This window comes from Urocitellus parryii, chromosome 6 (assembly GCF_045843805.1).
Source record: "Urocitellus parryii isolate mUroPar1 chromosome 6, mUroPar1.hap1, whole genome shotgun sequence".
NCBI lineage: Eukaryota > Metazoa > Chordata > Mammalia > Rodentia > Sciuridae > Urocitellus > Urocitellus parryii.
This window is the reverse complement of record NC_135536.1, coordinates 169,167,355-169,311,533: the sequence shown is the minus strand read 5'-3', so window position 1 is coordinate 169,311,533 and position 144,179 is coordinate 169,167,355. Positions and strand designations below refer to the sequence as shown.

Genomic DNA, 144,179 nt, shown 5'->3' with positions numbered 1-144,179 from the left:
GAATTTATATTTCTTTTTTTAAATTATTTTTTAGTTGTAGTTGGACACAATATCTTTATTTTACTTATTTACTTTTATGTGGTACTGAGGATCGAACCCAAGGCCTCACCCATGTTAGGGGAGCGCTCTACCTCTGAGCCACAACCCCAGTGCTGAATTTATATTTCTTTACAATAGAGGCTTACTAGTTCAATAAAATATTTCTTTACATACAAGGTTTTAAGATTTTAATCAAATATATTCAGTAACTTCCTAGTAATTTAATCCCTAAGTACTTTGTTTTATAGCTATTATGAATGAGATTTTCTTAAACATTAAGATAAATACATGTTAACTAAATGTTATTCTACTATAGTAGAAACACTCAAATTTGATGTTCTTTGTAATGATGCATCCCACTAAATTATCTTTTTGGTTTTAACTGCTTTTAAAAAACATCTTTTTGGAGTTGGGTATGGTGGTGCATACCTGTAATCCCTGCTACTCAGGATTCTGAGGTAGAAGAACCACAAGTTGGAGAACAGTCTGGGCAATTTAGTATGACCCTGTCTCAAAATAAAAAGTAAAAACAGCTGCAGATGTAGTTCAGTGGTAGAATGCCCCTGATTCAATCCTTAGTATCATGAAAAAAGAAAATGGAAAATTAAAAAAAATAAAAGAAAATGAAAAACTGGTTAAAAAATAGAGACCAATAATAATTTGTAAATAGATTGCACCCTGAAATAAATAAGAATTTATTTTGTGGTACTATTAAACCCAAGAGCATTCTAGCACTGTTAGATCCCCAGCCTTTTAATTTTTTATTTTGAGATAGGGTCTGCTAAATTGCTGATGCTGACCTCAAATTTATGATCCTTCTGCCTCCTCCTCCTGAGTAGCTGGGATTACAGGCACAAACCACTGAGTGCATGACTTAGTCAATTTTGTACTTCTCATTTCTGTAGTAACAGTGAAACTTGCCATGTTAGCTGATAAGCTTTTCATTTCCACTATTTCCTAGTACTTCATGACTCCTCTCCAGCCTGGCAGCAGCTAGGGTTCTGTGTCTACTGGCTTAGGAACAGGATGACACAGCAGAATGGAGGAAAAGGAGTCAAGTTCCAAAGTCTTTATCAGATTTGGTACAGTAGATGAGGAGGTGACTGAGTCCATATACCAGTTTACTCTGTGGACCACTGTTAATCCCTGAACTGTTAATTATCAAAAATAAATACTTAGATGCTTTTCTAGATGATGCACAATATCCAAGGTCATGATTGGCAAACTCGGGTCACCAAACAGTATATAGGCTAAAAATATTAATCCATGACAACTAGAAGCAAACAGAACTGGTCCATCACCACAGATTGCTTGATAAATGCTACTTTAGTCTAACTAGAAGTCTCAGAGAGAAACAAGCGGGCTCAAAATTGCAATGTGAGTCAGGCAAGGTTCTGCACACCTATAATCCCAGCTATTTGGGAGGCTGAGGCAGGAGGATCCCAAATTCTAGGCCAGCCTGGGCAACTTAGCAGATACCCTGCTCAATAAGAGCTAAGCACATAGAAAAATCAGGGGCAGAATGTTCCTGGGTTCAATTTGCAGTATCCCCACGCCCCAAGGAAAAAAACCAAACCAAAATAACAAGAAACCTGTGCGGTGTCCCTGCATCTTGTCCCTATGCCCTAGAAGTCCAAGCACTGCCATGAATAGGGGTTGGGAGGGGAGAGTTGCAAGCAGGAGGACAAGATATATCCTTGACAGGCTGGGAAACTGGAATCTAAAAAAACCCATACCCTTATTCTAAGTATAATCTGGGAAGCAGCAAGATCTTACCAATTCTTTGGAAAATAAAAAGGGTATGGGCATAGCTAGACAGCCCCCACAGCATGGGAACAGCAGAATGATTTAACATGTGTCCATAAGGAGCCCAAAGGCAGTGAACATCCTTGAACAATTCCACCAAGTAAGCACAAAGAACACTTAATGCTCTCACATGTCCAAATGGACTGAGACATAGACCTGCAGAAAATTCACAGCTGAGATAAGCAACAACATTACAGGCTGCTATAGTGCAGCTACCTGTATGCACCAACACCTGAGGTCTAGATGAGACAAATTAGCAAATGCCAGTGTGGGCACTTAAGGGTCAGATGTTTTCCCTCTGTAGAGTCCTTGATGCCATGTGACACCATTGTCACCAAATGAGACTGTAAAGCTGTCAGGAAGAGAAACACTCCCATAATGACCAAGAGTAAATTTCCATTACCTGGGAAAATGGTGACTCATGATTCAAATTCAATGGAATTTTTAAAAAAGTATTCACCATTTCTTTCAAACTTGAGTCTGGGATGAGATTCATACCTACTCTGGGTTTCTTTATCCAGAATGATAGATGTATGTCTGAACTTTTACTTTCTTCTGATTTTAATGAGAATGTATATGGTATTTTATTGTTATGATATTTGCTATTAATTCCTCCTATTCTCAATGATGTTAAGGCCTATCAATTTTAAGTTGCCTAGGGCTTCATTTTTTTTAATTGATTTTATTTTTTAAGTACATGACAGTAGAATGCATTACAATTCTTATTACACATATAGAGCACAATTTTTCATGTTTGTATATAAAGTATGTTCACACCAATTCATCTTTTTTCTTATTTATTTTGCATCACGATTCTTAATACACCATTATATAATAATTTATTATATCTCTGATTATATATAAGGTATGTTGACACCAAATTCACATCTTCATACATGTATTTTGTATAATGATGAGGGTCTCCTTTCACCATTCATGCTATTCCCCTTCTCCCTCCCTTTCTCTCCCACCAATTCATGTCTTCATACATGTACTTTGGATAATGATGTCCATCACATTCCACCATCATTGCTAACCCCCTGCCTAGGGCTTTATTTTTAATAAAGTAATATTAGACACTGAATTTCATCTAGATGGTCTTATGATTTTTCTCTGTCACCTATTCGGTAATGAAGTACACAGCAGATTTTCTTTTTACCATAACATCAGGGATTTATTTATAGATTCTAAATTCTGTTCCTTTGATCTATATGATATTCTTGTGCCAGTACCACAATGTCTTGATTATTGTTCCTTTGTGAAAGCTTTGAAATCTGGACATGTGAGTCAACTTTGTTCTTCTTAAGATTGTTTTGGCATTGGTGGTCTCTTGCATTTCCATACTTGATTTAAGGTTGGTTTATCAGTTTCTAAAGATACAATAGCAAATGGTGGCACTAGGACTCAGTTCTTTTTATTTCCAATATATATACTCTGTCTTTTATGTGTAGAAAATTTCTTCTGATTAAACAGGATTATTTCAACACAGCTGTTGCTTTCTCTAGATCTACCCTCAGTTTCAGAGGTTCAGTCCATGGTCAGCATAGCTCTGGGTCCAAGATGAGGTTTTATGGCAGAAGGTGTAGCTGAGGAAAGCAGCTCAATACATGGAAACCAGGAAGCCCAGAAACAGATTTTCTTAATATACCTTTAATTTTGCCTATTTGTTTTAATTCACAGCTAAGTTTATTGTTTTATTATTTACAATCTTAAAAATCAAAATATATAGGTGTTTGGTGGGTATGTTTTTTGCACACTTATTTGGATAAGCTTTGATATGGGGATTATGCTAGGCTTGTAAAATGAATGATAATGCCACTAAATTTTTTTTCACACTTCAGATTCTAGAATGTAAGACTACCTACAAGGTTTCTTCAAGGTGTATTAGAAATTTTCCACAATATTTTCCAATTGGGACTGAAAATTTGGGGGCAGTAAAATTTTCAGTGTCCCATTTCCTACCCACCAGAGTTGATCTATCTGAATAGTTGATCTTTTCAGATTTTCCATTTCTTTCTGAGTCAGTTTTATTATTTTGTTTTTTGAAAAAATACATTTTCTCCTTCTGTACTGGGGATTGAACCCAGGAGTGCACTACCCCTGAGCTACATCCCTAGCACTTGCTTTATGTTTTGAGACAGGGCCTCACTGAATTGCCAAGACTGTCCTGGAACTTGCAATACTCCTGCCTTAGACCCCCAAGTCACTGGGATTACCCTGTACATAGCCAAAAAAGTTTTTTAAAATATAAACTACAAATTGCTAAAATTGACTCATCAGAGGAGTCAGATGTGGTTGTGCATGCCTATAATCCCAGAAACTCAGAAGGCTGAGCAGGAGGATTGCAAATTCGAAGCCAGCCTTGATAATTTAGAGATATTCTCAACAAATTAGCAAGACCCTGTCTCAAAATTCAGCAAATAAAAAAAGGACTGGAGATATATCTCAGTGGTAAAAGCACCCCTGAGTTCAATCCTCAGTACCAACAAACAAATTGTAGAACACTTACCCCGAGTGTGTGTGAGGCCCTGGATCCAATGCCCAGAACAACAACAATAAAAAAATAATTAATTTCAATTTGTAAACACTATCACATGAAGTTATTTTTAAAAAATATTTTTAGTTGTGGATGGACACAATACCTTATTATTTTTTTTTTAAATATGGTGCTGAGGATTGAACCCAGTGCCTCACACATGCTAGGCAAGCACTCTACCACTGAGCCACAACCTCAGCTTAACACATAAAGTTATTTTTGACAGTCTGTTATCAGAGCATCTCTCCCTGAATCCTGGAAGTATTCTTTAAGACCAGATTGCCCCCTCCAATGTCCTAATGTCCCACAAATAGCCATCTTCTTTTTGTGCAAGTTTCCCCAGTTATTGGTAGCAACTCTTCTCCAATTATCTTGCCCCACTTCCTTTTGTGCTCCTCCAGTCTTTTCAGGAGCTGCTTCTAATCTTTACCTAAAGGAGCCTGTTTTTGTACAGTGTCAGGAGTCGAGACAGGGGTTTCCTGTTCTAATCTTCTAGTGTTAGAGAAGAAATGTGATACTTTTTCTGGTCTCATTAGATTTAAAGGATGAGCTGAGAGTGAAGAGAAGGGCAGGACCTCCAACTGGGGAAGAGGTCTAGAAGCCAGACTCTTGCCCATGACACAAAGGGCTCTCCAAGATCACACCTGCCTGTATCCTCTCCCAAGATTCCTCCTGTGATAACCTCCCAGCTATAAGGAAGTCAGGCAGTTCCCAGGGCACATTAACTATGTCACCTTTCACTAAGCTGCCAATGCTATTCTATCTGCCCAGGACACTCAAGTTAGATTTCTTGACTTGGACAGTACCTCTTAAGTTTCATGTTTTTTTTGTTTGTTTTTAATATTAGGAATTGAACCCAGGGGTGTTCTACCACAGGGCTATATCCCTGGCCCCTTTTATTGGTTCTTTTTAGTTATACATGATAGTAGAATCCATTTTGATATAATTATACAAGCATGAAATATATCTTATTCTAATTAAGACCTCATTCTTATGAATAAACATAATGGTGGGATTCACTCTGATGTATTCATATATGCACATAGGAAAATAATGTCAGATTCATTCCACAGTCTTTCCTTTTCCTATACCCCTTCCCTTCCCTTGATTCCCCTTTGTCTGATCCAGTGAACTTCTCTCCCCCTCCTTTATTGTGGTTTAGCTTCCACATATCAGCAAAAACATTCAATCTTAGCTTGGGGGACTGACTTATTTCACTTAGCATGAGAGTCTTTAGAGCCATCCATTTGCCAGCAAATGTCATAAAACCATTCTTCTTAATGGCTGAGTAATAATCCACTATGTATATATACCACATTTTCTTTATCCATTCATCTGTTGAAGGGCATCTGAGTTGTCTCCATAGTCTAGCTATTGTGAATTGAGCTGTTACAAACCCATGACCCTTTTTTATCTTGCTAAGGTCTTGCTAAGTTGCCCAGGCTGGCCTCAAACTTGAGATCTTCTTGCTTCAGTCTCCTGACTAACTGAGATTATAGGCATGCACCACTCTGCCCAGCTAAGAGAAAAAAAATTTTTTTTAAAAAGCCACACAATTTCTATTAGTCAGTTATACCCCAATAAAGTCAAAGAAAGACAGAAATGAAGGAAGGGAGGAAGGGAGGGAGGGAAGGAGGGAGAGAGGGAGGGAGTAAGGGAACATGTTTGCCCTTGTAAACTCATATTCTAACTGGAGTAAAGATGGAAAAGGAAGTAAGTAAATTAAGCAGTATGTTACAAAGTGACATACTATTAATGGATAAGGAGGAGATGAGCAAAAGGAAGATAGAGTGCTGGTGCTAGGGATGGATGTGATGGATGTGAGGGAAGGTTGCAGTATAAAAGAGGTCAGGGCAGGCCTTAACTGAGAATAAGCAATTTGAACAAAATCTTAAAGAAGGGAAGAATTCTTGAGAGAAGGAACAACTAAAGCTGAAGTCCTAGGATGGGAGTAGGTCAGAAGTTAGGGATCACAGACGAGGATGGCTAGAACAGAGTGTTGAGGAGGCAGCACAGCGGATAATGCCAGAGAACTGAGGGTGGAGAGAGCACAGTGGGCCCTGTCTACCACTGTGGGATGTAGGCTTATCCTCTGAGTTCAGTGTGGAGTCACTGCAAAACTTTTAGAAAAGAATGACATGACATATTTTAAGGGATCACTCTGACTGCTGTGCTGATAAGTGAATATTTTATGTTGATAAGAGAACATACTGAGATAATAAAAGATGTTAAGGTTACAAAGTAAAAACTGATTGGTATAAAATGTAAGAGAGTCCTTGGACATTAGAAGAGTTGGAAGGAAAAACAGAAAAATTTCTCACAAAGGACAAAAATATGGGAAAAAAGACCAAAATATAGAAAACAGGAGATAAAATGACCAACATCTTTTTAAAAATTCCAAAAACAGGAAACGGAGACATGTGACAGAATGAAATTATCAAAGAAATTAATTTCAAAAAATTCCTTAAAAGTAAATGACATGAATTTCCAGCCTGAAATGGACAATAGCATGATGTACAATGGGTGCCAGATAATAACAGGTCAATAAGACACGTTTGTGAAATTTTAGAACACCGAAGACACAATACAAGCTAAATAACAAAGAAAGAGCCAAAATTCAGAGTGGCTGACTTCTCCACAGAAGTCACACAAGAAGCTGGAAGGCAATGCAAGCACATTCTCACCTCAGGTAAAGGACAGGGCAGCAGGTTTCCTCATGGACAGTTCTTTAAGAGGAAATGGGGGCTGGGGCTGTGGCTCAGTGGCAGAGCGCTTGCCTTGCACATGTGAGGTACTGGATTCGATCCTCAGCACCACATGAAAATAAAATAAACAAAATGAAGATATCATGTCCATGTAAAACTAAAAAAAAAAATTTAAAAAAAGAGGAAATGGATGGAATACTAGGAGATGTGTACAGATGGGAGTCAGTCTGGGCTTCTAACAGAAAAATCATGTGAACTAACAAGACTCCATGGAAAATTAATTTGTGCCAGAAGAGGAAAGTAAGTCATCACATACAGCCTGGCTCAGTTTGAATAGGGTGCATACATTCTTAGAAATGTCAGAAAAGATATTAATCCAACTCAATGACACATGATATGGACAAAACAGAGGGACTGGAAGCATCTATAATGGGGGATGATCAGGGAACACCTAAATCTCCATCTTCCACCAGATAAAGTCAATTGATAAGGCCTAACAGAAAAATCATGAAGTGGCAATATAAATATTTCATGTGGAGAGATCAAAGTCAATACTAACAAATTTAGCTGGAGGAGCTGAGAGGGAAGAGGGACTGAATGTGATAACTGATTTTCAGGATAAGCCTCATGGAACTTTAAAAAAAGTGAACATTGATAATTTTGGGAAAAACAAAACATTTAAAAGGAAAACTACCATAGCTCCTCATTCCTTAGTAGGTCACAACCTAATCCTCTGTCAGTTAGCCAAACTCAAGTCCCCAACTCTTCCCATGCCAGCCTAGCCTACAGGCTTCAGATCACAGCGCCCATTACCAGCTTTGGGCTAGCCTAAGTCCATTTGGTCTAGTTCAAGTAAGACCTTTGCAGATCTTTTCAGACCCTGCTGAACCTCATTTCCTCTCCAATCCACTTATCAGAGCAACCATTTTAAAAATTAATCTTTTGTTAAAGCTAATATTGGAGGCTAGAGATGTAACTCAGTAGTAGGGTACTTGCCTTGCATGAGCAAGGCCCTAGGTTTGATCCTTGGTACAGATTTTTAAAAAATATATTTGTTCATCTAGTTCAAAAATGGATCTCATTTTCCTGAAATATGCTGCAAACTCCTGGAGGATGGCATAGTGGACAATTCCTTTTTGATGCCTACAAAGTGCGATTTGTCTATAACAGGCACTCAAAAAATACTTCATGGATAAACTTAAAGGAAAGATTCAAGGTGAATTAATACACAACTTTAAATCAAAGTTTAGAGATAAAATCAAGGTTAGATTAAAGCTGTGACTGATAATAGTTAAGAAATGTGAGGGATCTAATTGTGTCAAGGCAGAGCTACTTTCAAAGTTCTGTGATCTACTTTTTTTAGTTAATGTTTAAGTTGAATTGTTTTAATAAAGATATATTTTGTTCCCATAGTACTCCAGTTCCAAGTTTCAGTGACCAGGGGCTTGATATGTAAATGTAGTCCACTCTGCTAACATCTGATATGACTTTATAGACTTTGTGCCTCCCTCATTTGTTTTTCTAGATTGCAAAATCCTAATCTCTGCACAGAACAAGTTATCTTCTTTTACTGTGAATCTGATAAGACTACTGGAGAGAGATTACTTTTTTACCTCTTATTAGAGGTAGAAAGATAGAAATATCCAGGACAGCAACCCAGTAGAAGATCTTCATGAGTCAATGTTCAGAATGAGCAGGAGTTTTGAAATTGTGTCAAAATAATTCCATGATTCTTTTGGTCTCAGTGTGGTTTCATTTCTCAATAAACAGAAAAACTATTTGGCATTCTCTGACATTCCTCATTCAACATAAGCAAGCAATAAATGTGATACACCACATTAACAGGAAAAGGGACAAAAATTATGATTATCTCAAAAGATAGAAAAAGGGACTTGACAAAATTCAGTATCATAGGAAAAAATCTTAAGTTACAGAAGAAATGTATCTCAACACAATAAAGGTCATGTACAATAAGTCACAGTTAACATCATACTCAATGGGGGTTAGTTGAAAGCCTTTACTCTAAGATCTAGATCAAAACAAGGATGTCCCTTCTCATATTCCTGCAGGTCTTAGCCAGAGCAATCAGGCAAGGGGGGAAAAAAAAAAAAAGATGCCAGGCACACTGGCACACACCTGTAATCCCAGAGACTCAAGCAGGAGGATCCCAAGTTCAAGGCCAGTTTCAGCAATTTAGCAAGACCCTGTCTTCAAATTAAAAAATAAAAAGATCTAGGGATGCAGCCAGGCATGGTAGCCCATGCCTGTAATCCCAGCGGCTTGGGAGGCTGAGACAGGAGAATCATGAGTTCCATGCCAGCCTCAGCAACTGCTAGGTGCTAAGCAATTCAGTGAGACTCTGTCTCTAAATAAAATACAAAACAGGGCTGGGGATGTGGCTCAGTGGTCAAGTACTCCTGAATTCAATCCCTGGTACAAAAAAAAAAAAAAAAAGATATAAGAATGCAGTTCGGTGGTAAAGCACCCCTGGATTCAATCCCAATATGAAGAAAAGGAACAAGAAGAGAAAAAAGAGGAGGAGGAGGAGGAAGAATTGCAAGAGGAAGAGAGTAAGATGACAATGATAAAAATAATAAATACTGGAGTAAATGTGAAGAAAAAAGAACCACTTGTTCACTGTTGGTGGATTTGTAAATTAGCACAGCCACCATGGAAATCAGTATGCAGTTTCCCCAAAAGACTAGGAATGTCACCCATCATATGACCCAACCACACCACTCCTCAGTATTTAGCCTAAAGAATTAAAGTCATCATACTATAGTGATACATGCATACCCAGGTTTATAGCAGCACAATTCACAATAGTCAAACAACATAACCAGCCTAGGAGTCTACCAGTGGATAAATGGATTTTAAAATATGGTATATATACACAGTGGAGTTTTATTCAGCAATAAAGAAATATGAAATTATGTAATTTGTAGGAAAATGGATGCAACAGAGCATTACCTTAAGCAAAATAAGCCAAACTCAGAAAATCAAGGGTTATATGTTTTCTGTCATATCTGGAAGCTAGAGCAGAAACAGGAAAAAGAGGTAGGGTGGATCTCATGAAAATCAAAGGGAGATCAGGAGAAAAAAGGGAGGAGTGGAAAAGGAAATACTTGAGAATGATACTAATCAAATTATATTGTTATATCATGTACAAGTACACATATGTAACAACAAATCCACTATTATGATTATGCATACTCATAATACAAATTATAATGTAAAATATGGAAAAGAAAAAATTCAGAAAAGCTGTAGGTAAATAATAATAATATAAACCAAGAAAACAATTCAATTTCTTAAAAAAAAAAAAACAACAACTCAGGAATAAATCTGACAACCCCAAGGATGGGAAACCTTGACTCTCAACAAGCTCCTTTGTGCTAGTATTAAAATCATAGATCACAGGGCTGGGAGTGTGGCTCAATGGTAGAGCACTTGCTTAGCATGCATAAAGCCCTGGGTTTGATTCCCAGCACCATTAAATAAATAAATATCTCAAATATGAAAACACATGGCCTGACTTGCTCCAGGTTCCTTCTGGTTGCTTTTTTTTGGTACTAGGAATTGAACTCAAGGGTGCTAAACCACTGAGCCACATTCCCAGCCCTCTTTTATTTAGACAGGATCTCACTGAGTCGTAAGTGCCTTACTAAGTTGCTGAGTTTGGTTTTGAACTTAGCACAGGAATGCACCACCACGCCTGGCGCTCCTATGCTCACTATGGTCCACTAGGCCACAAACTCTCCGAGCCTGTTCATAATAAGGCTGCTGCCATTGTTTTAGCTGTAGGGAGATTTCAACCCCAGGGCCTCAGGGCAAACTCTGAAGATACTATTAATCCCAGAGAAAACCCTCTCAAGGGCTTAAAGTCTTGGCCAAAAAACTTCATCCTTCATATTGAAGCATTTTCTAGCTAGCTGGCTATTCTCAAGATACTGATAATGAAAGAATGGAGACAGAAAGGGACACCAAGGATTAGGGTTAACTCTAGAGCTAACAGGCTGCCTTCCACAGAAACCAGAGGAAAAAAACCTGTTCTGCCTCTGATTGGGTCATAAATTGCACACTGTTCTTTTTGGTAGGTCTTTGGGGTACCAAAGCTCCACTCCTGCCATGGACCTACTGCCTCTTTAGGCCTTGTTTGGTTTCTCAGTGCTCACAAAAGTTTGTTTACGAAATATTCCTGCATTGTTTCCGTGCCCTTTCTACAAAGCTTCCTTAGGCCCCTGGGTGTTATTGTCTAGCTAGAGAATAATGATGGATCTAGAAGGACTATACCTTCTTGAGTGTTCTACAACCACTGGCACTGTTGGAGGAGGTCCAGTCTCAAAGAAAGAAAATGGTGTTGGTGGCACAGGGTTCTCTGGCCAGCACTTCTGATACTGGCAGTGAATATCTTAGGGCATCATTACAACATGGAGCCCGATTTAGTCAGCAGGCCCAAGATACTGCATTTCTAATAAGTCCCCAAGTGATATCCACACCATTGATCCAGAGACCAGCCCCTGAGCAGCAAAGGACAAGTGTGGGAGTACTGAGGGAGGAATGGTGAAAACAGGGAAGAATAAGCTCCTCTGAACCACCTCATTTTCAAGTTCTTCTCCACAGGGCCTTCTCTGCCTTGATGCACAGAAGGACCCAGGCCCAGCAACATGCTATCAAAGGCCAGGGGCTGAGGTATCTTCACAACCTCCAGTAGGCAGTTCTGTCAGTGAAGGGAGCTGGGTTAGCTCCTGCCCTTGGTTCTGGGGTAGATCTGTCAACAGAATGGCAGGTTCCTCAGGATGGCCCCAGGAACAGCAGATGGTCCCACCTCCTTTATACCAGACCAAGGGAGTGATCTCCGTCTCCATATACCCGGTGCTTACTATGTGTAAATTCTCTGTACAAACTGCTTCATTTCACCCCCCCACCTCCACTTTATTATATAAAGACTGTGCTCCAAAGGTATTAATTAGTCCAATAACCCATGCACTAAACTGATTTAACTACATACCTTTGGGACTGAATCTAGAAAAAAGTATCAGGATAAGAATTTAGATGACAGGCCAAGCCAACCAATGGACACTGACTTTGTATAACCCTTAGTAGAAACTCAACATAAGGGCTGGGGATATAGCTCTGTGGAGGAGCACTTGCCCAATATGTGCAAGTCGTAGGTTCAATCCCCAGGACAGTGCAAGTAAGTCAGCACTGTTAATTCTCCCTGGAATGTAACTCCCTGGGTATGTAACACTAATGGGATACTTCCTATGCCAGCTAGTGTGTGTAGTCTATGAACTGGGCCTGCTGGCTTGAGCAGAAAGCCAAGAGGCTTTCACTCACCTGGGAGCACCGTTTGCAGAGCAGCTGGCCTGCAGAACAGTTGGCAGAGGGCCATTTAGTAAAGTCTGAATTGAGTAGAGTCAGTCCACCTGCTTACACAATGGAACAAAGTACAGCCTGCACAGTGGGCCACACCTGTAATCCCAGCAACAGGGCCAGTGGGTGGGTGCTTGAAAGAGGAAAATCAAGTTCAAGGTCAGGCTCAGTCACTGGAATTACAGGTGCCACACCAGCCAGAATGAAGGTTTAAAAAGTAGTCCTGGACACGACTAATAAGAAGTGTAATAGTTGTCACAATAACACCTGGTTTAACCAGACTTAAAATGGGAGGAGCTGCTTTTATATGATATCCATTTGACACTTGACCTTGGTCCCCATTACTCTTAAAATCTATCCCTCTACTTTGATTTTATTTGCCCAGTCCCTAAAGTCATTCATTCAGGTTTGGCCTAAGTAAGAATCATACCTAATTCAGGATTTTCTCAAGGATTAAAATGATGATGAAGAGTACTTAGCACAATATCTGGAAAAGGGTTCAAGAAATGTTCACCATTATTATGGAGGCTTAGACCTCCTCTAATAAGCATCAGTATAGTTACTGTCAATGCAAAGAAGTTACATATGTGATAAGATACTCAGGTAACAGGAATGCTCAAACAGAGCAGCAAAGGTCATTCCTTCAGGGGGCCACTAGAGAGGGATTCCTATTCCAGGTAGGAAGTCTTGGGGCCCCAAAACTACATGCATATAATGGAAAATTACAATAATGTGGCCAGGGGTGGGTATGTAGCTCAGTGATGGTGTGCCTGCCTAGCACATGTGAGGCCCTGGATTTGGTCCCCAACACTTGGGTTGAGGGAAACTTATCTTTCCAAAAAAAAATCATGGAAACCTAATAGGGCCATACAATTGAAGCTCAAATTAAAAAAATAAAAAGGTATCCATGTTTATATGCTTAGAACATTTCTGCAAACTATATAAGGAACTTAATTGGACAACCTTTGGAGGTGAGTTTGGAGAGCAAATGTTTACTCTTGACTTTATACCTTTCTGTTCCATCTTGATTTCCCCCTTACAAAAAAAAAAAAAAGACCAAATAATTTAATTTGGCTGAAACTACTATGTGTGAGCTTTGCAAGCACTGCCCAACATAAAGTTTTACAAATATTATCTCACATTTTCACTGACAAGGCCCAACAACTTTAGAATACCAGATTCCCTAGGCTCCTTTCCCATTTCTAAATGCACCCAAACTTGGAGGCTGCCCTCATTCCCGAGTCATCTTCTCTCTGTACACTCACTCCACCTGTGATCTCATCCAACCCCAGGTTCTGAAGATAATGTCTAAACACTGAGTCCTTCATTTCTATCTCTAGCTTAAACGCTCTCTTGTGAACTCCACACTGTACTTCAACTAATGTCTCCACAGCACCACCTGGATGTCAAGGAGACATCTACATTTACATATCCCAAAACAAACTAATCTTTCCCCCCAAAATTGCCCTATCACAGACTTCAAAATTTCAGTTGATGGTACATCCACGCTTATAGTTGTTCAAATCTATTAACCTCAGAGTAAATGAATGACTAGAAAGTAGAGTCTAACTCATGATGCCAGTTACCCCAAAAGTTATTCCTGGGTACTTTATAAAATCATTAAACCATGTTTTCTGAATTATGTCTAAAGTTAACTCATGTTTAGTCCAGGATTTGGATTCTGACATTTTAATTTCTTTTGAACATAAGTCACTTTTTCAAGCAAAGAAATAGAATCAACCTAAGGATGTGGTCCTCCAGGGATCCAAGCCAAGTCTTGAGATCTTCAGCAGAATGACACTATAGTACCAGGTGCTACCAATAGAGTTATACACTCTAAATAATAACCACTTATCTTCATTTTTTTCATTAGGGAACAGCCAAAAGTTCAGTCTTTAAAGGCATGATATATAGAACATCTTGATCTACAAAGGATAGAATGACTCAAATTATATGCAGGCCATCCTATTGCGAAACAAGATCAGAGCTGGTCAAGACAGTGCTTATACTTTGAAAACTTACTCTGTGGCTCAAAAAATTCCTGGTTCCTGTCACTAAGAAACAAAGTAAAAAATATTACAGATGGATCCACATTAACATGTGGTTTTAGGGAGGTCTTCCACCAGAATGTGAAAGTAGAGTTAAGTGTAGGGGATAAGATCTTTTGATATTTTAAAAATAAATTACTTATAACTAAGAAATTAGACATACCACACTCTTCCATTTGCTACAATAACAAATTGACAAAGAAGACTACTTAAAAGAAATGCTCAATATAAAGAGGGTGGGAATGGTAACACTTTCCACTACAGGATAATCTCCTGTTTTCCCAATTAGCATTGCTATTCTTCCATGATACAAATTCATGTGGAAAAACTTGTTGAGTTTTGCCACGGCCAGATGAAAAACACAGCGTTTCCTAATTAGCTAATTAAGCTCAATGAACATTTTTGGGATGGAACCATAAACTCTGGCCATTGACAAACATCTGCAAACTGCATAACTCCTCAGCCCTTAGCCATAGTTTCTGTTCAATATCTTAAAGCTGAGTTTAGTTCCACTGTGACTTGTCTCAGGGCTGAAGTGAGTGTTAGTCATCAAAGTCTGGAATGTCATCATAGGAGTAACCCCGGTAGCCTTTAGACGCATAGTAAGCGATGCGCAGATGGTAAAATCCTGGCAGGAACACCAGAATGCCAATAATCAGGACAGGAACGGCCCGGTCTGCCCCCTGGTGGCAGAAGAAGGAAAACATCAGAATTAAGTACACAAGGGAAAAGATTTACATTTATTTTCTTCCTGTTTATAAAGTGAAGGAAAGGCAGGCATACTTGTAATCCTAGCTGCTCAGAAGGCTGAGGTAACTCAAGGCCAACCTAGGCTACATCAAGACCCCTTCTCAGTCACTCAATCAACTGAAGGAAAACTGCAAAGTACCAAAAACTATAAAAGAAAAATTATCCATTCTATTCCAGATATACGGCTCATTTCTTCTTTTTAAAAATATTTTTGTAGTTATTGATAGACCTTTATTTTATTTATTCACATGCAGTGCTGAGAATTGAACCCAGTGCTTCACACATGCCAGGCAAGTGTGCTACCACTGAGCCCCAGCCCCTCCTTCTCCTTTTTAAAAGTTCTTAATTGTGGACACATCATATTCTCTGTCCTATTGTCTGTTAATAATAAGTATTTGTTATTATTATAACTCTTCATATATTTAAATATGTTAACACTCCACCGAAATGGACATATCATACTTTTACTCTGCTGTTCTTTGCATAGCTATTGGACATGCTGTGCCTTTCTTACTTTTTATAATTGTACAGAATACCACAATAAACCCATGCTTTTCTCTGTGTGTGTTAACAGAATGAATGTGAATAATAGAATCAGTTCAGGACAACTATGTATTGAGGACAGCCTGAGAGAAAGAGCTACTAAATATCACTTTAGGTTTCTAAGGTATACTGAAACTTAATAGGAACTCCAACCAAACCCAACATAAAAAGGAACTAAACTGATATATGGCTCAGTGGTACCAGACCTATACATTAACTGCTTCTCCCCACTCACCAGTAAGTCTGTACTACTGCAAAACTACAATGACAGAATGCTGCTCTAGCTAGAGTCCCTTATCAAAAATGAATCTTGGAAGCTAGGTTCAGCTATGCATAATTTGTCATAGTTCCAAACTATGACAATGGGCAAATTGTTCAATATTTCAGTGACCAAGTTTGCCTACCCACCTCACAGGAAATATAGGAAAACTTTGTTGCTCAGAGGAAAACATGTTTTATTATTTTATATACATATGTTATACACACACACACACACACACACACACACACACACGGATGTATGTATTTTTTAATATTTTTTTAACATGTCCCTCAGGTTTCCATTTGAGAAGTTTTGTTAAACTCACTGGCACCCAAACCAGGGCAATACTGCCCTACCTGGTGGCTCAGTATTAGCATGGCAACTCATCATTGGGACTAAAAGAAAATCTTTTTCTTCTTTCTGCTGGAAACTACAGCTGTGGCTCTTGTCTTAAAGATCTCATGGCACATTCCCACATGCCCATCAGCTTACCCCTTTGCTAATGTAGCCTGACAGCAGGAGGGAGCCTATGATAATGAGAAAGGCGCCAATCAAAAACAGCACAGTGGCAAGTGCAATGGCCTTATAAGGGATCTTAGGAGGGCTTTTCTTAAACTGGAAGAGAAAACAAAAACAAAAAAGACAAAGAACATCATTATGAAAATACCAGGGCTACCAGGGCAAAAACAGGGAGGATAATTAAGAACCAAACTGGATACGTCAAGTGTGTTGAAATATGTCCTACCATCCAGTGCAACTCTGGGAGAGAAAGGGAAAGGACAGGTTACTCAAAGGAATTCCAATGAAATGTCATATTTTCTAGTTTTAACTAATTCCACACACCATTCACTGTACCTTAATTTTTTTTTTCAAGAAATAAAAACAGGAACTACTTTATGGTTATTTGTTCATTATACATTTATTAAATGCCTTGCACAGGTACTAACTTATAACATGCTAAGGAAAAGTAAAGAAGTTAAGAGATTTTTGGCATCCAAAGTTAAGTCTGTACACCCTGGAAGGTTTTTAGAAACAGAAAATTCCAATTTTTTTTGTAAGGCATTACCACTCAAACAGTTCAATTCAAGCTTAAGATTCACACACAAACTTTCTAATGTTTGGCTCACAGTTGAATCTGAGCTAACTGGCTGGAAGCTTCCCAGATCTATTTTTATCTGTCCTTTAAGTATGGGTCCAGAGAGTACAAACAATAATTGATTTATTTATATTTAAAAGGATGGGTTCCTGTTATTTCAAGTTTTATCTAGAATATTCTACTTTAAGTGGAAGTGGGCAAAAAAGAGATGATATGCTACTATTTTGTAGATAATGGTCAAGGTAGAATATAAACTTATCAATATTCTGTTTTACTTACTGTTTATCAAAGAATACCTTTAATAAATTGGATCTCATGACATCAGGAAAGAATGAAGATTCCCACAATCTGCTGGCTTCAGCAGTTAGTTTCTCCCTTAAAAGATGAACTGACTTTGACTAAAGAATAAATAAACAATCCTTAACACAAATCCACTTAAAATCTGATTATTTTTGGACAAACTAAATAAAGTGTACAACTATAGGACTCTGGCATTACAATTACTTTTTTTTTTTTTCCAAGAAATAAATAATATTGGAATTGGTTTGAAACTACCCTGCCAAGGTTTGCTTCAGCAAGCTAGGGCTAAGAGTCTCAGAAATGAGTTTACTTCTCACTGTTCATTCCAATCCTCAGGGACAATTAGCAAAACTTCCACCATGAAGGTCTTCCTGCTAACTTATCAGAATAGTCACCAATCTTGTCACTTCCCTTCTGCATTTACCTGAAGGTCAATGTAGCCATCATCTGTGCTGGAAAGCCTTGAGTATTTTACTTTACTACTGGGGATTCCAGTAGCCAGATTAGTACGAGACGGCATCATAACACACGGACACAGCTACAGTCTAAAACAACAATGAAAAAAAGTGTTACTGTCTGTATGTGGTGATAATACATTAGAGCCAACTTCAGATTCTATCTACTGGAATTCTGGGCTGCCATATCATATTGCAACTGATGATTTAGGTTTCATTGCTCTTAAAACCTGATATTCCTTTGACACAGTGCAAAAAACCTCAGTACGTATTTAATTTGGTTTGTCCTCATAGAATGAGAACCAGGACATTCACCAAGAACCAAATTCCAGTTTACCTTACCACCAGTGTTCCCTAATTCTTCCAAAGTCACCAGAGAGTAGCTGGAAGAGGGACTTAAATTCAGGTGCACTCGATGCTAAAGAAGTACTTCTTGCCCCCTACCCCAGCTTAGAAACATACACTCAAGTGATTTTCTTATTTACTAAGGAAGGAAAAGAGGGTGGGAAATGGAATGCACTCACATCAGCATTTTGCTTATTTCCCCTTGTTGGATGATATCACCCTTTTAATTCATTCTTATAAATTTTGATAACCTCTTGGCTATTAGTACTACACCAGTGCCTTTAATATACCCCTCTCTGTTCCACTCCAAACACTGATAAGTTGTGATTCCATTTTCCGGGCTGTGTGGCTACCTAAAAATACTGAATTAAACAAACAAACCTGAATTAAAAGTCTAGCTTATTGTTCAAAATATTTGAAGATGGCAGTAATGAAATCATTCCTATATTGTCTGTTTGAAAGTGGATAAGACTTAAAAGCAATGACATTTAAATTTTAAAAATCTGAAATCTGTACACTTTTCCTCCATATAGTCACCAAGGTATGTGAACAAGTAAATTTAAATTCAAAAGCATCTGAGAAACTTACGTATTTCAACAAGGGCAACAGAACAGACTGGCCTTTCTCCATGTGACATTTAGTAAATCATGACTATAAGTTATCATGTGGCAGTTACCATTTACTTAGCCTTGGTTAGGTGTCAGGCTCATCTCTAAATGCTGTATACATATTTGACCAAAACTTGACTAATTATTACAGTCGACTTAAAGTAACAGCATTATGAAAGAACTGGTGCTAATCCTGTCATTTTTATTAACACTAGTCCAATAATCAAGTATTGAAAAAAATACAAGTAATGCTAACCCATATGCTTTTCTAAAAGGGTCAGAGGGATGGGGATGTACCTCAGTGTTAGCATGCCCACCTATCACATACTAGGCCCTGGATTCAATCCCAAGTAAGCGGGGTTGGAGTAATCAGGGGAGTTAGAACAAGGTGCATTAAATATTAGGTTATTAGTGTAGCGACTAATTAAAGTTAATTCTATAAAACTTAAAGTTCAAACTACCAATGTGTGTTAGTTTTGAGGGCATTTGACTATACCCGATTTGTATAATCCTTTCTTTAAAAAAATTATCCTCCATTAATTATTCACACACTTGCATATAACAAAAACACTCAAGTTGTGAGAAGGAGAGGGGAGACAAATGCTTATGAAACCAGAGTTTTGAGATGAGACTAAATTGCCCACTTCACCAATTTCTTCTGGGTTCTTGTCTCCCAAATTTTGAAGACTAAAATCCACAATCACGGTAAACAGAATAGGATCTATTTAAGCAATAAGAGATAGAACTCCCGCCAAGCTGGAGGGGGACTGATAACAGAAAAACATTTTGGTGTGCCAGCTTAGGAGTTTATATATTGTTTTGGGCAGAGCGTGGAACAAAATCTATGTAAAATAGACCATCCAGTTCACTTCCATTGTCCTTCCCATGAGCCATCCTTCTTCCTACTAACTTCATCTGTGCTCACCCCCATCTTCTATTCTCCACCTCTGGGACAAAGGAATTAGCTGGAGGTGTTCCCACAGATGAGCCTCAAGGTCTTTTACATTTGAAACAGGCTTTGAAGGTGCTTCTCATTAATAGGTCTACCAGTTAGCCTCCAGGTGTGGTTGAATGGGGCCCATCTTGGTCATTTTACTATCTACTCTAGCTTATTTTCATTCACTTATTCATGGTAAAGATAAAAAGAAAATTCAAAGTCTCAAAGTTTCTAACAGGCTTTTAACCATCTCCACCGCTACCTCCAAATTCCCTCAGCCCCTGAAGTGTTAATAAGAGCGTCAGTAAAGCCCAGTGCCTGACATTACGCTCCTTTATATCCTTATTTTCCTGCCCGTCTCCGGACGTCGCCACGCAAGGAAAAAGCCAACCCACATTCAGACTAAAAGCAAACAAAACTAGTTTCTGAAAAGAGGCCAACCGTGCGAAGCAAGCCAACGCTTCACATCTAGGACTCAGGCAGAGAACTCCAGTTTGCTTCAGGCGGGAACATTGGCTTGAAGCGAGGGGGTGCGAAGCTCCCGCCCAGCCCCAACCCACGCATGTCTTACCCGAGCACTGCGCTAAGACTGGAGCTAGAGAGGAACTCGCCCACGGTTACCAGCCGAGGCGTCCCAGGCCTCATGGCACAGCCAACCTAACCGCCGACCTAGCAAGTATCAGCTCGCCGCCGGAAGTGGCGTGCGGATGAAGGCGCGCCGGAAGTTGCGTCACCAGGAGCGACTTCTCACCCGCTTCCTGGGCGCGCCCAGGATAGCCCTTGGCGGGAGAAGTCATCTTGCAGCAAGCGCTGGGGCTTGTCCGGGCGTATCGTGGTGGTGTTGGAAGCTGCTGCGACCTGGTCAGCCCGCGGCCACCGTCAGAGTGGCAGGCGAGAGTACATAGGGCCCCGCCCACCTGGGTCATAATAGGGGCCCAGATAAGGCTGCAGTGATTCCTTTCTTGACCCCCCGGAGCCAGTGGAGTCCTCTGGGGGCGTAAGCCCAGGACTTCAGTGTACCCAGATCTCAATTCAGTGCTCAAGGGACGCAGACTACCACTGCACTCTAAGCAGATCTATTCTTGTACCTTCCCTCCCCTGGCCAGTAGCGTTTCGCCCTGGTAAATGGCCGGCCCACAAGGGACTTTTGCACCATGTGAAGCTTTTTGAAATAAGGCCTACTAACGTACAACTTACACATGGTGAAGTACAATTGGATGAATTCAGACAAATTTTACAGTCTTGGAACTGTGACCAGTCTAGTTAAATATTTCCAGCCCCCCCACCCCCGCCAAAGTTCCAGACACCTTTGCAGCCTATTTCCTTCCCCATGTACTGGCAGAGTAGGTAGTGAATACCAACTAAATATGATGAGTTATTAACATCCAGAAAATGAACTCAATTCAAGTACGATAGAAACTAGTCACTGAATCTACTAAACATAAAAGAAATATTTATTGCCATTTTCTTAATGTAATTATACCAGGATGCTGTAGACTCAAAAAAAAAAGCAAAAACCCCACATTTACATAAAATGGTAAGATATTTGCAGCCCATCATGGTTCAAATGAAGACACTTTCCTGTGACATCTGAAATTCAGATAACTTTATTTAAATCAAAAAACAATTCTTAAAACTGCATTTAAAGACAAGAACTTTTTGTTATAAAAATCACCAGAAGTATTTCTACGTAAGGCAGAAAGAAGTATTTCTAGGTTAACAAAACCAGATTTGACTTTGGATTTTATTCTTAAGCTGTAAAGGAAGGGGAAAAATAGGTTATTTACAGAAAACATTATCTACATATGTACTCAGTTACAAATTTGGTGACAGAAATGACTTTCAGCACATGATGGCATTTTAGAAGCAGTTCTCAAAGAGCTTAGTTTTATTTCCTCAGATTTTAAGAACGCCTAAGATCCTTCTTCATCCTCGATCTTGGGAGCCAAATAATACTTTAAATGTCCCATGTCAGCAATTTTATACTCTACAACTGAAAGACAAGAAAATAGTGAATTACTGAAGGACAGTATCAAATATACTACTTTCAAAACAAAGTTCAAATTTATTATCATCTTACCAAGGGGTACATCTGCAGACATACTGAGTGTTACTGTAGGAGAGAGTGGAGTGGCTTTTGTAAAGAAGTTCAGGTACCTCAGTGCAAAAGTTAGCTGAACTGGCTCATTCATCTCTATGGTAACCTACAGGAGAAAACAAGATTTGTCATGTTGAAAAACACCAAGAAAGTTGTAGGCCATAACACACACCTCTATTGGTAACTTTGAAGAGTACTCTGAAGTGAATTTAAGGACTCCCCCCCAAAAAGTATTTGGCTTATCTTTCCTATATAAACCATCAACTAAAATGTAATAATGGGAAAACTTCTCTTAATGAAAATACTCCTAATAAATAAATCAGCTAATAAAGAAATAGGAGGAATGAAATAAACTATTATATTTCAGCTTTGCAAACCCTAATGTCAACAGCTCTAGATGATAGCTAACATTACAAAAAAGACATCCATTTGCCTTGTGTCTCCTACTGAAGATACATACCACCATCTAAAGTATTCTGGCTCTCCCAACCTCAAAACAAACAAGAGAACACTTTGAATGTCATCAAGCTTGAGAGCTGTAGCTACCGATTTACAGAAAATACAGGGTGCACATACATATTAACTGACACACAGGGATACAACTAGCAAAATTCACACTTAAGAAAACTCTAAAACAAATAATCTAGTTTTAACTAAAAGATTGTAAATGGAGAGGGAAAAAAAAGCTCAAGATTAACCAATAGGTAAAATGAAAGTTAAGGGCAATGTCAACAAATTTCAATGTATGAACCTTATTAAAATCCTGATTTGGGGCTGAGGCTCAGTGGTAGAGCACCTGCCTTGCATGTGTGAGGCCCTGGGTTTGATCCTCAGCATTACATAAAAATAAATATAGTGTGTCCATCTACAACTAAAAAAATACTTAAAATTCCAATTTAAACAAATTGTTCTGAAATAACCAGGGGAAGGTAAATGCTTAAAAATTCCTTATAATTATTTTCTTGAATATGATATGTAAGGGTTTTAAAAATGTTGGTGTTTGTGTGTGTGTGTGTGTAAACACACAGACATACATTTTTTTTTCCTTTTTGTGGTGCTAGGAATTGATCCCAGAACTTGGTGTATATCAGGAAATTGCTGTACCACTGGACTAAGCCCTCAGACCTAGAGTTCTTATTGTTTTGGTTAAATGAGGTTTCTCTAGGCACTCTCTCAAACTGGAAAAAAAAAAAAAGCTTTAAGTATTCAACGCTAATCAATATTCAGCATTTAACGCAGTTCTTTCCAAGTTTTATGAAGTGTATGTACTGGCCTTAATGAGAAAAATACTCTCATTTAAGTTTGATTCTGACACCAGGTCACAGTCTAAATTGTCTCTTAATCTTGCGCTTTTTGCTTTTCTACCTTCAAAATGAGCTAACAACTGAACCTACAATACGTACAACTAATAGTACTACTGGGGAGCTAGTAACAGCTGGACTTTCATCCCAATCCATCCTTCTGTTGAGTTGCTATCCTAGCCTAATTTGAGAAATGCAAAGTAAGCATCTCCAGAAAGCTAAAGGTTGTATCAATCCTAACTTTAGAGAATGTATGGGTTTTATCCACACCCCGTTATTTTGTGGTTTGTAAAAGTGCTGAATTTGCACTCCCTTTTCACAGATGTAATTTTAAATTAAATGGCACTTGCCAATTTCAACAGTATCTTTCAGTTTTCATTAGCTATTTACTGTTTTTTTTTTCTTTAATTTTGGCAAATAAACTAGTGGTAAACAGTAAAACTGTCTTCAAAAATTTCTATTTACTTAAACAGAAATTTAATTTTATTACTTACAGCTTCCTCTTCTTTATCAACGTTACTTGTTTGAGACAACTTAATGTTTCCATTTCCAAGTTCTCCACTTGCAGAAAATTTCACTCCATCTTTTGCACAGGATATTACAACAGCATCTCCAATATGACTGAGGTCTCGGCATATACGTGCAAATTCACCAGAAGGCATCTTTACTACACAACTGTACTCTTGTTCCTATGAGCAAAACAAAAAAATTTCAAAGTTAGGGCTGAGACCTGGCTCAATGGTAGAGCACTTGCCTAGCACATTTGAGGTTCTGGGTTTGATCCCCAGGCACTGCCAAAAAAAAAGATAACATTAACTGCTGTAAATGTAAAGACCTGGCATCCTCACTTTAAGATGTGATATTTTAAAAAAAGCTAAAGACTTTCTGATTACTTTGAAATATTACTCATTGTATAATTCCCATCCCTGCCCCCAGTGCTAGGAACTGAACTCAGGTGTGTTCTGCCAATGGGTCATATCCCTAGACTTTTTATTAATGCTCAAAAATTTTTGAGACAATCTCACTAAGTTGCTCAGGCTGGCCTAAAATTTGTAATCCTCTTGCCTCAGCTTCCTGAATAGCTGAGATTATAGGAGGCTGCTGTGCCCAGCTCATTGTAATTTCCTAATATATTCCACTATCCAATGAACAAGAACCCCCTCATGATCATCTTCCAGGCCTAAATCAAGAGAACATTACAAATCAGGATGCAGTGGCACATGCCTGTAATCCCAGCTAGGTTGAGGCAGGAGGTATGCAAGTTTGAAAAAAAAACAAAACATTATTTTATGACACAGAATTTAGTTGCATTCTAAAAGAAAGGAGAACATAGTATATTAGACATTTTAAATATCCCAACATCTCTTCTCTCCTTTGATATTAATAAGGTTAATACTAAAATCTGGTTTGGACCGTGAACCAGCAGATATGCTTCTATAAAAAGTTTTGTTAGGATATAGGCTTTAAATTATTATATTCACATTTTTACATTAATTATCACGACTATATGGTACTCCATAATCAGAAACTGATACTCACTGGAATTCCAAGTTGTTCAACATCTAAGTCCATTAACTTCATTTCATAATCTGAAACTTTCTCTTGATCTAATAAAAGAAAGCAAATGTTACTGAAAAAAGTGTTCATAACTAGGATGTTACACTTTATAACCACTATAGACATTCTCAAAATATTCACAGCTTTCAGAATTACTGACATAACTGACAGTAATTTTGTATGATTCAGTAAAAAGGTACAACTTACTCGGTGCTTCAAATACTAGCGCCAATGTATCCGCATTATCTTCAGCCCTTAATGTAATAATGTCTTCATTGCCAGCACATTTTAGTATTTTGGACATGCTACAACACAAAAGACACAGGATTTAAAATCAATAACACCTGCTCAAGAATCAGATTTCTTCTCTAGATATACTGCTTTGTAGTGGAGACTTGTCTAACATGCATTAGGTGCTGAGTTTGACCCCAGTGCCTTAAACATCCTAACACCAGCAATTTCATCCGAGTATAAATCAGAGCATTTTCTGAATTATAAATCCTTTCAGTGGGTAAATTGTCAGACCACAATGATCATTAGATCAGGGCCAGGTGTGGTGGTACATGCCTGCAATTCCAGCAACTTAGGAGTCCAAAACAGGAGGATCACAAATTCTAGGCCTTCTCGGCAACTTAATGAGATCCTGTCTCAAAAATATAATAGGGCTCGAGATGTAGCTCAATGGCAGTGCACCGGAGTTCAATCCCCAGAAGGGAGGAATGGGGATTAGCGTTGGGGGTGTAACTCAGTGGTAAGAATGCTTGCCTAGCACACGGCAAAGCCCTGTGTTTGATCCTCAACACAACAAGGGAGGAAAAAAATCTAATAGACCTATTAAAATACTGCTTGTATTATAAGTCAATATTTCTCATAAATCTTCTAAATGAAAACATACATGTGTACTAGATAGGCACTACTCTGGATAAATTTTCCAAGTTCTGGAGCTGAAAATAGTCACTGCGACTTTAATAATAAATAAAGTGTAGAAACAACCTATTGCCCCTATACAGAGTGACACATTTTCAGTAGGACACGTTATAGGCGTTTAAAATCAATCAGGACCTTAAATGTCCCATTCAAGGTTGCGGGAATTTAGTGAGCAGAGAACTCTGAAACAGTCTTTTTTTCAGGCAATGGGGCAAAGATTGTCAATTTCCCGCCACCACCATGGCTTTGTGACTTTGGCGCGGAAAAAAGCCGGCTCGCTCGGCTGCCAGCGCGGGCTTTTCTGAACCGCGCGCTCCAGTGGGTCCCGCCTCCGGCATCACCGGCCAATGAGAAGTCGCAGACGGCCAACGCCATCCAATGAGGGCCCGATTTGGAGGCGCTCCCGCCAAGAGCAGGGGCTGCAGGAGAGCCAGGGCCCGATTCCCCGCGGCCCTGAGACTCACCTGGTGAGGTTCACACCCATGGCCAGGTTGCGGTCACAGCGGTAGGTGTCGAAGCCCTCGGAGCGCAGGGTGAGCTGCACCAAGGAGACATGGGACGAGTCCATACTCTGAAGGTTTACACCGCCAGAGCTGATGTCCCAGCAGGCCTCGTTGATGAGGTCCTTGAGCGCTTCCAGCACCTTCTTGAGGATGGACCCCTGGACCAGACGCGCCTCGAACATGGTGACGAAGTCTACGACGCAGCTAGAACTGGGTGAAAACCAGTAAGGTCTAGTCGGAGTTTAGGCTTCCCGAGGCCCAGAGAGAGCGGGCAAACACGGCGGCAACTGAGACTAGAGAAGACGACGACCAGTGCGCGGCGCCTGCAACCGTTTAATGCCGCCGCGTCCGCAAGCGCGCGCTCTTTGCCCCTGCGCCCCGCGTTGCGACGTCACCACGCTGCTCCGCCCAACTTCTGGGCGGGGAGATCCTAGGACCAATTGTAGCTCAGATACGCTCAAACCCCACCCTCCCTAACCTCTATTGGACGACATATGCGCAGGGGCGGGACAGGAATGCTGCTCCCCTTTCAAGCGTCCTTTTGGAGGTTGGCAGAGCAGTGTAGCCTTTCTCTGTCCGTTTTGCCTGGTTCCTAAACTTGGGCACGGGACTAGTCCGTGAGTCCTAAGGGCCAGGTCTGGGTCCGAATCAACCTAAGTCCCCCAACCCCCAAAGAGTGCACTTTAATTTTGCTACTACAGTAGTGATGCTGTTCTCAAAATGTCAAGCAATAAACAGATGCACAGTTATCTTCATTATCCTGAGTTCCTAGGCTTCATATCTACCACTTCTCTCTACCAACCACATATAGTCAATCAGTTGTTTACACAGTCTGGTTTTTTTTCTATAATTTTTTTTGAAAAATACATTTATATATGGAGATTCCTGGGAAAGCTGGGAACGGAACCACCATTTGACCCAGCTATTACCCTTCTCGGACTATTCCCTGAAGACCTTAAAAGAGCATACTACAGGGATACTGCCACATCGATGTTCATAGCAGCACAATTAACAATAGCTAGACTGTGGAACCAACCCAGATGCCCTTCAATAGATGAATGGATAAAAAAAATGTGGCATTTATACACAATGGAGTATTACGCAGCACTAAAAATGACAAAATCATGGAATTTACAGGGAAATGGATGGCATTAGAGCAGATTATGCTAAGTGAAGCTAGCCAATCCCTAAAAAACAAATACCAAATGTCTTCTTTGATATAATGAGAGCAACTAAGAACAGAGCAGGGAGGAAGAGCAGGAGGAAAAGATTAACTTTAAACAGAGACATGAGGTGGGAGGGAAAAGGAGAGAAAAGGGAAATTGCATGGAAATGGAAGGAGACCCTCATTGTTATACAAAATTACATATAAGAGGTTGTGAGGGGAATGGGGAAAAAGGAGAGAAATGAATTACAGTAGATGGGGTAGAGAGAGAAGATGGGAGGGAAGGGGAGGGGGATAGTAGAGGATAGGAAAGGTAGCAGAATACAATAATTACTAATATGGCATTATGTCAAAATGTGGATGTGTAACCGATGTGATTCTGCAATCTGTATATGGGGTAAAAATGGGAGTTCATAACCCACTTGAATCTAATGTATGAAATATGATATGTCAAGAGCTTTGCAGTTTTGAACAACCAATAATAAAAAAATACGTTTATACCGTAAACACTTCTGCAAAGTACTTAATTCATGTCATGTACATATTCTCTATATTAGTATCTCTTTTTTTAATATTTATTTTTTAGTTGTCATTGGACACAACACCTTTATTTATTTCTATGTGGTGCTGAGGATCGAACTCAGGGCTTCGCACGTGCTAGGCGAGCGCTCTGCCACTGAACCACACTACAGCCCCTATATTAGTATCTCTATATCAGTATTATGTATTCCATTCATAATACATTCCATACATAAAAGATACATAATATTCCATATATGTAACCTAATTTATTTAAAGATCCTGTCTCTAAATAAAATACAAAATAGGGCTGGGGATTTGGTTCAGTGGTAGAGTGTCTCTGAGTTCAATCCTCGGTACACACCACCCCCCAAAAAAGATTGCATTGTAGGGCTTAGGATGTAGTTAGTGCTGGAGCACTTGTATAGTGCGCACAAGGTACCAGACTCATCCCAAACAAACACCTTGAGCATTAATACCCTTAATGAAATTAACACCTTGAAGTAGTATTGCTGAATGGAAGAACATAATTTTTTTTTTGGGGGGTGAGCAATATTGGAGATGGAACCTAGGGTCTTCTGCATGCTAGGCAAGCACTCTACCATTGAGCTATATTCCCAGCCCTATTTATTTATTTATTTATTTATTTTTATAACAACTGTTTTTAAAACTTCTAACACTTGAAGGTAAACTGGATGCCCACTGATAGGCAAATATATAACCGTGGTACACCTAGATAATAGAATATTATTCAGCTCTAAAAGCAAATGATTTGGGACATAGATGTAGATCAGTGGTAGAGCATTTGCCCAGAGTGTCCAAGGCCCTGGGTTGTATCATCTGAACCGCCTCCCCTCAAAAAAATATTATCAGAAATTGTTATAACAATAGCTGCGCACCATGGTTTATGCCTATAATCCCAGTGAGTAGGGAGGCTGAGGCAGGAGAATCACAAGTTCAAAGTCAACCTCAGGGCTGGGGATGTGGCTCAAGCGGTAGCGCGCTCGCCTGGCATGCGTGCGGCCCGGGTTCGATCCTCAGCACCACATACCAACAAAGATGTTGTGTCCACCGAGAACTAAATAATAAATATTAAAAATTCTCTCTCTCTCTCTCTCTCTCTCTCTTTCTCTCTCTCTCTCTCTCTCTCAAAAAAAAAAAACAAAGTCAACCTCAGCAATTTAGGGAGGCAACTAAGCAAGATCCTGTCTCAAAACAAAACATAAAAAGGGCTGAGTATATGGCTCGGTAGTGAAGTACTCCTGAATTAAAAAAAAAAATTAAAAATAAAAAATAAAGAAAAAGGAAAAGAAAAAATAAAAGAACTATATGAAATAAAATATGAAGACAGCACTTTCAAATACTCAAAGTAACCAAATCTGATCTGAAAAGTCTGTGTTTCATTGGATTCCATATACAGGCAAGACCTTTTAAAATTTTATTTTGAGTCAGGGTTTTGCTAAATTGCCCAATCTGGCCTCCAATTTGCTATCCACCTGCCTCAGTCTCCTGAGTAGCTAGACTTCTAGTCAGGTGTGCATTACCACACCCAGCTAAACTGATGGGTCACTAAATTGACCTTTAAAAGATCATTATAGGAGCCCGGTGCAGCAGCTTGGAAGACTGAGATAGGAGAATTGCGAGTTCAAAGCCAGCCTCAGCAAAAGGGAGGCACTAAGCAACTCGGTGAGATCCTGTCTCTAAATAAAATACCAAATAAGGCTGGGGATTTGGTTTAGTGGTCGAGTGCCTCTGAGTTCAATCCTCAGTACACCCCACCCCCCAAAAAAAGATTGTGTTGTAGGGCTTAGGATGTAGTTAATGCTGGGGCACTTGTATAGTATAAACAAGGTACCAGACTCAATTCCCAATATTGAGGGCAAAAAAAGATTTTAATTTGTAGTCCAGTCTGTGTGTATGGGCATGCCCATTTCCCCTTATCTTCCTGACTTTTAAGTATTAGTGATCTTGTTTTTATTTTATTTTTATTTTTTTCTGGGTTGCTAGGGATTGAACTCAGGGCCTTGCTAATGCTAGATGAGTAGTCTAACCACTGAGTGATGCCCCCCCAACTAAAGCTGGGCATCTTTCATTCATATATATGTAATATATGTAGTATATATACATATTAGATATATATATGTACATATTGCATCCCTACTCTATTCTGTCCCTCTGGCATGTATCTATTTATATCACACATATCTATTTCACTGAATTTTGTTATATGTACCATTATTTTATGTAGCACAAGATACAAAACACCACCAAACTATGATCTAGTGCTTTATCATTTAAAATTTATATTTTATAATTATTAAAAGAATGTTTATACTTTTAAAAACATTATTGTCTTATAGCACTGTTGTGCATACATTTAAAAGATACATGGGGGCAAAGGGTGTGCTCAATGGTAGAATGCTTGTCTAGCATGTGTGAGGGTCTGGGTTTGATCTCTAACATTATAAATAGGTTAAGGCATTCATACTATTCATTTACATTCAGAACTTCCTATCCAGTTGCTTATACTGTTGTTTTTCTTTTTTAAATGTTTAGTTTTTAGTTTTTTAGGTGGATACAATGTCTTTATTTTATTTTTATGTGGTGCTGAGGATCAAACCCAGTGCCTCACCCATGCTAGGGGAGCACTCTACCACTTGAGCCACAACTCCAGCCCTGTTGTTTTTCTATATACTATCATGCTCTCTGTTGTCAAGGGTGTTGATGATGTAGCATATCTGAAAAGTGCTACTCTTTTGTCTCTTGAATTTCTTCCAAGACCCTGCCACTCATTTGTAAGTTTTGATGCTGGCATTTTCTTGCTTTATGTGTGATCAATTATTTTTGTCATAGAATGAAAGTTTAGCATGGGCAAGGCCCTGGGTTTAATCCTTAGCATCAAAATCAACCCCTTCACAATAACATCATAAAACAGTTTCATCTATTTGTGGGAATTTTCCTTTTTTGGGTCCCTTAAAATAGTAATTCCTCCAACCTAGGTGCCTTAAACAGATGAATGGTTAAAGAAAATATGGTATTTATACACAATGGGAATATTACTCAGCCATAAAGAAGAATGAAATTATGGCATTTGCCTGCAAGTAAATGGAACTGGAGACTATCAAGCTAAGTGAAATAAGCCAGTCCCAAAACACCAAAGGCTGAATGTTCTCTCTGATATGTGGATGCTAACACACAATAAGGGGGATGGGGAGGGAAGAACAGAAGTTCATTGGATTAGACAAAGGGGAATGAAGTTAAGTGGGGGGATGGCAATAGAAAAGACAGGAATGAATCAGACATAACTTTCCTATGTTCATATATGAATATATGACCAGTGTAACTGCATGTCATGTACAACCACAAGAAAGGGATCCTAGTTAGAACAAGTTATATTAGATGTATATAGAATATGTCAAAATACACTCTACTATCTAAAAAGAACAATTTTAAAAGGAAGATGAATAGCCACAGTTATTAAAAACAATATTAAACACATTCCTCCTACCAAAAAAAAAATAGTAGCTTCTTCTTTGGAATAGTTCATTCTTCTAGGGAGAAACATTTGTTTCACTCATAATGAATTTATATTCTTTTGCTATTCTGTTTTAAGTGTTCCGGATTTACACAATGTTTTGGTTTAATGCCATAATGCCATATCACAATCAGTCTGAATATTTTTTCTTTTTTTTTTTTAATGCTGAGAACTGAGCCCAGGGACTCACACATGCTGAACACATGCTTTACCACTGAACTACACCTGCTCCCTGAAGACATTTTAAGTGACAAACTCCACTGGCATTGTACCAACGATGCATATGAGTCTATTAAAATGAGGACTTAAAAATGGCTATGACCTGTGGTCAAAGAAGACCTCTCTGGGAAAGTAGATTTTATCAGAGAAGCTAGGAGAGTAAGAACAAGCATTCTAGGCAGAGAGAAAATCATGATTAAAAGGTGGATATTAAGATTAGGAGTATAATGTAGAGCCCTTGCCTAGCATAAACTAGGCCATAGGTTTAATCTCTAGCACTGAAAAAAAAAAAAAGAAAGAAAAAGAAAAATGTAGGCATGCTTAGAAGGTATGCAGTCAGTGGTGTGTTGTAGATTACAGAGGTTGATGTATCCAGAGCATATTGAAACATAGGGAAGTAATGAAGGTGAGGTTGGCAAAGAAAAGTAGGATAGAGATCACATAGGACTTTGTAGGCTCTCTGTAAGTACAAGAAAAAAGTTCTCAAAAGCAGGTCTTTTACATGATCCCATTTGCATTTTAAAGGGGTCACTTTACTTTAACATTTAGTAAAAGTACTATTCAGTCAATGGGAGAATGGATTAAGTACATTTTATCAAATGATGAGTTAAAATTTTAGAAAAGAATAATAATGATTCATCAAATTCAAGTTAGTTTTAAAAAATTCAAATAAATATAAGCCGAATAAGAATTGAAATTATATATTTAGTAAATATTTATGAGACCTTACAATGAGTTTCTAAATGTAAAAGGAAAAACTCCATAAAACATAAGGAATGGATACAGAAGTTCAGTGTGCCTAGGAACACAGCACTGATGAATAGACGTTAGGTTTCAGTGTTAGAGGACACAACTCAAACTGATAAAAGTATTAAGATTTTGAGCTGGGCCTGTGCTGCATCCCTGTAATCCCAGTGACTAGGGGAACTGAGACAGGAAAATCTTAAGTTTGAAGCCAGCCTAAGCAACTTAGTGAGACCCTGTGTCAAAAATCAAAACAAAACAAAAAACAAACATACAAAACTAAAATAAAACAAAAAAAACCTGGATTTTGTAAGAGGCCATGTATTTGGACCAGGCACCTGCTCAGGGCCCAACAAACCAAACCAATATAAAGTTTAATCATAGTAAGTAAGTTTTGGTTGGTTGCAGAAGATCAATGATCTTATAATAAGCTGTAAACGATTAACTAGTTAAGTTATGACCAATTAAGTGATTGACTGACTGGGCCATAGTGAAGTACAAACCTGTGATCTTCCTGCTTTAGTTTTTTGAGTTGCTGGGATTATAGGTGAGTACCACCATGCCTGGCAGAAATGGGCACTTTTATTCAATGTGAGTAGGAATACAAATTGATGCAATTTTTCTGTTAGGAATTTGAAAATGTGTATCAAAAGTCTTAGAATTGTATTTTAAGATTTTATTCTTTTTTAATGTCGATGTACCTTTATTCATTATTTATATGTGGTGCTGAGAATTGAACCCAGTGCCTCACATGTGCTAGGCAAGTGCTCCACTACTGAGCCCTAGCCCTAACCCCATAAGATTTTATTCTTTTATGTAAATGTATACTTGTGTCTATTTTTTTTTGATATAGAAATTAAATCTCTAGGACTTTTTCCTAAGGAAGTAATCAGAGGTAGTTCCCAAGATCAAGCATGTTTAATAATGTTTCTTACACGATCATTAATCCGTCCAAATTGGAGATATCTTTAAAGATTAACAATTTCTCCTTCTCTCCCTCCTCCTCCCCCTCCTCCCCCTCCTCCCCACCTCCAGCCCCAATACTGGGGATTGAACCCACAGGTGCTTTACCACTGAGCTACATACAAAACCTTTTTTTTTTTTTTTTATTTTGAGATAGGGTCTTGCTAAATTTTTGCGGCTGACCTTGTGCAATCATCCTGCCTCAGAATCCAAGTATCTGTGATTAGATGTAGGTGCCCCTGCACCCACATATATTTGCTTTTGTTAGCAGGTAAATCTGTAAGATGGAGTATTACCCAGCCTTTAAATTACCATTCTTAAAAAGCATTTAAGGATAAAGAGAAAATTCATGTTATAAAACAACATAAATAAAGGTTTTCTAATTTTCTGAAACTGTTATTATCTCTATATATGTGCATAGAAAACGGAATGGAAAGGTAAGAATATAAATATTCAAAAAAAATTTAGTTGTAGATGGACACAATAGCTTTATTTATTTTTATGTGGTGCTGAGGATGGAACCCAGTGCCTCATGCATGCTAGGCGAGCACTCTACCACTGAGCCACAACCCCAGCCCCTGTCAAATTTCTTCAAAAATTAAGATCATATAGTAGTCATTCTCAATCCTTATTGCACATTAGACTTACCTAGGGGTGTTTTTCAAAAAGTCTATTCCCCTTTGGTCTCCAGAAATTCTCAAATTGAGCTGGGGTGGTCCTTCCAACAGTAATTTTTAGAAGCTGCCCAGGTAATCCTAATGAATAATCAGGATTAAAAAACTACTATTATAGCCAGGCACTGTGGTGCATGCCTGTAATACCTGCAATTCAGGAGGCTGAAGCAGAAGAATGACAAGTTTAAGACCAGATTTGGCAATTTAGCAAGTCCCTGTCTCAAAACTTTAAAAAGTAGCTGGATGCCATGGCAAACACATGTAATCCCAGTGGCTGGGGAGGTTGAGGCAGGAGGATTTTGAGTTCAAGGTCAGCCTCAGCAACTTAGTGAGGCCCTAAGCAACTTTGAGAAACCCTGTCTCTAAACAAAATGTTAAAATGGCTGGGGATGTGGCTCAGTGGTTAAGTACCTCTGGGACCAATCTCTGGTAACACACACACACACAAAAAAAAAAAAAAAAAAAAAGAGAGAGAGAGAGAAAAGAAAATTTAAAAAATAAAACGGACTGGGGGTGTAGCTCAGTAATAAAGTGCTCCTGGGTTCAATTGCCAGTACCCCCCGCCAAAAGTACTCTTACAGCATTTGTGATAAATAGGTAAATATTTGTGCTTAGAGCCTCTAGATTTATTGGTTAGAAAAAGTAAAACCTTGCTTATTAGAGAGAAGACTAATACATAATATACAGTTACCTAATAATCCAGTAGGCTTGTAAGATCATGGAAGTACAGGATTTGTATTTTTTGAAGATTATTTTTTTCAGTGCTGTGAATGAACCCAGGGCCTTGAACATGCTAGATAAGTGCTCTACCACTGAACCACATCCCCAGTCCTGAAGTCTTGACAATTCTGCCTATTCTCAATTCAATGTTGCATGTCATTTTATTAAATTGGATAAGTTTTAGTTATCTGAGAACACTTGTCAAACTGTGATAAATAAAAAGGCAATATGATAAGCTAGAAAAAGCAGGTTAAGGCTGTTTTGTTTTTCAACTTTTTTTTTTTTGGAGTTGGTGGGGGACCTTGTGCATGTTAGAGAAGCGCTCTATCACTGAGTTATATCAATAGCCCTTTCCATAATTTTTAAATGTACAGTTTAAAGAAATTATTTTTGATAAGTTTTTCCCTCTAAGAGAAAGGATATCATTATTCTTGGAACTGAAGAATTTTCATGTCACTTGTACCATTGCAGTTTTCAGATATTAAGATGAGGGGAGCTCATCTTAATAGCTACCCATTTACAATCAGTCTGAACATTCTGGGGATTAAGAATCCCATGCTAGTTATTTTTGTTAACACAGTATTCAACAGTAATGGAACTAAACAAGGAGTATAATGAAATCACTGTGTACAAGATATGCCACAAACCTGGAAGAAACAACTTTCAAGAAAAGAGTTAATTTAAGGAACAGAAAATAAATCAAATTTGGGGTATGTTGGTGTATGTTGTAGTCTCAAGTATTGGGAAGGCTAAGGCACAAGGGTCCAAATTCAAGCAAGTCTGGACAAATTAGCAAGACCTGTCTCAAAATAAACTTTTTTTTTTTTTTTTTTTTTTTTGTACTGGGGAGTGAACCCAAGAGTGGTTTACCGCTGAGCTGTATCCCCAGTCCTTTAAATTTTTTAAATTTGGAGACAAGGTCTTGCTAAATTGCTTTGGGCCTCACTAAACTGCTGAGCCTAACTTCGAACTTGGAAATCTCCTGCTTCAGCCTCATGAGTCTCAAAACAAAACTTTTACAAAAAGGACTGAGGATGTAGCTCAGTGGCAGAGTGGACCTGGGTTTGATCCCAGTATAATAAACAAACAAAACACTATTCTAGTAGTTGTGCAACGTTTTAAAATAGAAAACAAAGTTCAGAGTTCAGGGCACCTTCAAATTTGTTAAAAGCACTGTTTCAAAAATTGGGGAATATACTCTTTTTAAAAAAATATTAATTTTGTTGTAGATGAATATACAATATCTTTATTTATTTTTATGTGGTGCTGAGGGTCGAACTCAGTGCCTCACACTTTCAAGGCAAGCACTTTACCACTGAGGTATAGCCCCAGCCCTTGGGGAATATACTCTTATGGAGATCAGGAATATGTGATGGTTTTGGTGGCTCATGCCTGTAATACCAACTATGTGGGAGGCTGAGGCAGGAGGATTGCAAGTTGGAGGCCTCTCTGGACAATTTTGGAGCCCCTTTGTCAAAAAGCGAAAGGAAGTAGGGGAGGAGGGCTGGGGAAGGGGGAAGTAGCTCAGTGGTAGGGCTTTTGCCTGGTTTAATCTCCAGGAGGCAGGATGGGGGCAGAGGGGAAAGAAATCGGAATTATATAATGCCTTTTTCAGAATTCTCATTTTTTTTTAATATTTATTTTTTAGTTATCGGAGGACACAACATCTTTGTTGGTATGTGGTGCTGAGGATCGAACCAGGCCGCCCGCATGCTAGAGGAGCGCGCTACCACTTGAGCCACATCACCAGCCCCAGAATTCTCATTTTGTTACTGAAAATATGGAAAATCTTTATGGCATTGGAAAGAGACAAGTGGCCCTTGGAAGTATATAGAAGTGCAAGGTTTATTCAGCACTGGTGTGGGCTCAGTGGAGTCTTTTTCAAGGCTGAAGACAGTTCTTTGTTCTTATTATCTTTTATACAGAACATCCTACCAGGTTTCAAGACTTCCCCATGCAAGTAGCCTTGATTTCCTTTCACTCTTTCCAAGCAGCTGTGGTTCCTGCCACAGCTGCTGAGCAAGCATGAATACAGAAGCAAACTAGCAGGTTGCAGTTATTAACAGAGATAAAAAAGAAACTTCTAGGAAGGAGTTACCACTTCAATTTCTTTCCCCAAATGCCACACAGCTCAGGTCAAAATTATAAACAGGAAATTGCAACTTCTCTAAGGCAAGTTTTTCTCATTGTTAGATTACAATACGATTAAGGCTAGAGAACTCGTGTTTTGCGTTGTTTGCAAAGAAGCAAGTAGGAAGCATAGAAGGTGATGCCCAAGCAACACAGCTATTCATGAATTCAGGCAGGCAGTATGTACATTGGTTAGCTTGTATTCTGAATTGTATTCCTTATTGGGCATTTTCTACCAGGTAGGCCTTGGTTAAGTCATTTTCCTTCATAAGTTTTAATTCCACTCAAAAAATATTTAGGGGGCTGGGGTTGTGGCTCAGCGGTAGAGCACTTGCCTTGCATATGTAAGGTACTGGGTTCGATTCTCAACACCGGATATAAATAAATGAATTAAATAAGGGTCCATCAACAATTAAAAAAATTTTAAAAGTATTTGGGATGTGTCAGCTACATAGGGGACCCTCAGTTAAAAAAAAAAAAAAAAAAGGCCGCATTCCTGTTTCCAAACTGGTCTTAACAACAATCCAGTGGCTGAGGGGATAGCTCAACAATATAGCCTAAGTTTAACATTCAGTAGGCCCTATGTTCAATCCCCAGGACCAAAACCAAGACCAAAACCTCATAACAAATTTGAAACACTGAAGATGATCTTACTTGTAAAATGAAAATCACATCCATTGCCAAGTGATGTGTGGCTTAAACAAGATAAACCAACTATAGCCCACTCAGCTCAATGCATACCTAGAGACTGCTTGGCAATGCACGACAGACTTCAGTTTGGGTTTCACTTTATTTTCACGTGATTCCCTCCTCGTAACCAGGTTGGCTCACGAAGCCTCACCGCTTAAGGTCTGACAGATGGGTTCTTAAGTAAGCCAGGAACCCCCGCGCAGTGAATTCTTGCGGGCTAGACCCTCTGGGGGGCGCTTCTTGCCCTCAATAACCATTTACTTTCAGGACCTAGAACGCCGGAACAGGTACGTTCGCGGTTAGGCGGGAGTTTCCATTGGCTAATCTCGCTCTGAAAGGCACGTTTCCCCCGCCCCCTGATGGTGCTGTCCAATGAGCGTCTCTCTGCTCCGTTCCGCTCCGCCCCGCCCCGTTGCCCCGCCTGCCTAGTGTATTCTCGCTATTGGCGGATCTCCCGGGCCGAGATGGCGGCCGTGCGCGTGCGCGCTCTCTCCGAAACTCTTCCCTGGAGGAGGAGCGATTGGGAAGGCCGGGTCCTCTCGGCTCCGGTGGAAGAGCCGCGGAGAAGCTGGGCGGAGCTCCAGGGCTGGCGACGGGGCTGCGGAGGGGCCTGCGAGCCGCTGCTGAGCTGCGGACTGCTCGGGCGGGCGGGCGAGCGAGCGAGCTTGGCCGAAGGAGTCCGCGCGTGCTTGAGCTGAGCTGCACGCCCCGGCGGCTGCGCTGCTCGCCAGTGGCTACGTCGCGCCGGGATCTCCAGCATGACGGAGCTGAGGCAGAGAGCGGTTCGCGAGCCGGACTCGCCGCCTGAGGACAAGGTAGCGGCAGCGTCCGGGTGGGCGCGGCCCGGGCAGCGGAGGCCCGCGGGGAGCGCGCGCAGCGGGGTGGTCCGGCTCTCTGACCCTTTGTCGCGGCCGAGAGCATTGGGCCTGGGCAGCACTGAGGGTCCTCCAGGGCCATTGCAGGGCACGGCTGTGGATCGGGTTGGGGATGGTACCCTGGGGGCGTAAGGAGGAGCGCGCAGAGATTGCGCACGGCTGCCTGCTTCGCAGGGCTGGTTGGGGCATCCCCCACCTCCCTGAGGCCTTCCTGGGTGAGGAGACTCGAGACCCCGCAGAGCCTTCTCCGACAGGAGGCTCCTTTCAGCACGACTTCAGGCTCATTGCTCTTGTTAAAAATGTTATTTGGGGTGGGGAAATCGAGACAAGGCCATAGGATTTGTCTTCTGGGGGATTTAAATCCCTTCTTGAAAGTTAAATCCTGTTGGCTTTGATCAGAGAGGTGTCTTGACTCACGCAGTGAACCAGCCTGTTAGCAGGTGTTGGAGGGTCTACTTCCAAAGGGTTGTTTCCTGAGCCAAATGTGGGCTTTGATGGGGTAAAGAAGGAGGCCATCTTGGCGGGGATACAACCGGTTGCGGGGTGAGATGGAAGAGGGGTGGACTCCTTTGATTTAAATGTGAGGTTTGCGTAGGGAAGTTGAAGGTGAAGGTGGTTGTGTTACTGTGAACGTTGAATGACGACATGAAGATTTGGGATTTTTGCGGTAATATTTATGCTTTTCAAGTTAGTAGTGGTCAGGAGCAAAAAGAAATTATTATTGTTTCCCTCCAGTGTCTGGGGATGGAACCCAGGACTTTACACGTTAGGCAAGCACTCTACCACTGGGCTACATCCCCAGCCCAGGAGCACTGTGCTTGGAAAATGATCATTCAGTGATGTGTAGAATAGACAGGGGGAGCCTGAATCAGAATGATGGAGACTGCTTAAGTCGGGGGTCAGGGATTGTTTGTGGGTGACCTGCAGATGTTTTCTTTGACCAACATGTTCTCTTAAAAATCAGAAGATCTCTCTTAACAATCAGAATTTCTTTCTCTTTTTGGATTATTGGAGAATGGGCTATCACATCCTCACCTGATTAATTGTTGTCTGGAGCTGAGGGTCATCTATTCCTTAGCAATCCCTGTTGCCTTAAACTAGCTCCATAGCACCCACTCATGTAGCCTGTACTTTTTGATTACTGAAGGAAAGGGAAATCAGGAAGGAAGTGATTACATGATTTGTTGACAGGATGTCAATAGAATAGTTTTACAAGGAGGAATGCTCTCATGAAAAAAATTTTTTAAAAAACGACTCTCTTGTTATTGTGTAGAGTGGATCATCCAAGGAGACTGTCCATTTTGATGTTTAGGATATATTGGAGAAAATTTAGGGCTCGGGATACAGATTCAGGAGTTCATTGCAAAGATAAGGTACTTTGCAGTTTACTCCTTCAGGTGAATATCCTGGTTTAGTCCCAAACAACTCTGTACTCATCCTGGTTGGTGAGTGTTCATGTGTTTGAAGGTACTGTACCCTTGTTTAAGGATGAGCTCATGCTTGGTGTTAAAGGGATTCTGTGGACCAAGAAGATGTGAGAAGAGGGAGAAGGATGATAGCTGGTGAGGGTGTATTTTTGAAAAGCTAAGTGTAATAACAAGATATGGTAAAGCAAAACAAAAACAGTCCAGGGATTATGAGGTGAAACAAAAATTTTACCCTCTCCACTCCTTGGATCCATCCTCCAAAGATAAAGTGCCAGTTGATTCTTAATTTTTCACATTCATGTTTTAGGTAGGGAGGACTCCAGGAGCTGTCCAGCTAAAGGTGCCTTAATAATTACAACTGTACTTGGAACTACTTATACAATGAAAGGACGCCTGGGTCATGAGGTCCACTAGGTGCTTACCATTCTCTAAAATGCAGCAGCAGCAGTTATGCCTTCTGTTAAAAGCCCGATGTAGTGCTGGGGCTATAGCTGAGTGGAAGAGTGCTTGCCTAGCATGTGTGAGGTACTGGGTTTGATCCACAGCACCACATAAAAATAAACAAATAAAGTAAAGGTATTCTGTCCATCTACAATTACAAAAGAAAGAAAGAAAGAAAGAAAGAGAAAAGAAAAGCTAGTCCATTACCCAGAGCAAAACAGTTTCTCTCCCCATCATTATTTCTGAATTATCACATATGGGATTTTAAAATAAGGGTACATTTATTTGACTTTGAGTGTATAAAGTGTTTTTAAAAGTTGCATTTGTTCTGTTTTATAACTTGGAAAAAAAACCCTACCAATATCCTTGTGTTATAATCCAAGGACATTAGAAATAACAAAATAAGGGTGTCTTTCTAGAGAAATGAATTGTGAAATCGGAACTTTCTTATTTCATAGAAAAATCCAGAGAACAATTTTTCAGGTCACTTCTTTAAAAGAGCTAGAACAAGTTTGAAAGATTCCTCAAAATGCTACAGTTGCTTAATTGTTGTGGCAAAGCTATCTTGTAAATAGAAAATCACTAGTATCAAAATAATCTGAAGAATGTGTTTATAAAAGTCAGGAGGGGTATTGTTATATTTAGCATCCTAGAATGGAATTTTCAAAGCCAATTGCTAATAAAGGAAATGTTCTCCTCTGAGATCTGTGCTTATAATTTTAAGGTCCCAAAGCACAGTATAGTTATAGTTGCCAAGCACAGAAACTTGGAATTTAAGCTTTGGGAATGATTTTTTTCCTCTCCAACTGTCCCCCCCCCTGCCCCCCCAGTGGAGCTTAGGGAAAAAAAAAAGGTTGAAATATGGGGCAAAAAATTGACATCATAAAATTTATTGTTGGATTGGCATTTCAGGAGATTTTGAAATTAAAGTTTTAGGTTTTCTTTTTTAAGTAGATGTTGAAATGCTATTAAAATTAGAACTTTACTTGTTTCAAGGCTTCCTTTCTCAATAAAGGAAACCAGTATGAAGTAAATGACATCATATAGAAAGGGAGTTTATACTTTAGCTGAAGATAGTGGTTAAGAGCAGGGGATTATAAAGAATGAAATTGTGGCATTTGCTGGTAAATGGATGGAACTGGAAAGTATCACATAAGTGAAATAAGCCAGACTCAGAAAGCCAAAGGTTGAATGTTTTCTCTGATATGTGGAGGCTAGTACAAAATAAGGAGTGGGGGTGGGGGAGAGGGAATGGGGTGGAGAATTCCATCAAAAAAAAAAAAAGGAAGACCAGTGGACTAAATGAACAGGACTGAGGGGGAGGAAGAAGAGATGAGATAAGAAAAGAACAGAGGAATGAATTAATCTAACCTTTTTGTATATTGTGAATATGCCACAGTAAATCTCACCATCATCTATACCCATAAGACACTAACAAAAAAGAAAATAAAGTCTAGAAGTAAATATCAGAAAGATCAGTAGAGTTGAGGGAAGGGAACAAGGAGAGGGAAGAGGGGAGAGAAAGGGGATATAATGGGGACTGAATTTGAGCAAATTATATTCCATACTTTTAAAATTATGTCAAAATGAATTCTAATGTTATGTATAACCAAAAAGAAACAAAAAAGAGCAGGGGCTTAAGTGTCATCTAGATCTGTCTTGAGCCTGGACCCTGCCACTTAGCAGCTGTGTAACTTTGAGCTAATCATTGAACTTGTAAAAGTCTCAAATTTGTTCATCCCTAAAATGGGAGTGGTAAAATTTCCCATGCTCACAGAACAATTGAATGGAATTCAGTGAGTAATTATGTTTCATGCCCAGGGCAGAGCTTGACACATTGTAATGACATGTCAGCTATTGTTGCTGCAGGTAAAATAGTTTTTTAATAGGAAAAAACTTTCAGTCTTAGAAGGTGATTAAATCTTAAAGTTATTAGTGTTTGGAATAATCTACTTACAGTCATCACTTTCAAGTTTTAATAGAAAGAGTTTGGACTGCTGGGCATGGAGGTGCTTACTGTAATCCCAGTGACTTGAGAGGCTGAGGCAGGAGGATTGCAAGTTCAAAGTCAGTCTCAGCAATTTAGTGAGACCCTGTCTCAAAAAGGACTGGGGATGTGATTCAGTGATTAAGTGCCCCTGGATTCAATCCCTGGTTATCCCTCCCAACCCCTGTGCTTCCCCCAAAAGGAATTTTTGGTACTCATATCATAGTCAGGCCTTAAGTATAGAAGAAGTACTGAGCATTGCTGTATGCGGTTATTTTCTTTCTTTCAGAACTAGTGAGGACTTTAGTGAGTAATTAAAATGGTTTTCTGGTGGAGTTTGAGAATGAACTATTGAAATCAAATTTAAGAGCTATAACCTATTTCAGATGTAGGAGGATTCTCCCCCCGCCCCCCCTCCCCCATATCAGGGATTGAATTCAGGGGCACTTAACCACAGAGCCACATCCCCAGCCTTTTTATTTTTTATTTATTTATTTATTTATTTTTTTAAAGAGAGAGTGAGAGAGGAGAGAGAGAGAGAGAGAGAGAGAGAGAGAGAGAGAGAGAGAGAGAGAGAGAGAATTTTTAATATTTATTTTTTAGTTCTCGGCGGACACAACATCTTTGTTGGTATGTGGTGCTGAGGATCGAACCCGGGTTGCATGCATGCCAGGCGAGCGCGCTACCGCTGAGCCACATCTCCAGCCCTTTATTTTTAATTTAAAGATAGGGTCTCGCTAGGTTGCTTAGGCTGGCTTTGAACTTGCAATCCTCCTGCCTCAGCCTCCCAAACTGCTGGGATTTTGGGCATGTGCCGCCGTGCCCAGGGAGAAATGCATTCTTTAAATATATATTTGTACATATAGACGTGTGTGTGTGTGTGTGTGTGTGTGTGTGTTTATGTATGTATGTGTGTATATGTGTATTTGTTTATTTTTTTGGTGCTGGGGAACCAGCCCAGGGCTTCACATGCAAGCTAAGCAAGCACTCTTCCACTAAGCTAAACCTTCAGCCCTTTGAAACTTTTTTATTTTTCTTTTTTACATTGGAAAGTGATTTGGGAATCGGAAAAGCAATCTCTGGTGCACTGTGGTACTACACCTGTAATTCCAGCTGCTTGGGAAGCTGAGGCAGGAGGATCACAAGTTTGAGGCTGCCCTGAGTAATTTAGTGAGACCTTGTCTCTAAGTTAAAAATGAAAAGGACAGGGGATATAGCTTGGTGGTAAAGTGCCCCTGAGTTCAATCCCTTGTACCAAAAATAAATAAGAAAGAAAGAGAAAAAGGAAAAATAAAAATAGAAAAAGAAAAAGTAGTAAACTTTAACTATGGTTTCTAAGCCTCACTAGGGAAAAGAGGTGAAAGATTGCTTTGTCATATCACCCGTTATTCCAGGTTTCTAGTTTATGTTGATCAAGCAGTATAATTTTATTTTAAAATTTCGATTACTTCTCAATTTGCAACTGTTAAAATTCATTTTTTTTTCAAAAACCTAATTTTGTTTAAAATGTTTTGTGATTGCACAGGTTAATATATTTCATTAGAAGAATTAGTATCTTTTAAAAATGTTAAATCGCTCATCATATGTTATTAGAAAGGACCTTAGAGGTTATTATTTTATTTTATTTTTTTAATTTTTTAATTTTTTTCAGAGTAGAAATTAGAAGTTTATTAAAGGACAGCAGAAAAGACTTCTCCCGAAGGAAGAAGGGGACCCAAGAGGTGGAATCCTGAGGTTATTATTTTATAGGAGAGAATACCATAACCCATAGAATTGAAGTTTTTGTTCAAGTTTATATAGTTGATTTGATACAAAGTTGTTAATAGTATGAAGGGCTTCTAATTCCTTTTTATTTCCCCTGCATTATGCTACATAATGCTTTCTTCAAGAATATAGAATTAATTTACAGACTTTAAAAGCATCTCCATTAACTTTGAAAAGATGCCTTAATATCACCTATTTTTCTTATGTGACTTTAAATCAGAAAAATAGCCAAATAAGTCTTTGTAAAGGACATATATAAAAATAAAAGTAAGCTGGATGTGGTGGCACACACCTGTAATCCCAGCAACTCAGGAGACTGAGGCAGGAGGATTGCAAGTTCAAAGTTAGCTAGCTTTAGCAACTTAGCAAGACTGTGTCCTAAAATAAAAATAATAAAAGGACAAGGGAATATGGCTGTGGGTTCAATCCTCAGTACCTAAATAAATAAATAAAGGTCTCAGTGTGGAGATTTTATAGAAAAGCATTTTTTTTTTTTTTTTGGATAGAGAATGTTGATTTGATTAGGTTTTCCTAGTTATTGGGCGACTGGTGATTTATATATTTTGAAGCCTTTTCCTGGGAGTGGCCACTGGAGTTCTTGAAAGGAACTCCCAGAATGATGCTCAGAGACCACAAGACTCCACTCAGAACAACTTAGGTGAGGCTGCCTGGAAGAGTACTTTCTGGTTGATAGCTTTTAGTACCAGAACCATTTGTTCTGGCAACATTCAGTCTTGCAGTATTCAGCACTTCTCATTTGCTGGCTCCAGTCTGCTGTATGCAGTGTCAGTGCTCATGAGGATGCTACCCAGGATTTTATACTAATTTTGATTCTCAATAATCCATTCTTTTTCTTTTTTTGCTTATTTATTTATTTATTTATTGCTTATTTAAAGGAATCATTTATTTATTTTGCATGGTACTGGGATTGAATCCACACATACCATGTAAGTGCTCTATCACTGAGTTGCCCTTCACCCATCAAGTAGAAATAATGAGAAGATCTTTATTTATGTTATTGGTACTGGGGATTAAATCCAGGGATGTTGAGCTGCATCCCCAGTTCTTTTTTTTTTTTTATTTTGAGACAGGATTTCACTAAGTTGCTGAGTAACTGTTTGAAAAAGTTTGTGTCAGTGTTTTCAGTTTTCCCATCTTTTCTGGGATCTACATAGGGAGAATGTATTTCTCCACCTGGTGTTAACTTAATACATGTGTTGTGGAGTCTCGCAGACCTTCTTTACTGGTGCTGGAAGCTGTTGGGAAAAAGTACAACCATTCCTCTGGTTTATAAGAGAACAGACACCGACTCTCAACTATTAATTTTGCCAGGGTCTTGTTGAATGAATACTGATTGGATCCTGGCATTGAGCAGAGTTCCTGCCTTCCAAGTTTTGTCACATGGTGACCAGTTGGTTGGGGGAGTAATGAGATACCCCTACAGAATCCCTATTAGCCAGCTTTTCATGCCAGTCACTGATCTTTGTCCTATGTTGTTTGCCTGGTAGTGGGAATGGCACCTGGCCTGCTAAGTTGAGTGACCTTCTAAAGAAAGTTTAACTTTGTTATGTTATTTTAACTAGGCAGTGCCTGGTTCAGAATTTGAAAGGAATGAAGAGTACTCCTTCCTCACTCACTTTTCCCCAGAGACATCCCCATGCCAGGTAGTAGTCCTCATAGGTGCTGTTGCCTGTGTGGAAGGACCTGACCTGTCCTGCCAACATCAGACATCCTTTTGATTTGCTGCTTCTGGCATTAGCTCCTTTGTATCAGATTCCCCCAAGCACTAGTTTGGGGCTTCTTTGTGAAGACTTTGCTGTGTTTTTTTTTTTTTTTTTTCTGGGTGGGGTGGGTGAGTACTAGGGATTGAACCTGTGGGCGCCTAACCACTAAGCCACATCCCCTGCCCTTTTTTGTATTTTATATAGAAACACGGTCTCACTGAATTGCTGAGTGCCTTGCTAAGTTGCTGAGGCTGGCTTTGAACTTGCAATCTTCCTGCCTCAGCCTCCCAAGCATCTGGGATTACAGGCGTGTGCCACTGTGGCTCTTGGCTGAATTTTTGAAAGAGCAACACTTTCTGTTCTTGAGTTTCTGGCATTGAGAGGATGTTTGTCATGAATCCTGGACCCCTCAGTGGGTGACTTTTGGAGTTTTGGCCCCACAGTCTTATGTCCTGCTGGTCTGGTCCTATACTTTCGGTGGTCTACAAGCATTCTTATGTTCCTTAGTCACCACAGACGAACTTCCTCACAAGTTTGACTTCTATTGCTCTCCACACTGACCCTCATTCTCCAGTATCCTCTGTAAATAGAACCACAGATTCTTTAGTTACTTTGGCTCTAAATCTGTTAGTCCTGTGTGTTTCCTCTGCTTCCTGCCTAGTCCTGAATATAGGTTCTAACCAAGTGTTAACTGTATTCCTTTTCCTTGCTTTTGCACATTTCATATAGTTTCAGACTTGATGCCTGCCTGGTAGTTAAACTTTCCTATTGAGCATTCTCTGCACTTCAGGATTTGCTCTCAGCATCTTCCATTCATGTGCATGCCTTCTATGAAGTCTGTATATTATTCCCTGTGTGTCTACCAGGAAAGCGTTATCTGGGCAGGGTTTGCATTAGCATGTGGACTTGATCTCATTCTCTCCCCTTCTGTCTTGTAGAACACATCACCTCCTCCCTAAGGGACCAGCAGGAAGCCCAGGTCACTAGCCATTGTGTACAACTCAAGTTCAGCATCACAGTTTGATGCCAGTAGTCTCCTTCCTGGATCAGGTGATTGTGCACTACAGGGTTCTCTCCGTTCCAAGTGGAATTGTAGAAGAGGGACAGGATGGAGGGGGCAGGATAACCTTTTCTGACTAGGAATGGGAGACACACAGCAGTGTCTTGGCTTACTTCTCCCCTTAGTGGAAATTTAACTTGTTTATGTTTAGGTAGAGTCTATTGCCTGAGAGGCTTCATTTTAGGTTGAGTAGATTGGGGCAGAATCCTCCAAATCCCAGAATGAGAATTCTCTGTGCTGTAGCCATTAATTCACACTATAAGCTTAAATTAACCCATATGGTATATTTGGTTTACTGAAACCTTCTGGGTTTTAGACTTGGGGGATGGCCAGGTTCTCTGTAGATGAGTCTGGGGGTGGAGCAGGTGTTTCAGGTATACAGACCTTCAGTTTCTCTTACAGTCCCTACTTGCTCTGTCTGTCATTCCATATGTCAAACATTGGTCCAGGTCTTCTAGGTTTCAGAGGGCAGAACGTTTCCATTTCCCCTTGAGCTTTCCTGAAGTGCTTAGTTGGCCACATGTTATTTCATCCATCTTAGCTCTTTCAGTACCAGGGATTTAACCCAGGGGTGCTTTACCATTGAGCCACATCCCCAGCCCTTTTTATTTTTTATTTTGACTCAGGTTCTCGTTAAGTTGCTTAGGGCCTCGATAAATTGCTGAGGCTGGCCTTGAACTCATTCTCCTGCCTCAGCCTCCAGTTGCTGGGATTACAGGCGTGTACTACTATGCCCAGCTCTTTAGTCTTTTTTGTTATCTGGAAATTTGTACAACTCTCATATCCACTGATGATCCCTTATCCCTACCATTTCTGTCCAAAGTCATACTTTCATTTCTTACTGTACTCATTAACGTTTATTTTAGTGGGTTATTGGGGCCAAAGGTGTGTGTATGCGGGGGGTGGGGTCATTTACTTTCTTCAACAGGAAATTGAATTTAGAGAAATTGAGCTGGTATGACAACAGAGAAGCAGGTAGTTGCAACACTTTTTATCTTTTTTGGGGGTGTTTAGTTTTGTTGTGAAGGATAAAGGTGGTTCCTGTTGACTGATGACACTTGTGAATTCTGGGCTTGGTCAAGAGCAAGTGCCTGTGTTTGGTTGGAGGTGGGTGATGGAAGAGGAGAAGCCAGGCGAGTGTTGTGTGCTTTGAAGTTTGAAGGAAGCTTTTGAGAGATGGAAAAGGACAGTGCCAAGTGCCATGGATGTGTCAAGTAGAATAGGAGTAGACACGATTAACCTCACTCGTGTGTTTTTCACAGTGGCTCAGTATTCATTTTACAGAAGATGCTGTCCATCTCAGAAGATAATGGGACCTAAGTTTTTTTTTTTTAAATTTTTTTTGTAGATGAATATGTTTATTGTTTTTTAATATTTATTTTTAGTTGTAGTTGGACATAATACCTTTATTTTATTTATTTATTTTTATGTGGTGCTGAGGATCAAATCTAGGGCCTTGCACATGCTAGACGAGCACTCTACTGCTGAGCCACAACCCCAGCCTAATACCTTTATTTTTACTTACTTATGTGGTGCTGAGGATTGAACCCAGTGCCTTACCAGTTATTAGGAAAGTGCTTCACCACTGGGACCTAAGTTTTTTGAGCAGCAAACCTTTGTACATGCATTTGCCTTTTTGTGTGTGTGTGGTGCTGAGGATTGAACCCAGGACTACATACGTGCCAGGCAATCACTCTACCACTGAGCTGTGTTGCCAGCCCATGCATTTGCCAATTTATGGATTTTGCTAAGCTCTTATTTATATTTCTTAGCTTCTATTCCCTTATGAAATAACTAGTCCTATGTGTTAATAGCATGTTTCTTTAAACATTGCAGCAAAATCTCAGGCTTCTATACCAAAAGTAGTCCATGCCCTGTTTAACCGCAAGTAATTAAAAACTCAAAATCATAAACAAGTTAGAAGTATGTTTTGTTTTTTTTTCAAGTAAAAGAAGTCCTGGAGGTTGGCATTCTGGCATTTTTACACTGTGAAGGATTCAGATTTCCCTAACTTTTTCTCCTACCATTCTGCGATGTGGCTTTTACCTGAAGTTTCGGGTGGCTGCTGGAATTCCTACCATTGACATCCATATTTCAGTAAGTAGGAATAAGGAGAAAGAAACCTATTGTTTTCCTGTAAGGATACTTCCTAAAAATGCACTATCTCTACCCATAATTTTGTAACCTAAAATGATAATCTTGAATTCTTAAGAAATTATGTGGAAATGCTCTGTTAAAGAGAACCAGAGATGGTTCTGCTTTAACAGGTTGACTTGTGATACAAGTTATCCACAGGCACCTCCTTCCTGGCTTGCAGAAGAAATATGTGTTTCCTGGATGATGAAACAGAAACTTGATAAAGATTTTACAGGTACCTTCAGGGTTGGGTTTGAAACCCTGGTGTCCTGCTTGCTATCTGAGGGTCTAATGTGGATGCCACCATGGCTAGCTCTTAACAGCTTGCTGGGACAGTTCTCTCTGGGAAATGAACCAGTTACGCAGAAATGCATCTTAGTAGACAGCCTTCAAAATAAGAGGTTTTTCATGGAAAAATAGTGAAAGGATAAGGTTGAGAAATAGATCTGGCCTCATTTTTTTGTGTATGGAAAGTGACTCAAGGGGACAGGCCAGCCAGCTAGAGTGCTGATTGTCTCTGGCCATTTTTTTCCCATGGGATTAACTCTGAAGGCATAAATCATAAACTGTCTCTGTTCCCTTCAACTATAGGTTGATATTGTCCCATGCTACTTTGAGTGTGAAGATAGCTTGAGGATGAACAACGGCCCTCTTGATTGCTAATCTTTTGGCTCCTTTGAGTACAGTCTCTCCTTACAGTCTGGTCTGTGCTGTGTTTGGGCTGCTGTCTGTCTTCTGTCATCTTGGGAGAGCAAAAACCTTGTGAGTTTTGTTATTACATATGCATGTCCGCCAGACACTCAGATTTCTCTTGGAACAGTTGCCATTTCTATCTTCTCCATTCTTTGGAATTCTCTGTATAGAGAATTTTCAATTTGCACATAGTGGTTTTTTGAAAATGTGTCACTGGGGAAAAGCTATTTTGAGAACCTCTGACCAAGAACCATTTCTTTCAGAGATGGCAGCATCTCCTAGGGACTTTTCATCTGGCAAGTGAAATCTTATTGTTATGGGAGTCCTGTTTAGTTATTGGGAGCAGGGCTTTAAAGACATATTGTTTCTTAGATTTCAGGGAAGAATTATCTGAGTTATTGGGATTAGTGTCTAACGCATGACTCTTATATTTCTCAGTGGTCTCTAAATATCCAAACTCTAGAACGAACCAGCAATTTAGCAACCCCTTGTCTCAATATAAAAGTTAAAAAGACTGGAGATGTAGCTCAGTGGTAAAAATGCAATCCTTAGTGTCAAAAACAAACAAACAAACAAACAAAAAACAACAACAACAACAACAAAAAAAACTTTTTCAAAAGATCCAAAAAGGGGCTGGTGTTGTCACTCAGTGGTTGAGTGCTTGCCTCGCCTGTGTGAGGCACTGGGTTCAATCCGCAGCACCACATAAAAAAATAAATAAAAGATATGGTGTCTCTCTGCAACTAAATGAAAAAAAAAAGGATCAAAAAGGGGGTGCTGGTGTGAGCATTCTTCATGGCTATTACTAAAAAATAAATATTTAAAAAAAGAACCTAGGGCCTTACACATGCTAGGCAAGCGCTCCACTGCTGAGCCACAACCCCAGCCCCTCATGGCCCTTTATTTTCAGGGAAATTTGGCTCAGAATTTCCAGCTTTCATCACTTTACTTTATCACTAATCTCTCACCAGTTAGATGAATTTGTTCAGTGTTGCTCATGTGATTGTGGAAGTTGACCTTGGGGACTTATTTTTCTGGTTGCTTTGAAGAATGTCATGTTGCCTCACTATTCATTTGTGTGTGACTGACTTTAAGGCCTACCTGGGGTTGTATTAAGCTGTAGGATAAGAATGAATACGATTTGAAGAGTGGACAGAGAATGAGACAGCAGTCCTGAAACGTGATGGGGGACCTTGAAGACTGTGTCAGCACCTACAAAGGTGTCTGCATTGAGGATGATATTTTGTCTTCCTTAAAATTATGAAAGTTTTGAAATTATTAAATTTCGTGGAAATATATGTATATATTTTTTGGTACAGGGATTTAACCCCGAGGCACTTTACCACTGAGCTACATCCAAACCCTTTTTTAAAAAAATATGTTTTTAGTTGTAGTTGGACACAGTATCTTTATTTATTTTTATTTAGTGCTGAGGATTGAACCCAGCGGGCCTTACCTGTGCACGGCGGGAGCTCAACAACTGAGCTATAGCCCCAGCCCCATCGAAGCCCTTTTTATTTTTTATTTTAAGACAGGATCTCACTAAGTTGCTTAGGGCTTAACTAAAGTTGCTGAGGCTGGCCTTGAATTTGTTTGTGGTCCTTCTGCCTCAACCTCTAGGTCCGCTGAGATTATAGGTGTGGTTCACTGAGCCTGGCTAGAAATAAATTTTTGTGGAAAATAATGGAGGTAAAAGGAAAGTATAGAAAAAATTTAAATTACCTTTAATTTCACTATCCAGAATGTAACTACTGTTAATTTGTTTTTGGTGCATGTCCTAGATAATCTTTTTCTTATGATTTAAAAATGGCTGTTTGGTGTTTTCCCTATATTTGAATGATGTGAGTATTTGTTAAATTGATCATGGCAGAATTGTTGGATTGCAGGTTGTTTCCTTTATGTATTGCTATGATGGACATTCTCACATATATTATATTTCTCTGGATGTTCACTGAAGGTATTTTTATTAACATGGAATGACTAAATTAGAGATATAAGCCCTTAAATAAAGGCTTTTAAGCCAGGGTTGGTGGTGCATGCCTGTAATTCCAGCAACTTGGAAGACTGAGGTAGAAGGACTGCAAGTTCAAGGCCAACCTAGGCAATTTAGTGAGACCCAGTCTTAAAATAAAAGACTGCGGATGAAAAAGGACACTAATGGAATAAAACTTCTGAGACCTGGAAAAAAAAATTGCAGATGTAGCTCATTGGTAGAGTGCCCTGAGATGAGGATCCTGTTCCATACATATACAGAAACACACACATCCCCAGCCCTTTATATATTTTATTTAGAGACAGGGTCTTGCTGAGTTGCTAAGGGCCTCCCTAAGTTGCTGAATTTGTGATCCTCCTGCCTCAGTCTCCGAATCTCTGGGATTATAGGCGTGTGCCTCTACACTCGGCTATAATCAAAGATTTTTAATACATAACTTCTAAATTACCTTTTAGAAAGACGGTGCTTATTTATAGTTTTTTTTTTTAAAGAGAGAGTAGAGAGAGAGAGAGAGAGAGAGAGAGAGAGAGAGAATTTTTGATATTTATTTTTAAGTTCTCGGTGGACACAACATCTTTGTTGGTATGTGGTGCTGAGGATCGAACCCGGGCCGCACGCATGCCAGGCGAGCACGCTACCGCTTGAGCCACATCCCCAGCCCAATATAGTTTTTTTTTTAATTTATGTATTTTTTTAGTTGTAGGTGAACACACAGTATATTTATTTATTATGTGGTGCTGAGGATCAAACTCAGTGCCTCACACATGCGAGATAAGCGCTTTTCCACTGAGCTACAGCCCCAGCCCCTTATTTATAGTTAAAAAAAAAATTCTGCTTAGTTGTAGATGGCCATAATACCTTCATTTATTTATTTTTATGTGATGCCTAGGATCAAATCCAGTGCTTCACACATGCTAAGCAAGCACTTTACCAGTGAACCAACCCCAGCCTGTTATTTATAGTTTTGTGGAGTACTGTATGAGTATACTGATTATCTTTAGCTCTGGCCCACAGTGAATATTAATCTTTTCATGTATTCATTCAATCTGATGTGAGAAAAATGCCAATTGGCTGTTTCTCTTTTTCTGTTGGCATTGACATGTTCACATTTTTCTTGATTCCTAAGAGGATTTTTGGTTTTGGTGTTGGGGATCGAACCTAGGGTCTTTCTCACACACTTTACCACTGAGTTTTGCCCCTAACCCCTGCCAGTCATCTTTTGTTTTCCTGTGTCGACATGCTTGTAAAGGCCTCGCTTCCCTTCTCATGGAGGTATTTAACTTAGTATTAAATTGTATGTTCTCTTAGTATTTATATAGTTTGCTTTTTTTGGTGCATGAGTACTGGGGATTGAACCCAGGGGTGCTTTCCACAGAGCTACATTGGTAGCTTTTTTTAAAAAATATTTATTTTTTAGTTATAGTTGGACACAATACCTTTATTTTTGTTTATTTATTTTTATGTGGTACTGGGGGTCAAACCCAGGGCCTTGCACATGCTAGACGAACGCTCTAATGCTGAGCCACAACCCCAGCCCTACATTGGTAGCTTTTAAATTTTATTTTGATACATGGTTCTGCCATATTGCCTAGGCTGCCTTCGAACTTGTCATCCTCCTGAGTAGCTGGGATTACAGTTGTGTGTCACCTTGCCCAACTAGCTGGAATATATTTTAATGAGTGATTCAGAGAGATCTGAATTGTAGATTTGTTTTCACAGGGTTTTAGAAAATGATCATTCATTTTTCATAGTTATTGCACTGTGGTAGCCAGGGAATATTTAGGGCAGGGCATGGCAGTTTGTAGGCTGGCTGCTTTAGTAGAACTGTGATATTACTACTATTTCTTGGCCACCCAGTGACCACTTTGCTGTGTGAATCCATTTCTAGAAGTGGTCTTGCTTCATTATCAGAAATATTTTCTATTTTTTATATTTATTTTAGTAGTAGTTGGACACAATATCTTTAATTTTATTTGTTTTTATTTTTATGTGGTGCTGAGGATCAAATCCAGGGCCTCGCACATGCTAGGCAAGCGCTTTACCTCTGAGCCACAACCTCAGCCCAATTATCAGAAATATTGAATCCTTAGCCAAGAATAGTGGCACACACTTACAATCCCAGCGACTTGGGAGGCTGAGGCAAGAGATTGTAAATTCAAGACCAGCCTTAGCAATTTAGTGAGATCTGGTCTCAAAAAAAAAAAAAAAAAAAAAAAGATGGGGATGTAGCTCAGTGGTTAAGTGCCACTGGGTTCAATCCCCAGTACAAAAACAAAAAACAAAAAAACAAAAAACACAGACAAACAAAACAAACTGCCAAACAACAACAATGAAAACCTCTCCCAAAACAAAAACAGGCTCCTATTTTATAGGGATGAATAAACTGCTCTTCTAAAGTTCAATAACTTGAGAAGTTGGAAATTTGAACCCAGGTGAGCTGAATCTGAATCCATGTTCTTTGCCTTAGGCATTCTGCTTCCTTGGCATTCTGGTCTCCCAAGTCATTTTGACCCAAAGTTTTGCCAGTGGGCTCCTAAAACAAGGAGGACATGTAGGCTTCTCAGAGTCAGCTCTTGCCTTCTCTGTACTGAGTTCCTTGTGGCGGCATGCTGGAAGCAAGTATATCTTGAAGAAATGCAAGTCCTGTGTGCACAGAGCTCTTGTCCTCTAAGACCTGGCTCAGCTTCTTATGTGAAATCCTCCCAACCCCTCCACCCCATTTCTTCATCTCCCTCCCTTCCCTGGGCTTCTGTGGAAATTGGCTGTCCAACCCTCATTAGGTGTGGTCTCCTGCTGTCTTCTCAGCAGATGGTCTCTGGAGTCTGGCCCTTTTGTCCTGCATTTCTGTAGCTCCCTCGTGATTCAAAAGGCATGTTGTTTCATGGCATTTCCTGGCAGGGTGGCAAAACTGTCCTTGGGGAACAGAGTCAGAGCTCACAGTTTCAGCTTTCCTGTTGAATTGGTCATGCACTTCTGTTTGGTAGACTTGGCTTATTCCTGGCACCTAACAGTTGTCAGGAGGTTGAGTTGGTGCTAAGTTAGCTGTGAAGATTAGGAACTGCCTGGGCAATGAGTACCAGGTCTCTGGTTTCAGGAGAGATATGTTGTGTTTAGTGACTAGTGTTAGGTAGCAAAAATAAAATAATGGCATGTTAGTATTTATTTTTGGTATTGAAGTACCACATTAATATATGTGTTAATGCTTCATTAACCTATGTGTTTAGAATTAATCCCAATATTTTATTAAAAATTGCTTAGGATTTATGAAACTAAAAAGTAAAATGGCACAAAATTTGGACAAACTATAGAGTAGCATGTAAATATCTAAATTCACAAAAATTTATTGCTAAACATGAATTACTCTTCCTATATAGGTTACTAGATAAAGTAATAAAATTTAAATTTTAATCACTGGGCTGGGGATATAGCTCAGTTGGTTGAGTGCTTATCTCACATGCATAAGACCCTGGGTTCAATCCCCAGCACCACCAAAACAAAACAAAACAAAACAAAAAAACCCAACTAAAATGCACTAAATTACTAAATTCAGGATTAAGATTTAAAATTCAGTCCTCTTTTAAAATATGTATCAATGGTGACATTCATTTAAGATTTTGTTTTTTCTCTGTGCTGGAAAACTCTAGAAGGAGGGGAATGATAAAACCACTCAACTGGAAGTCTTCCTCTTTATCTTCATCTTTAAAGAATTTCACCTGTTATATGGTAACTTTTAGGCTACTCTGGTGTGGGTATGTAGAGACTGCTGCCTTTTAATTACTGATATGCTGTGGTTTTTGTCTCAAAGACTGTATTTCCTGTTTGTCTTGGTGTGCTTCAATTTCATCATTAGTATGGAAAGTCTTAAAACTGGACTAAGAATTAGTCTTCAAGTAGAGGCTCTGCTTTTATTGACTGATTTTCTTCCTCTTCCTGAGGATTATGGAAGGAAAGAAAAAGGCTTCTAAATGAGGACACTGGTAGGAAAGTCTCAAAGTGTAAATGGGACAAGGAGAAAAGCATGTCATTTAGGATGTGTACCACACAGGAGTTATTTCTTTATGTTTTAGGTTGTCATTGTGTGTTGCCCTCCCCACCCTTCCCATTGTGGCTTAACAACTGAGTCACATCCCCAGCTCTTTATTTTTTTGAATTTTGAGACAGGGTCTTGCTGAGTTGCTTAGAGCCTTGCTAAGTTGCTGAGGGTCTTGCTTTGAACTGGTCATCCTCCTGTGTCAGCCTCCTGAGTTACTGGGATTATAGGTATGCACCACCACAACTGGCTCCATTTTCCTTTTGATCCTGAGTAATAACTAGTGTTTGTATGCTGATTTAGTTCACAACATATTTTCCTGCATTGTTTCAGGACTTTTCAAGCTTTTTTAGTCCTGTGTCCACAGAAATATACTTTATACTGCATCCCTGTACCAGCTTGCATGTGGGAATTACTTGGAAACAGAAAAGTTTCATGAACAGGTACATACTTTTACTATCTGAACATTCACAAGTTTCTGTTCTGCTTGATTCTGTCTTATTCTCCTTTTTTTAAATATTAGTTGTAGATGGACACAATACCTTTATTTTATTTGTTCATTTTTCTGTGATGCTGGGGATCGAACCCAGTGCCTCATGCATGCTAGGCAAGCACTCCACCACTGAGCCACAACCCCAGCCCTTATTCTATTTTTTGATAAGCTATTTTTTAGAATAACATACATGCAGAAATGTGTACATACCATAATTTTTCAGTGATTTTTTTCATAAAGCATTCCCTTCCTGCCACCAGCACCCAGATCAAACAAAATGTTCCAGTTCTCATGAAGGCTTCCACGTGATGGTATGTATTTATTTTTTTTGTGGTGCTGGCAATCAAACTCAGGACCTTAAACATTAGGCAGGTGCTCTACCACCGAGCTCTATCCCCAGCCCTGCACAGTGTCTTCTAGTCACTGCCTTCTTTCATAAATGGCTTCTAGCTCGACTTAATATGGCAACATATTATTTTTGTTTTTGCTTATTGTGACCGACTGAATTGATTTCAAGGCCCATTAGGTCCCCAACTCATAGTTTGAACAACATGGCCTTATTTTTATCCTGCCAATAATCCTGAGAATTTTTTAAATGAAAAAGCTGAGGCCCTGAAATGATTTGATTTCTCCCAAGCTCATACATTTTAGTGTACTGTTTGCCTTTTCCCTGTGCATTTGCTTGTCCCTGAGATGAGGAGTGTCTTGCTTTGGAAAGTCAGTTATGTAACTGTTTTTGTTTTATGTCTAGTTTATCACTTCCTCTTAATATGTTTACAGAATCAGTATTCATTATTAATGTAGCTCTAGTGAATTTCTGATATTACCATTCTTAAGTACTCAGAATACTTTTGGTTTGTGTTTTTGTGAAGATGAGTCAGGTATATTGTTCACGACTTTGAAAGTATGTGACTTGGAGGCTTTCATGGTATTCATCTTCTGGCCTCCCTGATGAATGAAACTCTTCAGAGGCATAGATGACATGCAGATGTGACAAATGATGAATGTGCACAGATCCTTGTCCTTCCTGGACAGTAAAGCTCTGCTGACTTGCAGAGCTTTTCCTTGCCTGTAGGCTTCACCTGTGGAGATATTTCTGTCTATTCCAAATCTCAGGCCCCAGAAGACTTAGCTGGAGGCTCAGTGGTTGAGCTGCCCTGTTATCCCCAACCTTTTCTGGTTGAAAGGTCACTGATCCTAGCCAGCATTTAGACACTCTTGAGAGCAGCTAGGGCTGGTCCCACAGTCCATGCCCACAAATTCTTAATCTAGTCCTGAGCCTGAGGACTCTCTCAGAAGGTGAAATGCTTGCTGACTTCAGTTAATTCTTACCTAAGGCTTAATTTTAGGAGCCCCAGTGTCTGTGTTTTCCACTCTTGGTAAAGTTCTCTGGAAGAGAGGCAACTTGGAAACTTTCTCAAGGCAGGTGTGTGCCAGGCAGAGTTGTTGGTGGCTATGAGGAAACGGCAGTGAACAAAATCTCTTCACTATGGATTTTGTATTCTAGCGCGGGAGACAAATGTCTAATACTGTCAGGTGCTAGTGATGGTATAAAGAATAAAACTGGTGTTTCTTAATATGAGGGTAGCATTTTCAAATGTTAACATCTGAAGGGACCTACCTTCCAGAATATGTTCCAGATGGCTTAGATGTGGACAGATGTTTCTGGCTTTGCCTAGAGCATCTCCATTATTGAAGAGAAACAAGTGGATATATACCCAAACCTATACATTGTGTAGGGCAGGATCAAACCATTTAGGACTCTAAAAGCTTTCATATCCCTGTCAATATATTAGCTGCTGCTGGGAAATACAGCTCATTACTACCCTGGATTTTATGGTTATCCCCAGGGCTACTTCCACTCCATATCCTTTAACCTCTGGAGGGCTGAATCGTGGACGTTGTCTTCATGAGTTGCATTTATATAGTTGTAGCACTAGGGTTGCTTTTGCATACAAATGCTGACAAGCCAGTATTTTAGGCCTTGTTGTGGATAGATAAGTGTTGATGAATTTGATTCATTAAAAAAATAACTTATTGAGCTATTAAGGTAAACAGAGATGAATGGGGCAGTCTCTACTTTTGATGATCTTTAAATCTAAATTATGGAAAGTACCCCCCCTTTTTTTTAATTACTCCAGTATTTTTATTTATTATTTTATGTGGTGTTGAGGATCGAACCCAGGGCCTCGCACGTGCTAGGTGAGCACTCTACCTCTGAGCCATAGCCCCAGCGAAAGTGCCTCTTAATACAAATATGAAGCATAACAAATTCTATGGGGGAGGCACAGAGGACATTTTCTGGGGACTTGAGCAGAAGAGAGGAAGTTGGTGAGAAGGATGGTGTGTTAGTTTCTTGGAGCTGCTATAACAAATAATCACAAATTGGGTGGTTTAAAACAACAAATTTGGGGCTGAGATTGTGGCTCAGCGGTAGAACACTAGTCTTGCACACACGAGACCCTGGGTTCAATCCTCAGCACCACATTAAAAAAAAAATGAGTGAAGTAAAGTTATAATGTCTAACTACAACTAAAAAAACCAAAAAAACTGTACAAAACAAAACAAACAAACAAACCCACAACAAATTTTATTTTTCACGGTTCTGGAAGCGGGGAAATCAGAGGTCAGGTATCTGCAGATTTGGTGGCTTTTCACTGTGTTTTCACATGGGGGAAGAGGAGTCTCTCTGGCGCCTTTTTTTGTTTAAAATAATGACACTAATTTCATGCTGGGCATGATGTGCATGCCTGTAGTCCAACCTATTTGGAAGGCAGAGGCAGGAGGATTGCAAGTTTGAGTCACTTAGTGAGACCCTGTCTTGAAATAAAAATTAAAAAGATTGAGATGCAGTTTAGTGCTTCCCTAGTATGTGGGAGGCCCTATGTTCAATGCCCAGTAAACACCTCTCTCCCTATAAAAGGCACTAATGCCATCATGAGGTCTTTGCTCTAGTGACCTAATCATCTTCTCTGGCCCCATCTAATACTAATACCTTGGGGATTAGGATTTTAGCATATGAATTTTGGGGTCACCATAGCAGGTCAAGATTTCAGACAGGGTGGAGGGCAGGGTCATGTGCTTGGACTGAACCAACCATTTCACATGTCTCTGAAAGAGCTTATCACTCACAGCCTTTAGGTCATTATTTTAAAAAGAAACCTGAAATATCTCACAAGGATTTTTCAGTTGTTTCCAGGTTATAATGGAATATGCATAATTTCTATTTGAACTGTAGTCTCCAGATCATCAGATCACATATTTTCAGGCTGCCAACCTATAGGTAGACTTTTCTGTTAACAATTAAGTTTGTGAATCTTAGGTGGAGTGTACAAACAGAATCACCAGTGTATTTCCAAATTTCTCGTTTTATAATGCAATGAGAACACAGCTAGTTTCTGAGCAGCTTTGTTGGGCACAGTGAGAATTTCGTACCTGAATGATCCTCCTATCTGATAAGGTGCATCCATGAATGATAATGACTTTTTAGAATTATTTTTAGAAATAATAATTATTTTTAGAAAATAAAAGGTTCATCTAGGCAAACTTAAGCAGTCTCTGTCAGAGAGATATGGTGGTATTGGACAATGGTTTTCAAAGTCTATTCTCTTTAGGTATGTTAGGGTTCTTCAACAAAATTTAAATCTGACAATGAAGATGGTTTAAGACTTTCATTTCCACTGTTGCCTCAGCATAGATGAGGCATTTATCTGATGTGGGAGAAGCCTAACTTTAACCTGTGTTACTGCAGTGGTCCAGAGGTTGTTTTGAAAATTTGATAGATATTTTGTGTCAGATAATATAGAACAGAAAATAATTAAATAATAACACTTAATATTCTTTTAAAAAATTTGTTCTAATTATACGGGATAGCAGAATGCATTTTGATTCATTGTATACAAATGGAGCACAACTTTTACTTAATATTCTTTTTTTTAAGTTTTTTGTAGTTATAGATGGACAGCATGCCTTTATTTGTTTATTTTTATGTGGTCCTGAGGAGTGAACCCAGTGCCTTACTCTGCCACTGAGCTACAGCCCCAGCCCTACTTACTTAATATTCTTTTTTTTAACACTCTTTTTAAAAATATTTATTTTTTAGATAAATATTGGACACAATATTTTATTTATTTTTATGTGGTGTTGAGGATCAAACCCAGGGCCTCACATGTGCTAGGCGAGCGCTCTGCCACTGAGCCACAGTCCTAGCCCCTACTTACTTAATATTCTTAACAAATTTATTTGAAGGAGAAATTATGTGTGTGTGTGTTTTTTTTTTTTTTTTTTGTACCAGGGTGATTGAATCTAGAGTGGTGTTTAACCACTGAGCCACATCTCCAGTTTCCCTGCCTCCCCCCTTTTTTGTATTTTATTTAGAGACAGGGTCTTGCTGAGTTGCCTAAGGCCTTGCTAAATTGCTGACTTAGAACTTGCAATCCCCTTGCCTCAGCCTCCAGAGCTGCTGGGATTACAGGTATGTTTCACCATGTCTGGCCAGAAATTATGTTTGATTTGTATAGTTCAATAAATCAAAAAAGTAGAACTATTATATGTATGTGTATTTATTTATTTAATTTTTGTACTGGGGATTGAACCTAGGGGCACTTAACCACTGAACCACCCCTTTTTATTTTTTATTTTGAGACAGGTCTCACTAAGTTACTTAGGGCCTTGGTAAATTACAGAAGCTGGCTTTGATCTTGTGATCCTCCTGCCTCAGCTGCCTTCTTTTTTTTTTTTTTTTTCCTGCCTGAGCCTTCTGAGCCACTAGGATTATAAGCATGTGCCACAGCACTATGCTTTTTTATTTTTCCTTTTTAGAAAATAACGTTCACGTAGGCAAACTTAAGGAATCTCTGTAAAGCAGCAGAAGAAAATTTCAGGTGTTTTGATTTTTTTAAAATTTAATTTATTTTTTTTAAGAGAGAGAGAGAGAGAGAGAGAGAGAGAGAGAGAATTTTTTTAATATTTATTTTTTTAGTTTTCAGCGGACACAACATCTTCGTTTTTATGTGGTGCTGAGGATTGAACCCGGGCCACACGTATGCCAGGCGAGCGCACTACCGCTTGAGCCACATCCCCAGCCCTGTTTTGATTCTTGATTAACAGATTACTAGCACTTTATCTGAAGGATTGGTGATGTCTTTCTGTACAGACAGGTAGCCAGCTTTGTTTTCTTTTTCTTTTTTTTTTCAATCCCAAAACAGATTTGTGAAAATTGTATTTGTTACACTGTGCAAACTTTTTACACATATAAAACTTACCCTTTTCTGGAGGATGTTTCTAGTATTTCTTAGGTCATTTCCCCATACATATGTACATTGAAACCAGTATTAAAACCAACCCTACTTGGTTAAACCTTTTTCCCTTTTTTAGTTAAAAATCATGGAATTGTGTTTCTGAATAAAATTTGTATATCCAGCAATGTAAAATATACATATACAAGAACAAAGTAAAAAATCAGAATCCTTTTGATGCTCTTATGTTTTTAAAATAATTTAAGTCTCAGAAGTTTGGAGTGGTTAGTGGTGTGCCTCTTCATTTACTTTTTGACTGGCCGTCTGTGATGATTGTGATGATGATAAAAAATAAGTTGTTTGTGTTGCTGCTGTTGCCACCATAACCATGGGATAGTGCAAACATTGTAGCAGTTGTATTTGTTGTAGCTATCATTCAAGACAAAGGAGAGCTGGAATCTCTGCTTGGAAGGTTTTGCTCATGTCTGTTCTCAAGCTTGCAACTCCATAAATTTCCTGGGGATCCGCCTGTTCTTGACTGACTGAACCTTGCTTAGAACCCCATTCCCATGGCTAGTGAGGATTACATTCTCCTGAAGTATCAGCATCCCCATTTTCTCTCCCTGTGCCAGAACCATATTTCCAGCCACTTACTGACATCTCCATGAGAAAGTTCTCACAGGCATCTAAACAGAAATTTTTACCTTGCCCCCAAAACTTGATCTTGAAGTCTTGCCAGGGCCAACCAGTTGACAGCCTTACAGTCTATATCCTACATAAGCCAGAAACTTGGGAGTCATGCTGAATGCTTCTTTCCTTATTTTTTTCCCCTGTATTGGACACTTCTGTTGGCTTCCTCCTAAAACCCACTCTACTTTTTCATGGTTTATAGTAGTCTGCATGGGTTAATTGATTTTAATCCTTGTCTGTCTGCCACAGTGACAGTTTCATGAATAGGCAGGCATTAAACCACAACCAAAGCTAATGTTCACCTTGACTATTATAAAAGTAGGCACTTGACCTAGGATGGTAAAATCAAATGAGAGCTCTAGAATCTAGTTGGAAGGGTGTGGGGAGAGAAAGTTCTCCCCCATCAGTTTGAGGAAAAGGGACTGGGAGAAAACATAGCCAGGGTGCTATGGCGCTGGCTTGCACTTTCATGGGAGCTGTTAGATGACACCAACACCTGGAAGGCAGAATGGTGTGACCAGAGACCCATGTAAGCCTGTGAGTTGTGTAATCTATTACTGGTTCACTTCTGACCTGAGACCTTCATGCCAACTGAATCTCACAGTTCAGTCATCTACCTCACTCCATCTTAGTTCATATGGACGCTTTTCAGAGGGGGTTTTTCTCACCATCATATTTAAAATAATGCACAAATCCTGTCACCATTCCTCATACTCATACCCATAGAAAGCTTTCTGTGGTTGTTGATCCTCCTCTTTGTCTTCCTTTTCCTTCTGTAGAACCCAGGGATCTCACACATGCCAGGCTAGTGCTCCAGCACTGAGCTATATCCTGGCCCTCTGTTTTTTTTTTTGGGGGGAGCGGGGGGAGTACCAGGGATTGAACTCAGGGGCCTTTGATTACTGAGCAACATCTCCAGCCCATTTTTGTATTTTAGTTATAGACGGGGTCTCACTGAGTTGCTTAGCACCTCCGTTTTGCTGAGGATAGCTTTGAACTTGTGATCCTCCAGCCTCAGCCTTATAAGCTGCTGGGATTACAGGCATGAGCCACTGCACCGGCCTTCTGTTCTTTCCAGCACACTTCATTGCCTGAAATTTATGATCATTCATAAATATCAACTTAGGGAAAGGCCTTAAGGGACTGAGTAGGATAGGGCACCACCCTCATCTGTTCTTGGTAAACATTTCTCTTAAAGTAATCACATTCCTTAATAACAAATATATGTCTTTAAAACCTCCCATAGTCCCAATACCCCCAAATAACAAACTTTCTGCTGTATTTTCTATTCTGTTTTCTATGTGTACATGTTTTGGGGGCAAGAGGGGATAACCGTTGTAATCGCATCAAATACCAGTTCCTGTTGTTTTCTTTTTCATTTGCATTATTGGTGACTTGGATGAAGCTACTGATGATACAATGATAAAGCATGCAGGAAACATAAAGCTCAGCTGCATGAGTACACAAGAAGTCAGAAAAATAAGCATTTAAAATATCAGTGGGGGCTGGGGATGTGGCTCAAGCGGTAGCGCGATCGCCAGGCATGCATGCTGCCCGGATTCGATCCTCAGCACCACATACAAACAAAAGATGTTGTGTCCGCCGATAACTAAAAAAAAATAATAAATATTAAAATTCTCCGTCTCTCTCTCTCTTTAAAAAAAACATATCAGTGGGCTAGAAAGGCGGGCTAAGCCTACAAATATGAAATTAGGCAGCAGTTAGCACTAGACTTCACTTATCGATTCAGAAGTATGAATTAAGGAAGACATATTATATTTTAGGCATATAAAGACCTAAGAACTTTGTCAAGAAACAAAGTTCACAGGTCGAATAACAAAAATACCTAATGGAATTTTCGACTGCATCAATACAGGTATAGGTCTGGCTATGATTAATATTGGTTAGTTTTTACCTAAGAATTCAATATAGTAGTAAAATAAATAAGGAGACACCGAAGGGGGAAGACTGGAATTGGTGTCCAAAGTGGTTTTTTTTATTTACAGTCAGAATTATTATCTCAGAGTTCTTTTTTTTTTTTTTTTTTTTTTTTTTTTTTTTGTGGTACTGGCAATTAAACCCCAGGGATACTCTACCATTGAGCTATATCCATTCCTGCCCTGTTTTTTGGTACTGGGGATTGAAAAAAAAATTTAAAAAAAATCATACCACTGGCTGGGGAAGTGACTCAGTGGCTCAGTGGCAAAGCACCCTTGGGTTCAATTTGTGATACAAAAAAAAAAAAAAAAAATCAGGGGCACTTTACCACTGAACTACACCTCTAGTACTTTTTATAAAGTTATTATAAATTGTTATAAAATTATAAAATGTCTTTGTAGATTATTGTGAAATTGAGGTACCCTTTTGTGTTGTGGAACATTAGAATTTATTCTTCCTGGGTTGGGGCTGTAGCTCAGCAGCAGAGTGCTTGCCTAGCATGCCTGAGGCACTGGGCTCGATTCTCAGCACCATGTAAAAAATAAAATAAATAAAGGCATTCTGTCCATCTACAACTACCAAAAAAAAAAAAAAAAAAAAGAAAAAAAAAAAAAGAAAAAGAAAAAAAGAAAAGAGTTTATTCCTTTTAAGTCTGTTTTGGTAGTCATCACTGAGGCTAGCCTGGAACCTGGGATTCTCCTGCCTTAGCCTCCCAAGTTGCTAGGATTACAGGCACCAGGCCTGGCTGTCACATATGTAGGTTCTTTATTTAATGTATGAGATTGGCAATTATGTGGAGATTGGGACCTAACACAGTATTATTTGAATTAGAAATCCCTGCATTCCTGAAAACTGATTTCAAATAGCCTTCCTCTTTTTTCTTTTTAATTGACAGAATTGTCCATATTGTAGAATACAGTGTGATAATTTAATACGTGCATATAATATGTAATGATCAAATTGAAGTAATTAGAATTTCCATCTCAAATATTTGTCATTTCATTGGGTTGGGAACTTTCTTTGCTTTTTTTTTTTTTTGTGGTGCTGGGGATAGGCAAGTACTACCACTGAGCCGCATCCCAAGCCTCGGGTTGAGAACTTTCAAAATTCCTGTCTTTCAGTTTATTATAAAAAGATAGAGTCTGAGGCAGGAGAATAGCAACTTCAAAGCCACCCTCAGCAACTTAGTGAGACCCTGTTTCAAAATAAACACTAAAAAGGGCTGGGGAAGTGGCTCAGTGGTTAAGCACCCCTGGGTTCAATTTGTGGTACAAAAAAGAAAAAAAAATCATAAATTGTTGTGAAATCTAGGCACCCTTTTGTGCTGTGGAACATTAGAATTTATTCCTCCTATCTAAATCTATTTTGGTATCCGTTGCCCAACTTCTTTCTTTTCTTCCAGCCCCCTACCCTAACCCTAACTCTAGTGATCTAGTCTCTCTTATGAAATAAGATTTTTAAGCTTCCATATAGGTGAGAGCATGTACTTGTCTTTCTAGTCTGGCTTATTTCATATAACATAATGGCCTTTTGTTCCATCCATGTTGTTGTAAATAACAGGATTTCATTTTTTTATTCTGAATAATTTTCCTTTGTGTATGAATGCCACATTTTCTATATCCATTTACCTATGAGGGACAATTGGTTCCATATCCTTTGTTTGGTCCTGGTATTTAACTCAGGACCATATTACCACTGAGCTACATCCTTAGTGATTTTTAAAATTTTGAGACAGGGTCTTACTAATTGCTGAGACTGGCCTCCAATTTATGATCTACCTTCCTCAGCCTCCCAAGTTGCTGGGATTACAGGTGTACACCAAGTTTCATACTTTGACTATTGTGAGTAGTATTTCCATTGTAAATAGTGCTGCAGTAAATATGGAAATGCAGGTATTACCCACAATTTTTGACTCTAAAACTGGGTCCTTTGTCCCTTGAAATTGTGGAACCATTACTGGAACTAAGTACTGATTGAGCAACAAATGTGTATTCTTGGCCAAGAATAGGAGAAGTGGGAGCAAATTTGCAAATGGACTTTTTCACCCATTGGGTGTCAGGAGGTTATAGATATGGAGAAGAAAAAAAGGAGGAAATAAGATAATATGGGTATTTATGTCTTTTCTGGGAATGGATAGAGATTGGGGGAATTTTGTGAACCTACAAATCCTGCACTTAAATTCTCCTCTTTTTGCTTCTTTTATGGTTCTCTCTGGTTGTCATTTTCATAGCTTTTGTCAGCAGCTGTCCTGGAGCTAGGAGGGTGTCATTTAGCATGTAGATGAGATTATAATGAAGTTAGAAGTTGTCTGGAGGGCACTCTGGCAGCCATTTTCGATTCAGCCAGTTGACAGCATCCCTCCAGTCTACAGGCATCCTGCTCTCAAAGATGAGGAAGATTTGGGCAGGGTAGGAACGCAGTTAGGTTACCTAGGCAGTACATTTAATTTCTTTTGGATAAGTACCCAGAAATGGGATAGCTGGATCATGTGGTAGTTCTATTCCTCTTTTTTTGAACTCTTTTGTGGACCTCCAGATCCTGCACTTAAATTCCCTTCTATCACATAGGATACATTTGGCCCCAATAGCTAATAAAGAAGGGGAGATGAAGGTAGGAATACCAGCCAAAATCCTGTAATGTCTTGTATAGAATGCAAAAAATTTAAGAATACAAAAATCGTTGAATATGCTAAAATGTCGCCCATCTGTAACTGCCATTTAAGAAAACCCTGTGATTCTCTCTGACTGCTTGGCTGTGTTTGCTTGTACAAATGTGGTGACCTACTTAGTGGCTTTGTTCCAGGTGCTGGGGTGCAGTGGTGAGGAAATCAACATGGCTGCCCACTCAAAGATGCTGGTCTAGAGGAGGAGACTACACAGTGAGGCGTGCACTTGAGGGAAGATTAAGAGACACCCAGGCATTAGGGAGGGTTTGGTGAGAAAGGGGTTTCTTTTTTTAAAATTTTTTTTAGTGTTGATGGACCTTTATTTTATTCATTCATTTATATAAGGTGCTGAGAATCAAACCCAGTGCCTCACACATGTGAGGCAAACACTCTACCATTGAGCCACAACCCCAGCCCCAAGAAAGGAGTTTCTTAAAGGATAGATCAGAATTAGTCAGAAGAGGTGGGTTTCAGAAAAATGTGGTTTGCAGAATGTTCTAGGTAGGAACCCATGAGCAAAAGGCCTAAAAGTAAGAAACTTTTCTAGGTACCTACTCTCAGAATGACTTCAGGAGACAAGGCTGGAAGGGTACAACAAGATTCCCATTTCAGAGGGGCTTACAGGCCATTTGAAAGAGTTTAGACATATTCTGTGGGCATAGGGTATCTCTGGTAGAAGTTCATGACAAGGAATTAGACAATCAGATTTTTTTTTTAATGGGAAGGTGGACTTGCTGCTGTGTCAAGAGTGGGGTGGGAGTGGATTCTATGGCAACATCTGGTAAGCATTTGAATATATGGGTCTGCAGTTCAAGAATGGTTGAGGACTGGGAATGTAGTTCAGTGGTAGAATGCTTGCCCAGGATGTGTGAGGCCCTGTGTTTGATCCTTATCACTGCAAAATAAACCCCCAAACATTTGAGGCCTGAGAGCGGGTGGTAGAAGGAGAAGTGGAAAGCGTGGGACCAGCCCCTGAGGAATGCTGGCATTAGGGACAGGCCGAGGAGGAGAAAACTGCTAAAGAGAAGCCCATCTACAGATGGCCAGGCCAGAGAGGCAGGTGGGGAACCAGGAGGATGTGCTATTTAGAAGCCAAAGGAAGAATGTTGTTTGTTTGGTAATAGCATTGAAAGCTGCTGAGAAATTCAGCCAAACGAAAACAGAGTTCCCAGAGGGTTTAGTGATGAGGTCATTGTTGACCTGGGAGAGTCACTTCAGTGGAATGGGTGGGGATGAAGTTATGTTGCTGTGGTTTGAAAAATGATGCATTCAGGGAGGGGATGTGATATGTCAGCTCTTCACAAAGGTTTCCCCACACTGCTCTGGTACTGGGGATTGAACCCAGGGCCTCACCCATGCTAGGCAAGCATTCTACCCCTGAGCTATACCCCCATACTTCCCAAAGATTTCTTTGGGAAGTGAGGAAGAAGGTGCATTATCAGTTAGATGTGCTATCAGAAGTTGTTTGTTATTGAACCTGTATAGGTTGTGTAAGTAAGGGCTGTGGAGAGGAAGCAGTGAGAACAGGGAAGGTAATCAGTGGAGTGAGTCCCTGAGAGGTGGGAGTATGGGCATGGTGAGCGAGCTTACGGCCATCTCCATGTGGCTTTCCAGGGAACAAGTACCCTTCTGTGGAAGGCTTTCTGGGCCCATGGCAGTCAGTGCTGCATCCTCTGCAGAGGCCCCTGTGGCTCTTTGTAAATGGTATTGTCTGAGGCAAAATAGTACACAGCCAGTTAGTTATTATTTTATTAAAAGAAAAAGGGGGGGACTGGGGTGTGGCTCAGTGGTACAGTGCTTGCCTAGCATGCATGAGGCACTGGGTTTGATCCTCGGCACCACATTAAAAAAAACAAAAAAACAAAACTAATGTATCCACATAAAACTAAAGATACATAAATAAATAAATATTTAAAAATTTTTAAAAAATTGTTCTTTTTAGTTACACATGACAGTAGAATGTATTTTGTCATATCATGCATACATGGAACATAACTTCCTATTCTTGTGGTTATACATGATGTGGAGTTATACTGGTTGTATATTCATATATGAACATAGGAAAGTTATATCTGATTCATTCTACTGTCTTTCCCATTCCCATCCCATTCTCCTCTGTCCAATCCAGTAAATCAGTCCACCCTGTCCTGCCTATTGTGAGTCAGCATCCGCTTATCAGAGAAAAAATTCAACCTTTGTTTTTTGGGATTGGCTTATTTCACTTAGCATTATGGTCTCCAGTTCCATCCATTTATCAGCAAATGCCATAATTTCATTCTTCTTTATGATGAGTAAAATTCTCATTGTGTATATATACCACTCAGTTGGATTTTAAAAAGGTGAATCTGCTGCAAATATGTCTTCTTGTATCCTGGCTTAACTAAATTTACTTTCTATATATCCCAGTATTGATGTGAGGCTTTAGAGGACAGGATGGCCATATTGGGAATGATTCTGTTGGGACTCAGAAAACAGTATCCTAAAGTATGGTACTGACAAGAAATCTCAGGATACAGAAAAGGAAAGATAGACTGTTTCACAAGAGAAGTGCCCAGGAGCTATTGGGATGCAGGAAATGCCCAGGAGACTTTGCAGAGAAAAACATGCATTCCTGAGCATGACAGTCCACCTCCTTAGTCTGCACCTTTGACCTGTGCTCTTGACCTATGCCCTTGCCTGCAAAAAATAACTTGAGGGTAGTGTGCAAGCACTGGAAAACTGGTGCCAACTGTGTAGCTCCACCCTGAGTTCACCTTAGTTTAGCCACTAGCAACTGTCCCTCTATAAATACTGATAACTCCACACCAAAGAGTTGCTATCTCTCCCTCTGGAGATGGCCCACATTCTCCCTTGCATGTGTATTGTTTTACCCCCAGAAGCTTTTCATTCTCAAGATAGCCCACATTCTCCCTTGAATGTGTCTCTGCTTTCCTAAGTAAACCTTTGTGTCTCTGACACATGCTGAAATTGTTTTCCATTATGCAAGCCAAGGACCCTGCTTGTCCTGAGTCAAGGTCCCCCTTGGACCTAACGTGACATATCTTCCGGCAACCTAGATGAGGTGGTTCATGAGGCACTGACTTTGGTATGTTTTCCCCAATACTTTCTTTCTATCTTGGCTGTGACTTATTCTGTGTAAGCTCTGGTACTTCTAATTTCTTCCTCTGCTTCTTTCACTTTCAAAGGCCAAAGAGCATAAGCTCTATTCACCTTTATGCCATGGTCCCATTTTGGGTGACTGGGGAAACCTGGAGCTGTGTAGATGCAAGTGGCAGTGGGGTGCCAGCCTTGATATCTCTGAGTCTTCAAACTCGTTTAAAACTGAAGGAGCTTAATGATCTCCCTTAAAATTCTGTCTTCTCCTGTTCTTACACTGTATTGCAGGATTACATGTAGGTTTCTTAGGTGTCTTGCTAAATCTGTCTCTCCTTTTCTTGGCCAAAAGCCCTTTTCTCCCTTAGAAGATGAGTGCTTATTCATGAAACTGCCAAAGATAGGAGACGCCTTGGCCAGCATACCTGGTTCATGGGCAAGAGGGAACACAAGTTGCTGATCTGGAAGCCACTGGGATGGTCTTCCAGTGTCTTGAGTGTCCCCTTGTTTTGTCAAACATGAGATTCACCTGAGGCCTTGTTGCAGGGACCTGGCCTTGATGTGATAATCAAGGATGCTACCTCCATTAATCACCACATTCAGACCCTATACAGTAAGTGGCCCATCTCTTAATTTTTTAAATTCTGCTATGAATCTAAGTTCTGAGAAGGAACTCTTGTGCTAGCTTCCCTTATTCCCTTCTCTAAGCTGCCTTTGCGCTCTCATGTTTCATGCCTCAGCTAGTCCGGTCTGCAGTACAACTGCTGTTGGCTAGGAAACACTCTGAGTCCTTTGTTTTAACTAAAACCATGTGATTCTTGAGTTTATTTTATATTCTCTACTTGTTTTGGAGAAATAAATTATTCCAATCTTAACCTGTTGCTTTAGTAGATATAGCCCTGAAGGAAACTGCCCTCCTCTCTGTCTGACCTCTTATTATTTTTTAAATATTTTTTTAGTTGTCGGTGGACGCAGTATCTTTATTTATTTATTTTTATGTGGTGCTGGGGATTAAACCCAGTGCCAGGCACGTGCTCTACCACTGAGCCATGACTCTGGCCCCCTGACCTCTTATTTTAGTCAAGATAAATAAACCTACTCTGCTGGCACTATCTAACAGAAATGGCAGCCTCACCTTCAGGGGACAGCAATTGCTGTACTTTAGACATGATTGCCACAAGGCCTTTGAAGTCCTTCTTGGTCATGAGATAAAATGTCAGCTATAAACAAATCTTTCTATTGTCACTTACTTGACTTTGTCCTATCCCAAAATACCTCAGAAACTAAGAGTTTACAGGGCTAAAGGTTAACAGGGCTTTGTTTCCATAGACTGGGTTTTTGTGTCCTCACTGTTTAAAAAACAAACATCAGCAGCAACAAAATTCTAAATTCTCAAGTACACCTAGATTACTTGAGATCATAGGGATATTCTTCTCAGGATATTCTTTTCATAAAGAGCCTCTTTTCTTGGGGCTGATAGGGGCTGTAAAGCACCCTGAGAACTGCTTATAGGATGAGAATGCTTCTATTGCTGATAAATTTGCAGACTTAAAACCTGGAGGCTACAGTGTGGGACAGATTTCAAAGTTTGATTCCCATAGGGAATTTAAGTACCCAAGACCAATTTTTTTTGTTTTCCCTTTCTTTTCGGAAAACCACAAGAAAACCTTTGAAGCATGCAAATTTCAAGATTATGGGTAATTCAGTGTCTGTCCCTAAGAACTCACCACTCAGGTGTATAATAAATAATTAGAGTTATTTTGAAATGGAAGATTTAAAAAGAAATTGGTCCCCCCTACTCCGTAACATGTCTTGTCCTCTATATAAATTAGATCTCTGTTCATTTTCTTTTCCTGTCTACAGAACAAGTCTGTCTGTGCACCCCTCCCCCACCCCAGTCTGCTGTCTTTTTTTTTTTTTTAATATTTTTTAGTTGTCAATGGACCTTTATTTTATATATTTATATTCAGTGCTGAGAATCAAACCTAGTGTCTCACACATGCTAGGCAAGCGCTCTACCACTGAGCCACAACCCCGGCCTCCCTGGTCTGTTGTATTTAAAAACAAAAACCTTGGTTATTTAAGTTGTTTTCTTAAGCAGTTATTCAAGGGCTAACTCTCAGACTCATTTGGGATTAAAGGAAAGAGAAGAAGTCTTCCCCTTTAGAGGATCCTAAAGAGTGGGATAAACAGTGGTGATGGTGGACATGGATCTACCTCATAGATGGACAAATGACCACCAGAACTATTGATTCACTGTGTGCCATGATTGGTAAACCTTGCCTTGTTCACCAACTGCATGGGCTTCCCCTGTCTGTGTCCTCTATTTTATAATCTATTGTTCATTGTGTCACATGATAGAGATCTATGAAAGAACTGTTTTGGTTTCTGGAATTCCAAATTTGGGGTGTACTCCAAGTGAGCATTAGCTTCTTTTCCCTCTGTCTTTGGGTACCCAACAGCTGGCAAACTGTAAAAACAGAGGTTCTGTCTTTATTTCTGTTCCTTTGCCTGTCTCGTGAGACATTTTCTTTTCTGCTACTTGGTTAAAGGGGATATCTGACTCTTTGGTGAGTCTATGGAAAGAAAGCCCTGTAAACCCTTAGCATTGACTTTTAGTGCAGCCAGCATACAAGCTTCTAACAAAGAGTTCTAAAAATCACAATAGGCAGAAATTATATTAACATCAAGTTTTAGAAATCTTAAAGGAGGCTTTTCAGGTTGGATGAGTATTGAAAGTGCTTTTTGTTGTCATCGAAGGTCTACATCTGATTAAAAAACAAATTGGCTTACAAGGACTTATCAACTAGATTTTCAAAATATGATTTTCCAAACCCTGAGATGCTCTTGTACATCAGGTAATAAGTCTATGTCCTTAGACCAGACTTCCATTTGTAAGGATCTCTCCCTGTTAATTAGCTTTTTTTCCTTTTAGTTGTAGATGGACACAATACCTTTATTTTATTTATTTATTTTCATGTGATGCTGAGGATCATATCCAGTGCCTCACATGTGCTAGGCAAACACTCCACCACTGAGCTACAATTCCAGTCCCTTGATTAGCTCTTAAAATAGGAAAAGATATTAATTTAAGACTGTATAACAAGCCTCACTTTTAAACCTTTTGCTTTCAGCTGGGTGAGGTGGCACATGCCTGTAATCTCAGTGACTCTGGAGGCTGAAGCCGAAGGATCTCAAGTTCAAAGCCAGTCTCAGCGATTTATTAAGGCCCTCAGCAACTTAGCTAGACCACCCTCTCAAAATAAAACATAAAACTGGTTGTGATGGCTCTTGCCTATAATCTCAGTGACTTGGGAGGCTGAGGCAGGAGGGCTGTGAGTTCAAAGCCAGCTTCAGCAACAGTGAGGCATTAAGCAACTCAGTGAGACATTGTCTCTTAATAAAATACAAATAGGGCCGGGAATGTGGCTTAGTGGTCCAGTGCCCTGAGTTCAATCCCCAATACCCCCAACCCCTGGAAAAAAAAAACATTAAAAATGGGCTAGAATGTATCTTAGTGCCCCTTGGGTTCAGTCCCCAATTACCGCCCTCCCCCCCAAAAAACCCCCCACAAAAACACAACCAAAAAAATCTTTTGCTTTCACTGGGCCCTTGCCTATACCCTTCTCAGGGACATTTAAACTAAGTACTGTGTATCTTTGAGAGGTGAATTTTCTACTATGTTTCATCTAAGTCATACCTTTAAAAGTGCAGATTTGAGATAAAGACTGCTTAGGACTGTGGTAATCATATCAACAGATTAGTTTTAAAAAAAACTGGCAAATGGTAAATCTAAATGAAAGCTATAAAATCTTTGTTTTCTTTCTCTCTCTCTATATATATATTTTAAAATATTTTTTAGTTTTAGGTGGACACAATATCTTTACTTTACATTTAATGTGGTGCTGAGGATCGAACCTAGTGCCTCGTGCATGCTAGGGGAGCACTCTATCACTGAGCTACAACCCCAGCCCCTTCTTTCTATATTTATGTACATTTGTGTATGTGTGTATTGTATGTTGTGTCTGCATGGTACCAAATTCACTTAAAAACAAGTGCTCATAAAATTTAAAAAATGAATCCAAATACCTTTTAGTTCAGAACTGCCTTAAAACACAAAGATTTTTTTGTGTTTTATCAAGATAATTCCTTGTGTCTCTTAGGTTTTCATTACTCAAAAGCAAGAATTAGCATTTATTTAGTCTTAAATGATACCTATATTTCTAATTAAACATTACTTTAGCTTATTTTGATATATTTGACACCCTACATATCTGAGTGGAGATGTGTATACATGTGAAGGCTAAATGTGGTATATCTGAGCTTTGTCTAATATTATAGAAATTTGTAAAGTTAAAGATATATAGGTAACTGACAAGTGCTCTCTTTTATGAAGTGCTTTGTTATTGTATCTATGAGATGCTCTTGTACATCAGGTAATAATTCTGTGTCCTTAGACCTGGTTCCTAAGCTTGTAAGAGGTCTACAGCTATTTTTGATCTTTGTCAGTGCTATTAACCTATACAAACCTGTTAGATGCACATAATTATAGTTGTCCTATGGAGACAGATTCCAAAAGTAAAAACTAAGTTCACACACACACACGTCTTCTGTGTTCCACCAATTATTACTGCCTTCTTTGTATGTTAAATGTATTTGTTCCCCATAGGTACAGTAAGCTTTCTAAAATGGGAAATAGGAAAACACTTTACCAAGCTGGTGTCTTTCAAACTAAAATTGTTAGTAGGCACAACCTTTTTTAGGTTTATGTTTGATTGATTGATTAGGAAAGATTGATTCATATCACAGAAGGGAAGATTGGAATTGACACCACATCCAGCATACATAATACTAATTGTATTATGACTATCATCTTTGAGAAAAGATATATTGGATGTGCCCAAACTTGGCATTCCAAATTGTTTCACTCTGATAATTAAAAAGATTGGACATTGGTCCTCTAGGGAAGTACATCTGTAAACAAGTATGTTCTGTATTTTTAAAACATTTTGTTTATTAAATGGGGATTTATTTTGTCATTTAATATTTTGTAATTAGATAAAAGTAACCTGTTGTCAGTAAGTTACATGGAGAATTACGTTATTCTTTACATTGGGGTAGAAACTTACGTAAAATTTTTAAAAGATAATAGCCTGTTTGACTTAAAGGTTAGTAATAGAAAACATAAAAACATTTTGTTGCTTTTTCCATAAAGAACGGTCCTCTCTCTAGGAATTCCTGAACCTCTGGTGATAGCATTTTGACATGCTGAGTATTGTGAACTCAAGATCAGACCTGTGACATCTCTGACCCTCTCCCACCCTTGTGAAGAGCAGGGAGACACTTTCTGTGAAATTCCCCTAACTACCTAAAGACTCCTGAAGATAGTCAGTTGTTTTCAGTCACTTCACAGACATCTCATCAGCCAGGAGAGATGGATTCATATCACAAAAGGGAAGATTGGAATTGACACCACATCCAGAGCCTGGATGGATTTTGTTCTCTTGAATTCATTCATCATTTCCTTTCTCAAATTATTTACATCCTTCCACACTTCCCTATCCCCTGTGAAGAGGGTATATAAGCTTCTAAATCTTGGGGGTTAATGGGTACTCATTCTCCTGTAATTGCCCCCTTTCCCCTATAGGTAATAAATATGTATACCTTTTCTCTTGGTCTGTCTTGTCAGTTTTTTTTCAGCAGGTTCAATCATGAAACTTATAGGGTAGAGAGGAATTTGACTTTGCCCCTTTAATTCTAAATTCTTTCGGAAAAGGGCACTTCCTCTTTGGTCTTTTGTTTAGATAGTTGACTTTATCAAATGGGGGTTAGCATTAGAAAGGCTAGAAATATTTATTATTCCTACTAATGTGTGTATGTGTGTGTATGTGAATGTCCCCTGCGCCCCCCCCCCCCCTTCCTGTAATGAGTCAGAGGAAAACCTGCTTGGCTTTCTCATTGAGAGGGACACATAAGTATCCCTGGTACTTCTTAAAAATCCTCTGCTTTTAGCAGTTTCTTTCCCAGAGACCTGTCTGCGTAAGTGGGGGAGTTGTCCTAGCAGATGGCCACAGGCTTGTTGAAGATGGCAGAGTTGGTATTTAGCAGAAAGGGTAGGCTCAGACTAATGATTTTGTTCCGGGAGAAGGCTTGCAATTTGCATATAAAATAGTGTTAAAAACCACCAGTTATGGAGTCACTCAGTAAGTGAAACATGAATTTGAATGCAGTGCCAGTGGTAAGGATAGAACGAATAGAAGCATAAACACCTAGTGCATTAAACTCCAATTAAAAGTGAAATTTCCTTGAACATGAAAGAAGGAAGAAATAAAAGCCTAATGGATGCTTTACCCAGGTTTTAGCTTCTCTTAGGCAGACATAAATGCAATATTAATATTTTCTAAAGTGCGATAGAAAATGGAGTATGCATCTTGTAAAGAAATGGGTGTGGGCAGGGTATGTTTGGCTTGTTTGGTTAGGAGAGTGCTTTACCACTGAGCTACATCACCAACCACACTCTTTCAGGTTAGGCTCTGACTGTTGCCATTTGTGGCATCATTATAGAATCTGGAGAAATATTGAGGCAGGATGGTGACACTGTTGATGACCAAAGGGGAGCTTCAAAAGACTGCTGCCCAGGAAGCTTTTGTGAGTCCTCAGGCAATCTTGAGAATTAAGAGGGAGTGAGAAGGTAGGAGCCAAACAGGGTTTCCGCCTAGAGAGTAATAGTGAAAATAAGTTCTACCCAGCTGTGTGGACTGAGCTAGGTCCCTCCCCAGGAAGACTCAGACCTTGACACGGGAACTTCCTCTCCCAACCGCTGTCTCTCTATGTGCAGTGCCCTCCATGCTCCCAGCCTCCTGCTGAAAGCAGACTTCTGTGCACTTCTGAGCCCATAGGGGGTTAAGTTGGTGGAGGCATGAGGGCCCCTGGAACACTAATCAAGGAAGCTTTTTGAGTATGAATTTCTCCCCAAATGCTGATGACTCTTACTGGGCCCTTGTTACCCAGAACTCTCTATATGTCATCACCCCAAGTGCTTCCTCCTTTCCCTACAGGGCTTCTGTGAGCCAAAAGGAGGGAGGCCTCGGTCCCCCCAACCCCCACCCCAACCCTGCCATTTGAGCAGCACTCTTATTTCCTGTTTATAACAGCATTGCTACCCTCTTGGGAAATGGCTTAGGAATTGTGGGAGGATGGGCGGTGGTTGAGGTGGAATCTGAGAGGGTCCGCCCTGCTTAGCCGCTGCTCTGGGCCCTTGAGATTGAAAAGGAAGGAAGGAGGAAGCAGTTCCCCCGCTGCACTGTGCTGGTTCTAGAGCTCCATGGGGGGGGGGGGGCAGGAGTGGGCACCAGATTGGTCCTGTATCAGGGGCCTCTGTGGAGCAGGGGAGGGCATGTGTTGGGTATGTGAGCTGGAAGTTGGAGTGGGTGCTGTCATTCTCAGTGCAGTCTGGACACTTGGGTCCATGGTAGGTCAAATAGAATTAATTAGCTCATTTAGTGTAACAAATCTTTAGGCACTGCTTGGTATGGGACTGGTGGACAAGTGACCCTTGGCCCCTGACAGATCATTGCATCCAGCATATAGATGATGTTTTTGCCACTTGCCCTAGTTGACCTACAGGTATTTATTAAGATGTGCATGTGTGCTGACTTGTCCATAACAGAGATACAAGGGGAAGAAAATGAGGATGAGATAAGTGGAAATTAGGTCTAATATTTCTTCTACCTGCTCAGCATTGTGCTGAGTGAATCCCACTTGAGAGTGCTAGCATGTATTGTTGCTTTCACAGGTAACTTGCATGGTTCAGACACCACTTCATATGTTAGCTCTGGGGAGGGATCGTTTTTGAGTTAGGACTATCTATGTGAAAAGAGGAAGCCAGGCAGATAAATGCTGTCCTTGAATAATTAGTATATGAGCCCCAGCCAGGCCAGACCAGAGTTCTTTGCCTTACCTGCCCTCTTTGTAAAGGCTACCCAGTTTGCCTGGGGTGGTATTTAAGGTTCTTGATGTTCCTGTGCCTTGGCAGGTTACTGAGAAGTAGGGACATGGGAGGCCTGTGCGCACCAGGCACCTGCTGTGATTCAGGTGGCTTTCTTTTTTTCTTTTTTTAATTTTTAATTTTTTTTTTTTTAGTTGTTGACAGAGCTTTATTTTATTTAATTTTATGTGGTGCTGAGAATCGAACCCAGTGCCTCACACATGCTGGGCAAGTGCGCTTCCGCTGAGCCCAGGCCCCAGCCCCTCTTTGTGGCTTTCATAGACTTCTATCCATGTTGCATTTGATCCTGTCAACAGCATCTGAGGACAGAAAGTTCTTTCCCTACCAGGAAGACCAGAGATGGAGGTCTCTGTTGAGTGATGAGTGTCAGAGCAGACCCTGGGGCTTGCTTCCCGGAATGGCTGCTGCTACCTCCTAGAAAGTTTGCCTAGACTGGGCTGGAATGTATTTCTAAGTGAGATAGAAAATGGCAAAGCATGTGCAAAGCCCTGTTCACCCCCAGTTCCAAAAAAGAAACAAACAACAACAACAACAAAACAAAACAAAGAAAAGACCCCCAACTGAAAGTTTGCCTGAGTATCTGCCTGTCTTTCCATCCCCTGGTAAGGGGCCTGGAGGTCAAAACCTGAAGAGTAGGATGACTTGCCCTTCTCCTTGGCTTTGCCCCTTCCCCCAAACAGGGATTCACCCTTTCCTTCTGTTTGGTCCTGCCTCAGCTTGTTGGAGAGTGGTGGTCTGTGTAGGTGCTAGTCTCTTGCCCAGAAGGTGCCTCCAGGAATGGGCTTGCTCTGAAGTCTTACAGTAGGGAAGTTACTTGCTTAGAGGCAGGTAAAATCTAGGAAGTTAATCTTTCAAGCTCATTGCTTCAGAGCTTTTATTTCGTTTCTTAAGTGTTCATCTCAGTCACCCTGAAGTCTTGATAATAACAACTGTGTGTCCTTGTGTGAATTCTGTATCTCCTTTTACTCTTTTGTGACTGGTTTATCCTTCCTATAAGGAGCGAGGAGTCAGTTTTGACAGGGTTTGGTGCTAGGCTTACGGTTAATAAAAGAGACCTGGAAGTTTCAGAGAGACTCTTAGCTTGGAGCTGGAGCTGTCCTTCCCTGCCTGGGGACCCAGTAGCTTTGGTGAGTTTCCTTGACGACAGGCGAGATAAGCTAAAAATAACCTTATGTAGGGCCTTCAGTGCATGTGAGAGTGCTCTCTTGCCTGTTGTGCTTGGGCTTAGTTCCTATGGCTTCTGGATGCTACTGGAACACATTTGTGGCAACTTTGTGTGTGTGTGTGTGGGGGGGGGGCGGCTTAGGTGCTCTCATTTTGAAGGCCCGAAGTTTAGAGGTCAGAGTTAGATAATCACGCAGCATGATTACCTTGGAGTATTAGTGGTTGCAGGTGGGGTGTGAGTATGAATTTTAAGAATGGAAATTGGGGGCTGGGGATGTAGTTAGTAGAGCACTTGCCTAGCATATGCAATGCCCTGGGTTTGATCCCCAATACTGCAAAATGGAAAAGAGAATTACAAGACCAGGAAGCCATTTTCAATGTCTGGTTTCCCTTTTGCCTACCTGGAGAGGGACAATCCTGGAGGTGTTGTTGTGTTTCAGAACCTCTGGAGCTGTGAAGTTTTGTTATCTTTCTTTAGAGAATCCCTCCACCTAAGGAGAGCCCTTAACTAGGTTTCTTTCCTAAAATAAAGACACCAAAGTACAAAGGAATATGGATCACTTGTCCAGAGCCACCTGGCTCTAGTTTGCAGAAGTTGTGGCTCCCTCCCTACTGAGGAGGACATATCTAAAGCCAAAGCCAGCTTTCTGTTTTGTAACAGCACTCTGCTTTAGCTAAGGCCCTCTATGGTATAAATTAACTTAGAAGTAGATTTGTCAGAGCAGGAACTGAATCTCTCTTTACCATACCTGGAATTAATTCCTGTCTTTCTCCATCCTTCCATCCATTAGTAAACATTTGGCTGTGGGCCAGGGTTGGGGAAATAATGAGAACAAAATGTTGTGTTCCAGTCTTAAGAGAGCTTATGGTTATCTGGGGGAGACAGTTACAAAGAAGTTTGCATTGTGGCCAGCTCTGATAGGCAAGAGGTCTGAGGGTTAGGAGAACATCAGGTTAAATCAACAAATTGACAGAAAGTACTGAAGTCTGAGATCATAAACAAATTCTACAAATTAATATAAAAAAAGAGGCAGAAAATTCAGCAGAAAGAACTGACCAGTAGTTTGAAAAACACTTCAAAAAAGCAGATACCCAAATGACCAATATACATTCAAATAGTGCTAATATCATGTGTTAGTCACTGGGGAAATTCAAATTTAGTTCTTCTGGGCCAGGCATGGTGGTGGTGCATGCCTGTAATCCCAGCAGCTTGGGAGACTGAGGCAGGATGATCACAAATTCAAAGCCAGCCTCAGCAGTTTAGCAAGGTTCTAAACAACTTAGCGAGACCCTGTCTCTAAAATAAATAAAAAGGACTAGGGATGTGACTCAGTGGTTGAATGCTCCTGGGTTCAGTCCCCACATTAAAAAAAAAAAAGTTACTGGCCAGGCATGGTGGTACATGTCTGCAATCCCAGCAACTCAGGAGGCTGAGGCAGGAGGATTGCAAGTTCAAGGCCAGCCTCAGCAACTTAGTGAAGCCTTAAGTAACTTAGCAAGACCTTGTCTCAAAAACATAAAAAAAGAGCTGGGGATGTAGCTCTGTGGTTAAGTGCCCCTGGGTTCAATTCCTGGTACAAATAAAAAACAAACAAAAAAATCCCCCAAATCTCTCTGAAGTAGGATGGTTCAGAGTAGCCTGATACTCGGTGGAGTTTGTGATTGGCATGGCTCTGGCCCTTTCCCCAGGTTGGGGGGCAGGGTCAGTCCCTGAAGGTGTTTCATTTGTGGTGGGGCCTGTCTGGCAGCTCTGTGTGAGTGACATTGCAGAGTCTGCTGATGCTCAGGGTCTGTTGGCAGGCAGAAGACAGAGCTGCACCAGTCTAGCCAAGCTTTGATTTGAGTGAGCCAGTAGGTGTGGCTTCCACACTGGTGGTCTTCTCACAGGATGTTCTTGCCAAGTCCAGAGGTCACACTCAGGACTTTGAGGCATTGTGTATCCCTGGGGGAAAAAGCCCACACACTGGGTTTCCTCTGAGAGAATCTCGTCAGCGCTGCTGGCCACTGTGGCAGTCCTGAGAGTCTATAGTGTGCCATGGCAGAGCAGAGGTGGTGCCCTGTGAAAGTCAGGTCTTGGTGGAGAGGATTTTTCAGAGATGGGTGGATTTTCCTGAGCGCCTACAGCCCAGTGCTTTTGGGGATACACTTGGGCCACCTATGCCAGTGCAGGCTCGGGGATAAGCTCCCAGGAAATATATCACAGCCTCTTTTTTGCCTTCTTTGACTACAATTGATCTCTCTTGTATCCCCCACCCAGGGGGCTTAAACAGATTGCATGTGGTGTAGATGCATGCTTCTCTTCCAACAGAGTGCGGCCACCTTGGCATATATCAGAACACTGTTGAGATTGCTGTGTGTCCCATCTGTTCTTTTACTTGACTGCCAGGCCCTGTTTGGGGTCTTTTCACAAAGCTCTCTCAGGAGAGGTACACACTTCTCAATAGTCTGGCATTTTTGATTGTTTCCTCTTCTGTGTTTCTGCCACGTAGGAATCAGAGTCAGAAGCAAAGGTAGATGGAGAGACTGCATCAGACAGTGAGAGCCGAGCGGAACCAGTTCCCCCGCCAACCTCCGTAGATGACACCCCAGAGGTCCTCAACAGAGCCCTTTCCAATTTGTCTTCAAGGTAATGTGGCTCAGTGAGGCAGGTATTTATGGGGTCTTTGTACTATGTTTAACATGCACTATGTTTAGTATGCCATGGAATACTTTAGGTCTTAGGATTTCTGGTTCAAGGTTTCGTTTTCTCTCTTTCATATACTTCCACTATGAACAGTTCCTTAAGTTCTCCAGGAAAAGGTGGGAAACATTTCAACTTATTTGAATCCTTGGGTAAAATTTTTGGCTCTTGAGAAGTTGGTCCTTCTAAAAACAGTTTTGTGAATAGATGAAAAACACAAATTATATGACCCCCAAAGCATTATCTAAAAGCATTCCTATGCAGGCCTGCCACCTTGTCCCTTGGAGAAGCTGTATTATGCAGTGGTTAAGGGCATGGAGCCTGGATCCAGACCCCTGGACTCTAGTCCTAGCCTCACCATTTGCTAGCTATGTGACCTGTTCCTCTTATTTCTTCAGTAAAATATGTATGAATATTATGTGTCAATTTAAAAAAATACCATTTGGATTAAAATCTATTTTAAAATTGTAAAAAGCTAGTTGTGTTGAGGATTGAATTAATATTATATATAAAATTCTTATAAAAATGCCTTGTGCAGGTTGAGCATGGTGACATACATCTGTTAATCTCAGCTACTGGGGAAGCTGAGTTGGGAGGGTCACAAGTTTAAGGTCAGCCTCAGCAACTTAGTGAGACCTTATCTCAAAAAATGAAAAGAGCTGAGTATGTAGTTCAATGGCAAAGCATCTCTGTGTTCAGTCCAAAGTACCAAATAACCCAAAACAAAACAAAAAACCCAAGTTTATTAGTGTGTTTATTAGTCATAGCTGTTATTGTCTTTGCCTAATATTATTACCATCAGTGTGATAATACAGGGAAGTGCAGTGTGGAATTGTGGAATTCTGTTGCAGGAAAATGCCCAGAGTTTTTTCTTTAGCTAGATGGCCATAGAAGTCATCCAAGTAGATGCAGAAGCTGTGGGCATTACATCTCTGTTTTTTGCCTGATCTTTACTTCAGACGAAAGGTGGGCATATTTTCTGTAGGCCCTGGAGCACCTACTGAGTTTGGTTGTGGGTGAGATGCATTGGTACTAATGCTCTTCTCCACCAGCCTGTGACAATGCCTGTCAAGGTAAAGGAGATAGCCTGATAATAATTAAGCCCAGGGCCCACCAGACTCAGAAAGAGCCGTTTCCCTTAGGTTTGTGCTGTAATTCTTTCTGGGCTCCTAACTGGCGTTTTCTCCTTCCCCTGTTTCTCACCTAGATGGAAGAACTGGTGGGTGAGAGGCATCCTGTCTTTGGCCATGATTGCATTTTTCTTCATCATCATTTACCTGGGACCAATGGTTTTAATGATGATTGTAAGTGCCATTTGCATGTCATTTTAGTTTTACATTTTGTTTGTTCTACAGGATTATTGTCTTTAGTGCCAGATATTGGGTTGACTCTGGAACTCAGTGAGGCTTCAGGCTCCTCAGAATACTTCTAAGCCTTAGACCATCTGTGACTTCTCATCTTTCAGTAGCTAACTGGAGGTTACTGGCATAGGCCAGTTATTTGTAGTTAAAGATGTCGCTTTGTTTTTTTTTCTTTTTTAAATTATTTTATTTTAATTTTTTTAATATTTATTTTTTAATTTTCAGTGGACACAACATCTTTATTTTATTTTTATGTGGTGCTGAGGATTAAACCCAGTGCCCCGCGCATGCCAGACGAGCACGCTACCCCTTGAGCCCCCAAGCCCTCGCTTCGTTTTTAATATTGAATTTATTATTACAGTTTAACTGTGACCCTGGCTGTGTGTTTCTGTGATTCCTGGTTTTGTTTCCTGCTCTTCTGGAACCTCACTTGAGTGCTTAGAGCTTTTGTTAAAAAGTCGCAGTCCACAGCGCTGCTCTTGGTCTTCCTGCTGTTATGGAAAGGGCCAGATGATGAGAGTTGGCTGCTGAGCAGAGCAGTTGGGGTTTTTCAAATATTTATTACCAAAATCAAATGGGGACACAATTGTTTGAGTCCTGGGAGGTTCTAGAATAAAAAGTTAATCTGAACGTCAGCCATGTGAAGCTACTTCCTCTGACAGAGCATTGCCTTGTGGAATAGTGTTGAGGAGGAGGGGAGTGGGATCATCCTGAAAACTGAAGTTTTTATTTAGTGGTTTTGCTTAGGACCTGTGACCTGTTGTTTTTTGTTTCTGAAGATAATAAGAAGAGTGTTCTAATTCTTCTGTGTTTTGCAGGTAATGTGTGTTCAGATTAAGTGTTTCCATGAGATAATCACTATTGGCTACAATGTCTACCACTCCTATGACCTGCCCTGGTTCAGGACCCTCAGCTGGTAAGATCTCTGACCCAGAGGGCCCCTTACCTGATTTAGATGATGTGTTTGGTGGCATGTATTTACATTGATGGTGGGACACGATACAGTGCCCGCCTTAGACTTGTACAAAACCTTTGAGCCTTTCACAGACCAAACTTTGTGGCTGTTTTGAGTCTTCAGTAGCTACTAGGAGTCTGGAATCTTCCTCAGAAAAAAATCAGATGGCTGTCTGAGAGGATTTGCAGTGGTATTGGGGTTCCTAGACTTTAGGGACAGGAATAGTATTTGGCCCCTCCAGCTTTCTAGCTCAGTATATTTTTCATGCTGTAGCATCCCAGCATTCCCCTCGGGTCTTTGGGGTTGTCAGGTTGCATATATTGCTGTCTTGGGAACTTGGTTTCGCCATCACTAAAACAGATGGTTAAGACTCTTTCCTCAGTTGTTTTCAAATGGTGGGATTGGAGTTCTACTTCCTTGGAGGTACTCAGGGTGCTAGTATGAGCAGGATGAAACTGAAAGCACAGGATCTGGACTCTTCCAGAGAAACTCTGCTTTTTCCTTCTCTAGAAAAGGACTTGGCTGCTATAAAGCAAAAACAAAATAAAGAACTGTACTGCAGATGATATCTGAGACTCCTTTCTGATTAGAAACTTTGCTTTCTTGACCACACTCTTTTCAAGTGGTGACATTTGAGCAGAGCATCACATAGTTCTGAGAAGACTGATAGCAAACATAGACTCTTCTACCCCACTATGCTGGAACCCCAGTTTATTTGTGACTTAGTGGGCTGCACAATAGGGTTTTGTGCCCCGCAACTTGGTCATGACTGTGGGAGTTGATGTGCTCAGAATTAGGCTGGACATATCCTTCCATGATATCTCCCTATCACCCAACAATACACACTGCCTCCCAGCCTCCAGATGAATCTGTGATTGCTCCCTGGCTTAGGATGTAGGTCTCCATTGTGGCAGTTAAGATGTAGGTCTCTCTTGTGGCTGTTCTATAGGAGGACAGCTGTGTTTTGAATTTTGTTAATATACTCAGGAGGCCTGACCTCTAGCTGTGGTCACTTTCCAAAAGACTTTTTCATGAACAGAAAATAAACTAAATGTGAATTTTTTTTTTTTTTTTTAAATTTTAAGTTGTATATGGACTCAATGCCTTTATTTGTTTTTATGTGGTGCTAGGATTGAACCCAGTGCCTCACACTTGCAAGGGAAGTGCTCTACCACTGAGCTACAATTCCATCCCTAAATATGAGTTTTTGAACTTCACAATTTAAAAAAGAAGGAAAGAGAAAATGTCTCTTCCCTTCTCTCCCTTGAATCCTCAGGCTTGGGGTGGTTCTGCCTGGTCTCATACTCAGAATCATCATGGAGGCTACTACACAAGATGTGAGCCATGACTTCTTGCCTCACAGAACTCCCTTGAAAGAGGATGTAAACAAGTGCAGAGTTAATCTAGTGAAAGCGTATGTGTCAGAGCCAGGCTTCCAAGTGGGAGATGCCCCGAGATAACTAACTGCCTAGTGAAATGAGCAAAGACTAGACTACTTGCTTTAGAAATAAATGGAGAGGTAGATAGCTTGTTAGACCATGTAAGGTTTTATGAAGAAAATGGTGTTTGAGCAATGAATGAATAAATGAATAAGTGAAGAGGATGTTCCAGGTGAGGAAGGGAGAGGATGGACCTTTTTGATAGAAGAGGAATTTTTGTGTGGGTAGAGCGGGATAGAGTCTGGGGAGGCAGAGTGAGGCACGTTTTAGAGGATTCTCAGGTTAGATATGGGAATGCCACAAGAGGGGCAAAAACCAAATCCTAAGTTTGTGAAAAGGGAAAGTTAATAAAAGCTGCCACAAGTTTTTAGATGAACTGCTCACCTACTTAGCGGAGAGCAGGGAACCGTAATCTGCTCGTCCCTCTGTGAGCTATCTCTGGGTCTCCAGGCAGATCGGGCTGCTGCTCTCTGTCCTTTCTTCTGTGCTTTCTGAGGGCTTCGCTGTAAAGGAGAGGCTGCATGTGCTCCTGCGGCACTGCCCTGTCTTCATTTCTAGGTACTTTCTACTGTGTGTAAACTATTTCTTCTATGGCGAGACAGTGACGGATTACTTCTTCACCCTGGTCCAGAGAGAGGAGCCTTTGCGGATTCTCAGTAAATACCATCGATTCATTTCTTTTACCCTCTATCTAACAGGTATGCATTAATTGCTTCACCAGTTCTTGTGTCTGTATTGTTTTCATCTGTCTGTGGAGAAGGAGTTGGGAAATTCTTTTAAAATTATTTATATATATATATATTTTTTAGATGTTGATGGACCTTTATTTTTTATTTATTTATATAAGGTGCTGAGAATCAAACCCAGTGCCTCACACATGCTAGGCAAGCCCTCTACCCACCGAGCTACAACCCCAATCCCGAGTTGGGGGATTCTTGTTTAAAGTTTTATAACTGGGACTGTGCTGGGGAGCAAGCTGAGGACTTGGTCATACATTGAGCTGTTATAGCTCTAAGAGAAATTGAGACCCAGGGAGTTGCGGTTATGGGGATGGTCATGGCTGTCTGTCCCACCTGCTTGAGTATCAGCCTCCTTATGAGGACCAGTGGAGCATGTGTGGCCTTATCTCAACTCTCTTGTTGGCTGAAATTCTGCAGTGTGACAAACAAAAATCATTCAGTTAGTGACTATCTTTTAGGGAAGTCTTCATAGAAGCAACCTTGAGAAACATTGCAGTGTGATGGAAGTTTCACTAGATTTACCTTTGAAAAGACTCCATAACCTCAGTGGGCAAGGAATTTAATCTTTCTTTTTCTCTTGTGACACTGGGGATTGAACCAGGGCCTTGAACATGCTAGGCAAGTGCTCTTACCACTGAACTTACATCACTTTTTATTTTTTAGTTGTATTTATTTTTTGGTACCAGGGATTGAACCCAGAGATGCTTAGCTACTGGACTACATCCTCAGCCCCCTCCTGTGTGTGTGTGTGTGTGTGTGTGTGTGTGTGGTTTGTTTGTTTGTTTTAATATTTGAAATAGGTCTTGCTGAGTTGCTTAAGGCCTCACTAAGTTACTAAGGCTGGCCTTGAACGTGCTCTACCTCAGCCTTCTGGGGTGCTGGGTTTACAGGCATGCACCACCACGCCCAGCCCTTGTAATTTTTTGAGACAGGGTCTTGCTCAATTGCCAAGGATGGCCTTGAACTTGAGATTCTCCTGCCTCATCTCCCAAGTACCTGGAATTATAGTTGGCAATACAGTCTCAGTTACCTCTTCTGTGATCTAGAATTAAAACTGCAGGGCTATTGCAGTAGTTTTTCTGCTCTTGTCTTTGAAATTATGCATTGGTTAACTCCTGTGAAAAAATTAAAGGGCCATTTAACACAGCTAAATGAAATGACTAGAAGAAAGGTAAACATAGAGTGTGATTTATTTAACTCCTTTCTCTTCCTCCAAACTAGGATTCTGCATGTTTGTACTGAGTCTGGTCAAGAAGCATTACCGACTGCAGTTCTACATGGTAAGGGGGGAGGGGAGAGAGAGAGAGAGAGAGAGAGAAAGAATATGCATGCGAGAGGGAGAGGGGGAGGGAGGGGGGAAGAAGGAGGGAGGAAGGGAGAGAAGGGAAGGGAGAGGGAGGGAGAAGGAGAGAGAAAATGAATTCTTGTTTTAATTGAAGAGCTGCAGAAACTCAACAGGTTTTTCATGCTTTCTGTGACATCAAAATTCTGGAATGTGATCTATTCTGTATGTATCTGGAACCTTGAGACCATCTCTCTGAGTGCCCTAAGAGTTTAGTAAATACTATGAAAAAAAAAGTACCCATGCGTCAGAGCATAGGACTCACTATTGGGCTATCCAGTCCCTACTTTTTTTAGTATTGGGGATTGAATCTAGGGTGCTTTATTGCTGAGCTATATTTTTATTTTTTATTTTGAGACAGGGACTCACTAAATTGCTGAGGCTGTTTTCTAACTTGTGATCCTCATACCTCGGCGTCTTAAGTTGCTGGGATTTCAGGCATGCTCCGCTGTGCCCAGCCACTCCTGCTTTTTTTTTTTTAATATTTATTTTTTAGTTATAGGTGGACACAATACCTTTATTTTACTTTAAGTGGTGCTGAGGATCAATCCCAGTGCCTCATGCATGCTAGGCAGGCACTCTACCTCTGAGCCACAACCCTACTCCCAGTACTTGCTTTTGATGGGACTCTTATTGGGAGGGACAAAGTGTTACTCTCAGCAGCCTATTCTGTATCTTTTTACTTCCAGTAAGTCAGGTACAGAAGCAGATCTTTTTTCTGTTTGTCATCAGTTTTCTGTTCTTTAAAGTTATTTCTAAGGTAAACTTGATAGTTTTTCTTCTTTTACAGTTTGGGTGGACCCATGTAACATTACTGATTGTTGTAACTCAGTCGCATCTCGTTATCCACAATCTGTTTGAAGGAATGATCTGGTGAGTGATGGCAGCAGGAAGTATTTTCCCTCTTATTTTGTGGGTATTTCTTACATACACCTAGGCTGAGAACCCCTGCCTTCCCTTCCAAGCCAGTAGTTCTCACCTTGAGCTATTCAGAATAGCCTTCAAGCTAGTTACAACACATATGGCCGGTTCGGTAGATCTGGGGTAGGGCCTGAAATTTTGGATTTTCTAGTGCATTCCCAGGTGATGCTGATGCTGCTGGTCAGTACCTAAATTCTAAAAATCTGTTCTAGACTAACAGGTACAGGGATATTTGATCAAAATTTATAAGTGTACAGCAACCTGAAATTTGAAAACCTAGAGGGAATATTCAGGAGTTCCTAGAAAATTGTGAACTGCTAATAGTTATAAACAAACTTGAATATATCAGTGACTATAGAAGAGCTTTGAAAATTGTGTAAATTCAACACCTTGGAAGAAAGAAATGGGACCAGTCAGGTTAATAGCTGAATGTTATCTAACACACCAAAGCTGATGAGGAAGAAGCAAGAACCATCCTAAATAAAATATTAGCAGGTAGGATCTGGCAGTGTGTCAGAAGAACATTATACTGTTACTGAGTAGATTTAATTTTAGAAGCATAGTGGTTTTAACAGGAAATGTGTCAGCATTGATAGGAATCAGCAGAATGACTAAGAAGGTAGGTGATCTTAGTGGAAAGGTAAAGGCACATCTTCAGGTAATGAGAGACATGCTTAAGTATTGTGGGTCACATCCAGACTGCCTCTCTCTTCAAATGTTAGAGTTAGAATGTAGTTACATTCACCTCCTGAGGAACTGACAAGTCAGCAAATCTAAAGAGATTAATTAGCTCATATAAATGTTAGCTTTGGGCATTATTATATTTAAAACAATTATAAAGGCCTGAGTAGGCACTATATCCTTTTCAAATTTCAGTGTTCTTATTATGCATTTCCTTTTTTTTTAATATTTATTTTTTAGTTGGACACAATATCTTTATTTATTTATTTTTATGTGGTGCTGAGGATCGAACCTAGGGCTAGCACTCTACCACTGAGCCACAACCCCAGCCCCCTTATTATGCATTTCTTAAGAGTAGCATGTGCTAAGTCCTCAGATTCATGGCTAAACAAGTCAGTTGAATCTATAGTGACTAATATTAAATTCTCCAGTGAAGGCCGGGTGTGGTGTTGCACACTGTAATCCCAGTGGCTCAGGAGGTGGAGGCAGGAGGATCGTGAGTTCAAAGACAGCCTCAGCAATTTAGTGAGGAACTAAGCAACTCAGTGAGACCCTGTCTCCAAATAAAATTCAAAATAGGACTGGGGATATGACTCAGTGTTTGAGTGCCCCTGAGTTCAATCCCCAGTACCGTCCCCACCCCAAAAAAGTTTCCAGTGAAGGTTTAATCATTGTTATAGTACATTGTTATAGAGACTGTTCTACAAGCCTTGGACAAAGTAAATAATGTGGAGTCTGGAAGATAGAGTGAGAAGGGTTCACACACTCCAAATTTCTCCCTCAAGCAGGAAGTTAGGAAATCGTGCCCATAGTTGCTGGGCCAGGAAATCAAGATTTATTTCTATCATTTTAAATTAATAGAAAAACTTTAAAAAGTGTCTTGAGGGTGGAGAGTGAGGAAAGAGAAGATGGTATGAGTATAAACACCACCTGTCTTCATGGTGGAGGTGATTGGTTTATCAAGAGGAGGGCAAAGAAGAAATATAGGTGTGCATATTGGGGTTTTGTTCCAAGGGTAGTCCTAGGGAAAAGTAGGGCACACGAGTGCTAGAAATAAGCAGTGAAAAAAGTAAGTTAGCTACCAAGTAGATATATATATATATAGATATATATATATATATATTTGTTTTAGAAATGTACAGGTAACTACTCGAAAAAAATTAGGTAAGAGTAAAAGTGGTTATTTTGGAGACTGGAGATAGGGATGGGGGGGAAGAAGGAAAAAAAATTTTTCTCCTTTTACAATTTATATTTGTATTATGTGTATATATTACTGTATAATGAAAAAAGAATAGAATGACATTTATAGATACTCTATTTATTCAGCAGTCATTCAGTAAACATTTTAATGCCTGCTGTGTATCAAGTAATTTGTATGGATTTTGGTGTTTACTTTCTTTGTATTTTATACCACAATAGGTTACAAAAGCACTATCAGCTTTTTGGTTCTGGAATTTATGAATGGCATTGTTGGTGGACTACTGAGGTACTGTCATCTTGGTAGAGTTGATTCTCACTTTGTTTTGTTTCCTAGGTTCATTGTCCCCATTTCTTGTGTGATCTGTAATGACATCATGGCCTATATGTTTGGCTTTTTCTTTGGTCGGACTCCACTCATCAAGGTAAACGATCACCCTAACATAAAATATCACCATGAGGGTAGGATGGTGCTTTCTACATGAGTAGGTTAATGTGGCAGACAGAAGGAAATCTAGCTGGTGTGCACTGTGGCTGTGTAACCATGTGCCCCTGGGGGTAGACTGGTAGTAAATTAATTGTAAGGGAAAAGCCAAAAGAAAACATTGACAACTACTCATTTAAAAAAAAAAAAAATAACAAAATGTTTCTATAGACTTAAAGCACACTCTCAGAGCTTTGATCTGATTTGTGTGTTGTGATTAAATTAGTACGTAGTTTAATAATAAGAATATTTGAAACAGGAAACTGAAGGGTATAATTTAGGGAAAAAGGAAGCCATGTTTTGGAAATTTTAGAAGGTAATGTGGTTAAAAGAATAGGGTTTCTTTTTCTTTTTTTTTTTTAATTGATTTAAAAAAAATACAGCGGAATGCATTACAATTCTTATTACACAGATACAGCATAATTTTTCATATCTGGTTAAGAATAGGGGTTTTATGACAGAGATATTTTTCACAAGTAATCTTTCCAAAGCCTGAGTCACTGACATCCTTTGCTAAGAATGTGCTCTCTGTCCACAGCTTTCTCCAAAGAAGACCTGGGAAGGCTTCATTGGGGGTTTCTTTGCTACTGTGGTGTTCGGCCTTCTGGTAGGTGGAGGTTCCTAGCCGGGTGGCAAAGGGGACAGAGGCCTCACTCCACACTTCAAAGGCCTGTGCAGGGCTAGGGAGTGTGTCTCGCTAGACAAGGAACTCTGTCCTGCTGATTACCTTGCCCCAAAGAGATGCATGAGCATGGAACACTCTGTGAGGGGTACAGTGGTGCTGGCTGTTCTTTACCCACCAGTTTCCAGGCAGGGTTTTGGCAGTCGTGAGATAAGCAACCTTGTAAACCCTCTCATCCCTAGGCATGGTGATACTTCTCATCCCTAGGCATGGTGATACTTGAGCAGACAATGTTCTTGTCCAGGCATTTGGTATTTCAAGATCAGGGTGAGTGACACCCAAGAGTAAGGGCTGAGGTGAGATAAGCTTCTCCAGCCCTGAATTTTTCCTACTTATAACCTGCCAGAGGTAGATGATCTTTCAGCCCCTTTCATCCCTTTCAAGGACACCACTTCCTGCCTCGGACCTTGAGGCCAGTCTCTCCCTTTTTTAGTGTTGCCTGACTGTCCCTTAGTGTTGCTGTCCCCTGGCTTTATTATGTCTAGCCTTCTTTCTCCTGGCTGGCTGCTGTCATTGTACCATATTCCCATGACCTCCCTCCAGTTGTCATTGAGTTTAGAGATCCTGAGACAATAGATTAGAGCTCCCCCAAATGGGAAGAAATGTCTTGTAGTTAAATTCCTTTTCAGGGTCCATGTGTTTGGGCACATCTGAGTGAGACCTCAGTGAGCATAAACCTCTTTTATTAAAAAAATTCAGGTAAAATGCACATGTGGTAAAACATGAACCTCTGACTTTGCACATAGCTTGCAGTGAGCAGGATGGTGGACACTGAGGAACAGACGTGTCCAAGCCAGATGTCGGCCATCCTGATGAACACAGCTCGTCTTCATGCCTGTGTCTCTCTCCCTCATTCTCAGCTGTCCTACGTGATGTCTGGGTACAGGTGCTTTGTGTGCCCTGTGGAGTACAACAACGACACCAACAGCTTCACTGTGGACTGTGAGCCCTCGGACCTGTTCCGCCTGCAGGAGTACAACATTCCTGGAGTGATCCAGTCAGTCATTGGCTGGGTATGTGCCACTCACAGGGGGTGAATGGGTGGGATATGACTGCAAAGAGGAGCCCCCTCCACCACCTACCCTCCAGAGCCACTAGCTTTGGGGTGAGGGCAGGAGACCTTTCTCTTCACTTTACATTTAGGGCAGTGGTTCTCAGTGTTTTGTGGGCTCCTTTAGAGGGATCCTTCAGGTACCAACTGCTTTCATAATATTACAATGAATTTATGTGCCTTTTCCACTCTGCTCACATTCTCTATGATGGTACAAAAACAGCAGGTGGGAAAACGGCCAGCGTCTAGGCATGAGTTAAGGCAGCGGCACAAATAGGGCTGGCAGGCAGTACCCTCTTCATGCTACCCCCTTACAATGCAGACAAGCCAGTTGCTCTTACATCTTTGATGAAATGGTAAAATTGCTAATTTTATTAAAGTTTGACCTTGAGTGCACACGATTTTAATACTCTGCTGAAATGGAAAATGTGCATAAAACATTCCCTGCTAAATATTGCTGTGTGCCTGAAGGAAAAGCATGTGCAGTTGTTTGGGTTGTGGAATGGACAATCTGTGTTTTTCTAGGAACATAATTTTTATTTGAAAAGAATGGCAAAACTATCTTTTCAGATTGGGTATTTAGCAGACATTTTTCTGAGAAGGAACGAAATGAGCCTGTCACTCAAGGAAAATGACAGCAAATGCTAACCAATGATAGAACTTGGCTTCTAAGTGAAAGTTTGTATTTTGGAAACATGTACCTGCCACTGTAAGCATGACAGCCTCCTACTTCTTAAAGACTTTTCTGATGAGATCCATAGTGATTTTAGTAGGTGACATTTTGACATTGGATAATGAAATGTGTCTACATTTGGAAGATTTATATGACTTAGCAAACCTGTATTTTCTAGGTGGTCAATGCATGGTTCCACAGTCACACATGGGCAAAAGATTTCATTCAGAGTGTGAGACAGATGATGTGAGAAAGCACGAAAAATTAATCTGTAGGATTTCAGATTCCACATTGCATCCAATTTTTAAGAAACAGCCTCTGTCACATTCTGTTGTAGTGTTAATATGCATTATTATTTGAGAAGACTACTAAAAATATGCTTCATTTTTGAACTATGTAAGGCTGGATTTTCTTTATATACTTTCACCAAAATATTGCAGCAGGTTGAATGCAGAATATTTTGGGGGGGATGGGGGGACTGGGAATTGAACCTAGGGGGTGCTTTACATTTGAGCTATACCCCCAACCCTTTTTATTTATATTTTGAGATGTTCTTGCTAAATTGCTGAGGCTGGCCTTGAACTTAAGATCCTCCTACCTTAGCCTCTTGTAGCTGGGATTATGGGCATGCACCACCATGACTGACCTGAATACAGAATACATTAATGTCTTCCATTAAGCCAGATATTAGAAATTTATAACAATGTAAAGGAAAAAAATCTACTCTTCTTCTTGATTTAAAACAGTGTAATTAGTTTCATCAAGAGTTATTTCTCTTCACATGTAATAAGGATGGATTTGTATGCATCTTGACTTTTATTTCACTTATTTTTTCTAGAAAACAGTCCGGATGTATCCCTTCCAGATTCACAGTATTGCCCTCTCCACCTTTGCCTCACTCATCGGCCCCTTTGGCGGGTTCTTTGCAAGTGGATTCAAACGAGCCTTTAAAATCAAAGTAGGCAGAGGTTTCCTCTTTATTCCTTTCATCTCACTCTCCTTGCCCATCTTCTGTCTTCCTCCCCTCTTTCCTACCCCATCAGCCATCGACATAGCACCAGACTTTGCACCCTGGTGATACATGCTCTTCTTGACCCAGGTGCTGCATTCATGTGGGTTAAACAAAAGTATATTTTTTTCTAAGAAAATTCTACAGTTGGTTTTCAGTTTGTTAATTTTGTTCTCTTTAAAAGAACATTTTGTAATTTATTAAGCTTGTATTCTATAATTGCCTTATCATTTGATTTAGTTCCTTCTCTTGCCCTTGACTACCTAACACAGCAAGAGTTATTTCTCTTCACATGTAATAAGGCTGGATTTGTATGCATATTGACTTTTATTTCACTTATTTTTTCTAGAATAAAAAATTGGGGTGGAACATTGGGGTGGGACTGTCAGTCTGGTGTTTGGTTGTTGACTGAAGCCAGGCTTGCCTGTCCTTCTCTGCCTTAAACAGGACTTTGCCAATACCATTCCTGGCCACGGAGGCATCATGGATCGCTTTGACTGCCAGTACCTGATGGCCACCTTTGTCAATGTATACATTGCCAGTTTTATCAGGTATAGTGCCTTTCCATCTGAACCAAGTTGGCAGCTTTGTAAGTATGGTGCATTTCTAGAATTTTGGCTACATTTAAGTTCCAGTGAAAAACCATCTCAAATATGAACTCAGTTTCAGTTGTCACTGTGCATGAGGCCCCATTCTGCCCTTAGAAGAGAATCCGCAGATCAAAGCAGTAGTTTGGATAATCAAGCCCTAGAAGCAGCTGGGCCTACTCAGGGCTGTTTCTTCATGTTCTGTTGCAGAGGCCCTAACCCAAGCAAATTGATTCAGCAGTTCCTGACCTTGCGACCAGATCAGCAGCTCCACATCTTCAACACGCTCAAGTCTCATCTGACTGACAAGGGGATTCTGACAGCCACCACAGAGGACGAGTAGGGGCCACCCAGGGCCAGGAGAGCAGGAACAGAACTGAGTGCAGGGCAGGTCTCCAAGGCAAGCCCAGCTGCTGTGACTTAGACAATGACAAGCTTCAACTCACTGTCTTTTTTTTTTTTGGTGGTGGGGGGGTTTTTTTTTTTTTTTTTTAATTTGTGGGTTAAAAAATATGTATATACTGTCTTTGTGTTTATGATTTGGATTGTGAGTAAACTGTAGTTGAGTTGGAAAGAAGTCATGAGGGCAAAACCATTTGGGTATATTAAACAGAAGTATTGAGCAACCCGGAAGACAGTGTTGCCCAGCTCAGGATGTGATCCCTGTCAAGCTGTTACTGGACCCAGTGAGAGTGGCATTCATCTGTGTGAACCCATTTAGGTGGCTCTCCCACTAGTGCTGGGCACACAGCTTGGACACTTGCTGTTCTTGACAGCATTCACTGGCTCTTCTCTACCAGTGCCTGCCTGGGAGCTGTGGAGGGTTGCCCTCTCTAGGCTGAAGGAATGCAGGCTTGTTGATCAGAGGAGCATTCTGTCCACACTGAAGCCCTGCAGAGGCTGAAAGAAGCTCTGCTTTATGTATGGTTTCACTTCATTTCAGACTGAAAGAAGGTTTTAGTTTTTATTTTTATTTTTGAAAGCATGAAAAATTATTTATGATAGTCTGGATAAAACCCACACTGTAATATTTCAAGTGTATGCAGTAGAAGCACTGTAACTGAGCCCCCCTTCCCATGATTTAGGCTCCAGTGTCTCCTGGAGGACAGTCCAGTGAACTTTGTCTTTTCAGGGCTGAGGCCGTTGGCATTTGTGCTGTAGACTTGCTGCTGAGTCCTTCCTGGGGGCCCTCACTGGGGACCCTAACCGGAGGCAGGGAGAGAGGGCTTTTGGTTTGCACTCACCTCGCTGAGCACCATGTAGCTGCTGTGTTGTGTATATATTACTCTTGAGGCAAGTATGTGTCTATGTTTGTTCTAAAACACCCTTATTTCTTACCATGATTTCAATTATACCATGACTTGTTCATTGAATCCATAAAGTCCTGCTAAAAACTATGGCATAACTAACCTATGAGAGGCCTGGCTATTCTGAAGATTAAATGTATACTTTTTATATAATGTGACCAGTTTAAATGTAGTGTGTATTTTACTGGGGACCTTTTGTTGTAGTTACTGTTTGTGTAAACTGATTTATTTTTCCCCTTCCCTACTCATTAAGGCGAGATGGGCTTTGGGAAAATGATTAGGTCTTTGGCCAATGCACAGTCAAGCACAGGGGAGAGAACCTGGTGTACAGATGTGTTAAAATTATTCCATGGCATGGTTGCTTTCATTGCTAGTGACAGCAGGACTTGCTTCAGCACCTTGGTCTGGTTTGATTTATGCTGTGAGTAAACTACAGCTCTGAGTTGGAAAGTCACTGGGGTAAAACCATTGGATTTTTACAACAAAGTATTGAAGAACCTGGAAGACGGTGTTGCCCCTTTTTGGAAGTCTGGTTGGTTCTGGCCCCAAGTGTGTGTGGGTTTTTTTTTTTTTTTTTTTTTTTTTAATGTTGGCCTTCCTGCCTCCTGAAGGTTCATAATCAGCCAGGTGACTGAAGCATCCACAGGGGACTCTAGAGCCCTCACAGTGTTTGAACTCACATATCTGTGTGATCCCTCCTCGTGGGTGTGAAGCAGCTGTTTTTCACTGAACTGTCACTTTAGTTTCAGCTTCATGGCTTTTATTTTTTGGGCCCAAGGTCCCCTTAAGAACAAAACATGTTATGCTGGAGGTTTATATTCTGGCTATGTGTCCCTGGGCAAGAAGCCTCACTCTAGGGTCCTCATTTTCTGAGCTTCTTCTATTACACTGTTCTGTGATTCCCCAGAGCAAGGTCTTATTACCCCTGGGCACCCGAAAAGGAAATGCGTTCAGGTATTTTCTAAATGCTTGTCCTCAAGATGTGTCAGTGTCTTAGCAACTAATCTTCAACAGAGATTAGGAGTGAAACTAGTTTTCTGATTGAAGAATGAACTTGGATCATCAAACTAGGTATAGAAGGGCACCTCCTTTGTCTCTTGTGGCCTCATTGTGGGCAAGTGGTGGGGTCCTTATGAACAGAGGGGGGAGGGGGTATCTCAGTGGGGGCCCAGGAGCAGGGACTCACTCTGAAACCAGGCTGCCTTTGGATGGAGGAGTCTGGGGCCAGCAGCTGAGGCTGCTTTGTGGAAGTGGTCACTGACGGAGGATCCTGGGGAACTAAAGCTGGATACTCACTAGAGCTGTCAGCAAGAGGCTAGAGTGGCAGCTGGGGTTTTATTTTTTTTCTGATTTCTCTAAGTGCTTTCTAGTGGAGGAGGAATTTCCCAGTCAGGTGGAGAGGAGAGCAATGCCACCTTGTGTCTGTATGACAGTGTTTCTTTCTCCCACTTTCAGACAAGCTCCAGAGACTATTTTAAAATGCTCCCAAGCAGATCCTAGTGACTTGCACAACCTGTTTTAGACCCATTTTTTTTTTTATCAGAAATAAAATGTGACTGGAACTGTGTGCCCTCCCTTGTCATGAATCCAGTATTTGTCACCTCCACGCTTAGTTATGTGTGTCCCACTTGTTTATGTATTCATAAGTAGTATGTAGTCCCGATTCAGAGATTTTTGCTTTGTTTTGCAATTTGTATCCCATACATTCCCAGCAGCCTTCTGAGGTAACCGAGAGAGCCACGAACACCTTCCCAGGAGAGAGCTTCCGCAGGGTAGTAAGGTGGAGCCGGGACTATCTCCATCTCACACTGTGAGCCCCACAGGACAAGGATGGCTGGTGCCTCAGCCAGCTCCACCTGAAATGTTACAGCATTCTCCCCCTGAGCCTCAGGAGGCCTGACCCCTGCCAGGTTGGAGCTTCAGTCTCTGTTAGCTCACCCTGGTGAAATAAGGAGATGACGAACTAACCAGGGCTGACATGGAGGCCTGGGCCTGGGCATCCCTGGTGAGTTCCACTGGGGCTGCTCACCGTGCTTGTGGGGTTCTGAAGTTTCCCTCTGCTGGTGTGCGCCACCCTCTTAGATGCTTCCAACACCAAAAAAGCACACAATTGTGTTTACTCCTGAAAGTGAAGCCTTGAAGACAGCTGGGCCTTATTATGTTTATTCCTTTTTTGCCTGTTTCATATTTGGAACCATTTAGTAGCTATAGTGTCATCACATTTACAAAGTATTTATTCTTTATGTTGTATAGTTCTACAGTGGATGTGGGGGGTGAAGTGTACCTTTAAACTGTATACGGTGAACTTTGACATGGACTTTTATCCTATAACTTGATCTGTATTATTCAAGAAAATTCTAGAAAATATATTTTAAGGGAAACTACACAGACCCTGTGACTTGTGTGTAGGCTAGTTGTAGAATTGGCAGGGGGCTTATTTGAACGGATCTCCAAGTTCAGCTCCTCACCGTGGGTCTCAGTAAGCTCAGGTCCATCCGCTGTTGAGTGTAGGGTGGGGAGAAGGTGAAAAACTCATGGCGCAGAGCGTCCTTTGTAGGAAGACTGTAGCGTGCTCCCTATGAAGCCAGCCCAGGTGGATGTCCAAGGGAGATTTCATCACTCTGCCAAATGTGGTATGTCACTGTCCAAATCTCTCCCTGTTCTAGTAATATCTTAGGTACCTTTGTCTTCTGTCTTTCAGAGTAATTCCACCTTGGTGTATGGTTGTGCACACTGTGCTTACATGTGGAAAAAGGGGTGAAGTCGGGGGGGGGTGTGATTTTTTTTTTGAATCCAGGGTTCCTTTTCTTCTCAGGTAAGGGTGAGGAAGATGTCCGGATGAACTTCATAGACACATCACAAGAGTAAGCTGGTTATGGACTCTATACTTGTCTGGAACACAGGACTCCACAAAGGGCAGCAGGGTCACACTGTCAGCAAATTCTTGGTCAGAACCTCATATTCCTTTTTTAATCATGGTCAAAACCAACTTCCTTTCCCCTTTATCTCTGTCCTCAGGGCTGCCCAGCTTCCAGTTTTTTAAGGAGTTGAACAGCTGTGACTTCCTGGCTCAGTTTGTGGGGTTGGATGGGGGCCTTATGGCACAGTCCATAGAGGGTGCTAGGGTTTGGATCCAGTAGTGAAGAAGGGTCCTCATTTAAGGGCTCTGCTGGGCCTACTTCCCCTTGAGCCTGGGCTCTCCCAGCCCACATCCTTGGAAGGTGGCCATGATCCTCACAGGCAGATGACTAGCCACTGTTTCCATTGGAGTGTGGCCCACCTTTCTGCCCCTTCCATTTCCCACACTCCTCACTTCAGGTTGACCATGGTGACGGCTCCTAGTCTCACGTGGCTGTTCTCACCAGGACTGCCCCCTTGATTGGGCAGAGCTCTTACTTTTTTGATGGAGATTGTATTTTCCAAGGTCAGACATTACCGTTTTGAGGGCAATTTAGGAGGAATATTTTGGATGCTAGAGTGGTAGGGTTTTAGGACATGTGGGTGATTTATGAGAATAAAGGGGTAGAATATGTGAAGTCCAGGGCTTTATGGCCAGTGGGTTTCAAATCCACTTGTTGTTCAAAGACCCTGCTCCCACTCCTCTGTCAGTGCCTATTCTCTGCTTCTCCTTATTCTCTAGCTAACATGACATTATCAGTGTATTTATTAATGATTGTAATCATACAGTGCTTAATATGTGCCAAGCACAGTGCAGAAGGTTTGCATACATTATTCCCTTAAAAACATAAACCAGACTTGGATTAGGTTCCCATTTTGCAGATGCAGAAACTGAGGCTCTGTGAGGGAGGCTGAGAGCATTGGTTAAGACAGACTTCAGGCTGGGATAGCATGAGCTGTGGGCAGATTGCTAGACTACTGTCAGCCTCCACCTCTCTGATCCAGTTGGAACTGAAATTGATCAGGAGGATTTAATGGGATAATGTGGGCCAACATTTAGCTCAGTGTCTGGCACATAGTAAGCGCTCAATAAATAGTAATTTTTTTGAGCTCAGCTGGCAGTTTGACCCACACTGGTATAATGCCAGAGACTGGGTTCTTGGCTATCACACTGCCACTGCCCTGGACACAACCTGATGCTCACGGTTTGGAAAGTGACCGCACAGTCCTTCTGAGAGTAGTAGTCCAACTGTAGCACCCTACTTGAGCATCTTGGTTTACACATTGTTTAGAAGGCACACCTGATCAAAGGAAAGAGGGCTTCAGGATGTTCAGAAATTCTCAGTTCATAGCGGGAGTGGCTTGCTGAGAGTTGTCCACTTGCTGTGGCCTTGGTCTGGACTGCCCATGGGGGAGAGGCCGTTTCCTCTTGCCTGGAGGTGCCTCTGCTCTGGACAGTGAGAGCTGTTTCTGACTCATTCTGGACTCCACCTCCTACCCTGGCTAAGCTCTGTGCACACAGCTCAGGAACCTGTAGTTTCCTGGATGGTTTCAGGGGCCAAGAAGAGTGAAGAAAACAAACTTGTGCTGAAGCAGGTTACGTCAGCTGGAAGCCTCGAAGCTCTGCCCGTATCCTTAATCGGTATCAGGTCGGCCTTGTTTTTGTGTTTTCCTGAAGGCATTAGGATAGAGCAGGTGAGGACAGGTGGTGTGGATGGTTTCTCTTGGATTCTGGGTTAGCAAAGGATTCAGTGGCTTATTCATGAACGAAGGGAGAACAGGCACTGGATTAAGTGAAAAATGTTTCTTTAACTTAGTTTCTGAATGGAGACAAGGGAGTTGGGGGATGTGTTGAAGTAGAGGTGTCCTTACTCTGAAGGAATGATTCTGGCCAGTGGGATCCAGGGGATTCTTACGCCGGTTGAATGATCATGTAGAACTAATGGCTTCACTGGGGACTGTCTGTTGGGTTTGTAGTGAGCCCCTAAGGCCCATTGCTAGAATTTAAATATTGGTCTCTTCCCTTCAGTTCATGATGGAGGGTGATGATAATGACAGTGGTTGTGGAGGTTTTTAGTAAACAGCTACTGATCTGGGTTTGTCCTGGAGGCCCTCGTGTCTTTTCAGTATCCTACCCCTGACACTTCCTCCCTCCTTGTGCTATCTACCAGGCCCAGGCAGCCCTTTATCTGGAGAGGGTGGCTGGATACCCCGTGGACCGTCCTGCAGTGCTCTCCCAGGCACTGGGCAGGCCTCGCTCTCAGCTCCTAGATGACTTCCCTTTTTTTCAAGTAAAATTGTGTTTGCTGGTGTGAGCCACACAGCCATCTCGTTCCTCAGTACTGGAACACCTTCTCACCTCCATTAGGTTCATGCACAGGTTCTGCTGGGTTTTCTCCGAAGAACACCAGTATACAAAAGAGGTTAAGAACGAAAGTGGGCAGAACATGCAAGCATTTTGAGTGTCCTTTGTGTGTGGGTTCCTTTGAAATCCTCTGTACACAGAGCTAGGAGCTTTAGTAAGCCCTGTTTCTGCCCTACAGTGTGCTGGCTGGGTGTCTGGGGCTGATTACCAAGACAAAGAGCTGGGCAGACATTGGGCCAATGAAACCAAAGGACTTGGAAGCAGGAGAGATCAGGGACTAGGAGGCAGCAAATTGTTCTTGTCTAAGGGACTCCTGAGACAGTGAGAGGGCAGAGCAGGGGCCTGGAGTTCTGCACGGAGGACAGACTCTTAACAGAGGCCAGCTGAGTACTGACGGGCTCCAGTGTCTTGTGGGTGTGGGGACCAGGAAACAACTCAGAAAACCCATCCATGGCGATTTGAAGCTCATGAATTATCTAGCACTGATACTGATACCAAATTTTAATATTTATTGATACTTAATACCTTCCAAAACAGGAGGGGTAGGTCAAAATGATAGAGACAGGGCAGAGCACCCCCAGGGCAGATTTTTGGCTCCTCCTTTGTATGGAGGGACCTGGTGGCATGAGTTGTCTTGCACTGGATAGGCTGGGTGTTGACAGTGTTCATGTCCTCAGACACTGCAGCCTGAAAGCAGCTCTTGGGTGCGTGGAGCCTGATAGGAGTCCTTTGGTCTCTCAGATAGTTATGTGCTTGTGCGCTCCTACTGTGCCCTTTACCCACCTTGATGTTTCACTAAATCAGTGTTTTTGCCACAGCTGATCTTTCTCTGTGCACTTCTGATTAGTGTTGAACAATACATGTAGGTTCTTTTTGAACGAAGTGTACGAACTTGATATACTGTACATTGAAAAGTATTTACCTTATTTATATACCTGAGTGTTCCTACTACACAAATAAACATATATTAAATTCTAGGTTGCCTGTGGTTTTTGATGGGGGGAGTACATTTTGGAGGCCAAGGCTACAGCAGGGCCGTGCCGTCCTGGTGGGGATTACTTCCCAGTGCTGCTGACCCCTCTTTGCCTCTAGAGTCACCTCTGTCCATGGCCTTCAAGCCTGCACCCTTGGTGTTCTTCCCACCTTCTTGGTTGCTCCTCCTTAGCTCTCCTCCTCTCTGGGTGGCTCTTCTGCTGGCCATCTCTTAGCACTCTGCCCAAGCTTCCTTTCCTCACTGAATTCTCTCTTGGGTGTCCCTGTTTACTCTGAGGTTTCTGATTATCACACTTCCACAATGCCTGGGTCCCTGTCCCTAGCCCACGGGGGCCTGTGCAGCCTCTTCCTGTAGACCTTGCCTGCCAGACCCATGGCCTTGAACACATCTGCCCTAGATCCAGTGTTCTTTCACTCACCATCTGTTCTGCTGGAGTGATCTCATTAGTAGCCAAGGCCTGCCCATTGTATCTTCTACATGTCCTTCAGATTCATGCCTCTGGGGAAGTCCCTTTTCTCCTTCCAGAATTTCTGACCGTCTCCCTGCAGTATGGTCATCCCTACCAATCCTTCCCTTCCATCAGAGCTGGAATGAGCTTTCTCAGTTTGGGACCCCTTAAAATTCACACTCATTAATGCAGTTTCCAGGGCCTTCTACAAACTGGCTAGCACCAGACACATACCCTGCCCTTGAACAACCATGCATGGGGCTCACCCTTCATTATTCCAGGCGTGCTCTCATTTGCTGGGCTTAGCACCGGCCATTTCCTACTTAATTTCTTTACCCCAGCTCTCCTTCAGGCTGCCTAATTCCTGCTAACCTTGCAGGTCTCACCATCAGCAGCACTCCAGTAAGCCTTCTGTTCCTCTTCACCCTGTGTTTCCTGCCTTGGGGATTTCTGGGGGGTGGGGTGGGGGATCCCATGTCTGAACTGGAGCAAATGAGCCAGCCATTCCAGGGCTAGTGCCTCAGGCCTGTGGGACCTTTAGTTTGTTTGCCTCTTGGGACTGTTTTTACCTAGAGGTATTAGGATTTCCAGAATGAATTGCTTGCCAATGCCCAAGGTACAAAAATCACATTTACTTAACTTTCCTAAATCCAACAAAATCTGACTGCAAGCTACCAGTTTTCATAGTTGATGAGAAACAATGTTAGTCATTCCCCCCCTTTGTTGTTGCATTACTGGGGATTGAACCCAGGAGCTTTTACCACTGAACCACCTCCCCAGACCTTTTTTATATTTTATTTTGAGATGGGGTCTTGCTAAGTTGCTCAGGCTGGCAGCAAGTTTGTAAGCCTGCCTTAGCCTCCTGAGTAGCCAAAATTATAGGTGTGCACCACTGGACCTAGGCACCCCCATCCTGTTTTTGAACTATAGGTATTGAACTGAGGGCTTCATGCTTGCTAGGCAAGCACTCTGTCTCTGAACTCCACCCCCAGCCCTCTTTAAAATTTATTTTGAGATGAGGTCTTGTTAAGTTGCCCAGGTTGGCCTTGAACTTGCTAACCTCATGCTTTGGGGATTACTCTGGAATAGTTGGCACCATCATGCCTGGCTGTGACTCTCTTTCAGACTGGGTTCAGGTGGTGCCAGAGAAGTGGAGGACCATGTGGTGTCCACTCTTGCTGAAGGTTCACTCACCCAGGCCTGGGAGGTTGTCCATTCAATCTGAGGAGCCCTGTGCTATGGTATCAGGGGACCTGTGTGGTACCTGCATCGAATGGTCTTCCACCCCAGAACTCCCAAACGTGGGCCTTGATTTCCAGACATTCAACAAACACTTTTTGAGGTGCTACTCAGCCAGGCCCCATCTAGACACAGGATGCAGCCACAAATAAAGCCCCTGTCCCCATGGAGTTCATTTTAGGGGAAGACAGCAAAAATGTTGAAAAGGTGATAAAGAAAAATGTCGCCAGGAGAGGGAAATGGAATTCTGGTGGGGAGAGGCTGTAATTTTAAATAGGGTGATCAGGGAAGGTCTTGCTGCCAAGGTGGTGTGTGGGCAAACACCTGAGGGATGTGGGGGAGGGAGTCATGTGGATACATGGGGAATGGTGTTTCAGTCAGACTCACAGCATCTCTCCAGGTAATTCCAGTGTTCAGCCAAGGCCAAGGAAAACCCTCTGACACCTCTACAGGTAGATGCCACCCTCTGCTGAAGCATCCTCTGAGGTGACCTGTTGTATTTTAATGGTGAGCCGTGGTGTGAATGATGTGTGCCTTTCAGTCCCTCTGCCCATTACTCATCCTGTCGTCTTACATCTGAATCAGACTGAATCTGATTCCCTTTTGCATGACAAATGTCTGCAATGTTCTTCATGTGCCCCTGTCCCACCTCCAGCCACTTAGCCTTCTCATCCCAAGTTTCCCATCTTATTTTTTTTTACACTTCCTCACAAGAAATGACAACCCAGTCCCTTAGCTGTGCTGGCCAGCATCTGGATGCATGGGCTTATCCTTTTGGGGGTGCCTGTTGCTACCTGAAGTTGTGTGTGTGCATGCTCATTGCAGAGGGTGTGTACAGGATCCTATGGGCATTGAAGCCACTGCTCAACAGGTAGCTGCTCCAGCCCATAGTTGCAAGGGGACTCCTACTAATGTGGTAGTTATTATGGAGAGAAGCCAAGGAGAGAGCTCTGTGATTGATAAACCTGTAGTGTCCTATACATGCCTCTGGTTGCCAGAGAATATCCCCTAAACCTGGGGAGCAGTAGTTGGTAGCTTCCTGGAAATACAATTATTTAATTTTGAATAGTTTGACTTACAGAAGAGTTATTAAGGATAGTACATAAAGAATTCTCAACATCCTTCACCCAAACTCCCTAAATGTTTTACATTTTGCCACATTTTAAACTTGATGTGCTCCTTTGCTTACTTTCTTCACACACACATTTTTTTCTGAATCATTTGAAAGTTGTAGACACAATTCCCCTTGACTTTTATGTAACCTTATTCAAATGTCACCAATTATCCTAATAATGTCCTCATAGCAAAATAATATGTATATTTTTGACTGGTGCAACTTGAGGGGCTCTGCAGTGGCTTTGTAAACAAGAAATACTCTCCTGGCATCCTCCCTGCTTGCCCCTTTCCCTCATCTGATGGAAAAGCTCTGGCAGCTCTTCCGGAGGCCTAATTAAAATGTGGTACCCAGCACAGGGAAGCAGTACTATTGCTTGTCCAGCAGAGGGCAGTGGTGGATCAGGAGTGAAGCACGGGACTTGGGCATGAGACATAAAGTGTGGAATCCTGGAACAGCATTCACTGGTTTTGTGACCTTGAACAAAACACTGCTCAACCTCCTCCTCTAGTAAGAAGTTGGGATTACTGAGAAAATATGCAAAGCACTTGTCTGGCTCCTAGCTCCTGGTAACCATTATAAGACTGGGGTGCAACTCAATGGTAGAATGCTTGCCTACCAATACCTGAGGCCCAGTAGGGCCAAGAAAAAAACCATTGCAACACCATATGGGAAGGTTTATTAGTTAATTATACATGACATTTTTGAAAGCCTTTAGTGAACCAAATATTGTGACTGAGCTAAATATTATTCTGCATGTTTCATGGATTATGACATTGAGGTTTATAGGATTTAACAGCTGGACCAAGTATATTGTTAAGGTTCTCAAGATAATCCTCTTTACAGGTTCTGAGTTCCTCAAGTCAATGCCTCTTGGCAATAACTATTACTTTGTTATCAAACTTTCTCCCAAGTAATTTGAAACCTGAGGCCTTAGGTAAAAAATCTGACTGTCTCTGGGTACAGTGACACACACCCCACAATCCCAGCTACTCAGGAGGCTGAGACAAGAGGATTGCAAGTTCAAGGTCATCCTGGGCAATGTAGTGAGACCCCACAAAATAAAATAAAGGGTTGGGGATGTAGCTCAAAGGTAGAATGTTCCTGGGTTCAATCTCATACTGATGTGATTCTAATGTGGCAGAGTGCTGACACCATGTTTGAGAGTCAGAGTATGGTTCATTTTTATAGCTACATATTTTAAAAGGATTGATGTTGTGCCTCAGGGCAGCCTCTTCTTGATGCCACACCATATAAGAAAGGTTGTAGATGGTGGCCTCCAGCATTGGCTCTTCCTGTGGCACTAGATATTAACCTGTCCTTGCAACAACCATTGCACCTGCTGAGACGCCCTGAGTTTAATTCTTCTTGTGACAAGAGAAAGAAGAACCCAGTTTCCTTCGAATGTTCCAGTTCTCAGTTACTCTGCCTCCTTTCTTGGCGTGCAGTGTGTGCTGTGTCCTGCCTGGAGTGATGGGGAATAGAAGCTTCTAACTTTCTTCTCTAGTGAGGGGCTCTCTACCTTCCTTCCCATGAAGAGGGTAAGAGTTGGTTTAACCTTGCTGGAACTTTACCTTTTGCCTTAGGTTGAGTTTCTCCCAGATTCTGAGGATACTGGAGTGCACTTGGTTTATTATAGAAGGTGATCCTGGAAAGCTTGATGAGGAAATTGAGAACTATGAGAAGGAAAGTAACACAGTACAGGATGTTGAAGAATCAGTTACCTCTGACATATTAAGATGTATATTGTAAGAGCAGCTGCCAAGAAAATAACTAAAAAATATGAAAAATATCATCAAGGAATTATTTTATATTAAAATATTCATATAATATAAAACAAAATAGGAACAGAAGACAAAGGAAATGTAAATCCAACTAAATTAATAATATTAAATGGAGGCCAGGCATAGTGGCACATCCCTGAAATTCCAGCTACTTGGGAGGCCAAGATGGGAGGAACACTTGAGGCCAGGAATTTAAGACCAAAACTTGGGCAACAAAGGAAGACCCTGTCTTATGGTGGGGGGTATCTAATCACAAGGCAGAGATTATCATCTTGGATTTTTAAAAAATATTGAACTATTTGCCAGCTACAGGAAATAAACTTTAAAGATACCAAATAGTTGAAAGTAAGGGGATGGGGAAAGAGGTCACACAAACCACAGCCATAAGAAAGTTGGATTTATTTTACTAATATTACTCAAAATAGACTTAAAAGAAAAAAATAGAAAATAAAGAAGAGCATTTTAGCCAGTATAGTGGTGCATCCCTGGTGCATTCAGTGGCTGAGGCAGGAGGTTTGCAAGTTCAAGGCCAGCCTGGACAACTTAGCAAGACCCTGCCTCATAATAAAAAATAAAAAGGGCTGGGGATGGTTAAACTGTTTCTGAGTTCAAACCCCACTACAACAACTCAACTCAACAAAACAAAACAAAAAACCATTTTAGGCCTGGGGATGTACCAGTAGCTTCAGCAACTTAGCAAGGCCTGGTCTCAAAATAAACAAAAAGTGCTGGGGATGTGGCTCAGTGATTAAGCATCCCTGGGTCCAATCCCCGGTACCAAAAAAGGACATGCTGAAATAAACTGATCTATGAAAGATCGTAAACAACTGTGTTAGCAAGTTAGCAGATAAAGTAGGCAAATTCCTGAAATGAACAAGCTACTGAAACTTATTATAGAAAAACACAAGAAATCTGAATAGACCTATAACAAAGATATTGAATTAGTATTTTGCGCCTCCCCCATACCCAAAAAAGTCCAATCCCCAATGAAATCACTGGAAAATTCTACTAAATATTCAAAGAAGAAATTTCTAACAATTCTTCATGAACTCTTTCAAGAAATAGGAGAGAGAACATTTCTCAACTCATTCTATGAGGCCAGTATTGTGCTGGTATTAAAACCAGATATCCCAAGACAACTGTAGGCCAGTAACTCTTGTAAATATAGACACAAAAATCCTTAATAAAGTACTAACTAAATTCAGCAGCATATGAAAGGATTATATGATCAAGCATTGCTTAACAGTGGGAATAAGTTCTAAGAAATGGATTATTGATTTCTATCAATGATGTGAACCCCACGGAATATATTTACTTACACTAGGAAGTATACTAATATTACTAGGAAATATAATTTTATGGGCTCATAGTCATATATGCAGTTCATCATGGATCATAAAATGTTATGCCAGACATGGTGGTACACTCCTGTAATCCCAGCTACTCTGGAGGCTGAGAAAGGAGGATTAAAATTTCGAGGTTTGCCTCAGCAATTTAGTGAGATCTCTTCTTAAAATATAAAGAAAGAGCTAGATCTAGAACTCAGTGGTAGAGTGTGTGCAAGGCTCTGGGTTCAATATCCCAGTACTGTAAAAGACAATAACAAAATGATGTCCTTAGTACCCAAAGCAACCTACAGATTCAATGCATTCCCTAACAAAATCTCATGGACATTTATTTACAGAAATAGAAAACCCTAAATTTGGGTGTCCATGAGAGCTATGTGAGCTGATTGTGAAATCAAAATCATTTCTGCAATCCCTCCTGGTGAGCAGACCTTAGCGGGAACTTGGCCACACCCACCCTGGGCCGTTTGATGGGACTGTCCATCAAAGTTCCCTTCTCCCTACCGGTTGGCCAACTTGGGAGTCACAAGTCTCCCCCATAATGCCATTTGGGAGCTCCTGAGCATAATCCTGAGGGGAAGAGAAATGGTCCCTGGTGATACCAAGTCCTCTGGCAAGGGCAGGATTACCATAGGGTAGACAGGAATTCACCAGCAGAAGGAGGAGACCACACTCTGACACAGAGGTCAGAAAGCAGGTTTGATCCAGGGATGTGTAAGAAGATTGATTTTTCTGGGAAACACTGAGGTTCTTGAATATATTTCCAATGGTTATGGGAAAAGTGCATATAAATGTAATCCCTCTCTTGCAGGGATCACTGAACATGTTCTCAAACTCATACCTAAGAAACCTTTGTGATGCTGTTTTAGATATTCTAATGGTGATATTTGGAAATCAGCTCTAGATAACAAACTCTTCTAACTGGGACAAGCCAAAAGGGATTTATGTAAGAAGTTAGGTGCTGCAAAATTATTGGACAAACTGGAGAAGCAGAATCTAGGCTGCCTCTCCTCCACAGGTGGGGCGGTACTGCCTGTCTGGCTAGCTCTGGGGCAAACAATCCTGCTGAGAAGACCAGGGGGTTGCTGCCACAATGCAGGCAGCTCTAGGCCTAATCTTACCTTTTAACCTTTAAAAAATTAGGGCTCAGCACTGGGGCCTGAGTGACCACTGATGTGGAAGCATGTTGCCCACTATAAGCAGCAGACTCACAGAAGTGGGATCTTCAGTGAAATCAGGTTATATGCAGCACCAATTAGGAAAGGTGGTCTTCAACTTCCCTATGGAGAGTCAAGGGTAGAAGCAACCATGGCCAGGCAAGAGGCTGCTGTAGCCATGTAGGTATGGATGCTGATGGGAGCTTGGACCAGGCTGGTCCATCAGGAAAGGGGAAGGCACAGAATCCCTGGGAGAATGTTTTAGAGGCAGAACCTGTGGAACTTGGTGATTATTGGATAAGGGTGTCGAGGGAGAAAGGAATCAAGAACTAGTCTTATGGGTTGGGAGTTGGTAAGGGAGGGGAGAAGTGCTGGGGAGAATTGGCCAAATTATATTGTTATATTGTGTGCAAGTACTAACATGGGACAACAGACCCCATCATTACGCGCAACTAGAAGGTACCAAGAAAAAATGTGGAGAAAAAAAGAAAAGTCAAATAATAGAGTACAAGTATTTGTAAAACACGTATTTCATAATAGGCTTGTATGTAAAACAAACAACGATAAAACCAGAACTGGTCTTCGATTTTAGCCTTGCCCGACAGGTAGACAGGGTACTGTTGTCTCCTTGCTAGGAGTCTTGGTACTAGTATAGGGCAGAAGCTGTTATGGAGGGAGGGAGGGAGGGAGGGAGACACCACTGGGGGAAAGTTGAAAGGATGTTTCAGAGGGGATAGGACCCTTGCTTCTCCTTGTCGCTGTTCCCACTCTGGGCATCCCTTATAGCAGAGTCATATTCATCTGGGAGTTGATCATGCTTGCCAGGGTTGATCGCTTTGCTGCGTTTGTTTCTGTTATCTTTGTTTTGACAGCCTCTCTCTTGCTGGCATTTGGTGGGTGTGAGCATAATGAGGTTGGCAGAAATAATAGTAGTTCTTACTCTGCCCACTGAGTGGGATTTGAATGTCATTTGCATATTTTAAATTCCTGTGTGAAAATTACCTCCTGTCTGCACAGGAGTCTGGAGAATGAGACTTGGAGACCCGAAGGCAGAATCAACTTATCTAACTCAATAAGCAACTATTTTGGGTTGTGATTCAGACCCTGAGAGACAAAGATCTGAGTATTCCTAGTCTATATGGAGGTGAGCTCAGGAAAAACCTTGAGTGGAGTGGAGAGATGAGACAGAAAAGTGTGTATTAATAGGCAGGTTGCTGCCCAAGTTTCTCCCTCTGCAGAAACTTGGGAGAGTGTCAAGAGCCTGCCCCAGACTTGTCGCCACCAAAAGGGGAGGCAGTTCCTCCAGCCTGTTTCTGTCTAGGACTGGAGACATGGAACCTTGCAGAACATCCTACCTGTTGCACCTGCAAGCTGAGAACATTCTTGCAGCTAGACATAGTGCTAGACAATGAGTCACAAGCACTTGCTGTAGGGAGCCATTGCGTGCACAGCCACTATTACATGATGAAGGCCACAGGGATATGATCAGGGCATGACGGCTTTGGGGGAAGGCATAGGCAGCTGGACTCAAGACAATGTCTGGGGGGCATTTGAGACCTCACAACTTATGAACAATAGAAACAGAATTTCCATAGTTGATGTGATCTTTGCCAGGAATGCATGTGTAAGGTATCTAGATGATTGACTGTCTTTAATTTACTGATACGTGACACATGTGGGCTCAGCCTTTGAATCCTATGTTACAAATTGCATGTTACAGAGGTGCCAGGGACAGGGACAGGGGGGCTAAAATGCAGTCCAGCCCGCTTACCACATAACTTCTTCCTGCAAGGAGCCATGTCTGAAGGGTGTGACTTTTTCTGTTTTGCACAAAGTTGCCATATGGGTTAATGGACATGCTAAATAAGAAAAGTGAATTTAGAAAAGAATGGTTTATATCCTCAATATGTCGTTAGGGCAACTGTTGCTACTGCCTTGGAAAGTGCCACTGTCATCTCACACCTGGATGATGGTACTAGCCTCCTAACTGTCCTTATCTCTTCTGTCCTTGTCCCTCCCTTCATGGGCTATAGTGACCCAGCTCCCTTAGATCCTATTCCTCCTCTGCCTAGAGCCCATCGGGGGCTTTTGTCTCCCTCTGCCTGTGTGGTCTGGCTTCATTTCCTCTCCTGTCTCCTCACTCACCCAGTGCCCATCACACTGGCCCACCTCTGAGCCTTTGTGCCTGCTGTTCCTCTTTCTGCGTTACTCTTAGCCCCAAGTCTATATGGCTACTCCCTCACCTCCTTCAAGTCTTTACTCAAATGACTTCTTAGCAGTCCCTGTGAGGCTACCTATTTAACAGTGTACACACCTGCACCCCTGTCTCCCCCTCCTCTTTTTTGGCCTTGTTTTCTTAGTGCTTCTCACTATCATACTCCATATTTTACTTATTTCTGGGTTTATTGTCTGTCTCTCCTTCTGGAAGGTAAGATTCCTGTGAGTGAGGTTTTTGCCTGTCATATCTCTTTTGCCTGGGCCATAGTAAGTGCCCCACAAATACATGGTAAATGTGTACAAGTGAAGAATGGGAAACTAGAAGTGTTCATTCTATGAATTTACCAGTAATCACCCCAACTGGTAGTTCTGGGGAGGAAGTGTCCTGGGGTATGGCATTCACCCAATGAGGTATACCTCATTGGTGGTTAAATAGTCCAGCTCCTTTGCCCCTTGGTGGGTTACCTCTGAGGTGTGTTCTACACTGTCTCCCAGAGTTGCCCTGCAAGATCAGGCCCCAGTTGCCCAGAATGGTGTCCTGCTAATTAACACTTTCTTTTTCTCTTCTCCTTCTCTGCCTCCTCCTTCCTCCTCCTCCTCCCTTCTTCTTCTTTCCCCCTCCTCCCCTTCTTCTTCCTCCTCCCCTCCCTCTTCTTCTCCTTCCTCTTCCTCCTCTTCTCCTTCTCCCCTCCCCCTCTTCCCTCTCTTCTCCTTCCTCCTTCTCTTTTTCTTCTTCCTCCTCCTCCCTTCTTTCTCCTCCTTCTTCTTTCTTCTTTATTCCTCTTCTTCTTCCTCCTTTTCTCCTTCTTCTCCCCTCCCTTCCTCCTCCTCTTTCTCCTCCTCCTCCTCTTTCTCCTCCTCCTCCTCCTCCTCCTCCTCCTCCTCCTCCTCCATACCAGGGATTGAGCCAGGGGTACTTTACCACTGAGCCACATCCCCAGCCCTTTTATATATTTTATTTAGAGACAGGGTCTCCTGGAATTGCTTAGCACATCATTAAATTGCTGAGACTAGCTTTGAACTGGCGATCCTCCTGCCTCAGCTTCTGGAGCTGCTGGAATTGCAGGCATGTGCCACTGTGCCAACTTCATTAATACTTTCTACCAACCTGTACTACTCACTCCACTACCCCTTCCCAGTGCCTCCTGGGACCACATCCCTAATAATCAGCTTATACTTAAATCCCTGTCACAGGCTCAGCTTCTGGGAAATCCACCTGAGATGTGCAAGTTCCTAACTTCTGCAGAGTCACCCTCTGTGTCTCCTCTCAGGCATCACCTGGGTGGATTCCTCTCTCTCTTTGGGATACATTGAAGTACTGGACAGTCACTATGGTTTTTTTTTTTTTTTTTTCCCAAGCAGTGCTGTAGATTAAACCCAGGGTCTTGCCTGTGCTAGGTAAGTAGACAAGTGCTCTATCACTGAGTTACACCCCAGTACTCCCCATCCATTTTGGACATGCCATTCTATAGACCCTTCTTTCTGCCATGTTGCTAGGACCCCTCTCCTCCCACTTCTCTTTCTACAGTCTTCATTGTTTATTTCCCTCCAAATCCTAGAAGGCAACACCAAATTATTCCGCAGAGAAACTTAATTGTTCTTTATTTCACCTCTCTCACCTAAATTATACCCACAGGAATTCTTAGCTTCTCTACCAACCCCACCAATCAAGAAGCTTGGATAGCTGGGTGCAATGGTGCATGCCTATAATCCTGGCTACTCAGGAGCCTGAATATGATTGCAAGTTCAAGGTCAGCCTGGGCAACTTGGTGAGATCTTATCTGAAAAAAAAGAAAGAAAAAAAGGAGGGGGCAACTGGAGATGTAGCTCAGTGGTAGAGAGCCCCCAGTTTCAATCTTTAGTACCACAAAAAAATGCTTGGCTAAACAAAGCAATAGTCTCCTCTATACCATCTCGCATTTTGCTTACTTCTCTGAGTTTGAATTGGTTGTACAAATTGTAAGCAGTTAAAAAAAGTGCACCTTCCATATCACATCTGACTCTATGAGCTCCAGATCCTCTAAGAAAGTCGAATGCCTCTGCAAGAAAGTGCTTTTCATTCAGGGCAAGAAACAGAGTTCATTACAAGAATAATGACAAGCAGAGATACAGAAAAAATATTACCAGAAAATAACATTCCTTCTTCTAGGGAATTTTCTCAAAGGTATAGGATGAAGAGTTTAGATCTTATTATTTTAAAAAATTGGCATACAAGCCTTAAATTGCCAATCAACCCAAGCATATGATTGAACTTATAATTTTCCGACTCTCCTGCATACAAATGTTAGCCTTTGTGTCCTTGACTAGACAAACAGCATGGATGGACTGTGGAAATACTGATTCCTTGCTGGAAGGCAGGTTGGTTTTGCAAATAAATAATGCATTCCAAAATCCCATGCACCATAATCTATGGAGCCTGGAGCAATGCAACACGCTGCCATCACACGGTAAGTCCCCGAGCATTTCTAGTGAATTCAAGGACTGTGGAGTGGGCCCCTGTGTGGGTTGAAGTAGAAGAAGGCATGGAATGTAGCACAAATCAGCTTTTATTTTTTGCCTTTTTTTCTCAGTCCATATAGTTAACTCTTTACCTTAGAAGTAAGGAAACCAAAAACAAAGAAACAAACAAAAAACTCAGCTCACTGAAACTCTGTCCATGTAAATGTCCACCCCTGGGATCTAGTTAGTTGGTCAAAATGTGACAATGGGACAGATGAGTTCAGAGCCTTTGCAGGCATGTCCTAAAGAATATTGACTTGCCAGGTGTGGTGAGCACGACTGTAATCCCAGTGGCTCAGGAGACCAAGGCAGGAGGATCGCAGGTTCAAAGCCAGCCTCACCAATTTGGTGAGGCTCTAAGCAACTTAGCAAGACCCTGTCTCAAAATAAAAAATAAAATGGGCTGGAGATGTGGCTCAGTGGTAAAGTGCCCATGGGTACCAAAACAAATAATAAATAAAATTGACTTCCAGGGGTAAGTGCTTACAGTAGACTACAGACCGAAACACTTGTACACAGAAGGTCCCCTTGTCAATAAATTATAAATATAATTGCAAATAACCCCTGGTTACATGACACATGCTTGTATTACACATACATGTAATAGTTGCATATACAATTCACATATACGTAAACATGGGGAGAGTAGATACCATCATATAACAGGTACAAGTGTGATTTAGGATTCTAGTGAAGATATTAGTTGTGGTTTTACACCGTTTTTATACTAACCATATCTTTTGAGAGATAAATCAAGAAAAACAATACTGTCTTTCCTTCTGTTTCCATGAGTATTTGTGTTAATCAGCTTTTCATTGCCGTGACCAAAATACCCAACAAGGACATTTTGTCTCATAGTTTCAGAGATTCAGTCTATGGTGGGCAGACGCCATCGCTCTGGGTCCAAGTGAGGTAGAACATGGTGGTGGAAGGGCCTGGCAGAGGAGTGTTTCTCTGCTCATGGTGGCCAGGAAGCAGCGAGTGAAAAGGGAAGAGGCTGAAGGTTAGAAGCACCTTCCAGAACACACCCCCAGGGACCCACCTCCACCTGCCTACAGTTTCCACACAGTTAGTCCATTCAAACTAGGACTGGTTAGGTTATGGCTCTCACAATCCAATAATTTCACCTCTGAACATTCTTGCATTAACACAGAAGATTTTGGGGGACACCTCATATCCAAACCACAACAGATGGTTTGAGGAAAAACTCCTCTCCATCCTTTCCTTCCACCTCAGATGTGTTTCCATCATTCATAATGATGCCTTTTTCATTAATTGAGGGCGGCAGGGGTGGGACACTGTTAAAAGAGAGTAGATTTAAGACCTAGGCTGCTCACCCTGACCCTTTATCTCTTTGAAAAACTCTAAGTCCTGGCAGACCCCACTGCTGATCTTGCTCTTCACTGTCCTATGAATCATCTTAGAAATAACAGGAAATTACTCATAACTTCAGAGAGGCCCCCAGTTAACCACGGCATTGCTCTACTCCACCACAGGAGTAGGGCCACCCAATGGTTTAACAAAAGTTCAGCATTTCTGTACCAAAAAGGAACACATTGCCATTTGTTTGGGAGAGGATGGTAAAATCATAGCAAGGCTTCTTTTCCCCATACAACAAAGCAGAAATCAATAGCTATTTGAGTATTTCCCCATCATAATTTAACCATCAATAACTCTCTGGGTAAGAGTGTGTTGTTACAAAGCATTTGCCCATTAATGATGCTTCAGCTCCTGACACCATTGTAAAGATGTTCTGTAAACAGAAGACAATGAGCATGCCTAGCTTTTCTCTCCCACTGTTTTCCAAACCACCCTAATGCAGGAGCTCTCAAATTTATAACTCTCAGCAAGACAAAGCCTGCTTCCCAGCTGCAGAAACCCACTCTGAGTTGGGTGTGAGCAGTACACTGTGTTGGTACTTTCACAAATAAAGAACACTAGAGGAACTTGTTTTTATTGGTGGCCTCTGGACACTGGGAATGATTAAATAGCATGGGCCGGGTTTTCTAGCAGGAGATTTCCAGGCTAACCAACCATTTGACCTGTGGGAAGCTAGATAATATGGATGACTGTAGCCAGGCACACACCCTTCCTCTTCTATATGCATATTACCATCTGCAGAGGATACCATGGGTGCTACACCCAAAAGGCAGATGGGAGGAAAAGTTTGCTCAAGCCACCTATATCAACCATCCCCCTTTATCTGCCAGTGCAGCCATTTCTCAGCTGCTATGAGTATTAGCTGCAAAAAGTTCACAGTTGCACCTTCTCTGCAGATTTTTTTCTTGTCCCAAATCTTCCTTGTTCAGAAAGCTCTGTCCTCACTTCCCTGGCAGCCCACAGCCAATAACTGGCTAATGTGAGGTTATAAAGGATCAGCCCCCTTACCTTTTGGGGTACCAACTCTGTGATACAGTTCATGTTTCAGAGGACTCCCCCCACCTCCCCGCCCCAACACACACTCTGTGGATCAGGCTCAGGTTAGACTCCAGCTGGGATCACATCTTTGCTCAGCTTTTTTTTTCTCATCCCCTCCTACTTCTCTTATCCTGTGTTCCTGAGAGTCACCCTCAATAATTCCCATCTACCTGGATCTTGTCTCAGTCTCTGCTTTCAAGGGACTTAACCCAGTACTGTGAATTTTAAAGAAATCACTCAAATGAACTTAGCAGGAACACCTTTCAGAAGATAATTTAGTTGTTCTTTGATGATTCAGAAGATACTCCTAGACTGTTCAGAATCTCTGGGCTTTTTACAAGCATCAGTTATTTCTACAGGTATGAAGAGTTATCTTTGATTGGAGCTCTCCAATGGCCAGGGATTGCAGTTACATGTACTGCTTTAACAGCAACCACAATCCAAGATGTTTGGGTCTGAATGAAGTGGAATCTGTGGCAGAATCAGAAGTCTTCTGCTACTTCCCATTGACAACGTCCCCATTGATAACCATGGATCATGGCCACATGCTATTTTGAAGTAGGACAGAAGAGGCTGGACACGAGAGGAATTAGCAGGAGGCACGTTTATTGACTGCAGGGTTCAGAGGGGCAACTGCCTAAGATTCTCTCAACAAAGATTTTGGAAATTCTTCGAACTTTATACCCAGTGGGGGGCGGGGTTAGAGGTTCACATGACCAGTGCTCTCTATTATATCCTCTAGATCAGACACAGGTTTCCCAAGTTTTTATCAAGAAAACAGAGAGAACATCTTTTTGCACAACAAGCTTGCAGACGAACTCTGTCACACTTTTTGTGTGCAAACCAGGCATTTACAAGAAAAGAAACTACCAACCACAATAATCTCTGCAGACATCCTGCTGATCTGACAAGAGGAGAAGATTAATTATGGAAAGGGTCTTTTGGGTGGGGATACCTGGTCTACTTCACTTTCACATATGACTTCTTGTTTTTAAAGCGCTTCACACTGGTTGCCTCACTATGGACACATAGAATGTAAGTGCTAGAAGGAGCCATAGTCTTCCTCTAACAAATAATTATTTAACTCTGCTCTAGTTGAATCGTGTCAACCCGGAGACCCATGTTGAAGTCCTAACACTTAGAGCTTAAGATGTAACCTTATTTGAAAACAGGGTCATTGCAGATGTAATTAGATAAGAGGATGTGGTCATACTGGGGTAGGGTGGGTTTAAATCTCATGTGACAGGTATCTTTATAAGAAGGAAAGACACAGAAAAGAGGTAGAGAATAAAGAGCCCCATCTCCACGCCAAGGAACACCAAGCATTGCCCTCAAACATAGGAAGCCAAGGGAGGCATGGAAGTTTCTCCCCTGCAGGTTTTGGAGATAGCAAAATTATTGACACCTTGATTTCAGACTCCCAGCCTCCAGAACTGTGAGTAAACTCATGTTAAGCCACCCAGTGTGAAATGGAAGCCCCAGAAAACTAATACTAGCCCCTACTAGGTGACCATTTTATGGAATATCTATTCTAACATTAAGGCAAGGACACACCTCTGTCCTCTTTCATTTTAGCTCAGAAAAGGGAGCTCACAGGTGGACCTGAATTCTGAATGCACCACATCCAGCTATTCCCATTTGGGATTCTTTGTCACACACTCAGTTCAAAATGTCAAGCAGGAGAGAATTAAAATCATCGGGAGACATTGCCGAAGAAGTGGGAAGTGCTCCACATCTCATAACTGTCAACCCTGTTCGTGAAAATCAAAGGGAACTTGGCCAGCAGGTCTCTGGGAGGGTGCTCAGTCCTGCAGCGCTTGCTGTATAGACAGACTGTCTCTCCACTGTAGGGGGGTTGACCCCACCTTTTTGTTTTCTTTCTCTGCTGCTCTCCTATCCAGGGAGTTCCTGTGTGTTTGCTATTACTGTTCTTTACCCTAATTATTCTTTATTGCTGTGCTGCTTCCAACATGTCTGCAGGAATTGATCTAGAATGAAAACCCAAACTCAGGCCTGGTTCTTCACGTTCCTGGCTGTCTGGACCTGGACTATTCATGCAGCTGGCAGCATTGCCCAATCCTGGGTCCACACATTATATCAGAAACCCCTTTATTCTTTCTCTGGTTCAGGTACTGCATAGACATCTCCCTCAAAACCATTTCCAGAGACAAACAAAAAGCCTCCCCTACGGATGCATATGACTCCATCTAATAATCATTTCTTAATTTCCCCAAACATTTTCATATAGGGTAAGGTTCAAAGCTAGTGAGAATGGATGTAAATTCATAATTCAAAAAGTTTTTTTTTAAAATTTTTTTGACTGTTTTAATAAAATTATCCCAGCACTTTGAGAACAAAAACTAAATTAAAAAAAAAAAACCCATCTTCACATCTTAGCCCCTTTGTTCTCCCTCTTATAGAACTTGATTATTAATCTAAATTCTACAGTCCTTAAGGTGAGACTTGGTTTCACCTTTTTGAGACCCTGTCTCAAAAAAAAAAAAAAAAGAAAAGAAAAAAAGAAAAAGAAAAGAAAAAGAAATAGAAAAAAAAAAAAAGGTGGAAGGTGGTGTTGTCGCTCAGTAGTTAAGCACCCCTGAGTTCAATCCCCAATAGGAAAAAAAAAAAAGTGACCTGAGAGCCATATGGTTGGCATTTCACTTGTTGAGTAAATAATTCCTATGGCTTTGGGGAGGAAAATAACTTTTTGTACTAGATGGTTGGGACAAAAATCTACTTTGCTACAAAGTCACAGATTGAGGACACCTAATGAGGTGAGTCAAGCAGACTACAAGAAAATGGGGAGTTGATATATTCTGTTTCTCATATTGATAAGTTGTAAGGTTCAAAGGCATGACAATCACCAGATGTGGTGGCGCATGCCTGTAATCTGAGTTACTTGGGATGCTGAGGCAGGAGGATCACAAGTTCAAGACCAGCCTCAGCAATTTAGCGAGGACCTAAGCAACTTAGTGAGACCCTGTCTGAAAATAAAAATTAAAATAAAATAAAAAAGGTTGGGGATGTAGCTCAGTGATTAAATGCCCCAGGGTTAAGTCCCCAATACCATCCCACCCAACAACAACAACAAAAGCAATGACAATCTAAGTGGATTTGACCAGAAATTGATTAAAATAATTCAAAGTTATTAATAAATCTTTTTGGGCTGTGGATTTATAGCATTCTCACTAGTTTTGAACCCTGTTCTAGATGTATATTCTTGGGATATCAAGTAATGATAGCATTATGAAGCTGCATCATATGAAATTGATAATATTCAATTTTATGTATTTTGATGTAAAATTGTAGTTTGATACAGTTCAATCCAACATAAGTTATCATGGTTAATAGGACTTTTTTTCCTTTTTAGAAAGCACTCAGATGATGACACAGCTTTATACTTTTTCATTGTTTTCTTTTTAAGGCTGTGGGAAACTTGATTTAGATTTTCATAAAATTTCATTATTCTTCAAATAAATACTTAGAAAACATTTTTTGAGATCTTTTATTTAAGGGTAAACAATAGCGAAATATACACTACTATGTAAAAAGTTCTCATCCTGCTGGCTTAAAACAATTGAAAGAATACCTGTAAACAATAAAGCTGCAAAATTAAAACACAGTCCCTAGTGAATAGATATGTGGAACACACAGAGAAAATATTGCTGGAGAGTTGGAAAATATTAGTAAAAAAAATGACACAGGTAGGTGGTTTGATAAAAGATGTTCCTGACACATCCCAGTTAATAATATCTGTTGGTCTCTGTGTCAGAAAGAGACAATGAAATACAATGAAAGCACCATTTTTAAATGAGCTGTGAAAGGAAAGATGAGCTAGATAAGTTATAGACTCAACAGTAATGAGTTTGGAACAAAAACAGTGTTTGATGAAAAAGAAGAGGCAAAAAACCCTGTCACTACCCAGAATCATCTGCATTGATTTGGGAGGGCAGCAGAAAGCATTTTGGGGTGAGCATATTGAGCCCCCCATAAAAAATGCATTCTCTATTGTTTCATAGGCAGGTGCTGTAGAGAAGAGGTGGCAGGCAGAAACACTCCCTGAATGGAGCTTGCTTTGGAAAGATGTCTGATAAGGATGAGCTTGAAAAATCCTTTGACTGCCCAAGAGTTTGCCAATTATTTTGTGGCAAAGTTCTTTAAAAGAGCCCCTAACTTAAAGATGAGTTATGGTTCTCCTTCATAACAAGATCAATGCTACAAATTTGGGAAACTTCTTCCAGGAAGACAATTCTAAGGCTGTCAATAGAATTGATGAACAACAATAAGGGCTCAAATTGGGGGAAAAGTCCCGAATCAGAAACTGAAGAGGTAAATCAACAAGGTTCACTTTTATCATGGATGGGAAGGAAGTTGTCAGAGTCAGAATTCACTGTGAAGAGATTAGGAATATGAACGGGGCCACACAGGGGTACACACTTGATTGTTTCTTAGAGCAACAGTGTCAGGTGATGACTGATCTGTAAGGATTTCCCCAGACCCTGTGGAAGCTGACTGTCTCACTGGTTCCAGACTTCTGCACTCGTGCCAGGAATACTCTGTCATTCTTGGAGTTGATGATATGTAATGTTTTTGCAGGTCCCAGTACCCTTGGGTATGAGCAGAGCCTCTGTGTGCCCTCTGCCTCTCCAGGATAATGCAGCCTTATCCAAACACATTCTGAACATTGTGCTCCAATGCTGAACAGGGTCCCATGTCCCCTCTGTCTCTGGATTATAAGGGACTTGAAGGACCTAACAGGTCACAGTGTGTGGATATTGACAAAAAGGAACCAATTACAAGAAACATTTTGATGACAAGTGGCAAAATTTAAACACGGATTGGGTATCAGGTGGCACAAAGGAATTCATGTTCATTTTGTGAGGTATGATGGTTGCTATGATCTGAATGTTTACCCTCCCCCAAATTCATTATAACAGAATCACCAAAGTGATGGTATTAGAAAGTGGAGGTGTTTAGGAGGAGATTAGTCAGAGGGACTAGGGTAGGATTAGTACCCAAATGAGGTCCCAGAGAGCTCATTCACTCTTCTACCATGTGAAGACATAGAGAAGAGCTGGGCATGCAGGTGCATGCCTGTAATCCCAGCTATTCAAGAGGCTGAGACAAAAGGATCACATGTTCAAGGCCAGCCTGGACAACTTAGTGAGAACTTGTTTCAAAAGAAAATTCAAAAAGGGGTGGGAATGGAGCTCAGTGGCAGAGGGCTTGCCTAACCTGCATGAGGCCCTGGGTTCAACACATTCACACACACACACACACACACACACACACACACACACACACACCCCAGAGAAGTTAGTAGTATGCAACCTGGGAGAAAGTTCCTCATCAGAAATTGGCCATGCTAGCACCTTGACTTCCCAGCCTCCAGAACTATGAGAAATAAATTCTTATTGTGCATAAGCTACCCAGTTAGAGTATTTTGTTATAACAGCTAGAACAGACAAATATAATAGTTATGTTAGAAAAAGTCCTTATTCTGGGGGAATGGGGGCAGGAAAGATGGTGCAATGAGTTGGACATCATTACCCTAGGTACATGTATGACAGCATATAGAGTGCGACGCTATATCATGTACAACCAAAGAAATGAAAAGTTGTGCTGCAATTGTATACAATGAATTAAAATGCATTTTGCTGTCATATATACCTAATTAAAATTAATTAATTAATTAATTAAAAAAGAGAAAATGTCCTTATTCTTAAAGATGTGTATGAAAGCATTATGGGGTGAAATGTCATTGTCTACAATTTGTTATAAATAAGATGAAGTTAATCTGGTAAGATGTTAAAAATGATTAAGTCTAGATAAGGCTATATGGCAGATCATCACACCAATGTCCCCCTATTTTTCTTTGTTATTGTGGTACTGAGGATCAAACTCAGAGCCCTATGCATGCTAGGCAAGCATTCTACCACTGAGCCAAATCCCCAACTTTCCTGTTTGAAAGGTTTATAACAAAAATTTTATTGTAAATAATAAATTTATAATTTGTACCATCAAGGTGAAAATTATAATTCAGTATTAAAATAGGAAGAAAATGTCTTTTGGAATGTAATATATGGAGAGAAATATTGAAAATTTCCACTGATATTTTATTGATGAAGAAATACACATGATTCATCTACCAACCCTCCTCTTGAGATACTTTTAAAAAAATACAACTTGGGAACAATAGCAATTAAAAAGAAAATTAAGAAAATAATTCTATTTACAATAGTATTAAGAATAATAATATATTTAGGAATAAACCTAACTAATGAGGCAAAAGACTTGTGTGCTGAAAACTATCAATGTCAAAAGAAATTGAAGAAGATACAAATAAATAGAAAGACATCCACTGTTCATAGATTGGAAGAGTAAATATTGTCAGGGTGCTCATACTACTCAAAGTGATCTATAGATTGAAAGCAGTCCTTATCAAAATGCTCAAAGTGACTTTTTCTGTAGAAATAGAAAACTTCATTTTAAAATTCATATGGCATCTGAAGGGATCCCCAAATAGTCAAAGCAATTTTGAAAAAGAAGAACAAAGTTGAAGGACTCACACTTCTTGATTTCAAACATACTACAGTGCTGTGTTCATCAAAACAGTGTGGTACTGGCATAAAGACAACTAGAACAATGGAACAGAATACAGAGCTCAGAAATAAATTCTCATGTATATGCCCGAAGAATTCGAAGACTATTCATTGGGGGAAGAATATTTACTTTAAAAAATAGTATTAGGAAAGATGGATATCCACATGTGAAAGAATGGAGTTGGACCTTTATTTTATATCACATAGAAAAACTAATTCAAAATGTATTAAAGACCTAAACACAAGACCTGAAACTAATCAACTCCTAGAAGAAAACAGGGGAAAAGCTTCCTGACATTGGATTTACCAATGATTTCTTGGCTATGACACAGAAGCCCCAGGTAATAAAAGCAAAAATAGGCAAATGAAATTATAACAAACTTAAAAAAATTGTGTTCAACAAAGGACACAATCAACAGGATGAAGGAAAGCATGTCATATGCTACAACATGGATAAATCCTGAGGACCTTATGTCAAGTGAAATAAGCCAGTCACAGAAAGACAAATAATGTGTCACTCCACTTTTACGTGGTGTCATGATTTAGATCAGGAATGTCTCCCAAAGGCTCATGTGTTGAAGGCCTGGTCCCCAGCTGGTGGTACCATTGGGAGTTGGTGGAACTTTCAGGGGGTGGGGCCTAGTTGGAGGAAGCAGGTCACTGGGAGCATGGCTTTGAAGGTTTATTTTGTCCCTGGCCCCTGGCTCCCTGCCCTGCACTGTCACCTGCTTCTTGGTTGCCATCAGGTGATCAGCCTCTTCCATACACTTTTGCTGCCATGATATTCTGCCTGGCAGGCCCAAAGCAATGGAGCCGGCCTACCTGAAACGAAACCTCTGAAACTGTGAGCCAAAAACCTTCTGTAAGTTGGTTTTCTCAGGTATCTTGTTACAGTGACAAAAATCTGACTAAAGCATGTGGAATGTAGAGTAGTCACGTCCATAGAAACAAAGTAGGGGCTAGAGGGAGGAGAAACTGAGGCGGGGGTGGGGGGGAATGTTTAATAAGTACAGAGTTTCAGATTTGCAAGATTTAAAAAACATCTAGAGATCTGTCTCTTAATAGGAGTCTACTTACCACTACTGAACCATACGCTTGAACCCGGTTAAGATGGTCAATTTGTATGTTGTTGTTTTTAACAATAAAAAAATAAATGAGGGAAAATGAACTTGGGAACAGAATTGTTGGGCTGTTTTGAAAGCTTCCGAATGAAGCATTTCAGCAGGTTTTGAACTGAAACATTTCACTAAATATATAAAAACACAGCACCCTCTGATTAGTCTGCAAGAACATGAGGGAACATGGTGATTTACTCACCAAGTAACAACAAGAAATTTTGCATAATTGGTGGTGGGAGAGATGAAAAATAAATGTTATGATGTAGGGAAGCACATCCAATGATGTCCTTCCTATATTTACTTTTTGTAAGAAGTCTTTTACAGCTATTATAGTCATGAAAAGCAAATAGCAAAAAAACACACCTTCAAATTATTTTATCACAAGATGTAAGTCAGTATTTTAAAAACATTAGAGCAGATTGAATTATATCAACTTCAAAATACTAATAGCCTTACATTTTCTTTATTTCTCTCTTAATGAGAACTATTTATCATAATAAACTATTGAGCCCATTAATACATTTATAAAAACGTTTATTAAATAGTTTTCTAATTTAATCCATCTTTTAAAATGTCCTTTGATTTTGGCTGAATTTGTTCTTTATTCTGATGAGGTACATGGTAAAACAATATGGAGTTATTGCTGTAGAGTCCAGGAGTTTCTTCACAGTCATAAACCCTTGAGTGTCCTTGCAATGTTATAAAGATATAATGTGATTAAGGTGTTGATTTCCCCAAATGGAGCTATAAATTCAAAGCAATTTCATTAAAAAATGCCAATAAAGTTATCCTGTAACCTGACAGGCTGATTCCAAAGTTTATGTGGGAGAGTAAAGAGCCCAAAATAGCAAGACATTCTGGACAGAACAATATAGTAGTGAGGTTCTGCTCTACGAAATATCAAGATTTATTAAAAGGTTAGAGTCTTTAGGGAGAATTGTATGGCCACAGAAGAGACAAGTAGGCTATCAGGGCATAATGGAAAGCCCAGAAACAGAAATAGGGTCTGTGAAAACTTCATATGTGTCATGGGGACCACTGGAGAGAGGAGGAAGGGCATGACTGGTCAATAAATAGCTCCATGACCATATAGTAGATCTTTCACTTTCACCCAGACATTCTTTCTTTTTTAAATTTTTTCTTTTAGTTGTTGATGGACCTTTATTTTATTTATTTGTATGTGGTGCTGAGAATCGAACCCAGTGTCTCTCGAATCCAGTGTCTCTCACACACACAAGGCATGTGCTCTTCCACTGAGCTATAACCCCAGACCACACTTAGACATTATTTTTGATGATTATTGCTTGGTTTTCTTTCTGTCTCTCCCACAAAAATTGTCAGCACTGACAGCATTTTCTTTCTCCTATTTGCATTATTTAGTGTCCAACACATGAGAGAGCTTTCCCAAGATTCTGTTCCATCTTTAATAGGCAATTATGAAAATACCTGAAGCAAATGAAAACAAATAGTCTCAGCAAAGACACAGAAGATATAAAGAGGAACCATATGGAGATTTTAGAATGAAAAACTACAATAACCATAATTAAAAACTCAATGGATAGGTTCAACATCAGAATGGAGAATGAGGAGAGAATCATCAGTGAGCGGTAAAAATAGAATAATAGAAATTACCCAATCTGAACAAAAGAGAGAAGGTAGACTTTGAATAATGAATAAGACCTCATGAACTTGTGCAATGATAATAAAAATTCTAACATTATTGCCCTTGTAGTCTCAAAAGAAGAGGAGAAAGAGGGTGGGGCTGAAAAAGTACATGAATAAATAATCACTGAAAACTTCCCATGGTTGACAAGGAATATAAACCTATGGATTCAAGAAACTTAGGTGACATTAAACAAGGCAAATCCAAGAAATTCATACTAAGACACATTATAGTCAAACTTCTGAAAAGTGAACACAAAGGCAAAAAATATCTTGAGAGCAGAAAGAAATGCTACAGAGGAGAACACTCCATGTTTATAGTTGATTTGTCATTGAAATAATTGGCATCTAGAGGAAGTGGTACAGTCTTTTTCAAGTGCTGAAAGAAAAGAAAAGATCTGTTAGCCCAGAATCAGAATCCTACATACAATGAAAATATAGTGGGATAGGGAGAGGGAGCATGGGAGGAATAGAGGAACTCTAGATAGGGCAGAGGGGTGGGAGGGGAAGGGAGGGGGCAGGAGTTAGCAAGGATGGTGGAACGTGATGGATATCATTATCCAAAGTACACATATGAAGACAGCAACTGTGTGAACATACTTTATAAACAGAGATATGAAAAATTGTGCTCTATATGTGTAATAAGAATCGTGATGCATTCCATTGCCATATATTTTAAAAAATAAAATCAATTAAAAAAATAAAACAAAACAAAACAAAACAAATGAAGGAGGACTAAAGGCATTCTTAGATAAGGAAAAACTAAGGAGATGTGACATTAGTAGACCTACCTTAAAAAAAAAAAGGTTAAGGGAAGTTCTTTAAACAGAAATAAAATAAAAAATAAGGGCTGGGGTTGTGGCTCAGTGATAGAGTATTTGCCTATCATGCTGAAGCATGAGTTGATCCCCAGCACCACATAAAAAAGCTAAAAAAATAAAAAATAATGAAATAAGAAAATAAATAAAGAACCTTCTAATATGGTGGGGGGAGGGAGTACAGAGCAAGATGAGCCCAAATATGAACAAAACATAGATTTTCATTCTCCTCTTGAAGTTTTCTAAATTGTGCTTGATATTTATAACTCTGTCTGATGTGGTTCTAAGTATATTTAGCATAAATAATTAAGACAATTAGATTATCAGGGGCAGGTAGTAAAGATACATAAAGAGAGGTAGGTTTATATACTTCATTGGAACCGGTAAAATGATGATGTCACGAGACTAAAAATCATTATAGAAAAATCAAAATGAAATTTTAAAATGTTCAAGTAATTCACAGGGAGGCAGGACAAAAGAAAACAGAGAGAAAAAAAGAGAACAAACAGATAATGGAAAAGCAAAATGACAGACTTTAGCCCTACCATATCATAATTATATTAAATAAAACTGATCTAAATATGCTAATTAACTGACAGAGATTGGCAGAATGGATTGAGAAAGCATGGTCATCTGTATACCATCTACAAGAACTTTCAAATATAAATATAACAAAATAGGCAATTTGAAAGTAAAAAGATAGAAAAAAATATGCTATGGAAACATTAATCAAAAGAAAGCATGGGGCTGGGCTATATAGGTCAATGGTAGAGCACTTGCCTCACAGGTGTGAGGATCTGGGTTCGATCCTCAGCACCATTTACAAATAAATACATAAAAAGGTATTGTGTCTGGGTTGGGGTTGTGGCTCAGTGGTAGAGCACTCGCCTGACACATGTGAGGCCCTGGTTCAATCCTCAGCACCACATAAAAATAAATAAGTAAAATAAAGGTATTGTGTCCAACTACAACTAAAAAAATAAATATATTTTTTTTAAAAAGATATTGTATTCATTTACAACTAAAAAGAAATTTATAAAAAAGAAAGCAGAAGTTACCTTATATAAAATAGAGTGGCCTTCAAAGTAAAAAAAAAAGTTTTAATTATAGATAGAAACATTATGTAATGATAAAAGGATGGATTCACCTAGAAGACATAGCAGTTCTAACTGTGTATGCAATAAACAACAGTGATACAAATATATGGAGCAAAAACGAATAGAACTTAAAGGAGAAATAGACCGATCTGCAATTACAGTTGAAGACTTCAACACTCCTCTCTTGACAACAGATAGAAAAACTAGACAGAAAATTAACATGAATATGGAAGAACATAACACCAGAAACAAAAAAGACCTAGTTGATATTTATAGAACACTATCTAACAACAGTATTCTTTCCAAATGCATATAGAACATAAGCCAAGATAGACTATATCTTGGATCATAGAACAAGCATCAACAAATAAAAGAACTGAATTCATACAGACTATATTATCCAGCCACGATGAAATCAAATTATAAATCAGTAACAAATATAACATGAAGGCATTCAAACACTTGGCAGCATTACACTTCTAAATAATCAGTGTGTCAAAGAGAAGTTTCAAAGAGAATAAAAAAATACATTGAACTGAATGAAAATAAAAACACAGTATGTCCAAATGTATGGGACAGATCTAGAGCAGTGATAAAGAAGTTTACAGCACTAAATCCATACATTAGGAAATAGAAAGAGCATGAAATTAATAGCCTAAGCTTTCACCTTAAGCACCCAGAAAAAGGAGAAAAAGAAACCTAAAGCAAACAGAGAAAAGGAAATAAATAGCAGAAATCAATGAAATTCTATGAAATTGAAAATAGAAAAACAATAGAGAAATCAGTGGAACAAAGTGTTATTTGAAGAGAACAATGAAGTTGACAAAACTCTAGCAAGAATGACAAAGGAAAAAAAAAAGACTTGAATTACCAAATTCTGAATAAAAGAAGGGATATTACTATACATCATGCAGACATCAAAAAAACAAAGGACTATTACAAAGAACATACACAAATTTGACCACTTAGATGAAATGGGCCAATTACTTAAAAAAAGAAAAACATTACAAATCACACAATATAAAAGAAATAATTTTAATAACCCTATAACTATTAAGGAAATGGAATTCATAGTTTAAAAGCTGCCATTAGAAGAAATCTCCAGGCTCAGATGGTTTCACTGGAGAATTCTACCAAATGGTTTGAGAACTAATACTAATTCTTCGCAATCTCTCCTGGAAAACAGAAGATGAGGAAATACTTCCATATTCATTTTATGAAGCTAGGATTACCCTGATAATAAAACCAAGCAAAGACACTACATAAAAATGAATTATAAGGCCAATCTACTTTATGACTATAGGTGCAAAAATCCTTCACATATATTTACAAATAGAACTCAGCACTAAGTAGGGCTTATTCTAGGGACACAAAGCTAGTTCCATGTTCTCAATCAGTATTTACCACTAATAGTTTAAAGAAGTCACATGATCATCATTAATGCAGAAAAGTATTTGATAAAATCCAACACATTTATGATAAGAACAGAAAAAATAGGAAAAGGATCATTTCCTCAGCTTGAGAAAGAGTTATCTCTTAAAGTTGAATGATAACATGGTGGAAGATCGAATGTTTTCCCCTAAGGTTGAGAGCACGACACAGATATCTGCTGTTATCACTCTTATTCAACATAGTGGTAAAAACTGTAGCCACATCCTTTAGACAACAAAAGGAAATTAATGATATCTAAGATCAGTAAAAAGAAAAAAAAACTGTCTGTATTGGCAAATGAAGTAAGAAATCCCAAGGAATATAAAAGTACTCCTGGAAGTGAGAGGTGAATTAGGCAAGGTCACAGGATATAAGGAAAACACAAAGAGCAAACAAACTGGATTTCTCTATACTAGCAGTATATCATATGAGCTCCAAAATTAGAAATACAATACCATTTACAAACCCTCAAAAAATACTTACGTGGAAATCTATCAAAACACATACGAAATGTGTATGCTAAAAGACGATACAGCACTGCTGTTGAAAATCAAAGATCTAGGTGTTTTTATGGTTGGAAGCCCAGCAGAGTAAAGATGATCAGTCTCTCCAAATTTAATGTTCAGATTTAACACAGTTCCTATCAAAACCCTAGAAATAATTTTTGGAGTACAGAAACAAAATTATTCTAAAATTTATATGAAGAGACAAAAGAAATAAAATATTTAAAACAAAATTGAAAAAGAATAACAAAACAGGAAGAAAACAGTCTACGCAATTTCAGTATGTCTTCGTTGGGGCTGCTAAGACAAAGTCCCATAGACTAGGTAGCTTATGAACAACAGAAATTTATTTGTCACAATTCTGGAGTCAGAAATCAGGGTGCCAGGGACTGGGGATGTGGCTCAGCGGTGGCGCGCTCGCCTGGCATGCGTGCGGCCCGGGTTCGATCCTCAGCACCACATACCAACAAAGATGTTGTGTCCGTCGAGAACTAAAAAATAAATATTAAAAAAAAAAAAAAAAAGAAATCAGGGTGCCAGCCTGGTCATATTCTGGTGAGGGGCCTCTTCTGGGTTTTAGACTGTGATCTTTTCACTATACTCCCACATGACAGAAACACCCCAAGAGCTTGGTGGGGTCCCTTTTGTAAGTGCGCTAATCTCACAAGGCTCCATCCTCATGGCCTAATTATCCCCAGAAGCCCCATCTCCTAATACTATCACACTGGGGATTAGGATTTCAATATATTAATTTTGAGGGGACACAGATTTTCAGCCTATTGAATAGGAACATCATGTAATGCTGGTAACTGAGTGTAATATGGGTAAAGAGATAGACACAAAAAAGGTCAATGGAGTAGAACAGAGCACACAGATATAACCCTAAACAAACAGACAAGTGAATTTTTTTTATAATGATGCAAAAGGAATTTAACAGAGGAAGGATAGCCTTGCCAATACATGGTGCCAAAGCAACTGAATATCCATAGGCAAATATGAATCTTGACCCAAGTCTCATGTGTCAACCCAAAAATTAATTCAAAATAGATCATAACTCAAATTTAAAATGCAAAACTATAAAATTTCTAGAAAAAAAGGGGGAAATACTGCAAATTTAAAGTTCGATTTTACACAAGGCACAATCCATAAAAGAAAAAGTTGATTGAACTTCTTCAAAATAGAAAAAAACAAACAAACTTTGTTCTACAGAAGACTCTGTTAATAATAGGAAAAGACAAGCTACAGAATGGAAGAAAATATTTGCAAACCACACATCTAACAAAGGACTAATATCTAGAATATAGAAAGAACTAACAAAACTTACCAGTAAAACAACAAACAAAAACCAATTAGAAAATGGGCAAAATTCTTTTTTTTTAAAGAGAGTGGGCCGGGGGGGGGGAGAGAGAGAGAGAGAGAGAGAGATTTTTTTTTAATATTCATTTTTTAGTTATCGGCGGACACAACATCTTTGTTTGTATGTGGTGCTGAGGATCGAACCTGGGGCCACATGCATGCCAGGCGAGCGCGCTACCCCTTAAGCCACATCCCCAGCCCCTGGGCAAAATTCTTGAAGAGATATTGTACCACTAAAGAATCTACAGATGACAAGCAAGATTAAAAGTTGTTCACCACCAGCAGACATCAGGAAAAAGCCAGTTGCAACCATAATGAAATATCACCACACACGGGTCAGAATGTTTAAAATAGTGATAACACCAAATATTGATGAGAAGTCAGAGACACTGGATCACTGGATATTGCTGTTAGGAATGCAAAGTGGTACAGCTACTCTGGGAAACAGTTTGGCAGTTTCTTAAAATCTGAACATGCAACTAACCTACAACCCAACAATTGTACTCCTGGGCACTCATTCCAGAGAAATGAAAATCTGTGTTCATATAAGAACTTGTACACAAATGTTCATAGAAGTCTTTTTTTTTTTTCATTTTTTAGTGCATTACAGTTACACATGATATTGGGGTTCATTTTGATATAATTATACAATCATGAAATGTAATTTGTCCCAATTCAGTCCCTAGTACTTCCCATCCTCCCTCCTCCTATTGTCTTTCCTCTACTCTACTAGTCTTCTATTTATTTATAGTTTTTTTTAAAAAAATCAGTGCATTATAGATATACATTAAGGAAAATTCACTGTGATATACATATATCATAGGAAAGTATGTCATAGTCATTACACTGTCTTTCCTTTTCTTATCCCCAACCCTCCCGTTCATTTCCCTTTGTCTAATCCACTGAACTGCTATTCTACACCACCCCTTGTACAATAATTTAACAATGTTATCATTGTGGGAAACTGAGTAAAGCGTATAATTCAATTTCTCTGCATTACTTCTTGCAATTTCATGTGTGTACACAATTATCTCAAATTGAAAAGTTTACTTAAGTAGTACCATTTCAAAATATTTTTACCACTGTATTTAATATCCTTAAACATATGCTTTCACATAAAATTACAGAATTTATTTTAAATGACAGTCTTTCTTTCTTTTTACCTTTCCCCCCCGCCTTCATCCTCCTCATTTTCCTACCCACATCACACCCCATTCTTAACGGTTGTCAACAGCCTTCTACAGCAGAAATGGACCATGGAGTGTTAGTAGATGAATGATAGATTTGGAAGAATATCAATAATGTAGATGGCAGTTAATATCTTTAATTCTAAGAGATCTTATAAATTCAAAAGGTAAAGATCAATCACCCAAATGGGCAAAAATTTTGAAGAGGTGATTCACTGAAGATCAAATTTTAAATGGTCTAATTACATGTAATAAGTCCCCAGCAGTCAGGGTAATACAAATTGAAGTGATACTGAAGTCACAATGAATATCACTTTATCCCCATCAGACTTGCAGGAAAGAAGGAAGGAAGGGAGGGAGAGATGGAGATCACTGGCAGGGATATTAGGGCAAAAGGCAATTTAATTTCTTGCTGTGGAAACATAGACCATAACAATCAAGCAACATCTATTATAATTAAATATATACCCTTTAAAAATTCACTGAATCATGCAGGTAAAAATTGTGCACTTTACTATTTATAGATTACTGAATCAAAAGTAAATGAAAAATTTAAAAATATATCTAACCTTGCTCCAGTAATATCTTTCTATAAATCTATTCCATGAATTAAATCCACCATCTACCCATAAAGACATTGTTCTGAGATGTTTATTTCAACCTGTTTCTTGTACCCAGACAAAAATGCCCACAAATGGAGGTTTGCTTGAATATGATATAACCACACCATGGAATACTGTACAGCTATTTAAAAAGTCAGAATAATATGGGTGACTTGGAGGTATTTCCCTACGGTATTGTTGAGAAAAGCTAGAAAAATAGAAAGTAGAAAAGCATGTATAAGGTGGCCCCATTTTGAGTTATTTCTAAGGAAGCTCATGTATATGTATGTATGTATGTTTGTTTATATGCACACATCATTGTTATCCCTCAGTATCCATGGGGAATTGGTTTGGGGACCATTATGGATACCAAAAGTCCCTTACATAAAATGGCATAGTATTTGCACAGAATGTAGGCAATCTTCCTCTATACTTAAATCATCTTTACTTATTATACCTAACAAAATGTAAATGCTATGTAAATAATCATTGTTCTGTATTATTTAGGGAATAATGACAAGAAAAAAAATGTATGAGTTCAGCACAGATGCAGTTTTTTTTTTTTCCAGAACTGGGGATTGTACCCAGGACCTCATGCATGCTAGGCAAGTGCTTTACCACTGAGCTATATCCCCATTTTCTGAATATTTTTTGATCTTTTCTTTTTCTTTTTGATCTGAAGTTGGTTGAATTCACAAATGCAGAACCCAAGATGCAGAGGGACAAATATATTCTTAAATTTTTTCCCCTCATTCATTATTTTTTTTTTCATTCATTATTTTTAAAGTGGGGAAGGATATCCAGTTCAAGTCTCAGAGACAGCTGAAGATTTTTCTGGGCTTGCCCCACTTCCCATACTGTGTATGCACTTCCCGGACTCCTTATGGGGTCTTGGTGAATTGGCCCCATGGGTCTGTCAGTAAATTCTCCAGGATTCTCAAGTTAGGGAAACTTTCTTGGTAGCACATGAAAGTCTGTGTTAATGCCACCCACTTCCTTGTGGATAAAATATGCCGTTTCAGTGACTTAATGTCACCTGCAAGCAGCAGAAGACTGTGGAATGGAATCCTGTTGCTAAATTGCCTGCTCACCACTCTCTCCTAGTGGCTTCTGTTTTTACTGTTTCCTTTGGGACCACCCCGTTTTCCAACTCTTCTTAAAATGCATTGAGTTTCTATTTAAGGTTGTTTTTAAACGTTCTGGAACATTCTGGGGTAATAATATAATAAGCATATGTAATGTCTATACATGATAAGAATTTAAACATTGGCTCCTGAGTGGAGGTTGGAGAATAGAGAAAGGAGGCCAAACCTGGACCAGCTGTTGTGGAATCAAGGGCTGCTAACTTATCCTTCCCACATGTCCTTCAGGTTGGAGGTGCCCTTCCTTGCAATTTATTCTTATGGGGAGTCCAGAAAACAGGGGACAACTTTCTCTTCCCTTCAGGGAGAATATATGAATGTCAGGAAACATTTAAAAATTCATATTTACATCCAAAATCATTTTTAAAGTTATTCCAAAATGAATTAAAATGCCACTTTACACCTTTTACAATAGACCAAATTCAGAACACTGACAACATCAAATGCTGGTGAGAAGGGAGAGAGCAATATGAACTCGCATTCATTGTTGGTGGAAGGCAAAATGGTACAGCGACATTGGAAGATAGTGTGTTAGTCAGCTTTCCATTACTGTAATATATATCTGAGGTACTCAACTTATAAAGAGGAAAGATTTATTTTTGCTCAAGTTTTTGGAGATTTCTGTCTATGATTGGTTGTCCCCACTGCTTTTGGGCCTGGGCAACGCAGTATGTCATGGTGGCGGTGTGTGGCAGAGAACTGATGGAAGAAGGTCTTAGAAACCAGGAGAATTGGAATAATACATCCATGGATAGAGGGGTGGCCACAGGAAGAGTTCCAAGGGCTGAATGTGAGACCCAGTAGTATACTCATAGCTTCTCATGTACATCACTGAGACAATTTTCAATAGACCCTTCTCCATTAAATTTACCCTCAAATTAACGATTTCAATTATTTTTCCTAGTGGAATGGAAAAGAGGTCAAGATAGTACAAAACAACAAATCCTTTATATTAGTGTTTCTAATATTGTAATGTGCAAAGGAATCATGTTAATTCACATGAATTGCCCATGAGTCACCTGGGGATCTTGTTAAAACAGAGATTTGGACTCTGCAGGTGTGGGGTAAGACTCTGCATCTTAAAACAAGCTCCCAGGAGATACCAGTGCTGCTGCTCTGCAGACCACACTCCAGGGAGCAGGAATCAAAAATTTTAGACTTTAAATCATTTATATGTGACTTTTATGATTTTTTTGTTTGTTTCTTAAGGAAGATCTGAGTAGGAAACTGATCAAAACATTGTAATTTGCTGGTCATTATTTGGTTGGGTCACATTTTGGCTAACGATGTCCTCAAAGCTCTGATCACATTTAATCATGGCTAGCTTCCCCATGATGCTGAATTCATTGTTTATAGGTACCATGGCTCATTAACTATAACACCCCCAGAACTCAATTTCTTGAAGGTCTTTAAGTAAGGTATGTAAGTGGGGTAATTAGGGACCAGTTATATAATGGTTGATTTGTACGGCAGAATATCAGATTTGTAGCATTAGGAAAAAAAAAAAAAGGTAAATATCCAAGCATTGCTGCCAGAAGACGATCATCTTACCCAGCCTGTGGATAATGTGGAAGAAATTCCCTGGAAGTCAAATCTTAAAGATGAGTAGTCAGGGAAATAAGAAGGAGTTCCTGGGAGGTCAGTGAGAACAAAGCATACATCACCAGCTCTCACACAGCATCAGCATCATCAGAAGAGTGTTCACTGCTGCATGAAAGACAGCAAGAGAATGCTTTTAGGCAGGAATACAGCAATGGGCACAAGACCCCAGAGAACAAGGGGGTGGAGTGGAGAGATTGGGATGTTGATGGAGTCATCCAGAGACAAACGCTTCCATGCCCCATAGGCTCCCACATTTCTGTGTGTTCCACATAGAACTGTTTGCCCTTCTGTGGGATGCCTCACTAGACAGCGAGGTCTGCAAGTTTCCATCAGGATTTAAAAATAAACTGTGTTGAGACTGAAGAAAATGATCACTTCTTCAACTCTCTTATTTACGTTTGTAATGGGCACTGTATTTCAAGGCCACAAAACTCAGGAATTGCAAAGTGGAAATTTCCTTTGTTTTATAAAAATGAACTTCATCATCCCAAATCTCTATATCAGACACTGTTGCTGACCCACTATGTCTCCTCGGTGTTGTGGAATTATTATTTCAGTGCATGCTGACCCAAAGGCTTCCTATTATACCTCTTTACCTGAGAGTTTTCTCTGGCTATTCTCTGGCTAAGGTAGGTGGGAGGGATCAGGGAGCTGACCCAGGCAGGAGCAAATTTAACTAATGACTGACCTATCTGCTCATTGCCATTGATGGTGGGTGTTTTACTTATTTTTTTTTATATTTATTTTTTAGTTGTAGTTGGATACAATACCTTTATTTAATTTATTTATTTCAATATTTATTTTTTAGTTGTGTTGGACACATGCCTTTATTCATTTATTTTTATGTGGTGCTGAGGATCGAACCCAGGGTCTCACATACGCTGGGCGAGCACTCTATCCCAGCTCGGATGGTGAGTGTCTTAGTTGGCTTTTTCCTCCACTATGAACAAAAGATCTGACAATTTTTTAGAGGAAGAAAATTTTACTGATGCTCATGGCTTCAGAGGTCTCAGTCCATAGGTAGCTGACACCATGACTCTAGGCCTGAGGTGAGGCAGGATACCATGGCAGAAGGGTGTGGAGGAGGAAAGGACATGACAGCCAGGAAATAGAGACATGTGTAGGACATGTTAAAATACAGATTCCCAGACCCTACTCCAGACCTAAGATCAGAACTTCTGGAAACAGGGTCTGGGTGTTTGTTTCAATCAGCTCCCAGGTGATTCTGAAGACTCACCAGGACAAAATATAAACTCAAAGACATGCCCCTGCCCTGTGACCCACTACTTCCAGCTATACCCTACCTACCTATAGTGGATTAATCCACTCAAGTGGATTAATGCACTGATTAGTTAAGGTTCTCATAACCCAATCATTTCACCTCTAAAATTTCTTTCATTGTGGAGGACACCTCATATCTAAACCATAAAGGTGGGTGATTACTCAGGGGATGCTCTCATCAGTCTCCCAGGTGTCTCACAGTTTGGGCCCCCATTGTAGTAAACAGTTCATCGACACACCCTTCATGGACTGCTTTCCCCTTGTGGTCTCACATCTCTACTCCCTCACCAGTATTTTATGAGGCCAAGTGCAAGATAAACTACTTGCACTGAAATCTGTGCGTGAGGGTCTGCTTCTGGAGTAACCCAATCCAAGACAGCCCCTCTTTCCTCCTAAAGACATAAAACTTAATCCAGACTTGTTCAGGTAAACACAGCTATTTTCAAAGTTTTTAGTCATTTCAGATATAAACTTATCAGTTTAGGGTTTTCTTCCTCTCCATGTCTCTATATAACCCTAGATCCTAGAATTCAGGGGTCTAGAGAAGGTAGAGGGCCGGAGTGTCAACATTTTGTATGTAGTTAGATTTTTGCTGATTTTCCAGTTTTTACTATGGTATCTCCTACTCTCAACTATGCCTGGTATCTTCATTTTATTCTTTCTGGGTGAAAAATCTTTCAGTTTTCAGATGGGACCAAGGAGGAGAATCTGGGTGTCCATTTGCTTTGTAACCAAACTTGACTCATCTGTTTTCAGCATCACGCTCAATCCTGCTGCCAATAATACCTGAAAAAATTGGGGTTTCTGCTGACCAAAGTAGATTGCTTCTTGGATATTTTTCCCATAGTCAACTTGGGATTCCATTTTCTTGAGTCTCCTGATTTAGTTACCATTCATCCTTCTACTTCCCAGATTCCAAAATGGCAGTGGTTGGGCTGGGGATATAGCTCAGTTGGTAGAGTGCTTGCCTAGCATGCACAAGGCCCTGGGTTCAATCCCCAGCATCACAAAAAACAAAACAAAACAAAACAAAAAACCCCAAAATGGTAGTGGTCACAGATTTTCTTCCTGTCTTTTTATTTTGTGGTTATACTTAAAAAAAAAACTATTCTTTTGCTGTTTTTGGTAAATTTCATGGAAGGTTAGAGGTAATTTTTACATTAAGTTCACTATTTAAGTTTGAAAACTCCTTCTCACCAAATACTTCTTAAAACTGTTCAATATGGAAGGCAGCAATGGGACCAACAGTGACTATCCATCGCCCAGAGCGCTTGGTTTGGCCTTCAGAATCACCTGGGAGCTGATTGAAACAAACACCCAGACCCTACTCCCAGAAGTTCTGATTTTAGGTCTGGAGTAGGGTCTGGGAATCTGTATTTTAACATGTCCTACAAATGATGCTTGAAGATTATCATAGTAGAAAAACTGCCTACACAAATTGCTGACAGATGGCCAGCCAGATCTTAGTTCACACCTTCATTGCCAGCCTGTGCAAACAGTGAGATGATTCTGAATGTTAGGAAGTGATCTAATATATGTAGCTTGAATCTGTGTTCAGTGAACCTTCTGTCATTGTTCCTAGTTCTATTCCTTGAGGCAGTGCCTCATTTGTATGGTTGCTGTTTGTATGACTTTGGAAGCTTCAACTATTTTCATACCTCCCTTTGAGCTTCTCTTTACTTAGGTGCTTTACCAGTTTACTACCTCTTCCTGGAGCAGGTTTTTCAGTTGCTTTACTGTCCTGGATAGCTGCTTCTGGCAACCTAACTCCAGTTTATCAACATCTTTCATGGGAGCCAAATGGAATTCAATATCCTCAGTTGTTGAACTAGAATACAAGGTGGTTGTTATGTCCCTATAATCAGACTTTACATATATTAATGTGGTCATTGATTATACGATTTTGCTTCACTTTTATTTTTAAGTACATTATTACTAATGGTTCAGTTTGCATCTTGGACAAATGCCCTGTCTCAATGGATCTTCCATCTAGACCTTTTAAGTCAGGTCCCCCACTGCTACACTCAATAACAGACTCAAACAATGGGTTGAATGGATAAGTAGATGAATATATGAACCTGGAAAGGAAATGGAAGTGAAAGTTGAAGGGACATTTCTTGATGTTATGGAATTCTGGTGAAGTCCTAAAGGTAGAATAGTAGGTGAAATTAACCTTCACTTTCAGTGAGAGGTACTAGAATGGACAAGGTGTTTTTTTCCCCTTCAAAAAGAAAGTTCAAGACATGACCAAGCCAGTCTTACTAGAAAATATTAGAGCCAACTCAATGGTCATAGACTCTTTCTCTGACCTCCAGTCTTTATGAGAAGTCAATATATTTGCGATCATTTTGGGGAAGTCATTGGTAAAGGAGAGCTCAGCTTAGTGGGGGCCTCTATGGTTCCTTTCATCATCTCCCCATGTGGCCTTTCACTTCTGGTGGTGACCTGATGAGATGCAGAGCCCTGTGGACCCATTTTGGTGCAGACATAGGGAAGAGGAAGGTGGGGGAAACTGGGCCTGGGAGATTGATATGAAATGAAGTCTGGAACCCACGTCTCACAGCTTGTGCTCATGTCAGAATGGTAACTTGGCACTACCTGGGATGGCAGGGTGTATTTGGTGTGGCAAGCATTGGCAAGTGGAACCACGGGTTGTAATCATCCGGTATAAGTCATATATTGATGGGATCTTACCCAAGAGGTAAGGGGATTCTGGCAGAAAGAAGGTTGGAATGGATCAGTGGGACAAGAATCAGAAAACAGGGAGACACATGACGTTATGCAGGGAGTATTGCCCATACCAGACGACTGCATGGTATGAAGCCTTGTGTGGAGCACTTCCAAAGGACTCACAGACACACCCCTTCAGGAGCAGATTGAAAGCCTGACAAACACTGAAGACCTCTCCAGCCTTCTCTAGTATTAATCTCTCTGGCTTTGTCCTAGATAAGGGAAGAAGTGAAGGAAGAGCAGGACAGCTCACAGTTCCCTTCTTCACTGCAAGCCCTCAAACCACAGGGTAGGCATGATCTGGAAGAAGAATTGATGCTTTAAATTGCATATGAGATTGGAGTTTTGATTTGGACTGAAGTTGCTTTGCCATAGCTAAAATATAAATCATTTCAGAATGAGACTGCTCTTACTGGTGAAAGTGATTGATCTCTCTCAGATGTTTTCTAGGGGTAGGACAGTGCACTTTTGAAGAAAAGAATGGATGGATATATGAATCTGTTTCCTGCTTGAACTTTAGGAAGCTCAGCATGTTTAATTTGAATTAACAAATGGATTCTAAGTTATTGTCCAAATCCCATATAACTGCTAGTCTCTTGGACTCCTGAGAGTCTGTGGTCAGATCATTCATTCATTCAGCTTTTAGTTGTTTCTTGTTTTGTGCCTCATTTTGGGCTAAGTCCTTAGTGTCCTTGATGAATGAACCAGGCTCTTGACATTGAGGAGCTTGTTTGGCTTTTAGAGAAGGAGGGAATTCTGCTGAGCTCTGAAGATGGCTCAGACCTCTGATGGAAGAGAAAAGAAGGGATTTGTTCAAAATAAGAGTGCTATCTCTTGGAGGTCAGTGTTCCTGATGTCCCACTCTGGCCTGACCTGGCTCATTGATTCACTCATCCATTCATTCAAGAAATATGTAATGAATATCACCTACTTGGTGTCTTTCTTAGAGGACATTCCCCACAGGCAGATTGTATAGTATGACAAGTCTCTGTCTCATTCTCTTAGAAATTCAAGTGGTTTGGGATAGGTGTTTTGTAATCTATATTTTATATGTACTACTGTGCCTTCCCCAAGTTGCTCCTAGTGCTCTATAAACTCAAACCAAATCTGGAGAACAGGGCAGGGTCTAATTATGCTGGAGTTGCCTGAGCACCCCAAAGGAAATGACAAAGGGTTAGTGTCCTCCTCTTCTCCCATATCTGGGTACTGGGGGTTGAGTGGCTGGATAGAGTTGCAGTGTTTGGACATATTTGTTCCAATACATGTTTTTTTTCTGAAATTCAAATTTAACTGGATATCCCAAATTTTAACTCGTAAATAGGGCAATTCTATTTGGGAAAAGCTTTCTCAGGATGGAGAAAGGCCATGTCTCATCTCAGGTTTTCAAGAGAACCCTTCTCCTACAGCTGGTCTGTGCTGTTGGCTTTCCTCACCTAGCCCTTAGGGGGCAGCACCCAATGTGAAGTCCTTGAATGGAAAACAGGTTCCGTTGCACAGCACAGTTTGCCTCTCTCTCTGGGCCTGATTTTTTTCCCACTGGAAAAAAAAAATCAGAGGGCTGAGAAATCTATGGGCCATTCCAACATAACAGATAGACTTAGCTTTAAGGGGGTAAACAATACAGGAGCATTTGGTCATTTGTCTACTCTGTACCCATTCACAGCTGTGTGTGTAAAGAGGCAGGATGGATCAGAGACCCTAAACTTCCCAAGATAATGCAGGAAATGGCTTGTTAAGAGTTAACAGGCGTGCTTTTTTTGATTTTGTAGTGTAGAAAACCACGCTACAGGCAGTGGGAGGAAGAGGGAGCAGTTGGGGCCCTGCCTCATTTCTGTCTCAGTTTACCTTGCCCAGAATGACCCCCACTCCCTTCACCCCTCCTCATCCCTTGGAGGAAACAAAAGTTCTTTCTTCTATTCCTGGCATCTAGCAGGCTGGAAGTAGGAAACAAAGACACAATGGCTGGTTGTTGAGCTGAGCTTGAAAAGGCCCTGCCTCAGGGGGCCCAGTGCCTGCCACAGCCCCATCTAGGAGGCTGCTCCTGGCTATTCATTCATTCAATTTTTTTTTCTGGAACATAAGGCAAGGAGGAAGGGCAGAGCTCTACAGAACTGGAGGGGAAGCCAGAAAAATGACTACAACAAGAGGAGAGAAAAATGTATCTGTCCCACATTGCTTTTGTACCTAACTCTAGGATCACAGAATTTTTGCAGGACAGAGAGAGACTAACTGAGAAAAGTTGAATAAAGCTCTCACCAGAGCTGGGAAACAAACCAGAGTATCCCCTGAACTACGTGGAAGGACAGAGAGTATCTGGAGGGTGGAGGCGACTATTTCTCTGAAGCAGAAAAGTGTTGACTCTTGGTTCTAGGAGAGAGGTTGGTAGGTGTCATGGTCTTAGTCTGTTTGTGCTGCTATCACAAAATACCACAAAAAATAGGGATTTATTCCTCACTCTTCTGGAGGCCGGGAAGTTCAAGATCAAGCTGCCAGCGGGTTCAGTATCTGCTTCCAAGATAGTGCCCTGAACACTGCACATCCGCCTGGTGGAAGAGCAGATGAACTGAAAGGGTTGAACACTGTCCTTACCTGGTGAAAAAGCAGAAGGGAACAAGCCTACTTCCTCAAGCCCTTTTTTAAAGGCTCTAACCCCATCCATGAGGGTAGAAGTAAGTGATCACTTCCTAAAGGCCCGACCACTTACCACTTTTGCATTGGTAGTTAAGTACCAACATATGAATTTGGGGACACGTATTGGATCATAGCAGTTGTGGACACCATTGTGCTACTTGAGCCTCCTGGGAACCCCTTTACTACTTCTCTCTGTGTATCCTCCAGTTTTGAGTACTTTGCTGCTAATGCTGTCATCTGTGCCTTTTGGAAGGTTGTCTTGGGTGGTTGGAGCTGCCTTGTCTAACAGAAGCCAGAGGGCCTGGGGGTTTCATGTTATTCCCACCAATTCCTCCCTTCCTAGCCCAGGACAAATGTGGGAGTGCAGAAGCTCAGATGCCCAAGGTGAGATGGTCTGATGCATGGTTTATGTTCCAGATCTCCCCATAAGAGCAGACTGAGGCTAGGGATCCATCTGAAATGCGTTCCTTGCATGACTTATTCCTCTTCTGCATCCTGCTTCCTCCACTTTCTTACTGGTTTCTCCTTATTACTTTTCTAATTCATTAAGGAATTTATTATTTAATAATGACCACTTACAGTTGAGTCCTGTTTCAGATCAGATTTTGATTTGATGATAGCAGTGAAGCAGCCCTTTGTTTGAACCTAAGGAAGATGTTCCAGTTAACAGCCCAAGTCCTCAAGAAAGAAGAGAGTCAGAGGGGAATCAGCTTCAACCAGCCATGACGTTGTGGGAACCATGACGCCAGAGCAGAATTATAATTTGGACAAGACCCAGGTCTCCCATGGCAGAAAGAGGGGTGGATGTTTAAGAGCAGAATCTCTTGGAGGTTGGCATTCTGATCTCTATAATGTTTCTTTTTTCACTTCAGGATCTTTGAAATGATTTACATAAGAAAACATAAATATATGGGGCAAGAGTATTTGTTTTAGACTCATGTCCCATTTTGGTTTTTAAAAATTGTGTGTATTTAAGATGTACATGATGTTTTGACATACACAGTGAAGTGATTATTACCGTCAGGCAAATTAACATCGCCTCTCCCACATGGTTAACATAAGGTATAGCTTGTGTATGTGTCTGTGTTGTATGAGCATTGGAAATCTACTTTTCAAGAAAATTTTTTGGTATCTTACGATATTATTAACTATAGTCATCTTGCTGCACATCTTGCTGTACTTATTTATCATATATAGCTACAACTTTGTGCTCTTTGACATATATAGCACCTAATTTCTCCCTTCTCCCTGGCTCAGGTAACCACCGTTCCACTCTGCACTTCTGTGTAGGTCCACATGTGAGTACCATTCCTAGCAGTATGACCTGGAGCAAGTCACTCAACTTCTCTGAGCCTTAGTTTCCTCAACTATAAAATGAGGCTAAGAGTGACTCAGACCTCAGAGAGTTGTTGAGAGGGTTGTATGAGCTAATGTATATGCCTGACATGGTGAGTATGTTGGTTCTGGAGCCTGAGTGTCAGTGTGAATATAAAATAGAAAACCATCCCGTCTTTAACCAAGGTGTCTTTCCAAGGAGGGACATGCCAACTGCTAAATAATGCATCCAGCTGGTGAGTTTTGAAGAGAGTTGTTATGGCAACTCTATTTTTAAGTCATGAAATTGGCAACAGCCATGAATTTGGGAGTAGGTGACAACAAGAAGTGATGAGGATGACATAAATAAACTTGAAAAAAAAAAGAAGAGGAAGGAACTAAGAACATGAGAAGCAAGTACAGAAGCACATATTAAGGGTGGATAATTGTGAGTCCTGGTGGCAGTCAGGAATCTGTCCTGGTCTGCGCAGAATGAAAGGCAAGCCAGGGAAGGGACTTTAAGCTCTTCATTCCTATGTTCTTTCC

General features: G+C 40.5%; 3 protein-coding genes and 1 non-coding gene across 5 annotated transcripts; 1 reads left to right on the top strand and 3 right to left on the bottom strand.

The window, feature by feature from the left end:
• Positions 1-9,270: 9,270 nt before the first annotated feature.
• Positions 9,271-20,494, bottom strand: Tmem230 (transmembrane protein 230). 2 transcript variants are annotated; one of them, XM_026385777.2, is made up of 4 exons: positions 20,378-20,494; positions 17,886-18,006; positions 16,558-16,680; positions 9,271-15,193 (listed from the first exon to the last, which is right to left on the bottom strand). In XM_026385777.2, exons 2-4 carry the CDS (start codon positions 17,982-17,984, stop codon positions 15,053-15,055), a joined length of 363 nt encoding a protein of 120 aa, XP_026241562.1. In that variant the 5' UTR covers positions 17,985-18,006; positions 20,378-20,494; the 3' UTR covers positions 9,271-15,052. The 2 variants fall into 2 exon arrangements, with proteins under 2 accessions (XP_026241562.1, XP_077655835.1); XM_077799709.1 differs by lacking the exon at positions 20,378-20,494 and adding an exon at positions 17,458-17,536 and having other exon boundaries at positions 17,886-17,970.
• LOC113180713 (small nucleolar RNA U6-53/MBII-28) lies at positions 16,351-16,460 on the bottom strand. The gene has a single exon (XR_003300502.1). It is a non-coding gene; the product is annotated as a small nucleolar RNA U6-53/MBII-28 (small nucleolar RNA).
• An 899-nt stretch (positions 20,495-21,393) lies between the features above and the next one.
• Pcna (proliferating cell nuclear antigen) lies at positions 21,394-26,571 on the bottom strand. Its single transcript, XM_026385804.2, has 6 exons — positions 26,154-26,571; positions 24,970-25,067; positions 24,745-24,812; positions 23,700-23,894; positions 21,887-22,010; positions 21,394-21,799 (listed from the first exon to the last, which is right to left on the bottom strand). Exons 1-6 carry the CDS (start codon positions 26,372-26,374, stop codon positions 21,720-21,722), a joined length of 786 nt encoding a protein of 261 aa, XP_026241589.1. The 5' UTR covers positions 26,375-26,571; the 3' UTR covers positions 21,394-21,719.
• Positions 26,572-38,074: 11,503 nt separating this feature from the next.
• Cds2 (CDP-diacylglycerol synthase 2) lies at positions 38,075-97,290 on the top strand. The gene is made up of 13 exons (XM_026385775.2): positions 38,075-38,366; positions 81,459-81,595; positions 82,857-82,953; positions 83,829-83,926; positions 85,963-86,102; positions 87,366-87,424; positions 88,277-88,359; positions 90,623-90,710; positions 91,308-91,376; positions 92,312-92,464; positions 94,014-94,133; positions 94,632-94,735; positions 94,982-97,290. Exons 1-13 carry the CDS (start codon positions 38,310-38,312, stop codon positions 95,112-95,114), a joined length of 1,338 nt encoding a protein of 445 aa, XP_026241560.1. The 5' UTR covers positions 38,075-38,309; the 3' UTR covers positions 95,115-97,290.
• The last annotated feature ends 46,889 nt before the right edge of the window (positions 97,291-144,179 follow it).

Bases quoted from the DNA above. Each gene is read 5' to 3' on its own strand.
- Tmem230 (XM_077799709.1), bottom strand. From the start codon at position 17,908: ATGATGGCTACATTGACCTTCAG. The intron at 17,537-17,885 runs GTAAATGCAGAA...TCATCTTTTAAG, and splicing joins ATGGCTACATTGACCTTCAG to GGAGAAACTAACTGCTGAAG. The intron at 15,194-16,557 runs GTAAGCTGATGG...TTCTGCCACCAG, and splicing joins CAGGCTACATTAGCAAAGGG to GGGGCAGACCGGGCCGTTCC.
- Pcna (XM_026385804.2), bottom strand. From the start codon at position 26,374: ATGTTCGAGGCGCGTCTGGTCCAGGGGTCCATCCTCAAGAAGGTGCTG. The intron at 25,068-26,153 runs GTGAGTCTCAGG...TTTGTGTTGTAG, and splicing joins ATGGGTGTGAACCTCACCAG to CATGTCCAAAATACTAAAAT. The intron at 21,800-21,886 runs GTAAGATGATAA...CTTGTCTTTCAG, and splicing joins GTCTGCAGATGTACCCCTTG to TTGTAGAGTATAAAATTGCT.
- Cds2 (XM_026385775.2), top strand. From the start codon at position 38,310: ATGACGGAGCTGAGGCAGAGAGCGGTTCGCGAGCCGGACTCGCCGCCT. The intron at 88,360-90,622 runs GTGAGTGATGGC...TTTGTTTCCTAG, and splicing joins CTGTTTGAAGGAATGATCTG to GTTCATTGTCCCCATTTCTT. The intron at 92,465-94,013 runs GTATGTGCCACT...TATTTTTTCTAG, and splicing joins TCCAGTCAGTCATTGGCTGG to AAAACAGTCCGGATGTATCC.